The sequence below is a fragment of the Vidua macroura genome, chromosome 5, assembly GCF_024509145.1.
Source record: "Vidua macroura isolate BioBank_ID:100142 chromosome 5, ASM2450914v1, whole genome shotgun sequence".
In the NCBI taxonomy this organism is placed as follows: Eukaryota; Metazoa; Chordata; class Aves; order Passeriformes; family Viduidae; genus Vidua; species Vidua macroura.
The window spans coordinates 22,554,208-22,676,018 of NC_071575.1; the positions used below are offsets into that span (position 1 = coordinate 22,554,208).

The window sequence follows — 121,811 nt, forward strand, 5'->3', positions numbered from 1 at the left end:
AATAAAAATTAATCAGGTGAGAAGCCAAATTTCCTCTTATAGAATATTGCTTCTGTTTCAGGCCACTGAATTTGTGCATTTTCCAGTGGTGGGTAGATCTAAATGTTGTCAATAGTAAAGCTTTCACTATACATTAGGTATAACATGCAATCTCTGAACCCAAAATGAGCCCCTCACCCCTAGCAGTTGTAGGTTGTAAAGGGTCCACCAGCCATTTGGAGTGCCAGCATGGGGACATGGCAAGGACAGCACTACTATCCCCAGCAGGGCTTAGGAGCATTGAGGGCCTGAGTCCTCATTACTCTGACCACTCTCTAAGAAGGCTCATTGGCAGAGTGTCTCTGTGGTAAGTGTTGCTCAGTCTTTTAGAGAGCTGTATGAACCTGCATCAGAGCCCATTCCTACCCTAAAGTTAACTAAAGTTCAGGAGGCACAAAGCCAGTCTTGCCTCCTGCCCTGCTGAAAACAAGTCCCAGAGTACTGTACCTGAATATACCTACCTGAATTTAAGGTGGGTTAAAAAACATTTGATATGGTTTTTTTTCATTAGGGTCATCTGGTTATTTGCACTGATGTTTGCTATCAGCTGGAGGGTGAGGAGGACCCTCACAGCCACTGCTGATGTCCTTTATTTTAAAGAACAATAAGAGACAAATGTAGTCTTCCTTTTGTTGTCTTATAGGCAGTAGATGCTATAACATTAGAAGCATGGCTTTTCATCACTATTTTTAATGTTTTGTTAAAAACTTCTTAAGCACTTTTCACAAAGCAAATCTCTTGTTTTTAATTACAGTGAGTGTAGCTAATTATTATTGATGCTTTGGAAAACTTGCTGCAGCCTGATAAGAAGGAGTGACTGGTCCTTTTCACTAGAGTTGTAGACAATACATTTTATTAATATTAAAAGCCAGTTCTTGCATAATTCAATTTATCTTCATTAGTGTTAGCAAAACTTTGTGTATGAAGTGAGACGTTATCCTTTGTAAGAATTTCACAATTTGTCCCTTTGTAACTGGACACTGAGAGCGGGAACAGATCTACAAATCTCAGTGAATTGCTATGTAATTATAGAATCATATCATCTAGTTCAGACACTGGCTCAAAACAGGACTAATTAGATGAGGTTATTGAGCATGGTGTCCAGTCGAGTCTTGAACCCCTCCAAGGATGAAGATTCCACAATCTCTCAGGACAATCTGTTTCATTATTTAACTACCTTTAGAGTAATTTTTTTTGTAGTATCTAATCAATATTTCCCATGTTCCAATATGTTCTGTGGCCTTTTGTACTTTCATTACACACTTCCAAGAAGAGTCTGACTCAATTCTCTCTGTAGTCTCTTTGCAAAATTTGCAGGGAACAAAATGGCCTTTCAAGCCCTCTCTTCTCCAAGGTGAACAACCTAATCTCTCAGAATCTCCTTGTAGTTCATGTTCTCCAGCCCCCTTGGTCACATCCCCTGGTGCAGGCCAGAGGACAAACCTTGCTAGTAAAAGTGGCCTTTTCTATGTCTTTTGTCGCTACTCCCCCATCCTACTAAGCAATAAGCCCACATTCATCTTCTGCTCTCAATACTCTTACAGAAACCTTTCCTGTTGTTCTTCAGCTCCAACTGAGCTATGGCTCTTCTGATTTCATTCCTATGTGTGCAAACAAAATGTGTTCTTTCCAAGTAGCTGGTCTCAGTTTCCATCTTCTGCATGCTTCCTTTTTGTGTTTAGGTTCACTCAGGAGCTCCATGTTCTCCATGCTGGCTTTCTGCCACAGTTGCTGAACTGTCTGAACATTCTAATGGCAGTTCTTGTGCTCTGAGGCAGCTGCCCTTGAAGATGATCCAGCTTTTCTAGGCCTCTGCTCTCCAGGGCAACTTCCCACAGATCCTGCAAAGCAGGTCTCATCTAAAGTCTATGGTTTTAATTCTGCTCTTTGTCTTGTTGCTTCTCCCAGGATCTGAAACCTGACAGTTTCATGCTCCCTGCAGCCAAGGCTGTCCTTGGCCTCTGTATCATACAGAAATTTTTCTTTGATTGTGAGTAGCTGCAGCTCTTCAAGGGTATCAATCTCCAAATAATTCTATACCTCTAATATTTGTAAAATGGAAGCTGTGGGTTTTTTTTATCAGTGTCAACAGAGACATTCAACCAGGAGACATTAGAAGTGTATGGAAAGGAAAACTACTCTATAAATGTCACGCTACAGAAAGTTCAGTTCAGGATAGAAACATGGTATGCGTAGTTTGAACTGAATCAGCTTATCTATCCAGCTGTCTGATAGAATACAAAAAAAAAGGCATCCTGAAACCAAATAGAAGTAAGTCATAGCAAGACTTCCAATTCTTTGTTTCCTTTGGTAGGTGAAGAGTGACTATTAAAAGAATAGAAGAACTCCAAAGAAATGGAGATTTTCAATTAGATTGGTGTCCTTCACTGATATCAGAAAATGTATAGAGGTTTATGTAACTGAGGGTGTGAGTTATATTCATCATCAGTTGCCAGAGATACAAATAATGAAATTATTATGCATGTGACTCCCTCTGGTGAACGTTAAATCTGTGTGAAGTATGAGCATTTGTTGAATGACTGACAAGTGTCTCTACCTTTTCTGTTCATGGATTGCACAATGAAGTGTCTCAGATTGTCCAGCAAAGTGCCCCATGCCTGGGGGAATTTGCTTGGTACTTGCAAGCTAATTGATTAAATCACCTCCTAGACAAGCCAAGTAGTACTGGTTAGCTGAAGTACTGCTTAACTGGATAAGAAAACAGAAGAAATAGAAAACATTCACTGCAAGGACTTGATACTATATATTTGTACCAGATATATACACTACAGTGTCTGTGTAGTGTTTTTATATATATGTATGTGTTACAATATAAGTACTATATTGTTTATGGTTTCCTGTATCCTGAGCAATTTAAGACAGATGGGACTTGTTCTCCATCTGTTTTTCATACCAATGGCATATTCATTTACTTATTTTACAATACAAACATGGCTATGAATATCTGTCCTGTGGAAATACTGTAATTCTCACTGGGGTTTCCTCCTCATCTGAAAAACCAGTGCTGAAACCATCTGCCATAAAGGCAGCATGCCACCCCAAACTCTGCATTCAGGTACCTGAGCACCCCCAGACAACAGTTCACATTGTCCTCTGCTTATCCCTAAATGAAATTTAATAGATTTTACCTGGAAGACCCAAAATAACTTGGGATGTGGTTATCAGAGGCCACTCCTGGGGTGATACTGCTGAAGATGATAGCAATTGACTCTCTTCAAGCCCACAGTTCTTTCCTTTAAATGACAGGCTCATGACTGCAGAAGTTTTTCCCTGCAACATCCTCAGCCCTGTGGTCTGCTACAGCAAAGGTCTTGTCTTCAGCCTTCAGAGGAGTGGTATGGAAACAAATACATGGTGATTACTCTTTGTCAAGGAGTGGCTTTGTTGGGAAGTGATAGATGTAGCTAAATCTGGTTAAATTTTGATATTTTAAAGTTTGAGAACTATGCATATGTCAAAAACACATTTCCTTCCAGTCCTTTGTTTTTGTTTTACGTATGAAGTGTGTTTCTTTCATCTCTCAATATCTGTCAGTTAAAATTTAAAAAGAAAACACTAGTTATACTAAAAGGTAAAGGTGTTCTACAGGATTGCTTGAAACTGTTAAAAAAATTAAGTCAATATTGTTGCAGTGTGCAGCTACGCAAACGGAGCAAAAAGGCTTTGTGAATTTGAGATGGGAGTTTCTGTTTCCTAAACCTAAAGCTGGAGTTTCTATTCTGTATTTTTATGTGTATTCATCCTTCCCCCTGGAGTTATTCCCATTGGATTTTACCTATAATGTATTCACACTGGGCATTGTACTATTGGTTTCACCTTATCTCTTATTTTCCCCTATAAAACCTTTGTCTGGACCCCTGATCATTGGCACTTGTACGTGCGGCGATCGAGCAAATACAACCTACTTTGGACTGCACAACAAGTGTCCAGTCTCTTGAGTCTCTTTATCCCGGTCTTGCTCGCGCTCTCTAAACAGCTCTGTCTGTATCAAACGAACCCACAAAGGTGTTTGTTGCTTCTCTCCAGCTGCTTCCGGAAGCGCCTGGCCAGCACCCCGGGAAAGAGTAGCCGGGCGAAAACAAGGAAGTCGGAGAGAGAAAAGAACAAAGCAACAAATATTCTCTCATAATTTTGCAGATTGTTTATATTGTGATAATGACTGAAAATATTCTGTTGGTTTGAGGTATATTGTTACCCCTGATAATGAAGCAGCTAGTGAAAGATGCAGCAATATCAAACAATTTCTCAGGTATTAGGGAAGAGGCAATTGCCTGCTTATAGATGGTTTTAATTTTTAATCCAGCTCTTCAATAGCCCCATGGTAACTAAAGAAATTTTATCTTTAAAAGTAATGCTAGAAAAGACACTCTCCTGTACTTTCAGCAGTTCATAATCCAGTGCAGTAGCTGGAAATGAGGAAAACCTGACCTGTTTGCCAGGTCAGTCCCAGATGACAAATAACTCAATAGAAGGCTGTTACCAGCCCGGGGGGGAGGGCGGGGGGAAATTCTGATTTTGTCCAGTTTTCTTTAAAAGTTCTCCATCAGGGTGGCTTCTCTCACTCTCCCTGGGACACCTTGCTGAAAGCAAGACTTTCTGAATTTCACACTACATGCAATCTGTGATTTATACAGATAGCTCCATCTTAGTTTAAGTCCTGTCACAAAAGCCCCTGGGATGGTTATTGGCTTCACTCATTCACCAGCCCTGTGGTGAATCCTGTAGAGCCACCAAATTACAGCCTAAAAGTTCAATGTTTGTCCAGATGGATGTATCCCAAGCACTTTCAGGAAAGGAAATTAAATCCTGTGATTTCAGTGGGGATCAATTTGGCATGCTTTGCCAAATTTGTATAGCCCTGCACTTCATGGCATCCCATGCCTTTGGATAGATTTCACTTTGGCGAAGATGTTTTTTTTCCCCAGTATCCATGGCATTTCACTCATATCTTCCCCTCAATGGTCTCTCTTCCTCGTTGATTTTTTCCCCTGATTTTGCAACATCTGTGAGGTTAGTTTTGGCATGTTTTGGTCCTTTTCACTGCAACTCACTTGTAGTCAAGAAATGTCACCATTTTCTTTCTCTTTTTTTTTTTTCCCAATTGCATTTCATTTGATCATATCACCTTTCCAGAATGTTTGTAAGTCCTTCTTTTCTGTTTCCAAGATTTCAGTGGGGATCAATTTGGCATGCTTTGGTCCATAGCCCGGCACTTCATGGCATCCCATGCCTTTACATTGATTTCACCTTGGCGAAGATTTTTTCTCCATGCCATTTCACTCTTATCTTCCCCTCAGTGCTCTCTCTTCCTCCTTGATTTTTTTCTCCTGGTTTTGCAACATCTGCGAGGTTAGTTTTGGCATGTTTTGCCCCTTTCCACTGCAACTCACAAAATCCCGGTCTATTTTATTGTAGTCACTAAATTTCCCAATTTTCTTTTTTTTTTTTTCTTTTTTTTTTTCAATTGCATTTCATTTGATCATATTGAATTGCGGAGAGAGACTCAAACTCCACAACTTTGTAAAAGTTGTAAAGCCGCTATGTTTATTGCAGTGCTGGTGCATGTGGGGATTGTTCCCCCTTCAAAGGACACACATTCCAGAACCTTTTTTATCTCCCACTTGTTTATACATATGCATAGAATCTCATGCATATTCATTTTACTGGTTTCGCATTACAAGTTGCAATTAACTTTTAGCAGTCCTTGTCCTCTATACAGAGAGCTTCTCCATTCACTTCCTCCTGCTACAGCCTTAGCCTTTGCTCCAGTAAAGGGACCCCTGCTTATCTTGGGATGGGGCCTTGAGCACAGATTAAATGCTTTTAAGCAAGTTACAGAACGGCCCTGTCTCAGTCTCACCATCTTAGAGGGAAAAAAAACCCTTTTATCCAAACATGATGCATGAATAAGATTTTCTTGAGCATATTCTCAGGCACATGGGGTGATTTTAGGGCTGTCCTGTGTAGGGCTAGGAGCTGGACTCAACGATTCCTTGTGGGGGTTCCCTTCCAACTCAGGATATTCTATGATTTTTTGAGAATTTTCCCTGTTTCAAAAAAGTGATGTGCTGGCACAAAGGGCCTTCAGAACTGAAACTTGCATGAAGAGTGAGTCATGAGTCCTTCCCTGTGTACACAGTGCACCTTTTGATCCAAGGAGATACACACTGCAAAAATCTAGGTTACCTTTTTTTCTAGTGTTGGAAAACAGATTACATTGTTCAGTAAAGGCTGATCTTTGTTTTCTCCTGTGCTTTTTAAGTAACCTTTAACCATATGTCCGAGGCCTTACATGAATGGCCTCTCCTTCTCTCATCAACTTTTGTATTGGCTTTTATTAAAAACAAGAGTGTACAAATAAGATACTTTCAATTATGTCCCTGTATTTCTCCTTATAGCTGAGTTGCTAGAAAACAATGGCAGATAGACACATACATAAAAATTCCCCTAAGCTTTTTTCTGCAATTCTAGTTGCCCTGGTGCTGGAAATAAGATCTTCTCCAAGATTAACCACTGTGAATTTTAGCTGATTGATGTATGATGCTTGAAAGAGGCTGAGCCTCCTTCCTCATGCAGATAATCCTTACTCTTAAACTGGTTGGATTTTGCAGTGCAAGTCTATCTAATGCAAAATCAGTTTTCATGTCTGTATCATTTCCATGTACTGTAAATGTACTGTACACAACCATGTACTGTAAAATCCTGCCTAACATACTACTCCTGCTCAGTTTTTTCCCTCTCCAAAGTAAACATTTCTAAATTGAGAGCAGCCATCAGCCCTGCACAGTGAGGTTAAAATGGCAACTTTTTGAGTTTTGCCTGCCCCGTGGTGAATTGTGCACGTAGTGCTTGTTCATAACCTTGTGCTTTGAGCCTGAGCACAGGTGTGTAAGAACACAAGGAAAATCTGTGCTTCTAGAAAAAAAAAAAAAAAAAGTACAAGGCATCACAGCTTAAACTGGGGATCAAAACTTACCTTTGTAAGCACAACACAATCCCAACAGAATCTTTGGGGAAAACAGTATTAACTGTGACACTCCTGTGTCTTTTCAGTTGTTCTAGTGCTGCCACTGAAATATCCTCTGGTGATTCTCCAAAGCAATTACTGGCCTCTTAATATAGCTACTGAATTCTAGTCGATGATGTTCACCAAAGAGGAAAGCATTTGATAGATTAATATATTCTTATTTTTATCACAGTTGCTTTATCCTTTTGCAGCCAGGTGTACTGAATAAAAACAAGGATTAAATTACCAGTATCAGTGCTCTACCCTTCTTAGTGACTCCCCAGCTCCCTAAGCTAGTAAGATAACACTGTCAAAGGGAGTCTTTTGAACAATGTCAGGTGCTATCATACTGTAACTGACTGACTTCCTCTCTAAGAGTGGTGAAATCACAGCAGGCTGAGACAGACCTTGTGGTGAAGTCATTGGCCTTGTCTTAGTCACTGAGAAAAGAAGAAAGCCAGAGTCTGGTTGAAGAAGGATGGGGTCAGCTTTAAGGAGAGCTTTAAGCTGATGTAGACATGCATTGCCATTTAGAGCATGGAGGATTCATCTTTCCTAACTGGATGAAGTGTAGCCTCCTATTTTCATATGCCAGTGGCCATGCTTTTCAGAACAGCAGCTGTTCCCTAAGCCCTTCTAGGAGCAGGGAGCCAACAGCTTTCCAGGCATCTTGTCCCTGATGTGTGCTGTCCCAAGCTGTCAGTTGTCCCCTGCACCCCTGTGTGTGTGGCCAGGTTTTCCCAGCTTTTACAGAGATGGGGTAACAGAAAGGTGTTTTAAAAGATTTTACTCCATTATCAGTCTTGATGAATAGTGAGACACAAGAGTTGTAAAACTCAACACCATTCCATCAGAAGCCAACCTATTTCCTAGGTACAATATCTTATAAATATTTTTCAGCCTATTAGCTTTTGCCACACAATGCTGCTATTACTTCTAACACCAACTGCCTCTATTTGTTCCCCACATAGTCCTGCTACAATGTATCTTTCACAGTTCTAATTCTCTAAAATATCTAGTCTTTTTGCAAGGCCATATTTTGAAACTTGTTGAAACTTGTTTCTAGTTCAATCTAGTTCCGAAATCAACACACCTTATCTCAGTGTTTGCATACAGATGTACAAGACTGTGTGAACTTTCTATCAGATTTTAAGAATTTTTTACAAATTCATTTCTCACAGCCATGCTGTGTGAGCAGCACATGGCCCAGGGGCAACAGGCTGCCAGGGACCAATTTCCTGCTGGGCAGGTCACTTGTGGAACTGGCTGCCCGCCCTTCACTCTCTAAAGCAAAGCTCCTCTAAAGCAAAACTTCCATGGTCCTTTTGCAGACAGATGTTTCCAGCTTGCCCAAAGCTATATTGCCATAAAAGCTGATAGGTGAGAGAAAGCAAACCAGACTTCACCTCTCTGGTCCCATTTATAAAACAGGGAACAATCCCACAGTTCACTGAACACAGAAGTCTCTTGACTTACAAAGCCACGTGCTTTTCCTGGCCCACCCATCTGAGTAGAGCTGAAAGTACTCAGTTATGTGCTGTTCAATACCTTCCTTTTGTACTGACATGGTTGGTATTTTTTTAAGCTTGCTTAAGACTGCTAAATTCATATTTGTCAGTGTCCTGGGTGTTTTTTATAAGCATGCTTTTTGATACTATGGATTACATTAGAATTGTAGCACCAAAGAGAGGGGATTTTTGTTCCTTTATTTTTTCTTTTAAAAAAAGTAACCCTTTAAAGTACTAAAATTTTAAACCTCATTTCTGTTTTACCCTCAGCTGTATCCAAGGATTAAACCTAGAGAAAGAAACTTGGCATGAAATAGTACAGAATCCAGATTCTTGAAGTACTAATCATGGATAATTTACAGCAAAAAAGTCCATTTTTTGTTGGTTCCAATATCATGAGACTTATTTCAATGACAATGTCATTTGAAAGCTATGAAAAATGTACTTTGAAAACAAATGAAGGATTGATGCATTAGCAAATGGATGAGGGCATTGTACAAGATGAAATAATGCTTACAAGCAAATGAAATTCTGCTGCCTTTAGTTGAATCAAGCCATTATGTTCAAGTACCCACCTGGCTGTCTTCAAACACGGCAGAAGAGAGTCTCACTTCTTTTCTGCATTAAATACAAGGACCTTTTGAATTTGCCATTGAAGGAATAATCATGAAACAGACAACTTGGCTTTGTCCAAATTTATCCCGAGGCTTTTTCCAGATGGGAGAAATTGAAGTATGTGCACAGTACCCAACTGCTTATTGCTGGAAGCAGAATGTTTGTTAAAAGAATTTTAAAAATCTGAAGTGCATCTGAAGAGTGACAACCACATGACCAATCCATTAGGCAATAACTTTTTAAAAAGCTATAGCATCTTAGAAATTCTATGTATTCAAAATATCATGTGCTGTAACAGAAATGTAGTTTTAGATTCCTCTTTTTACAAAGAGCCTCATGTATTTATTGTATTTTGTACTTTGAAGACTAAGTGTAGAAACTTTCGGTAGTCCTTGACAATGTACTTGTTTTTACTCTACTTGTTTACTCCACCATTAAACTTTGGTCTCCTCTTAAGCTTTAACTCTGGGTATTTTAATAGTGATTTTTATTAGAAATGTTACCAGTAAGACACACTGTTGTTGTACATTACACTAACTTTCAGCTACTTTCTGTATTAAACTGAGCCCCTCCTCCCCCATCCATTCAAGGTAGTTTTTCTGCATTTGAAATTGAACTGAATCTGTTAGTGACACATTGTTAACTTTAAAAGCTAAGGGATATACTTAAGAAGAAAATCCAACTTGGTACAAGTATTTTCCAAATAAAGCCTTTCCTATAAAGCCTTTTCTATCCTTTCTATCTCTCCATTTGGCAATAACTTGATACTGAACAGTATTTAACGAAGTAGCAAATAATTCCTTAAGGGTATTTAGAAAGTGCCTCACCCTGCAGGCTCATGTTTTCCTACTAGGTAAGTCCTACTGATTTCTGAAAAGGTGCCCATAAGGAAGAAATAGTTTGTAAGGAGGACACAATTCCTCAGGTGGGGAAACTAAAGGCAGCAGCAATTGGCTCAGTCACAGCCTCTGCTTTCAACAGGCTGGGTGTGGGGTATATAATCTCAATCTCTAAGAAATAAAAAGTGCTTATTTTCTGGCAAACTTTATTTCTACTTTTTTTTTCTTAATTTAAATGCTTTCTTGTATTTCAAAGGAAGATAAATAAGATACAGGAACTCAAGATTCCACCTGAAAGCATGAGCTTTCTCTTGGCATAATCTTGTTATCAGCAGCCTCCAGCTCTGGGCACATCAATGCTCACTTTGGCCAAATATGTACTTGCTACTCAAATTCTTTAAAGAATATTTCACTAGGATAGTGCTGGGGCTTGGAACCCCTATTTCTGAGTACAGGTGTTTAGATATGCAATACTATCTCTTTACTAATTTCAGATATGCAGGATGTTCAAAAAGCACTTTTTAAAACCAGACTGTCAAGCTATGAGCTTTTCTTCCTGAAGTCCTGTAAAATGCCTTAAATACAAAGATATTAGCAAAGCAGTGTTTTCAAAACTTGCACTGAGGATTGATACTAAACTAAAGCCTTTTTCCAGAGGCTATATGAGAGTAGGCACAGACTGTCAGACCCATAAAAATGAGGTTGCATGTTCTTCTGTGGAAGTAGAATGCTTTTCTTCTTGCAATTGCGTGCAAAATCTGCTTGCTTTGTGTAAGTTAAGGCACATTCATGTTTGGATATTACTTGTATGTAGCTTGATTATCTTCACCTGATCATGCTCTTGTTGAGGTCTCAGGCTGATGCCAGTGGCTCAAATGACAGTAAAGCACAGCCACTGTAGCAAGAGAGAGAGGAAAACAAGGTTATATTTAGTAAAAAGTCCTGTAGCAAACATGCATAGCTGCATTTCTAGCATACAGTCAGTCTGTTGTTACAGAAGTAATTTTAGGATCTTTCCTGAGTGATTTAAATTTATATCTCATTTAAATCAGAGTTTTGGGATTCTTAGGTTCAGAAATAAGTTATGTTCAGGTAATAAGGAAGTCAAACGTGTAGGAGGGTACTTTTCTCCAAACTTAGTCCTTTCTACAGGGCACACATGGGCAGAAAGAAGCAGACATGAGCAAGACCATCAGTCTTGCCTACACAACTGCACCTACATTTTGCTCTGTTGATAGAAAAAGCAGGGAAGAAGCCAAAATTACTACTTCTACCAAAAGTGGCTTCTGATGCAAGTAACTGCGTCTGTTAGAGAATATATTGTGATGTAAGTACATTTTTAAAAGGTAACCTTTCTAAGGCTACTTATAAATACAAGGTAGATAAATCCAGCACAAATGTGAGTACTTAAAACCAGCCATCCTCAGTCAGAATGGAGCAGGACAGACTCTACATTCCCCCCCACCATCACTTTTTCCCCAAATATGAAAACAAATGTTTTAGAGCTAAATGAACTTACATTAACAAGGTTCAATTCTATTGTCCCACTTTTTTCTGTATCCAGTTTTCTAAACATTTCTGTGGTTGGAGAAAGATGACAGACAAGGGTAAATACAGGAACTAATTTGAAAGTCTCCCCTTTCCTTGTGCTTCAGGATCAATAAGGAATTAGTCCCAGAATCTAAAACTTGACAATGGCCTACACCCCAAATCAGAAAGGGCCACTCCAAAGTCATTGTGCAGGAGCAAGACTGAACATTTTTAATTGTTGCCTAGTATTTTTTAATCAACATAGATTTGTTTGTAGGGAAGACTGGCTGTGGTTCAGCAGCCTGGCCTAAGAGACTGATTCCTGGATCTAGGAGAAGCCAGATTAATATCTCAGGTTTGTCTGAGTACCTTATCCTGGGCTTCTGGACAGTTCTGCCTGACCAGTTATCCTGCTGGAATCACAAGGCAGCAGAGCATGTCTGGTTTCTACGTGTGTACTCACTGAACAAGGTTTCAAGCCGAATCAAACAGCGCACAAAGTTGTCAAAGTCAATGACAAGATCCTCATCTGCAAAACGAGCCACGATGACCTGATGTAACTGGCAGTTCAGTTTGAACCCTGAAAATACAAGGCCAATGATTTAAAAGACTCTATTTCCAAAGATTAGATATGGGTACAAAATTAAATGCCTGATCTTGCGTGGTGGCAAGAGGAGAAGGCTCCAGAGTGCCCAAAATTCAGTAAGTTAAGATGGGACTGTATGGCTCTGAGCATCTCTCAACCCTGCTTGAAACTGATGGAATCCTATGAAGAGAGAGATCAATATAAATACCTGCTGTTTCCAATGCCCTCCTCATCTCATACGAGTTCATGGTACCCGATCGATCCACATCAATTTCTCTGTAAATTTTCTGCAAAACACAAAACCCAAAGTGAAACCTTGACAATAATGCAGAGCGTGATTTGGCTTCTAGCAGAAGTGAAACATTTTGAAATGCAGCCTGCATGTTACTTAAAGAACTTTGCAACATTGATCTGAAGGACTTGGTACTTACATCCATTTGTTCTAAAATTGACTTTAAAAAGTAAGTTTTTTAATGCAGTAGCCAGAGCAGATAAAGATAAAACCTGGGGGATTACAGACACACAGTCCCTGCTTTGGGAAAGGTCACTGTGCATGTTGTATGGTACAAATCAGCCTACAGCCACTTCTACAAAGTGGGGTTGTGTCTTACCTGGTATTTCTGAATCTTTGTCCAGAGGGTGTGAAACTCCTTCAGTCCCAGTTTGCCACTCCCATCATTCTTCTCTGAGTTAAGGAAGTTTCTTCAGAGGGAAGAAAAAGGGGTTTCCTCTCCCTCTGCTGGGTTTACTTGCATGAGCAGTTGTGACTTAAATTGCAAACAGGAAAGGGATTCAAGTCCTCTCTGAAGGACTCATCCTCTCTCCAGACTCATCCTGTTGAATACACAATTGTTGCCGATGATTTCTTTCTAAATTAAGATCATTAATTTAAATCATGACCAGTTCACAAGCGCTTTCTGCACCCCTGCTGCAGGTCTCTGTCTTTCCACAAGTATAAACAAGCCAGGATGATTCCATTTTGTTCTTCATAGTGGGTTCAACACCTGCAGTTACTGGAGCACAAGTCCTGGGTCTGGATTATAAACAGGAAAAGCCACAGACAAGCCTCCTACTTGGACACCTTCAGCTCTTGAGCAAACAGCTAACAAAAGAAGCCTGCACTGCACTGTGCCACTGGTCGTGGCACTGCACCCAAAACCTGCCAAGGACTGCCTGTGGACTGCTGTATTATACACCAAATTATAGAAAAGTATCACCTTGTGTTGGTAATTTTCCCTTTTTCCAACTTTGAAATTCAACTCCCACTGCATAGACAAGCTGAACACAACTATTCTTAGACCTGATCCTTCATCCTACACTTTTGCCTGGATCTTAGGAGTAAAAGCTCCGAAAATCCTGCATTCTCTCTGCTTCCTGTATGGCATGTCAAAACAAAACACTGCATTTATGTCCCTCATTTTCCATTTGCTAAGTCCCCCTATGGCTTTGTGATGCTTTTACCAGCTCCAGCCAGATAACAGAGAGGTGAAACAACCCTACAGCCAAGGCCATCCTCACCATGCTGAGAGCCTTTTCCCAGCACAAACATCACTTTGTCCCCAGCTAGACCAGAACACCCAACAGCTGGGAAGGCTTCCAAGCAGACTTTGTTTGATGATGGATTTTCCCATTTCCTGGGATAACACACAATAAAAAGGGAGTGGCTTTTCAGGGGAATCAGGGTAAAGCCAGCTTCTCCACCTCAGGAGCCATTAGTACACCAGGATGGACCCACCAGGGAGCAAAGGCAGCTGGCCTGCTTCAGCACAGGAAGGGGAATATCATCTAGGAAGAGCTTTAAAGGATACATCTAACAGGTCAACCATTATTTTGCATGTCTCAATACTAAAGCCATCAGATTTAATATCTTGGCCTGTAAAGAAAGAGCAAAAGACAGGATTATCACTGAATGCTGTACCACAGGACCTTCCTAAATAGCTCATGAGCTCTCCAACCAGCCTTTATTTGCTTCCAATGGTGCCATCCTTTGAGCTGGGATGTGTCCCAGCTCAAATGAGCTGGGATGTGTCCCCAAGCAAACAGCCTGAGTAGTCTGGTTTGTAGGCATGCTGCAGGAGCAAGAGACAGAGACAAAAGCTTCCCTGCTCTTGCTGTCTGCCTGCAAAGTGGACTTCTGTGGACAAGCTTATGGAGGTCAGCAGGAAGTGGCTTCATGAAAGGCTGAACATGAAGCCAAGCTTGGTAGCCAGCAACAGCCCATTGCTGATTACTGGCTGCTGCACACAGACATACACCACAGTCCTGACCACCTGATAAGATTTCACTTTGGAAAATAAAGAGGCAATTATTTCTCCAAGCACTTGTTTCTTGAGCACTGTTTAGTGGGAAGGAACATAATGCAGAGCCAAGCTAGGAATCTCTGCAGAGAAAAAGAAGCCCAGAGTTTCAAAGTTTCTCCTCCTTAGGGACACTCCAGACCATTGGCTGTGCTACTGCTTGAATCACTCCTGGGTGGTTCAATACTAAAACAGCAGCAATACCTCTCTTGATTATTATCAAGGATTATTCAAATCCATCCATCTTCCTGGCAGCCAATTCCCAGTGGCAGATGCTGGGATAAAAGACGGGTGTCTTTTACTTTTGTACTCTGCCAAAGCACACATCCTGTGAAACACCTTCTGGGCTGGCACAGCCCCAGCGTTTCTGCAGCCCCCTGAAGCAGCAGAGAAGAGCATGTGGTCATGGCCATATGGAGAACCAAGCAGCAGGTCTGGGGCAGAGCCCAGGCTCTGTCCCTGCCCAGGTCAGTGGTGCCCTCTGTGCTCCCATGGCCATGGTGGAAACCTGCTGGTGGTCATCTGAAGCTGCTGGTGAAGGAAGGCACTCACGTTTAGCCAGGATTTTATTCAGGATGCTGCGCAGTTCGAAGGCAGAGATCTCTGCATCCTGTGGAAAAGAAGAAAACAAATTTTCCACTGTGCAGACACCATCTGCAGCCTCTGATTCCTTTGGGCAAGTTGGCCAATTTCTAAAACCCCTTCAAGTTCAGTTCCCTTGAATGGAAGCAAGTGGGAAGCTCTCCCCACCTCCCATTCCCAGGAGCACCACCAATTCCCAGAGATTAGCATACCCAGCAGCAAGGTGTGCCCAAGGCAAGAGCAGCCTGGGGAGAAGCTCAGCCCAGCCATATGCTCTGCCCAAAGACAGAATTCAGGCCCTGCAGAGATAAAAGTCGAGCCCACAGTTCAAAAGGAGCAGAGATTGTTCACCAGGAGCGCTCCCCAGTCCACTGTGGAAGCAGCTGGGTGACTGCACAGCTTCTGGGATGCACAACTGTGCTCACACTTGAAAGCTGACTCTGCACAAGAACTAAACTCTGTCCAGGGGGAGGCATCTCTTTTACCCACTCACCACGATGCCAGTAAGATATTACCAGAAAAACACTCACATTTCCTGCTAGCTGCCCAAAAAGCTTTTTAAAGCTGGGTTCGATGTCATCCTCACTGATCTCAGTCTAGAAGACAGAAACAGAGAATGTCAAAAAGGGGGAAAGTTTCTGCCTGAAAAAGACTTAATGCATTTCCTTGCCCTTAGTAAAAAAAAAATCAAATGGCAAGGTTGAAGGTACAAAGTGGTTTTTACTATGATTTTATTCAGTTTTATTTTCAGGGGCATCTCAAAACACTGGCAGTGTAAATGCTGGAAAAAACACCCACTACACATGGGGTAGCTGCATTAGTAGGCAAAGCATCCCCAGCTCCAGCAAGACTAAACATATGGTGAGCCACTATTTACTCCTGGAAACAGCATTACATGCAGAAACAGCCCTGCTGCTGCAAGCTGCACTCCTGGACTCCTGGAGAACAAAGGGAATTTCCTGTGGCTCCAGTTAATTCTAGAGAGTGTACCTCTGCCTGGGAAGTCCAAGTTCTAGATAAAGGACAACACTTGTTTCTATTACATTCCTGTTTATATTTCCATTTGCTTGACACCCAGCAATGGATATTGAAAGATCTTTTCCCATTTTCTCAAAGTGGGACAACATTTCTTGATAATGCCTACAGAAAACATCACCCTGCACAGGAAACAGGCACTCCATCCCCCCCTTACAACAAAATTATCTCAATTTAAAATATTTAATTTGATGTACCTCATCAAAATTGCCTTCAATTTCATCATCTATCACCCTAGAAAGAGAAAGAAATCAATATTAAAATCAAAACAAGTCATGTTTATGATGCTTTTCCTTCAAGCTTCAGTTAAAGAGAGATTCTTTAAAATATGGAAATAACAATGAGCATTCAAAAATTACTGGATTAATCAGCGATGGACACAGCAAAACACAGTGAAAGCTGTATTTTGCCAGCTATGGCAACAAGAGTTTGAAAAGATAGTACAAATTGTGCAATATTCTGCAGAGCCACAGACAGGATTTTGAGGCTCACATAACTCTTTGGGTCTTTTTTTGCCTACTTAGCACAGGACCAGGTTCTTGGGTACAAATCAAACTTTGTCTAGTAATTTCTTCTTTAAAACAGCGAAAAATTGAGAGTCCTAAAGTAATTCTGATGTGCCTCATGCTGTCCCCCAGGTGCTGAGGGAGCACCAGACCTAGAAATGGTGCCCAAGCACTCCTAAGGGCCCATCAAAAGCTGAATGGGTCCTCACACAACAAATATCCCGGGTTTCCCACTGCTGCAGGAATATGCAGCAAAATATTACAGGACAGAGGAAGGTTTCTGCTTGCTTTGAGTCAGGGCAACTCAATAAAAAAGACCCCACACCCCTTCCTCAGGCTTTAGCCCAGCTGCTCTTAAAGATGTGACACGTCTAAACCTTTTAATTTTAATTAAATTGTAATTGAGATAACAAAAGCAATAAAAGTAACAATAATAATAATCTCCCCCATGTGCCCATTGCTGTAATATGGTCACCAAAAGCTGCCTACGTGGAGTTGGCATTTTTTTCAGAGAAGACTCTGAGGCAGAAGTCCCCATTCTTGTTGGGTTCAAAGGTGGAGGGCACGATGATGTATTCTCCTGCAGGGAGCTTGAACCGGTTCAGCACCTCCCGGAGGTTGATGAAGGTGTTGGATTTTTCCCGGGCTTTGTTGGTCAGGAAGAAGTTTTTGCTCAGATGAATATTTGTCTGGCCAGAAAACTTAGGAAAAGCAAAGAAAGGGGAGAAAACCCACTGCAGTCTGCATGTGTTCACGTTTACAAATACAAAATATCATAGATATTAGTTAGCTATGTCTGGGGAAAAGAAAATAAAAGAAAAAAGATGTCAGTTTGACAGAACTGTAAAAGAAGAGAAAGGGGGTGGGAGTCCTGAGATGTGGCTGCAAATGTATTTTGCAGATCATTGCAATAAATCATTCAGGTCATGCTTTTGTTTTGCAAATGATGATGGGTGGCTGAAGACACTGGGCAAATTCTTCCACCAATCATTTTTCTTTAAATTGAGATGGCACATGAGCCATGTCCCTCTGGTCCCCAGAGCTGGTGTCACCTGCAGCTCAGCTCTGCCTCCAAGGTCAGGCTGCCTCAGAGCAGAGCCCACTCATGGAGGGCTCCAAAAATAAAACAAAACAAAATAATAAAATAAAATCATATTTGGAGTGAAATATCTAGTGAACAGTGTCCCTGCCCATGGCAGGGGGTTGGAACTGGGCAATCTTTAAGGTCCCTTCCAACCAAACCATTCTATAATTCTGTGATCTTCCAGAATGAACCATTTTTGCAGAGTCTTACAGGTGGGCCATTTCAGCTTTAGCAGCCAGCTTCAGGAATGTGCACCTTTCAGAAACCTCCTCTTTCCTCTCCTCCTAGAGTTTTAAGAATGAAGAAAGAATTTTAAAAACCTGGCAGACCTGTTGCATAGTGGGAGATAAAATTCCACCTTATAGGGGAAGGAAGAGTCATGGGACTGTAGATAGAATCAGTTTTCTTAAGGAAATTTAATATTTGGACCACTAGGGTGAGTGACAGAGTACTACTAAGGCATTTAAAAAGTACATAAGAAATGTAATTAACCAGTAGCACCATTTCTTTTCCTGATGAAACCATCCTTTACATAAAAGCCACTGGTTTGGGCACAGCCTCAGGAGCCACAGGATGCCCCAGCTGCTTTGAACAGACCCTCACAGGGACAGCAAATCCAGTAATGGGGTTACCCAGGGGTTTTGCTGAGCTTCAGTCCTTCCTCTGAGGAGCAACAGCTAAGAGGCATCGCTGCATTGACACCCCTCTGTGACCCCCAGAGTGTACTATTAGCTGCCTGCAGGTAGAAATAGAGAGAAACCAAAATAGGTGGTGCTTAGGGAAATGAATATAAACACCTCCTTGGAATATTATTTATGAGTCAAACATGAATTCTGTGCAAACCTGGAAAAAGCAGCTGTGCTCTGGGGGAGCAAGTGTGGGGCTGGGCTGGGAGGAGAGCCATAGAAGAGTTGCTTTGGGGAGTTTCTGCAGCACTGAACACTTTTATCCCAATCCAGGACACTCTAAAAATGCAACATGAGCTCAAGGCCCCTTCCAAAATAAATGGCCTCTAACTGTAGACTCTGTGCAGTCATATAGGATGAAGCAGGATCCTCTGAACCTCTTCTTCCCACCAGCCACTGAGCCCCAGCTCTGCACCTTGACCACCAACCCATGCCACATACCTCTGGGGGCACCTGCAGGGAGAGAAGGACAGAGTTATTTGCTTGTTGAATGGTGAATGGCATCTCCATCTTCTTTTCACCATTGCTTAGCAAGGACATACACATTCTTGGAAAAAAAAAAAAAAGCAAAACAAAAGAAAACAAAAAAAATACTTGGCTTGAGGGGAAGGTGGGTGTTGAGCCCATATCACCCAAGGCCAAGTGCTGGCTCAGCTCCCAGCTCCATCCCTGATGCAGGTGAGGTTCACCTGGGGCAGCATGGCCACAGCCACAGCCACAGCCAGGCTGGTTGTGGCTTCCTGTTGAATCTGCTCCCTGCAGCCCACCACAATTTTTATTGTAGGCTCAATTTCTCTACTATTTCTCCCTATCCCCTCTTTCACACTTCTGCCCTTCTGACCTCTCCATCATCAGGAAAGGAGACAGGGGCTAAGCAAGCATGATGCAGCTTTTTGTTTCTTTACACCTTCCTTGCTGCAGCTGTTGTCCAACTCAACCCATCTGAATTTTGTCGGAAAGCCCAGCATGGGAACTGCACTATCCCATTTATAGGGGGAATGATTCTCCCTTTTCCTCCCACATTCCTGTCAGCCTTCCTTGCCTCATAAATCGCAAAGCCAATGGTGTGCATGTCCTCCCCCATCTTCCTCTGCTTCCGACGGTGCTTCTGGATCAGCCCAATGAGGAAAGTGCAGCCACCCTCAGGATCATCAGGGTCCTCATCTTCCTCCTCCAGCTTGATTAAATACTGAGGATTCGTCCAGAATGTGTCTGGGAAGTGGATTTAAGCAAAGTACTCAGAGGCTTCTTTGACATCAACCGTGATGATATTTAAACATGTCAGATATGACAGATGTGGCTCTGACTGCCAAAATCAGCTGTGAGACGAGAAAACCAATGCACTGCCCTGCCCACCCCAGCCTTTAGAACCACAATGGACCCTCATCAGGGAGCCACATTTCCCAGACACCCACACTTTTTGGAGATTAGTCCTAGATATCCCATAAGCCATCCCAAAACATCTCCTGGAAGCTCCCAGATAAAGTAAAAGTGGACAAGTAAAAGGTTTCTCCATTTTTATCTTACTTGGGTAGTTCCTGCAGCCCCCTGCAGTGGCTCCTCGCCGCCAGTTGCCATCCAGCTTTTGCAGGCTCCACTTTTTGTACCTGTCACTTGCCAGGGTGTCTGGAGTCAGGTTGCAGATCTCCAGGCGGGAGTAATGCCTCAGGAAGTCGTTGAACGCCATCCTGTGGGAGGCAATGCCACTGGCAATGTCTCCTCATAAGGGTTTTCCATACCACCACCTTGTTCATCCTCCCTTCCTGTCACTATGATTTAGCACTAGGGTTTGGGGTGAATTTGCCCACTCATCTTGGAGAGCAAACTGGGAGAGGTTACTTTGCATGAATAAAAGCAGAGCAGCTGACATTCCCTTCTGCTGGAATGGGAACCCAGTGACACTCACCAAAATTCCCCATCTTCATGTCTCCTGGTCAGTTGTTCCCGCACCTCCGGGTCAACACCACTCCAGTTTGGGCAGCTGGAAGAGAACCCCACATCAACTACAGCCCATGGGAAAGGTGAAACCCTAATGCGGCTGTTCTGGCACAAGATCTAACTTTTAGCAGTTCCAGAATTCTCAAACTACTGCAGAATTAAAAATAGATGCACCTGGCACATAAAATACCTCACTTCTCAAATATCCATGGTAAGAATGAGAAACAGAGTGTTATTTTTAGGAAGTGCAATGTCTGGATTGAGACAGAAAAAGGAAGAGTCTGAATAAAAACTGCCCAGCCACAGAAGTGCGTAAACTCCAGTTTTCATGGCTAACAGCAGAAATGGATTTTTAAAGCCCTTTTATAAAGTGAGTTTTCAAAAGCTCATCACTGAATCCAGGCTGTTAAATAAGCACAAACTACAGGGAGCTTTCTAGGATTCACCAACCAAATCATTGCATCTTACACAAAGGCTGGAATTTGCATGAAAAGCATCACATACTGTGATGGCTACCAGGGAGATGACAGTGAGGGGATGCTTCTCTCTGAAACAGTTCCATGTGAACACCACATCCAGACAGGACTTACAGAGGAATTTCAGGTAGGGAACAGAAAAAGACAGAAAAGCCAGACACACGACCACACCCCTGCAGTAAAGGGCTACTGGCAACAAGGAAGCCATTGACTCACTTGTCATTCCATTTCCCAGTCCATTCCACTTCTCCCCAGGGATTTCGGATTCTGATCAGCTTCTGCACTGTTCCTCGGAAGTTCACCTGATGGGATCAGAAGTGTATGGAGAGTCACCAGGGACTCAGCACCACACTCCCTCCCCCATCCTCTACAGTAATTAAAAACGTGACAGAGCAAGTATCTCGGTGCTAGGCATGACAACATGCACACATCTGGTCCAAAAGACAAAAGTCCAACTGATTCTGAGTGAGCTTCACACAGCCAGGCTTGTCCAAAGAAGTTTTACAGCATGCACAAACCAAAGCCTGTGAAAACCAAAATGTCTGATTTGTGCTGCTAAAATATCACCTTTGATAGGATTACAAGCAAAGGGAATGTAAAATTGCTATACAAAAGCCCAAAAGCAGGTACAGAGATATTTCTCAAAGTCATCACTTAGGTATAAATTGTCTCTTCACATTCAAATGCCTTTTTACCCCCCTGCTTAAATATAAAAGGAGCCTGTTACAACAGACAGGATACTCAAACTGGCCACAACCCCTCTGACCTCACCAATGCCCCACAGAGCAGCAGCCTCAGCCCCTCCTCTTGTCATCTGCTGGTCTCTGCAGTCCAGAGATGACACTCCAGTTGAACCATCCTTACTGAGTCTGCACAGATCTCCAAAGGAACAGCTTGGCTAAATCAAGCCTACTTGTGAATCAAGATGAACAAACTCCCTCCTCCCTGCTTTTGCTGTGAGAAGAACAAATGCACACCCACAAACCAGCAGAGCATGTCAGCAGCTCTCTATACCTCAGCCTGAACTGTCAAAAATTATTTCAGAAACCATTACCAGTGAACTAACCAAAAATCCACTGCACACATGGAAGGATGCCATGATTTATTTGCTTCCTTTGCTTTGTCTTTTCTTCACCAGTCACCCACTCTTGGGCAGTCCGCTTGTGTTTGAACACCAAGCCCCACTGAATGGTGCTGTTCAGCAGGCACTTCAGGGACAATAATACATGGGTTTTGGGGTGGGTTTTTTTTTTGGTGTTGGTGGTTTTTGGTTGTTTTTTGGTTTTTGTTTTTTTTTTGTTTGTTTTTTTTTTGTTTTTTTTTTGTTTTTTTTTTTTTTTTTTCCTCAGGACACTTCTTGTTGTGCTTGTAAGGTAAAAAGTGTGGCCTGCTGTACAGAAGTGCACTTGAAAGGCCTGGTCACCAGCAGAGGGTAGCATGCCTTCTGCACAGAGCTGTCCACCACCCTGGGCCATTGGAAATAGCCATGCTTATGGAATAAGAGGGGTTTTTTTGGTCAAACACCCAAGAAGGCAAATCTGTGTTTTTCCAAAACATACCAACTAATTAAGCATTCCTTCAGAAAGAAGAGACTCAAAACCCAATTCAGTAAAATGGGTGACACTTAAAAATTTGCAGTGTTGAAGATGGGCTTGTGGTTGCCACACACAAAACCTGCTGCACCTTGGGGGTGGCACACCTACCTCCTCTGCCCCGGTGACCGAGTACGCGTGTCCCTTCACCAGCTTCTGGGAAGTGACTGCTTCTGTTTCTGCAGCACTGGTGATCTGGAGGGGCAAAGGACATCAGTGATTGCAGCTTCCCATGGGCAGGGGATCCAACAAAACAAAGCTTCCCACTCCAACAGAGCTTTTATCTCACTGGGAGGCTGCAGGAGTGGCTTAGCTGCTGCACAAAAGCAGTAAGTGTGGCAGAGCAGGGAGAGGGGACAGCAGCACATGTGCTGGTGCTGGAACCCCAGGGAGTTTGCCGTGTTTGTGGCATGGGGTGCACACCAGAAGCCTGGCACTGCAGCAAAGTTCCCTCCTGCCTCCAAAACACTTGGTGTCGTGCAACCACTCTTGTGCATGTGGCTGTCATTGTCTTTCCACCATTTCAGAAGTGTGTGACCTCTAAACAAGCATAATTGAAGCTTAAACAAACAGAGAGGATTGGATGGAGCAGGCAGTATTCCTGCTGTCAATTCATGGCCTATTACTGCCCCACAGCACACTCTCCATTTAATGCTTAATCTCTGTGTCCCTATTTCTCTTACAGAGCAGAAGGAAAGATTTTACAAGAGTTTTTTTTTCAAAGGATAAACTCAGCAACAGTTCATTTACTCTACAGAAAGTGCCAGCACTTATCAACAACATAATATATTTACTCTCCCCCCCACCCACCCAAGGGATTTGTATAAGTCTGGGGCAAAAATCCAGATGTCAGATTCTTATCTAAATGCAAACGAGTAAAATAGGCCTTGAAAATACCATGAAGTCAAACTGACATTAACCAAGCACTTTTCCTGCTGTGAAGCTTCCCTCTCCTGGGACTCTGATTTAACTTGAAAAATGGGAGGAAACATTTACATTTCTATTATGAATGGAGTTTTTGTAAACAATTTACCTTCCCTTTAGACATAACTGAGATGCAATCTCATTTGGGAAGAGGGTGATTACCACAATAACAATGCTTAGACTCATTTCAGTAAAGCTAAAAGCAATGCTGAATCCTTGAAGGCAGGGCCAAAGCTCCTCTTTTTCTTTCCCATGTGGGTCCAACTTCTGACAACGTGTCTTCTCATAAGACCTTTTAAAGGTCTGGCAACAGTCCGAGCCTCTCTGCTTCAAGAACAGAGTCCAGATTTTTTGGGAACATTTTAGGTACAACTTGTGCAACAAAAAGGCTGCAGCGAGGATGGACATTGTCACCTCTGAGCACCTGACTGCAGGAGCCATTAGCAGCAGCTCTTTGTCCAAACCCTCTCAGCCTGTGCCATCCTGCTGCCAAGAGAAGGCTTTCTTAGGAACACAGATGTCCATCAGGACTCCTGACAAGTTCCCTGTGTGATTCATTACCATCAACCTTCTAAAGGGCAGAAGGTCTCATGGAAGAAGCACAAGGGAGGGAATGAGCTTTTTACATGAACTAATGAAGTTTAGTTTCAGGCTAACCCCCATGGAGAGCACATGCCTGGGTCAAATTCTTCAGGCACAAGGTAGAGCAGGGAACCATAGGCAGAGGGGAGTGGCATGCTGTGTGCAGATCCTGCAGGTGCAGCACAGGTCCACTCCCAGCCTGTGTGCACAGCAAGAACCCAGAAATAAACCTGCTAACTCACATCAATGGAGCAGCCAAGGAGAGAGCCTTTCTGGAGTGCCTTCTGAATGATCTTGAAGAGGTTGGGGGGTGGCTTCTGCAGCTCATACCATTCTGCAATGCCACCAGTGAAGTCCTCGAAGCCTTCAGTGGTGGTGCCACCAGAGAGGGACTCATATGAGCCATTCAGCCTGCACAAAATGGGGGACAGGCACAACCATCAAGCTCCCTGTTCTCTTCTCACACACACACAACCATCAGGCTCCCTGTTCTCCTCTTCCTTCAGGAGAGGCCCTCAAAGCGCCAGCTGTTACAGCGGTTCTGCTTTCAGGAGCACTGCAGCAGCTACAAACATGTCCCTCCAGTCAGCTTTGCTTCTTAGACCTCTGTACTTGGAAAGCCCAATATAAAATATTATACAATCATGCATACACCTTGCAGGTTCAGTCATATCAATGACAGGAATCATGAACACTGTCTGAAGAAAAAATAATATATATTTAAAAAAAATTAAGACCAAGCAATTTGCCTCTCTAGTTCCACAGTCTTTAAATCCCTTTAACAGTTATGGGTCTGATATTCAGCTGATCTAAATTTCTTAAGTCAATTCAAAGTTGACTTAAAATAGTAGAGTTAGAGGACATAATTCCTCTCTGGCCAACCCAAAAATGGAGATTCAGATATGAGCATTGAACACAGACCTGGTCACATGGACTGATATGCTTTGCACACTGAAGCACTGGCAGCTGCCAAGCCCTCAGAGGTGCATAGAGCACATGAAATGGAGCTTCCCAGGCCCTGGTGACAGAAGGCTGCTGCAGGAACAGCCTCGCCACGAGATGCAAGAGCTACTTTTCTTGGCTAGCAACAAATCTAATGCTTTTGGCTCCTTGTCTTAGGCATCATCAACAAAGCTGTATAAAAGGAGCCATTGTGGGGTACCCCAGAAGCTGCAAAGGCTAATGAGCAGACTGACACTCTGAAGGCACAGTATCCATGCAACTGGGGATGCTATGGGGAAGCAGGGATGTGAGGGGAGGGAAGCCTGGCCCAAACTCACTTGGCATAGGCCTTCTCCAGCAGCGCACTCCAGAACTCGCTGCCCTCTGCCGAGTGCACGAAGAGCAGCTCCCCGTTCTTGGTGGGCAGCCTGTCGTCCACCACCACGTCCACCCACTCCCCATATTGCCAGAACTGAGGAAAAGAGAGCACAAACATCCATCACCACCCCGTGCGCTCCCAACACCAGAATGTTTATCTTTGAATGTCGATTTTCCCTGGAAAAAACAATCCCGGTGTCCCAGCCAGCTTCACCCACCCTGCTCAGGGATGCAGCTGGCTCTGCTCAGGGAGGAAGGACCACAATGGCAGCCCCTGCTCCCAGGTCTTTGATTAATGGCCTTGTTCCTTCCACCACCCTTTTTAGATGTCTCCTTTTTTCTGTCTGGCTCTTTGACATCCCACAAAGCCATGCCAGGAAACATCACACATGGATACATAGACAGCCACACTGGCTCTTGCCCAATAGCACTAAGAGGAAAAGGCTGTTTTCCACATACCTGGAAGTGGAAAATTCCTGCATATTTATCCTGGAAACTCTGGTCTTTGGGAACAACACGGGACAGAATTTCTTCATTCAGGGTGAGAGAAGCAATGGCTGCCAAGAGCCAACAGTCCCCTGTAAAAAGAAAAGGAAAACAAAAAAACCAGACAGCATTCATTATTCAAACTTTAGTTTTTGCACTGCATCAGGATTGTGAATTATAACCAATAATTCCCTCAGCTGGGATAGGATGATCCCTCCCATCACTTTATCTCTGAGACAGATCAAATACCCTTCAGATCCAGGCAAGTGTTTCCTCAAGATCAAACTCATAAAAAAAAGTCAAAGCAGGCTTTTTCTGACCTGCCACCACAGTGATCATCCATTCTGGCACTGTTTGAAGGAAAACTTAATATTCAATTGAGTACCTGTATGATAGGAAGAAGCACAGAGAAAAGGCAGAGTCTGTGGGCACACACAGGTACTTAGGGGTGCAATCTCTCCTCAGAGGTGTTTTCTCAGGCATAGGCTGCATTCTTTTCCCTTCCCCATGTTTAATAAACAAGTTCCTTGCTATCCAGAGACCTGTCCTGCAGGCAAGCTCCCTTTAAGGTCTCTTGCCAGCCTCCCTGCAAACAGGAGCTCCTTTCACCTTACACATCTCTGGAGGCTCTTGCTCGAGGCCTCTCTGTTTAGTCCCATGTCTGGTCTCCAGCACAGTCACTGGAGAGCCAGGAAAGGCCTGAAGGCAGGCACTGTTTCCCAGTTCCACACACCTCCTCATCCTGCCTGGGATGGAGCCAACACACATTAGTCCTGCACACCACAGGCTGCCTGGACAGTGTTTTTCCACACCATCTCCTGCCACACAGAGAGAGGAAGAGACCTCAGCTCTATAAACATTACACCCCTGCTTTGTGTAATTCTTTTCAGAGCCCAGTTTTACTTTACCAGAGCAGTCACCTTTCTGCTCAGCCATGGGCCTCCTGCAGCCCATTAGCAAGGTGGTCAGAGATTTACAGAGCCAGATGATCCCCTGACTGCCACAGCCCAACACAAAACTCCTCGTTAGCATCCCCAGATCCGCTGTTCCCTTGCTTTGTGAACAGAGGGCAGTCGGTATTGTGCATGAGATCCCACAAAAGAGTCCTGCAGGATTGCAGCTTCAATGTGTGAACCTGCCACAACCTTGCTGTCAGCAAGCTGGAGGCCAGCAAAGCAGCAGGCCCTACACAGCCACTTCTCTCCCATGGGAAAAGGCTCAAAAGCTTATGGGTGAGAAGCCAGGATCCAAATGGGACAAGGTCTCAGGGTGAATGAACTCTAAAGCAGCCCTCGAGGTCCACCCTCAGGCCCAAATCCATCACTGCGCAGACAAGAGCAGCAGGAACATGGACAACCTGCAGCTCCCTCCAGGCTGCCAGCACTTGGCACAGCTGACCCCCAGGAGCAGCTCTGTGAAATACATCTGTCCCACACTTCTTTTCACATCTCAGGAAAGGTGGAAGAGGTGAAATTGCAGAATAATTTCAAAACCTAAGATGCTTATACTGCTTCACAACCTGGAGGGGAAGAACCGACCATAAAATTTCCCCTTCAGCCCTGCCTCTGGCTGTTTGTACTGCAATGGAAAAACCAGCATGTCAGAGAAGCTCTTAAACAAGAAAGTCACCTTGCTATTCTCCTCTGACAGACTATGAAGCAATGATGAAATTCCCCTCCCTACTCTGTCACAGCACATTCACTTTGCCGTGTAAAGTGGTGACTCCTCTCACAGCCTCCTTCAAGGAGCTGAGATCCTCTTCCCCGGGAGCTGCATCCAGAGGTAGCACTACATACTGCAAAGGTGTTTGCTGGGAAAGACAGGGCCAGGAGGAAAGAGTCTGGCTCAAAGGGCAGCTGTCACACCATTCTTCCCAAGAAATATTAGTATTTCTATTCCATACCCAGGGCAGGGGCTGGGCAGGCAGGGAGCAGCCCAGGAAGAACAAATGAAACACTCAAATGGCCACAGCAGCTCAGGAAGGCTTGGTCAAGAAGCTGATCAGGCCTCCAGATGAAGAACATACACTTCAATGCTGTAACACATCTCTGAGTCATGCTTTCCCTGGAGGTAAGAAGCATGGAAATTCAAGGAGAAACACCCACCAGAGGACTGCCACACCCACAAGGAGAATTTATAAAGAATTTCCTTTACTTTCTAGCTGTCTCATCAAGGCAGACTGAAATTACAGCCTGTTGTAAAATCTCTGTTGAACTTTATACTTGTTTCTAACAAGAATTTGGAGTCAAACACAAATCTTAACTCTGACAGCTCTGGGCAAGGTCTTGAGGTTTAAAGGCAGCTGCAGCATATATGGAAGACATCCTTTGGTTTCCACACTTAAAAGTGCCCAACAACCAGGATATAATCTCTACCTTTGTGAACAGCCATCACTAAAAGCACACCTGATAATTCAGACTTCAGATGAGAACAGATCTCATGATTATACCTGGAATTTTAGCACTAAGCAAGCTTGAGCAAGGTCTTTACCAAATAGCCTGAATGTCCAGAACTGGTGCCTCTGCAAGGTTCTTGACAGTGATTTTCCTTTGATAGGGAAGGAAAGCCCAAGGAGAGGCTGACAGACAGGTTGCTTAGAGCCTGAAAGGAGTGTTAGCAAGGCTACATTTATCATAAATAATTTTTGTAAATGAACAGTAGGCAGGACAAGGTTATCAGAAAAGGGAGTATTCTCAGGCTGTGAGTTTATCTATAACACATATTGACAAGAAGTACTATTTTTTTGTCCTGTCATGCTTACTTTTTCCTGCTTTCAGTGTTTTACTTATTTCCATATACCCATCTCTGCATTTACCTAATCTCCAGAACATTAGGAAAAAAAATAAAGTAATTGCAAGGCAAGCATAAATAGCCATAAGGGCTTAAAATTAGCCATTCTGGAAAGAAAAGGCAAACAAAATACACCCATCAAATGCCTGAAGGGCTGTAAGCAAAAGACAGCTCCTCTGGTCACTGCACAGCTCATTGTAAGAGTATGGGGTAAAAGGAAAAATGTACCTTCTGCCAATCACAGACTCATCATTATTTTAAAACAGTCTTAGGTGAACAGCAATTGAAGGTATTTATATTAACACCACAGCACTCCAGAACGTTTTCTCGTTGCAAACACAAGGCTGTGGCAACCCATTGGCAGTAGAGTAGCTGTCAGCATCAGAAAGCCACAGGTCTGATTTTCAAAATTCAACCTATTCCATTTGTTATTTTTTCACACATTTGTTATGTGAGGAGGAGACACCTGCATCCAAACAGCAGCTGGGAGATCCTGTACTGTTTACACCCCAGTGTTGTGATACCATGGTAACATCCACTCCAAAAAAAGGTGGCTAAGGGTGAACCAGGCTTCTTTGGCTTTGGAACCTCCCCTCAGCTGTAATGAGTCACTACATCCCATGTGCTGCCATTTGGAGCCAAATGCCATCACTGACTTTGCAGATCTGATACTGCAAAACCAACTCCAAATACTCTCCTTCAAAAGTTTCTCCTAAGGGAAAAAAAAAAAAAAAACAACCAAAAACAACAGACCAAAAAAAAAAAAAAAAAAAAAAAAAAAAAAAAAAAAAAAACAACAAAACTCACAAGGCCAGAATAAAGGATAATCCAAATCTCAAGGGGCAGAATTTGGTGTCTGGAGAACCTTTTCTGCACTGATGATCAGCTTTGCTCCAGGTCAAAAGCAATTAAACAAATTTATGCACCTGGCCAAAGACTACTGAGCTAAAAGAAACCCTGCTCACTAGCTGAGCTGTTTGGTTACACATTCCCTGCAGATGTGTAAGCTGCCACAAGCTGCCATGCAGATGTGATGGGTTCATGTGCTCTGGATGCCCCATCTCTCCCTGCAGTACTCCCAGATGTTCTGAAGGGCTCAGCAACAGCAGTGAAACTCCCCATGGGCACAGATCTGTTGCTTTTTGATCAAGCCTTTGGGGGATAAATGAGACTACAAAAGCTTCCTCTAGAAAAGAAGCAGCATAATAAAAAACACAGGTTTCCAAAAGCATCTGACATCTTCCAATTAAATCTTCTCTATAACATCCTAAAATGTGATGGGACATGAACATTCAACGTAAATACAAAGTAAATGTAAGCTTAAGCAAATTTATCAATACAAACGCTAGTGTCAGATAAGGCAGTGGAAAAAAAAAGGAAAAAAAAGAAAGCATTTGTACAGTGCATCTGCCAGCCCCATTGTATGAAAGAGCAGAGATTCCATCCACGCTCTTAGGAACTCAGTGGCTATACAAAGATCAAAAGCATCTAATTTTTAATCAACAATTGTCACACAAGACCAAAATCCTGCCCAAATTCATGAGAAGACAGCCAGGAGAGTCATTGCAGTACTTAGTGACAGGGAAAGAGGAGGCACAAACAAGAACACTGACAACCTCTGATTCAGATATAGTCAGGAGGTACAAAAATACCAGCTGTGAGTCACTTCATATCCTCTGGTGATACCATACAACCCCATGAGAACATCTGACTGGTCCAAAGACCACTAGGGCAGCAAATGCTCTCATCAATTTAAAAAGTGTTTGGTATTAGCAACAGCAATTTCACAACTTGAAAATGAAGCTTCAAATCTTTCATTCCTATGCTCTTGCTGCCACAGCATCTGCAGAGAAAAGCTGGAAAACCAGAAAGCATCTAAGTGACTCCAGAAACCAGCATCTCTACAGAAATGCCAGATGTTGAAATGGCATTACAGTAAATTTTAATTTCAATTTCAAGAACTTCTTACCAGAAAGTTTCACAATTAAACAAGATAACAGATGTCTGGCACATGTGTTTAAGCACTGGGACATGCTTCATGCCAAAACAGTCATGATGGGAGACATGGCATTGGGTGGAGAGAGCACAGGAAGGAAGCTGGTGATATGGTAACAACCCGAGGCACAACAGAGTCTAACCCACACCACTGATGATATTGGGGCACAAGGAGAATTGAGTTCATAATCTAAGTAGTTTTACTGTCATGGATTTTTTTATACGAATTACATTTGGTTGTCAAAGCACTAACTTAAAAAACATCTGAATGAAAACATAGGCACAAAATATAAGCTTCTCTGTTACATTTTTTGGACATGAACCCACAAATAGCAGCAGTGGGACTAGAAACTAAGATGCAATGTGGTGAATATCTGAAAGCAAACAAACAGAATTTGGTTCCTTTGCCAAGTGCAGCAGCATAGCACAGGTCATATTAGTCATGTTTCTTACATGACAGCTTTCCCTCAACCACACTATCTGTCTAATCCAAACCCCTCTCACTGCAGTTGTGGAGTAGGAGCCTACTGCTTTCACTTCACTTTACTTCTTCTCCTCATATCTCTGCAGACTTCCTCCACCTAAAACCCCTTCTATCAGGCAAGACAGGAGAGAGGCTTCCAGACTGGGATAGCTGTGCACTCACAGCCAGGCTAAGCCATTTGCTCCCCACTGTCCCATGGCACTTCCCTGCAGCTCTCAGATCTTCCCTGGAGAGCCCCACCAAGGGGTTGCCATTGCACAAACTGAGCAGAAGCCTTGGCAAAAGCAGAGGGCTCACAGGCTGGCCCATCCCTCCTGAAACACCCCAGTTTTGTCTTCCTTGAGAGCTGGCAACCAGCAGGGAATCCCCCAAACAACTTCTTTTCTCTCTATAGCATCTCCCCAGGTTTCAGGAGATTCCTCCTGCCCAGCACAACTCTCTCCCACTGGGGAAAGAGAACTCCTGCTATACACACAACTGCTTTTCCAAGCAGACTGTTAAAGGCAGAAATGAGTCAGGCTGCTCTCAGGCACACGGATTTGAACGTGAAAGGAACAGGCCATGATCAGAAAAACCATCAGGAAACCAGTGTGTGCCACCCCTGCTTGGTGCATGCAGAAAGGCTGTGCCCAGTAACCACACTCATGGTCCCCACCTGCAAATGCCAAGGAAAGGTGGGAAAGGTCTGATTTGAAATGAACGGAGGTGGTAGGATGCAAAAGGAGGTATTTGAACAAGTTACAGGCGTGTATAAACCATGGTGCCCTGGGGCAGCACCTGCATGGAGAACTCAGCTTTCTGCCCCCACCTTACCTAGGGCCCCTTGGCAGATGTCCGTGCGTGTGGCTCCGCCGGCTATGAACTGGGGGTTGGGACACAGCTCCTGGGAACAAAACAAGCCTTGCATTACACGTAGCCGCAGGTGAGGCAGGGAACAAGGCCACGCTTGCAGCAAATTAACCAAACCATTGACCACGGCAGATGAACACCACAAAGACAGAGCAGGGCAGGAGCAGGCACCAGACACACCAAGCACAGTGAGAACGGGAGCTGGTGACCAAAGCTCGTGTGCAGCCAGCTCACTTCACGGGACGTGCCAGGAGGTGCACTGCATTTTCACACATGTGCACACACTCCTCTGCCATTACCTCCCCACCACTGACTACACCAAGGTCTTTCAGAAGTGCCTGGAGGCACCCCGGAGTCCACCTGATCCCATGGCTCCCATGGCTGGCAGGGCTGCTTCGGGAATAATCGCACGGTGGTCAGCTCATGTCTCTGCTGAAGGAAAGAGTTATCGGAAGAGACAGCCCCAAGCGCTACCCAAAGCGATTTGTCCACACGGAGAGTTCTGGATGGAGAGGAAAATTACTTTTCTGACTTGTTTGTTTTCCAGGCAGAGCAAGTCACGCTGCCAGCCTGTCCCCGGAGCAAAGGGGAGCCTCCGGTGCCCTGAGCATCCGCAGCTGCACGAAACGGGCGCGCCGCGGCTTTGCAGCGCGGGGAGGGCTCGCACCGCGCTCGGCAGCCGCGCCCCGACCCGCCGCCCCCGCACGATTCAATCCACCCAAATTTAGGGGGTGAGGGAAGGAGGAAGCCGGGTGATACTATGGAATGATGCTACCGGGGATCCCCCCGCTCCCCCGCCGCCCTACCGTGGGTCTGCGCCAGACGACGCCCTGCGTCTTGTGCGAGCGGGGCCCCAGCTCCCGGTAGCCGAGGGCGGTGGGGCCGGCGGGGAAGGAGGGGTCCTGGAAGAGCCGCCCCTCCTGCAGGCACTCCTGGCGCAGCGCCCCGAAGCGCTGCCCCAGGTAGGGCACAGCGCGGTCGTGCCGCCCCGCGCCCGCCGCCACCGCCCGCTCCTTCGCCAGCGCCTCCGCCATCCCCGCCATCGCGGCCACCGCCCCGCCCCGGCCCCGCACAGAACATCCCGGCACGGCACATCCCAGCCCCGCCTGTCATCCCTCCCCTCCGCCGGGTGCCACGCCGCTGCTCAGCCCCGCCGCACCCCCGGCTTGGCTCGAGTCGCTCTGTCCCGGCAGTCGCGGACGGAGAAGCTTCCCCTCCCCGTCCCTCCAGCTCGTTGCCCCGTGCAGAAGCATCTCTGCCTCACTGGGCGCCTCATCAGCTTCACACCTGCGCCATCCCTGGCTCCCCTATTGCCACATGTACACATCAATTCAAAAAAGTTGGTATTTTCCATGTAAGAGCCAGAACTATCCATATCAATTCTCTACGTTTAGGGGAAAAAAAGAAACAAAACAAAACAAAAAACACCAAACAAAAAAACAACCTAACAAAAAAAAAACCACCAAGACCAACAACAAACAAACAAAAAACAAAGGAAGTGAAAACTTAATGTGGCTCAAATCCCACAATGGTACATCTGTACCCGTGTTGTCACCTTGCTACAACTTTGAACATCGCAGAGATCACTGACAGCTTGATTTGCTGGTAGCCACCACAGCACGCATTTTGCCGCTGCTGGTATGGACCCACCTGCACTCCCCGCACAGCCCAAACCACAAACAGTGAGGTCCCCCCAAGCTTCCCCAAAACACACACACATATGGTGTGGGGAGAGAGAGTGTCTCTGTTTTGGCAGTGAGTTGCTGCCAAGAATGGCTGAAATGCTGCTGCTGGCACCCACATAGAACAGCAACTCTCCGAGGGAGAATTCAAACCATTTGTTTCATATTTAAGTCTGACTCAGGGTGTGCTGGTGCCAGGCAGTGTTCCCTGGGCAGCACACAGAGGCTGGGAGCCCTTCATGCTGTACCTACCACCCACAGTGGCTGCCCAGCTGCCCTGGAAAGGCAGACACCTCTTTCTGCAGAGTTTTCCAAGTCCTGGGTGCATGAAACAGTGGTTTGGAGCCATCCTATCTGATTAAAATGAACATTATTGCTTGAAGAATGCTTAAAGAACCTAAAATTACTGGTAGTACCATTTGCTGAGACGCGGTGGGAAGTTTTCCTTCATTGCTGGTACATGGTGCTTCAAACCATTGTGTACCACTGTCCGTTTGCTTGCTAGTTTTGCACTTTCATCATTTATTATTCCTCTTCGAGGCTTAGCAACAGTCCTACTTGCACAGTTCATGTGAAGCCATTGCTATTAAACAGGAAAAAGAGCTAAGCATTGCCCATTCAGTTCCCAGTGTAGCAAAGGAAGACCCCAAAATCTTTTTTCTTTAAGTTAGACATGAATGGTCTGAGCAGCACATGTCTGTGTAGATCACAGACCATGCAAGAAAACAGCCCTAATACCACCTGATTGTCCAAACCTGGAAGGCACAGTCCAACTTCACTGTGCTTTGAAGATACCTTCTGTCCCCTATGGGTCAGAAAGGCTCTCTTTATAAAGGGAATATTGGTATTTTTAGCAGCACATGGGAAGTCAATCACACGTGGAAAGCTGGAAGCAGATCCAGTAATGTTACATACACTCAGTTGAGGGTGTGCTTTTAGCCTAGATCTCCAGCACAGCTGTCCTGAAGCTCAAGCAGGACACAGAGTGGCACTGGAGGATGGTTTTGCTCAGCTGTTTAGATTTGTTAAGCACTGCTGAGTTATCTCACAGGCAAGGCCATCTCCTGGACCAGGAGACAACAGCACCTCACCACCTGGGAGTTTAACCGGCAGTGGGCTGTGTTGCATCCTAATGTGAGTGATCTAGGAGCCATAGAGCTGCCCAAAAAGTGTTTCTTTGGCTCCACACAGTGGCTTGAGTCTGTACAGCTGCCACAGGTCCAACTTCTCTGGTTTTACAAGAGTCAGGGTTAAAGGAAACCAGAGTCAGTTCAAAGCAATGGTTTTCACTCACAGTTTTGGTTTGTGAACTCTTCTGCTCTAGCTATTTTCCAGCAGATGCAGAAGCTTGAGCTGGGTTGAAAATCTGTCATATAATTGCTTTTCTTAGCTATCTCTTATGTGCCCCATAGATGATCCTCAGAGACCACACTGGAATCTGCTTGCAGCTGAGAGCCTCTGCTGGACAACAATCAAGACCAACTGCGCGTAAGACTCTTGCGTGGCTGCTCTGCTCAGTCAGAGCTGACAGAGTTTTCTTAGAGTCTCTGTGGTGCAATGAGGGTTGAGACTGAGCCAAAAAAAAATGAGATGAACATAAGGGAACAATGCCAGAAAGAAACTGAACCAGCAAGGATTCGATTAAGCAGGGGTAGAGGGACCTGGGCCATGCAGGGAAGATGTATATTTGCCAGCCAGGCTTGTTAGACTGGTCCCAAACATATAGGGACCATGCTGTCCCATGTGTTTTAATGACAGGACAAGGATATATTGGTGCAATACAGAATTTCTCTTGTTATCTGGGAAGTTGGCTGTCCCAGCAGCCATCTGAACAGCCCCTGCCCACCAAGTCCTCTGCAGCCATGTAAGTCAACTGCTTCCACTTCCAGCCCAGCAGCAGATGTGGATGGGAGTCCACAGTTTGAGGGAAGGAAGTTCTTTTGAGCACTACGCCAGCCAATTCCTTCATTTTCTACATACTCATACAATATGCCCATTTTCTTTAAAGAAAGAGATGATTTCCATTTGACTGTGACATCATGTAATACTCAAGCAAAAGTAGCAGTTCCACCAATAGTTACCCACTTCTGTCTCCCTAAAACCAGGCAATTTCAGAAGGAAAATGAAATCTGATTTCTTCTTAATCTCCCTGCACACCTGTAGCTCTTCAAAGAAGTCACCAACTCAAATTTTGCAAGTGAGTGGTTTCAGCTGTTGCTGCAGCAGCTCATTCCAGCTCCTGATAAGAAGCATCCAGCTGCCATTCACAGCATGGAGCTTCAGGCAGGATGGGTTTCTCTTTTCCTGTGCCCACACTCAGCAATTGTGAGTAACCCAGAACTGCTCTGCTTTGCATCATCCCTCCTCTCTCCTGCTCTTCTGTCCTTTCTCTGTACATGGATACTGGGGAACAAATGGCTAACAGCTCACGAAGGGAGGAGCGGGCCCATGCACCTTCTGGGCTCCTGTTCTCCTTCCTAGGAACTGCCCCCTCCTCATTAGGATGAGGGTGGTTTCCCAGGGGAAGAGGCTTGCAGTAGCAGTAGTGATGTTTCATGAGGAAGGGAATTGCTTTCCTGTCTGAGGCTGGGATCTGGAGAGGTACTGAGCTTTCCCCAACATCACAAGCAGGCTCCAGCCCTGGCCAGTTCAGTGTGAGGTGTCAGAAAGACCTGGGTCATCCTGCAAAATCCAGCTATCCTTCCCAGCTTCCTTCCCAGTGCTGAACCATCATTCTGGATCAGCCCAACTCATGTTGTGGAGCTTCACACATAGGGTGCAGGAATTACCTCTGCAGGATGTCATCTTCCTCCTCCTCAGGCACCAACAATTTCACGGCTTTTATGAAACAACTAAGCAGTATCAGAGCTAATTTTAGATGTGTTTCCCAACAGGAAAACTGCCAGGCTTGTTGTAGCAACCCTTCCCTCCCCAAACACCCAGATAAAATATTGCAACCTCTAAAACAATAATCTTAGAGACAAACATTTAGGAACTTTCATAGCTCCCAATGGTCTTCCTATTGATAGTCACTCCATTTTCACAGTAATAGGGTGGGTAGGAACCCATTCATCTAGAATATGAGAAGACAAGCTCTCAGAATGAAACCACTCTGGTTTTGTGCTGCAGGGTCTACAGTACAGTGAAGCAGATTTAATCCTCATCAGCCAAGTGATGCAGTACAGGAGAGTCCTCTTATTTCTCTCTAATGCACTATATCAGAAACTTATCTGAAACTGCTGGGTAATCTGCAGTTATTTTCTTCTAAAGATTTCTCCATCTACAGAACAGTCCTGACTGCATGGAATTTTCAGTCTCTTCTTTGAAATTCAGGTGATGCATTTTTCTGGTTTAATTGGTTCTTCTTTATTCCCCTTCATCCTCTTGCTATCATCAAGGGGAGAGGGAAAGGAAAGCAAGAAGTGCCGAGCAAAAATATGCAAATCCCAAAGGCAACAAAAGTCAGAATAACTGTTATAACTATTAACCCTAGGGGTTAATGCCACTTCAGCAGCAGTATTTGAGTCATGGGGAACCTTAAAACTTTTTCCTTCTATAATGCACCTGTCAGCTGTTGCTGTAGTCAACTACAGTCATCATCATCTCCTTTAAATCCTCTAGATGGTGCTTGTGTATCACATTCTACACAAAATAAATCATGCTGCTGCTAATCAAGCTTGGAAAATGCATTCAAAGTGCTGTGACAAATCACTAGACTCAAATAGTTGTGGTGGACACACTGGGTGGCCAACTGGTCCGAGCCTCCCCCAGAGAAAAGGGTTGTCCTCAGCCTCTTTCCAAACATAAAAACTGAAATTCATTATTAAAATCTGATTGTATTATAGAATGGTTTGTGTTGGAAGGGACCCTAAATATCATCTTGTTCCAACTCCCCTATCATGGGCAGGGGCACCTTTCACTAGAACAGCATGCCCAAAGGCTCATCCAACCTGGCCTTGAACACTTCAGGGATGAGACATCCACAGCTTCTCTGGGAAACTTGTTCCAGAGCATCACCATCCTTACAATGAAGAATTTCTACTTAATGTTTCATCTGAACCTCCCCTCTGTCAGTCTGAAGATACATTCCTGTTTGTCTTACCACTACAAAGCCTGTAAAAATTCCCTCTCCAGCTCTCAGGTAGCTCCTTTTAGGAACTGGAAGGTGCTCCAAGATCTTCCTGGAGCCTTTTTTTCTCCAGACTGAAAACCCCCTGTTGTCTCAGGCTGTCTCCAGAGGGGAGGTGATCCTATCTGCCATCTGTCTTTCCCTGTTACATTCTGGTGATGCACTCTGCTGAAGCCTGCTCACCTCTACTTTTCAGGAAAGGAAACAAAATCTCAATTTCAATGGGGGCCAGTTTTGGCAAGCTTTGGTCCATGTCACTGCACTTCATGGCATCCCATGCCTTCTGATAGATTTCACTTTGGTGAAGATTTTTTTTTTCGGTATCCATACCATGTCACTCATATCTTCCCCTCAATGTTCTGTCTTCCTCCTTGATTTTTCCCCCTGATTTTACAGCAAGTGTGAGGTTAGTTTTGGTTTGTTTTGGTCCTTTTCACTGCTCCTCATTTCCTCCCAGACCACTTTCTTGTAGTCAATAAATGTCCCAATTTTTTTCTTTTTTTTTTTTTCCTCAATTGCATTTCACTTGATCATGTCTACTTTCCTGAGTGTAAGTCCTTCTTTTTTGTTTCCAAGATTTTGTGATTTATACAGATAGCTCCATCTTGGTTTAAGTCCTGTCACAAAAGCCCCTGGGATGGTTATTGACTTCACTCATTCACCAGCCCTGTGGTGAATCCAGTAGAGCCACCAAATAACAGTCTAAAAGTTCAATGCTTGTCCAAATGGATGTATCCCAAGCACTTTCCCCAGTCTCTATGGCAGTGAACAGGCTGACTTTTCTCCTCTACCCCACGGAGCTCAGTTTTTGTAAGTCTCTGGAGAATGGGTCTTCTCTGCAAAGGTTGCTGGGCTTTCCACTTTCTTCATTTGGGAGGGAAAGATGGTGTCCAGGGAAGGGGGGAAGGGAGTACAACCACCAAGTGACACAGCATGAATTTCTGCTATCATTATAAATCTTTATTAACTGGTCCTGTGAAAAATGAGGAAGATGCTAAAGATTTGCTGTTCTCTCCTCCTCTTAAGTTTGCTCAGTGAACAACAGAGTGCCAATCCTGGACTCAAAGTGAGGATCACCCAGAAGGAGCTGGAGTATGGTATGTGTGATGTTTTCATCAGCAGCTGCCAGTGGCATTGCCTTGAATACAGATATGACAAAGGAAAGAGGGCAGAGGGAGTAAACGACCCCATAGCAGGCTATAAAGAAAAGTTTAAGAGCACAATAGAGCAAAGTCAGTAAGCTGTTTGACAGCATTGTAGATCATATCAAGGTTCATGTGACCTCAGATATTGAATCAGTTAGTTCAGCTCTTGCCATGACTAGGAGTGAGACCTGAAATAGCACTGCCATGTCTCAAGTGAGATACCACCTTCTTGCGATTCTGTGTCCATCACATTTCCTAAGTCAGAAACACAACTCTAAACTCCCAGGCACTATCAAAGGCGACTGAACTGATCATTGTTTTCCTGTGCCCAAGGAGGCTGGGCTGGAAATCCTGCAGCAGAATATGGAGAAGGAGCATTTCCCTGATTTGACTGGCCATGAGAAATTTGGGCTTGGTAATGTCAAATACAACATCTCATGGTAAGTATTCTCTCTGAGGCCAATTGTGTTTGACTGAAATTTGAATCTTGTTTTGTGTTCATTTTGACTTATTAAATCCATTTTTTAAAAATCTTTTCTCTCCCTTTTCTCTCTTATGCTCTAGGATACATGTTACTGTTGTTGAATTACCCAGTGCTTCCATCTCCCTCCTACCAGGGTCTGGGATAAAACTGGTGATTGGAAATGCTTTTACAACATGAATAAGAACTGGGACATAAGGACCTGGATGTTGTATGTACAGCTTTGCACATTCTGGGATTTTTTTCTTGATGGATAATACAAAAATGCAAATTTTAGTTTATTCTTGTGACTCCTTCATTGTAAAGGTGCTCTTAATCAGCTGGCAGCAGTAACCCAGGAGCACAGACGGGTGCTTCTGACAGGTCTGCTGGTGGGGGACAGCCCCTGCCCCCTCAGACATCAGCACTGCTAAAGAGCCCATGGCTGAGAAGCAGTGCTGCAAATAGCACAGGACTGCTGCTCTAGCTGAATGCTGTCATTGTCCAGCCTGCCAGCTAATGGCATATTTAGAAAAACTGTAGTGTGTTGGATCACAGTTCAGTATAATAAACCCTCATAGTGAAGTCACACTATTAGAAACCCTCTGTTATGCCACCAAGAGATACAGTTCAAAAGCTGATGGAAAATGGATGAGCAAATGGCAGTATTCTTAGAGCAGTCTCCATACCTTCCTAGTCCCAGGCTGTTTCAGAGGAAAGAAATCCCTCTTCTCCTTCCCACACCCCTCATTACCTATATTGCTAAACTGACCGAATTACATCAGTCTCTGATCTGCACTTCTGCCAGGGACAGCAGGGCTGCATGCGGGGAGAAGGGACCTGGGAGCTGAGGGGGTGACACAGCAGGAGTCACAGTGCCCTCACTGGCAAGCACTAGACACAGGCAAGCAAAGCAGAGTAGTGGCAGTGACCAGGACTAGCCATGGGTCCACATCACCAGGCAATTCCATAGTGAAGAGGTGGCTTTTTTCAGTTCTTATTTATTATCACCTGATGCAGCAAAGACAGTGGAAGAGGCACAGTGCACATCTCAAAGGTGTTTGTTACTGCAATCTTTTCAACAGCCCTGGATAATGCAGCCCCTACCTCAATAGCCCTCACCCAGCTGCCAGACAACTTCTGGTGACGTAGATACCAAGCTGAATGGGAAAACTGGGTAAGTGGAAGAGGTCTGTATAAACACCCTCACAAAATAACTATCAATGAATGGCACAGGGACAACTTCACAAATTAGGGTGCGCAGAATTGCTTTTAGGCATCGTAAGACACCACAGGTGAGAACTGGGGCCCCAATACAGCATTAAATGGCCAACATTGATATTTGTCCTTGTATTTACACACAGTAGAAGATAAAGACTGAATCAAACAATCCCTTGTGCTTCTTCAGCACCCACTTCTTCTAACTTCTGCTCTAGTCTTCAACTCTAGGTAGAAGTTACAAGGTTGTACTATGCTTCACTCCTCCTACTCACAGTGCTATCGAAATTGAACAGAACCAGACTGTCTGTTAAGCCTCTGGATACAGCCCATGAAACAGTATCTCATTATTTTCTTGTATTTCTCTCAGAGTTTGGTGGTTTTTTGTTTGGTTTTTTGTTTGTTTGTTTTTGTTTTTGTTTTTTTTGGTCGGTCAGTTGTTTGTTTATTTTTGCTTGTTTTGGAAGTTCCTAATGCAGAGACTATTTTGTACACATAAGATTGTGGTCCTATGAAGAAATCAATTTTTCATAAATATTATTTAACCCAGGCTGAGATACATAGTGCTGAAATTATAATCTTTTAAATGGTGGCTCTCTGACAGTTTTTACATTTCAAAAAGCTCCCATGTGTACTAGAATATCACACTAAGAGGCCATTAAATTCATGTTATGCAGAAATATCTGATCTCCTCTTAATGACCATAGTACTTGACCCATTGATTGCCTTCTTCCTTCCCTCTAGCTTCCTGCATAACTTCTTTATCAAGTATCTGAAGAAACCCATTCACAGGAGCTTGGTCACTAATGTAAGCCTTTCACATTGTGTAGGGGAGGGCTGTAAGGAGGATAGCATTCACAAGTCAGTGCTGTGAACTTGGCAAAGGAAGAATTAGAAAAATAATCCTGTAATAGTCCTATTCTCGTTTGATCATTTCGTCATCATTTTGCCAGCCAGAAATTATTCCAGATAAAGTGACAGGTTCATAGTCAAGATACTGACACAGCTACATTCAACCAAGGCAGCAGTAGGGATGGAAAATGCAGTTATTTTTCCATTCCAATGCAGAATAAGTCTCTGCCTGTGTACCTACAAGGCATCCTGGGGCTTGGGTCATTTTTATGCTTGGCAGAAAAAACATCTACTGAGCAACACCGAGAGAAATTATATCTACTGATAGTATGACATTTCAGCTTCATTGTAGCAAAGGGGTGAGTAGTTCTGATGACAGCCTCCCAGGGCCACTGACAGGAAACAGAGCTTGAGATGGCTGTCATTCTGTCTAGGGATTTACAGTTGGACACGCTGATTTTAAGGGTCTTTTCCAACCTAAATGACTCCACGATTCTGAGATCTCTCCTGCGACACCAGTATAAGATTTGTCCTTGCACTATTTAAGGCTGTGGTTTCGTCACCCCCACCAGGCTGCCTCTGGAAACTTCCCTCTTTTTTGCAGCTCTGGCATACATCAGGCTTACATTGCACCAAGCAGGAACACTGGGGATCCAGTTAGCTGAAGAGAAGCCAGATTAGGTGTTTTGATAAACAAATGCTGCAATCTGTGTCATGCAGCAGAAAGATCTGCTAGCACACATGTAAGAGGTGCTTATACAGCCATGCTAATCAGGCCATAAGTTGAGTGTGCTTTTATTGTAGTCATGTCCCAACATCAGAGCTGGGATCCAGATGATAGATGGGGACCTCTGATCACTGAATGGTGAGTCATTAGTGATACCTTTTCCTTCTGTATTCTCTCTTCCGATCAGTGGAATTCTGTTGCTTCCTTAATGGTAGCCACTTAGCAATGTCTCCAGGAGTGATATCAGTCCATCTGCTCCCTTGCATACAGAACCACAGTTAAATAAAGGCTGGGCTACTCAAGCAAGAAATATGTGTTTCTAAGAGCCAAGGACTTGGTAGCAATTCTCAACTTGCAAGTGTGGCAATGTGCACTTCTGTTGTGAGAAATGCCACTTAGAGGCCACACAGTACTGATGCTGAGGCAGTTTTCCCATACCACGCTCCTGCACACACAGCACTTTACAAGCTGAAGCCTGTAGTCCTAACCTGCCTGGAAATTAAGTTTTACTTGCCTATTTGTCAGACTTGCCAGAGACAAAATGAAAAAGCTCCTTTGCAAACACCTTTTCACTTGAACCGCTTTGGGTTAGATTTGCAGGCATTTAAGACACCCCAAGTGTTGGTCAGATACCATGTGCAAAACACAGGTATCTAAGCAGATCAGGCACCCTCCTTCTGGGAAAGTACTTGCAAGTTACAGGTACTTGGGATGCTCTTAAAACTGTTGACAAGAAATCCCAACACCTCCTTATGCCCTGAGGCAATGATCTGGCCATCTCCTTTTTTGGGTTAGACCAAACTTACTTTCCACAATGAGAAAACAACAGACAAACTAGAGAAGGTGCTTTACAGAAAGTCCTAGTAGAAATATCAAATCTTAGGTCAGAATGCATGTTAGGAGGTCCCTGGCTGTGTTTTTCCCTACTTTCTGGAACAATTAGTGACATTCTCTTTCAGAAACTGACTTAGTTTTAAGTATACATAAAATTATTTCTGTGGGTTTTGTAATATTCTGTAACTTATCTACCACCCTTACAGCTGTAAAGCAGATTGATGATTTGGCTGAAGTAGACTACTCCTTAAGTGGCTTGCCAGCAGTATTCCAGCCATTCATTGACCTGGACTTAAAGGTACTTGCCTGTAGTGCTGTTTGCCTACATTGCTGTGGGGTCCATTATTCTATGACATGACCATGATTGTTACTCTGAACGTAGAGGCTCACTATCTTGGAAGACAGACATTTCAAAGCATTATTGCATTTGTTACAGTAATAATTTGTAACAATGCTGTTGGGAAATGAATTACTTAAAAGCCATATCCTTTTCTTTAAACTGCTGTTGAGTTGGTTGTAAAAAATAGAAAACAGTTAAAGTTGGCTAAGAAAGAAAAGGGAAGGGAAAGAAAAAAGTTATTAAACCTCATCTTTCTCTCACTGTTGATTAATAGCTGGGACTTCATTGTTTAGTCAGTCAGAGTAATATTTCTATACATGCAACTAACTAGATCTGTCTGCTGTCAGATGAGAGAGAAGAAAGAGCAAGACTATCAGAGCAAGTATTAAGCCCCTAGCTTCTTCAATGGGAAGGCAGAATACCCTTTCAAAAGCATGGGAGCCCAAGGAATGCTGCTGAGTCTGAGGACTTGAAACTTTATTTCAAATTAAGAAAGAAAATCTCTTTATGTACTGAAACTAAAATCTGACTAGTTCCTGATTCTAAAATGACTTCACTGTCATTCTGTATAAGGTGATTCGATTGAGGGTAGTTGTCATTATTACAGTATCTGAGATCCTTAATTAAGTTTAAGCTGCCTTCTGCTTGGTGCTCTACAAAGGTCGAATAAAAAGATAGTCTTGTCACAAAGATCCTATAAATTAAGTAGTAAAAAAGGGACAACAGGGAAATAAGAGAGGTGAAAACAAAAAGGAACAAAAAGTTAGTATCTGCTTGTGTGGTAGACACTGGTCTTAGCACACCAGCTCTGCAGCTGCTGTCAAACTCTTCTGAGTATTGCAGCAGCTAGATTTTAAGCAGGGACTTGAGTCAGACAAAAGATGTAAAATCATGGCTGTTCCAAGAGCTACTGTCCAATATAAGTGGGGAAATATACGAAGACTGGTAAATCCAGCAAGTGAGGATTGAATGGAGAGGTCACCAACTGTGATTCAGCACTTTGTAAGCATTTTGATAGTCCTTAAAAGGCAACAGGAACATTAGAGCTAGATGAGAAAATAAAGACAGACAAAATACATTTGAGATTAAACATAAACAGAACTAATAAAATGGACATAAAAAACTTTAACCTTTAAATGTCTTCATCGCTTTCTGTCAGTTTTACTTTTTCATTTCATCTGGATGCATTTGGAAGTATTAGATCTGCAAGGCTTGGCCAATATAATGGGTCATGCAGAAGACAACATAGGCATTTTAGGTCTGTCTGACACAACTTTCCTCTCTCATAAGCCTTTTGTCTGCACAAGTTATCAACTTGATTCTGGGCAGAATACAGTGCTGATTTTGACCAAGAAAGACCTCTGGTTTTACAGATCAATTTTGTAATTGAGGCCATTGGTTAGTTCTTAAGCAGCAGTTCTCAGATTTAAATTCCTGGAGATAAGAAACGGAGAAAGTAAGGCTTTTCAAAAAGGAGGACCACTAGTCATGTTCTTCATGCAATATTTAGACCCTTAATTTAGAGGGTGATCTGAGGTGCCAGACTGTCCTCAGTAGGTGACCAGTATCACAAAAGACAGATCTTGAGCCTCATCTGTGAAGATGTCCAAATGCTGGAACTTGCCTTCGCCACTTGTTTGACAGCACCAAGCCTTCATACACTACTACAAAGCCTACATACTCATGTATATACCAAATGAATAGCTGGGGCAAAGTCAAGGAAAGTAGCATTCATTGTCTGCAGTCATGGTAAAGTTATATTTTGACTCTGTTTTTCTTTATCTCTGACAATAACTTTAAGGGAATAGTCTTCCCAGCTGGAAACTATACTGACTCTCCCTACGTGGCAGCTTCCTTCACAATCCCAGACCAAAGTGACTCCATGCTGTACCTTGCCTTCTCTGAGTATTTCTTTCAGACCTCCTCATTTGCTTACTACACCACCGGGGCTGTCAACAGGACCATTGCAGAGGAGGTGAGCAGGACACAGAGGAATGGGGTCAGAGTGGCTCAGTTAGGGCTTTGACCTGCCAGATGTCAGTATGTGGCCATAGAAAGCTCTCAGTTGGTCTGTAGAGTCCTGAGACGGTAGATTATAAACACCAGGGTATTGTTATTCTTTCCCTTACGCTCTGTATAGATGCCTCAGGCCACAGCCAGGCATGCCAAGTTCCACTGAGCCAAGAACCAAATACTGCCAACGTTGTTACAAAAGACAAGGGGTTTGTAGACCTGAGGCACAGACTTCTCTAACAGGGACAAGGGATCAACTCTGGAGAATTTTGCAGCCTCAGTGGCTGTTTTCTGAGGGATCGTCTTAGAATGAAAGTACTACAGGGGCTTCGTAAGAACAGCATCTGTGGCTTGGAGACTGCAGCCTGAACTATAATGACGTTAAGCATTTGCTTTCTGAGGGATTATTTTTGGCATGTATTATTGGGAAGTATAAGTGTACTGAATCTCTTAGGAATATTTCTGAGAGGCAAAAAATTAAAGATTCATTGAAATGACTGTAATAATGCATTTAGAGAAAAGCTTACCATGAAGGTCAAATCTGGTAACTCATTTGTTTTCTCTTTTATTTTTTCCTTCAGACTTGCAGCTATTTTAATATAAACACAGAGATATTTAGCAGTATCATCCCTGAGGTGAGTATCATTACTTTCACAAAGTCTCAGAGAAGCCACCCAGTGTGGGTGTCAAGACACCTCACTCCTGGTGTATCCCAAAGGCTTATATGGCCAGCGGGGCTCCTGCACTGGGGAAGTGGGCCCATGTGCACCTTGTAACAGCAGAGCAGATGGGCCTTGTCACTTCCCACCCCATGATGAGTTGAATGACTTGCACTGTTACCGAACATAATCTTGGCCCATAACCTTGCACATCAATCTTTTCTCTGGGCACCGTGCCCAAGCCACAGCTGTTCCTACCTAAAACCAGCTCTATGCAGGAAACAGCTTCCAGTCATGAGTCGTGCTTTGAGAGACATCTAAGAGAAATCTCAGCTCAGAAAAATTGCCTTTCTCCTCCCCAAGACTGCATAATTCTCTTTACTTTGCTGCTGGCCTGTGACTGTTGAGCAGAAAACCTAGGAAGGGACCATGTGCAGGAACATGAGGTAACAGATGGACAGGAAACATTACATCCTATGGAGCAGACAAGGCAGATGCACAGGATTTCCATTTATTTTAGGAGAAGGTGATAAATATAACAGGACAGAGAATATGAGCATGCATGGCTTCCACCAGCCATCTGAGACAGGATGAGAAACCAAAAATGAACAGAAGAACCCCTAGGCTATAATGCCGAGGATGGGTGAAATCAGACTGATAGTTCAAAGTACTTCACATTCTTGTTTGTTTCCCAGATGTTATTAAGTTTCTTCTAGAGAAATATAAGAATTTTCCAAGGGTAGTCATGTATGATGTTCTCCATAAAATGCCATGAGCATTAATGTGAATATTCCACCCCCTCTGTTTCGAATATTGAACTTTGTTATATACTTTTTATATTTGTATATTCACTCTTCAGGTGACAAACAGAGTGAGGCTCCTCTGAGGACAGTTCAGAGGAGGAACCCATCTCCTGAGATGGGTGAATTTCAAAGTGAATGACTCCTGAGCTCTTTTATTGTGTGTTTTTTTTTTTTTATTACCACGTTTGGAGTCCATTTATATCCTCTGTTCATTTAATTTCAAGCATTTAATTACTCTTGAAATAATATGGAAAAATTTGTATTCCTCAAATGGAAGGAACTTTTCACTGCATTCCTGAGTGGCCAATACTGTTAATTTAGCACCACAGGAAACCTTTATTTCCTGCTTACCTGAAAGAATCTTATGTTAGCAGCTATCCTTAACCTCATCATAAGGAAATGCTTCAAAAGTGAGAAAATGCAGTATTCTGATCCATTCTATGAGAAAAATATTTTTCTTTTTTTTTTGTCCTTGAATCTTACAGGTAGCTAAATATTCAGTTGCACCCTAGCCAGTGATGTTGAAGCTAAAGTCTACTGAAATCCCTATCAACAGCTTACAGCAGGATTCCTTCATGGTAAAGATTCAGGGCTCCGTGAAGGTGTTGGTCATTCTGCCAGACTCAAACACCCGGTCTCTGTTCACACTGAACATACTAAGTGCAACAAACAAGGTGACATTTAACTCAAGGTTAAATATCTTTGTTCCTTCCTTCTTTTACAACTCTGTACAGGAAACAAAAAAAAAAAAAAAAAAAAAAAAAAGCCAAATTTCTAGTACACAAACATGCAGATTCCCCTTAGTCACAGGTATAGGCATGACCTCAACTAACTTGTCACACTATGACAATGAAATAACTCACACATGGATGCTAGATGTAAAAGAGGAAAGAAAAGAACCCAAAGAGAGATTTTATTTTCTGACTCCACTATATATAGAATATCAAAAGTGACAGTGGATTGGAGGATGAAATTGCCACCTCTCCAACCACACTGGTCAAACCAATAGTCCATCAATTCTCTCCACCCACAAAGAAGAATGCAAAACGATCATTATTTACAAGAACAGTGTGAGAAAATTCAGTAGAAATATGTAAACATCAGAAGGCATAAGAAACTTTTAGAAGCATTTTAAAACTCTCAAAAGAACAGAGCAACACTAACCTATAGGACGCTTCTATGGCAAAGAACATTTTCCTACAGAGGGACAAAAATCCCAACATATAGTGGCTCTGATTAAGCAAGATTTTGTTCTCTGGAATGACAGTTCTGCAAGTGTGAGTCATGCCTCTTGGCATCTTGTTCATGGCTTTGATTAATGACATCTCATTACCCCCATTTCAGCTCTTGTCAGTGCCATTCAAATAAACAGACATTTACTGTGTGCAGCCTTGCAATGAGAAAGCTGCATTTAACTAAAACAACTTCCATACATTACTGGAAAGATGGTATTTATGTAGTAGTGACTAATTCACAGAAAGGGTCCTGGGGTTTTTATGTCTGGTAATCCATGGTTTCTTTATTCTGCAGGCAGCCAACACCAGCATTTCTCTGAATATATTTGATCAGAAATTAATGGGCTCGTTATGTTTGAACAGGTAATCCAATCTGGGATGAAAAAGATTTTCTTTGGAAAACAATGTTAGCAATCCCAACATTAATAGTTTAGACATATGACCAGATAACTATTAATACGTTTTGCTGGTAAATTTACCTGCATTAGTTTCTCTTAATCTGGCAGCACTTGTACAGTTTAGAGGAGGCAGGAAGCTTCTCTCTAACAAGTGCAATGCCCTCAAGGGACTTCTCACCAGTGGACTGCTGCAGGGAAGTGGTCTAACTGGACTTCCCTTCTTTTCACATCTACTCTCCCCTCTGAACTAGATAAACAAAGCATGCAGTGCAGTTTTGATGACCATAAATCATCTGAGAGTTTCCCTCTTCCTTTTCTGGCTGGCAAGATGTCATGGCTTTCTAGACAACCTGTGCCACTAAAGTATGTCAGAGCAGTCCAGGGCACAATAAATAACCTGGGCTCCTACAGGTCCCCTATGCAGATATTCTTATAGCAGACATTCACCAGCTGAAGTCCTGCAACTTGGAAGGTTCAGAAAGCTGGAGACCAGAGGCTAGGCTATTTACACATCTAGAATGTCACATTTCATGGGGAAGAAGCTCTGTATGTCAGAACCTCACAACTGGGAATTGGGACTTCAATTTCATAGAAGTCCCTAAGAAAGACACAGGGTTAAGAATATGCAGAGTTCGTCAGGGCAGAGGGATGTTAGGAATTTAAGGAGAATAGTGCTGTTAGCATTTTCTGCAGTAATTTTCAAAGAGGAAAATCTAAAGTGTGCTGGAAGCTGGCCTTGAGAACTCAGGTACTGGTGCTGAGGAAACTCAGAAATCTTTTGTTGGATACAGAGTAACTTAGGGAATAACTATTTCAATTTGGAAACAGAAGCAGTAGCAACAAAGCCAGCAGCAGCAGCACCACACAATGAACAGATCCTTTCTTCCTGGTAAGACTCACATGAAACCATTATGCAGATGTACCAAAATCTTTGCAAAATACCTGACACCCTACAAGTCCTGATTAAATTACTTGTCAGTGTAGGATTTCCAGAACAGCACAGAGAGGAAAAGTACACTCAAATTGCTGGCTGCAGCCCTTCTAGCACACTCATGCATGGATGTTCAGCAATGCTCCAAGAAAACCAAATCTTTCTCTGTGTAGCAGTATGCAGTGTGTGAAAGTGCTTTAAAAAAAAATTCAGATGCTTCTTAAGGTCTGGAGCTCTACAGCAATGACTGACTGCACATGATTAGAATAACTGTGTTTATACTTTCTCAGTGACTTATCTTGTTTCACTTCTTTCCCTCAGGATCCAATTCTCCCTAGCCCACTCCAGTGTTGGCTCTTTTGAGGTAAGTGGGTAGTTGAAGCATATAGGAAATGCAAACTAAGGATATCAGTGATGTCAAGGCTAAAGAGTAAGCAGCTAAATTTTATCTGTATTTCTAAATCATTTGGCTTCATTCCCAAGTGGCTCCCCTCCTGTCTTCTGGCAGCCACCTCTCCGTTCTGGACTTAAAAGTAAACTATTTGGGGTAAGCTAGTGCTGTGCAAAAGAGATATGCTGTAGTTGCCCTGGCTGCAGTAAGCAGAGATCTCTCGAATCATCAGGGTGAAACAGAGCCGAGCTGACCTGTAGCAGCAGAGCAGAGCGCCATCCAATGGTCACGGGGATGGCTGAGGCACAGGCGCTCCGTGGGTGCTCAGCAAGGTGCTCAGAATTCTGGCAAGGAGGGACAGTCAAGATATTTCCTTCTGACGCCTGAAATAGTGCAGCTGTAACCTTGCAGGGGAAAACCCTGCCCCCACAGAGAGTCATTTCATTCTCAGTATAATCAATCCATTCCGAGTAGCTGAGGAGAAAGGATTAAAACTGGTCTAGTCCTGCTTTCCTACTGGTGATAAATTATCTCATAAATAGAGCAAATAGATTGTTTTAAATTAAAATGTTGGCCAACCATAATGAAATCCATTTGCATTTTGCATCTCACTTCCTTTGCATCATTCCAAAACCTAAAGTTCACTTGAGCTTATGACTTGTCAAGGCCAAAAGAGAACTGGAAGTTGACTAAGAGCCTACTAACTCCACCCAGGATTAGGGCACGACAGCTCTACCACCATCAGGAAATTATGGCTAACTCAGTTTTCTTGTCTGTGGCAGGTCTTGCTTCTGGAGAACATCCTATCTTACATTTTACAGACTGAAGTAATTCCATCAGCTAACGGTAAGGCTGTATTTTAAAGCATCAGCCAAAAAGCTTCCAGCAGAATGGGTTATTCTAGGAACTTCTACTGACTTGCTGATTAAGTTGTCAGCTCCCATTAACTTGGAGTGGAAAATGACAATCAGCCAGTAAGCAGTGGAAAGCAAAGATTGTAGGGGTGTAAGTGCTCCCTCTCACTGTTCTGCAAAAAGGGCAAAAATTACTAGGAAAGTAAAAATTCATCTGCCTTCATCTCAGTCTAGGTCGTCCTGATGCATCAGGGAGAAAAGCAAAATCTCTCATCTGCACACCTGCCTGAGACCACTATATGTGAAATGTATTCCTTTTTATTAAATCAGAACAGAGCTTTTGCATCTCATAAATCTTATTTGAGGCCCTGGAGGGAGATAGAGCTTCGTGTCAGCCCTCTGTACTGGGATGAACATCACCTTCTTCAGCTAATGGATACAAACGGGAACAGGTTCTAATGATGGTAGAGCTGTATTAACAATCCCTCAGGGATCATTAGGGACAAATTACTCAGTACATAATGTGTTGAACGCAAGATCCTTGGTTTGGCTACAACACTCTGCCAAGAGAGAAGCACTTGTAATTCTTTTTTCCTATTGGTAAATGAGCATCTTAGCAACCTCCCAGGCTTGCTTGTGAAGATTAAGAGGCTAATTGTTATAAATTACCTACAAGTCTCTCGATAAAGAGTGTTGTTGAAGGGCAAGTGTTTATTATCTTTCTAATACATAACTAAATCATAATTTGTCTCTTTTTAAGCTAAACTGTCAAAAGGATTCCCTCTTCCCAATCTGGCCAATGTTACCTTGACAAGACCTCACATTACAATTGTACAGGTGCGATTTTGATACTTATGAAAGATTGTCTCTATTGTTCCTTTTTCTTTTTTTTCCCAAGGCATTTATTCACCTTCTATAGTACCAGAAATTTACTGTATTTGAGCTATCTAACTAGTAAAAATGGGTTTAAAATGAGATCTCTAATAATCGTAAAATTCTATTAGAAACAAATGTATATTTCTTTGAGAGGAAAAGTTAGAACTGAATATGTAACCATGAAGTGATCAAATGTACAACTTTTTCAGCCTTGCGAGTTTCAATTCAGTGTAAAAACAGGTTTGACCTATTGTTCAAGTTTGGCCAATCACATCAAATTAGAGTTACTGTTATCTCACAGTCTTGTTGAATACTTGGAATATGAGAGGGAGGAGAATTCAGTTTTGTGCACATAGGATGCCCAGATTTTGTTAATAACTGGTGATAATGGCTGAGGCTAGTAGCCAAATGTACTTAGTGAGAGCTTTCAGAAAATATTTTTTTGCCTTCTGGTTATCCTTCTCCAAAACTAGCCCTTAATTTGAGCATACAGAATATTGCTAGGTAACCAGTCAGTACAAAGGCATTGCTGACAAATTAATGCCCAGAAAATGAGTAAGCCTTCTGCATTTCTCCACTTGTTTAACAATTTCTCAAAGTTATTTTCAGTTTTTCAGAAGTTTTTCTTTGCAGAGACTCTTAAATCTTTGTTAGGGGTTAAGCACAAAACACAACTCAGGAAATGAAATGCAAAGGTTGTTTTAAATTGTTCTTTGCCTCCCATATACCTGGTTACCTACAAACTATAATTACTCAGAGACTGCTTTCAGTGGCACCCATTGCCAACAGTCTTATAGACTAATTGTGAATGAAGGATTTTAGGTGCCCATTCTGCGGTGCCCATTCCCCCCTCACGTTCTTTAACCAGTCTCCTCATCAGTAACAAGGAATGAGAGACAACACAGAATTGCTGTGCCCTACCAAAATGAATAAGATTCCCATTTAAAGGCTAGAATTTAGGCTCTAGTTCTAGAGTTTCCACTTCCAGTCCCAGTCTGATGGCTATGGTCAATAGGAAGAAAAACAATTCTTACTTGTCATAGACAAGCTGGATGGTGCTTTGAGCTACCTGATCTAGTGGAAGGTGTTCCTGTCCATGGCAGGGGGGTTAGAACTGGATGGTCTTTAAGGTCACTTCCAACCCCACCCATTCTGTGATTCTGTGACTGTGATGAACTGCTCTCTGCAGGCTCATTGCTCTGTATGTGCTGACAGTGGGGGAAGCTTTAAGGACAAGTTTAGATTATATGGCTAATTCTTAAGTGGCACAAATTAGGTAAAAAATAATCCCACCTTGTGATGCTTGCCTAGTTGCCTCAAGGCTCAGATGAACCTTCCTGAGTAGGCTGTATGATCCCTTCTGTCACTAACATGGTACAAAGGGATAGCACCCAGGAAAAGATGGAACCCTTTTGCAAAGTTCAAAGGACAGAGTTGAATAAAACTTGTTACTTCCAAGGCTCAGCTCTTCTCAGTAGATTTTTGGACCTTAAACACCAGGATCAATTTGAAATTAAGAAACCCCAAAATAAAATGTTCATTTTAATTCATAGTATGTCCATGACTGTTCTTCTCCCTGCAGGGATATGTGTTGATTTTGACTGATCTCCACTGCAAACACTAAAGGAGAAGAGAGACCACTTGTTAAGCATGAACCTCAAATGAAGTCAATAATGTGACTCTGAAAACTAAACACTGCCCAGTTCTGCTGAAATGTTTAACTTGAGCTCTGACAACCCCCATGCTGGTTGGAGGCAAGAGGGGGTGCTAGGAATCAAAAAAAGCTGATCGAATAGTTAGCTGGTGTAATGGTGATAACAAGCAGACCCAAAGGAGAACAGGTAACACACGCTTGACATTTATTTATTTATTCTACAGTTTAACTGATGCAAAAATGTTTTTAAGATTAATGACTCTTTTGAAATACAATTTTGTCTATACACTTCCAGAAGGATGCTGCAATCTCTTAAAATTAGGAAAAGTAACTTGTCAAAATGCTGCTAGGGCAGATACAGCTGCTAATATGTTTCTAGTGTAACAAGCTTAAACACTTCCCTTCTGCACACCATGCATGAAGTAGGGAGTGAGCCCTCTCCAGAACTGTGGAACTGTCAGACTGGGAACTGTCCCAGTTACAATGGGAACTAAAATCTTTGCAGCATCTTAACATAAATCTTAAGATGCAGAACAGGACCTGAGCCAATGGCACTACTACTCTCCATCTCTCCCTGTGACTCTTCAAATCCTCGTGCCTGTCATGTGCCCTGTTTTGTGCTGTTTAGCCAGGTTAGATACATTTAACTCCTTCAGTGTTTCTGGGTAAGTCCTCCAAATCTAATTGCATGACGTCTTTGTCCGAATTGAAGGTTAGATACTTTTCTTACTTCCTCTGGGTATGTTATCCTAACCTCTTTCTTTCTCCTCCTTTCTTCCCCGTACTTTATTAGTGTGCAAATGTGAACACAGCTCCGCAGAGGGCCGTGCCAGCCTTGCAATGCATAGGTGCTTGTGCTTTGGCCAAACCTGCACGGGAAGCCGGCTCTGCCTCCCAAACACCTGTGTCCCTCAGCTGAGCAACAATCAGCGATGGGGTGCAGGCAGCTTTTGCCTGTCCCGAGCTGAGCGAGCTCATCCCACCTGCTGCAGGGCGGTACCTAAATAGCCCACGGGCCAAAGCTACTCTGCCCCGGGGGTCAGCACGCACAGGCACTTTAAAAAAAGGTACTTGGGCTTTTTCCGCACAAACTAGCCCAGAAGCCGTACGTGGTGTGAGGGAGGAGGCAGCCAGGTACAACCCAGCCCCCTGCGCTCCCTCTCACAGCCCGGCCCGCGGGTGCCGCGGGCTGTCCCAGCACCGTGGGAGACGGGCCCGGCATGGGCTTCGCTGGGGCGGGCCAGCCCTCGGCACGGCTGAGGGACGGACGGACGGACGGAGGCGGCAGGAGGCAGGGCTGAGGGAGGAGGTTTGAGCCTCGGCGGCTCCCGTCCGCTGCCGCCGCGGGCTCGCGTCAGTTCCTGCCGCCGGCCGGCGCTGCCATCGGGATCCGCCGAGCCGGAGCGCCGCCGCCATGAGCCGCAGCTACAACGATGAGCTGCAGTACCTGGACAAGATCGACAAGAACTGCTGGCGGATCAAGAAGGGCTTCGTGCCGAACATGCGTGTGCGTGGGAGGGGGCATGGGTGCCCGGGTCGGGGTAAGGGGCGCGGGGTCGGGGCGGTCCGAGCGGAGCCGGGCGGCTGACTGCTGTCCCCGCAGGTGGAGGGCGTTTTCTACGTGAACGACCCGCTGGAGAAGCTGATGTTCGAGGAGCTGCGCAATGCCTGCCGCGGCGGAGGTGGGTCCGGCGGGGAGCGGACCCCCTGACCCCGGGGGTGACACAGAATCAGTCGGTTTGGAAAAGACCTCTGAGATCATCGACTCCAGCCTGTGACCGAACACCACTATGCCAGTTAGACCATGGCACTTAGTGCTCCGTCCATCCTTTCCTTGAGCGCTTCCAGGGGCGGTGACTCCGCTACCTCCCTAGGCAGCCCATTCCAATGTGTAATCACCCTTTCTGCGAAGAAATTCCTCCTAATATCCAACTTAAACCTCCCTTGGCACAACTTAAAGCTGTCCTCTTGTTCTGCCCCCCCGCGCGTCTCCCCCCGCTCCCCGGGGTGCGGCAGGCAGCGGGGCAGGCCCGGCGGGTGGGTGTGGAGCGGCGGCAGACAGGAGCGGGATATCCCGCCGTGCGCGCCGCTGCGGCCCGGGGGGCAGCTCAGGCGGCCGCGGCCCGCTGTAGCACGGCCTGTGCCCGGCTCTGCCGGCTGCGCTCTGCCCTCGGGAGTGTTCCCCGAGTGCCGCTCTCAGAGTTTACTGTGGGGGTACAGCCTGGGCCTGTTCGCTGTGGGGATGGAGTGCAGGGCTGGATCCAAGCTGCCAGCTGGGCTAGGGGGAGCACGCTGCTGTTGTCAGCACAGCCCCCACGCTATTCGTACAAACAGCAAAAGCTGGTCTGCAGTGAAATAAACACTGCATTTAATGAAACTGCAGATCGCATACAATGCCAAGTTCTTTATACCCGACTAGAAGTCTTGTTGGTGGCCAGCTTCTGTTTTGCCAGTGTTTTAAATAGCCTCTTTAGAAAGTGTTTCATTGTGATTATTGTGGTAAATTATCAGATTACTTTTTTTAAAAAATCTTTTTCAGGTGCGGGTGGCTTCTTGCCTGCTATGAAACAGATTGGGAATGTGGCTGCATTGCCTGGCATTGTTCACGTGAGTATCTGCTTTGAAAATCTGCTCTTTTTCTGTTCCCATTTGCCTGAGATTATTTCATTCCAAATGGAAACTCTCTCATGAGAAGTGGTATGGACCAAAGTTCTTCTCAAGACAGTTTGTGTGTCTTAGTAAGGAGTGCTTGCAATGGCAGGCTGCAAAACTAATTTGTCAGAGAGGGAGGTAACCACTTACTTCATTGCTTGTCTTTTGACATAGAGCTTTTCATGCTGTTTCAACTACCTTCTTGAGCCACCTTTCCCCACTGTTCATGCAAACTGCTTATTGGTTTTGAATTGGCTCTGCTCTGGAATACATGGAGAAGTGTGGAGACAGCAGGAGGTGGTACTGTTGCCTGTGCTATTGTTATGGGCCTCATGTGAATAGTGAGCCTTCATATGCATTCAACAGTGTGCCTTCCCTCATCCTCTGCCTTTTTGGAAGCAAAGCATCAGATATAATGATGCAGGAGGAAAATGCTTACCTGTGACTCTTTTCAAGAAATGCAAAGTACAATGTGGAAATGATCCTTTTCACATTCAATATTGCATATATTAATAAGTAACAACAGAATGTTTTTACTTGTTTCTTTTGGCAGAAGTTTTGAATTTATGGATGCAGTAAAAGGCAGACGATCATGCTGTTAAATGCCTTAGGGTCAGGCCAAAATGGAGTAAGGCAGAATAGTAACAATCTTCTAAAATGGGAATTTTGGCTGGTGCTTTGTAGAAGAGATGCTACAATCATCTACATATTCAGATCTTAACTTTTTATCTCCAAACCAAGGATTTCTTTGTGATGGTAAGGAGAGGCAGAAGAAGCAAAGTACTGTTCACTTCAGTGTGTGGTAGCACTTTAATAGATACTGAAGAGTTCCAGTTTCTGGGTGTCACAGGGTGTTTGCTTGAGAGATCTGCTGTCTGCTTTTTTTGACTGTCCTGTAAGTGCAGGAGATTAGATCCTCACCTGAGTTAATGTGTTCACTCCACCTACATCTGAACATCCATTCCTTTTTGGTATATTTGTTCACAAATGTGACTACCACTGCCACAAGGCAAAGTATAACCAAGGTGACTCTGCAGCATCAAGTTTCATAAAGCTTTAAAATTGCCTTTCAGAGATCAATAGGCCTTCCAGATGTCCATTCTGGCTATGGATTTGCTATTGGCAACATGGCTGCCTTTGATATGAGTGATCCTGAAGCAGTGGTTTCACCAGGTAAGGATGACTGACTTAACCTGCTTTGACAAATACCTCGGATAGCATAAAAATACTTTTCAAAATGGCAGGACTTTACAGTACTTTGCATTCAGAAACAAAGCAAAAAATACGACAATTATAGGGAGTTAAGGGTTGCTTAATTCTTGCACTTAGAATCTTTATGAAGCAGATAGTTACACTGAGAAAGCTGAACAGTGCAGGGAGAATTGCCCTTGTGTTTGGAGCTTGGACTTGTGATGTCCCTTCGTTTTGAAGTCTTTGACCTTGGGGTTTCATCAGATTGATAAAGAACTGACTAGTTTCTTTGAGTAGTTTGAAAACATCTTTTGAGGATATTTCTACGCTTAAAACATGACCATGCAGTATGTCTGTCTTTTTAGTAAACACTTAGATCTTTGGTTACTGACAGTCTGAAGCTTGTGTGGTTGTCATGAATGATGATACTCATGTTTCAGTTTTGCTTTGATCAGTTCTAGTGTTCCTGATTGACTCAGACCCAAGGTCTCTTAGTTTGGTATCTCCCCGCTAACATTAGTAATACCAGAACCTTCATACTAAAGGTGGCATGATTATCTTTCACATTTGGTGTTGTCTTACAGAATTTATTATTATAAATAGTAAGAGTTAAGCAAAACACCAAGAACTGAAGTTTAGTATTCCTTGTAAGTATTTATTACTTCTTACAACTGTTTATTATTTATTCCAGTGAAGATTCAAAAAATAATTTCCTTTTGGCGGTTGCTTTCAAGAATATTTTACATCAGGGAGCCATTCTAAGATCTGTCACTTTTCTTCTGACCTTAGGCAGCAGAACAGGAATATTCTCTCTGCTTTCTATGGGCAGTGTGTTTTATAATTGTGTCCATTTCTCTTTGTCAACTTGCCAGAGTAACTTTGTAAATGGAGAGGTCTGTAGGCAATCATACAGCTGTGTCTTGAAGTCTGAGGCTTCGTGTAAATCTGTTAAAATGAGGCTTAATGTGGTTCTGCTTTTTCTTCCCCAGTATTGTCACAGGAAAAGGAGTGAGATTACAGCCTTTAGTACATGTTCCCTGACATGGCTTTTTCTCCACTTGTAGGTGGTGTTGGCTTTGACATCAACTGTGGTGTCCGCTTGCTGCGGACAAATTTGGATGAAAGTGATGTGCAGCCTGTGAAAGAACAGCTCGCCCAGGCTATGTTTGATCACATTCCTGTTGGTGTCGGCTCCAAAGGTGTCATCCCCATGAATGCCAAGTAAGAGAATGACCTTGTGCACACATTGCTAGAGAGGACATCTCTGTTGTTTGTTTTGATGCAAGATTTGTCAGTAGGAGACTTAAGAAAGGAAAAGTAATTCTAAAATGCTTTCTGTTCTTTCTGCATATGTGCCTTACCTGGACAGACATAATCATCAAAGCAGAGTCAGCTCTTTCTTCCCCCATTTAAACCCTGAGAAGGTTCTTGCTGGGTTCTCATTTCTTCTGAAAACTTCCATGAACATAAAGGTCTTTTTTGAAACAGATGAGAGATAGGATTATAGATAGAAAATAGGATGTTTTTCAACCAGCAAAGAGGAAAAAATGATGATGTACCAAAAGTTAATATATTTGTAGAGCTTGATTTTCATGAAGTATTAAGAAGCTGGACTTGTTAGGAGAGTTGGGGGCTGACTGTAGCATAATAGAATAATTTTGGTTGGATGGGATCTTTTGAGGTCATCTCATCCAACTCCTTTTGGGAAGGATCTAAATGTAAAGGTAGGGCTAACAAAAAAAGGCATCAAGTTGCTCAAGGCCATATCCAGTGGATTTTGAGTATATTCAGGGATAATCATCTTATGTGTCAGTGTTTGATAATTGCAGGGATTTGGAAGAGGCACTGGAGATGGGTGTGGATTGGTCTCTCAGAGAGGGCTATGCCTGGGCAGAGGACAAGGAGCACTGTGAGGAATATGGAAGAATGCTACAGGCCGACCCCAACAAAGTCTCTTCAAGGGCAAAGAAAAGGGGCCTGCCTCAGGTAATGTTTTGTTTCAGGGGGGCTGTGCATGCTCCCAGGGTTCAAATATAAATGTTAGAGAGTAATTCTCTAATTCTGTGTCTTTTCTTGAAACTCTGTCTAGCATTTCTGGGCAGGGGGAAAGGTGAGATAGTGAGGTCAGTTCTGAATAATTCTTGACAGAGCTGCAACAGAGGAGAATAATACTGGGCTAACCCAAGATCCCTGGTGCCATCAGGTTTTCATCTGTTAACATCTGGTACTGGAAGTTGCATTGGGTGGCATTTCCACGTCCAGATAGATGTATTTTGTTTTGAAGAGACAGGCGAGCTTATGTTCAACTTTCGTCTGTGTTTGCTCAGCAAGTTAATAGCAGGGCAAGAAAAGATACAATAATAAATGGAACTAGCTCGTAACTGAATCACAGTTTAAGAGTTGGATTTCATTTCTATGTATAGTGTTTCACTGCTCTGTGTGGAACAATTTGAGATGGCTATACTAATGGCACATTTGTAAAACTTTCTTGTATCTTGGTATTAATTGATATTATTCTTCATTAATTGAGGTGGTGCAAAATTACAGCATTTTAACCTCAAAATATTATGTCCCCAATTTTCACATTTGCCTTGCAATTAAGCAATCATCTGTTAAAGAGTTGAAAAAAAATTGGCTTGGAAATTAAATATCTTGTTTTAATCTACTGAAAAGTTTTAAGTACCTAATTAACAAGATGTTGTAACTTCTTTATGGAGTTATAACTGAGTATAAGCCTGTCTGCCTTGTCTGTACAAACGGAAAATGAAGTCTGTATACTCTTCCCATCCAGGACAAAGTAAGTTGGAAAGAAGTGGCAGCACAGTCTGTATGTAGATCCTGCTCCTCTTGTTTAATCACAGTCTTGTTCCAACAGCATAGGGAGATACAAATTTGAACAAAAAGGAAAGTGGTGATGCTACTGTGTTCTACTTGCTTGCAGTTTACATGGGAATATTTTTTCCACAAAAAAAACTTTACTAAACCCAAAACCTTGCTGTAGCAATTTGTCCTGTTGCCGTAGCTCTCCCCTGTGCTCCCAAAGGCTGCTTTTCCTGTCCTGTCTGATCAGTGTGTTGTGATTGGCAGCTGGGGACCCTGGGAGCTGGAAATCATTACGCCGAGATCCAGGTGGTGGATGAGATTTACAACGAATATGCTGCCAAGAAAATGGGCATTGACCACAAAGGGCAGGTGTGCGTGATGATCCACAGTGGAAGCAGAGGGCTGGGCCACCAGGTTGCCACAGGTATGATGTGACTGGTGTAGCTACCTGGAGTGAGACAAACTGCTCGGCATGGTCTTGTCACTGACAGCAAACTCCAGCACCAAAGAGCATTTCTTACAGTGAATTGCTTAGAGCATCCTGAATTGCTTGGTCAGGTGTTATCTGGTTGCAAACAGTTGATAACGTTCTGACACAGATTTGCTTTTGCATTTGAGAAATAGCCTTGGGCTTGACCATTGGACAGATGAGTTCAGTTTTAGGATATAAATTACAGACACCCATGTTAATCTCAAAGATTGCAGCAAAATTAAGAAGTCACTTAGACTTACTGTGTTTATTTCCCAGATGCACTGGTGGCTATGGAAAAAGCTATGAAACGGGACAAAATCATAGTCAATGATCGCCAGCTGGCATGTGCCAGGATTGCCTCTGCAGAGGGACAGGATTACCTGAAGGGAATGGCAGCTGCTGGCAACTATGCCTGGGTTAACCGCTCTTCCATGACTTTCCTAACACGACAGGTAGGAGCAGAGTTCTCTCTGATGCAGATATTTTTCCTGCTTCATCCCAGACATAGAGAACAAAGAGTAGCTGCACTATTTAACTTCATTTCATTTTTACGTTTCTTAATTTTTTTTTTTTTCTGGGGAGAGTTGCACAAAGCTGCAGTCATACCAATCTATCTAAAACCTCTCAACATCATTGGATTGTATTTGGCCAAAGCCACTTAGCAGTATTTTTGAAAATGCCTTGAGCTGGAAAAAGAGGGTACAAGAAAACTGGGGGTTTTGTTGCTAAAGCCACCTTTTCAGAGTTGCACAAATTTGCCGAATTGATATCTGACTGAATTACAACGGGAAGCTGCCAGCGGGCAGAGAAACAGTCTGTGTAGTCCAATTCTGTCATTCTCAGCACTGTTGTATTCCGTTCCACTGCGGCTGAATTATGATGATCGTGTATCTCACGTCCTGATTTGCTCTCCTCTTAGGCCTTCGCCAAAGTCTTCAACACAACGCCAGATGACCTTGACATGCACGTTATCTATGACGTGTCTCACAACATTGCCAAAGTGGAGCAGCATGTAGTGGATGGAAAGGAGCGGACTCTGCTGGTGCACAGAAAGGGATCAACCAGGGCCTTCCCTCCTCACCATCCTCTTATTGCTGTTGATTATCAAGTAAGTTTAGTTTTGGGAGAAGGAAATAGAGAATTCTGGATTAATCAGACAATTTTAGGGTCCCTAACAGATACCTAAATGCTGTGAGTTAATTTTTTAAGGGAGCAGCACTGGAACCCTGGTGGGATGGCAGTATTCAGCTTGTGTGTGTGTTAGATCTTTGTGACACTGAACTCCTCCTTCTGCTTCACACCCAAAATGGTTGGAAGAACATGAAAGGGAAGAAGTCCTTTATAGACTTCAGGATTCAATGGTTTGCCTTGTCTGTCTTTTGGACACAAGGTTTTTGATCTACTGGTCTGCATCTTTCAGTGCAGTTAATTTTCTAGAATCCTTGATTCCAGGCACCTGAGACAACCAGGGATGCTCTCAATGAATGTTAATCTGACTTCCTTTTCTGGAGACACAGTTCCTCTCAGACTTTTATTAAGAATGAGATTTTTCAGCTTTTTCTTATCAATGAATGCTTTGCATCCACAGCTGACTGGACAACCTGTTTTGATTGGTGGCACAATGGGCACCTGTAGCTATGTCCTCACCGGCACAGAGCAAGGCATGACTGAGACCTTTGGAACTACTTGCCATGGAGCTGTAAGTCAAGAAGTTATTTTAGGGAGGGGTTGGGATGAGTCTGTCACCCAGAGAACAAAGTTTTTGAAGGGTCATCCAATGTGTGATTCCTCTGTTGGTCATACAAGCAGAGAGTAGCCTTGCCAGTAGTCCCTGCCCAGGAGAACTGCAAGGTAGAAGTCTTTGTCTCTTACTGAGTAGTTGTGACTACTTCTGCAGAAAATCTGCTTTTTATAAGTCAGATGTTAGGATGAAGATGTGGAGAACAAGCTTCTTTTACAAAATTCTGATACCTCTGAACTAATGAGGGTGGTTAACTGGGCTGAGGCTGTCTATATATAAAACTCCTCAGTATTTAGAAGGTTATTTCCTCCCCTGTTATTCATAGTGTGAGACAGTGATTGAGGAAGAGAAGCATCTCCCAGTAAATTCCAAGTCCTGAATACTGTTTGGTTTCGGTAAAAAGGCACTTGCAGACGAGTGTGTTATACAAATGAAACATTCCTAGCCATCATACCAGAGGTGTGATTTTGCAGGAGCCCGTGATCTAAAGGCCAAATTAATTTCCTGGGTTTACTGTGATTTGTGCTATCAGTCATTCTGTGTTTGCTTATAATGCAGTAATGGGTTTTTTGATAAGAGTTTTGTTTTTCCAAACTGCTACGAACTAACAAAACTGTTGGCCTAGGGTCGTGCACTGTCTCGAGCCAAGTCTCGGCGTAACTTGGACTTCCAGGACGTACTGGACAAACTGGCTGACATGGGCATTGCCATCCGTGTTGCTTCTCCCAAACTGGTCATGGAAGAAGTGAGTTTAGTACTTCATTATCTTAGAAGAAAAGGGGGTCTTGCTCCCTGGCTGAATGACCCTCCCTGACCTGATTTTTTGCAGTGCTAAGCAATTGCCAGTACTCTAAATATGCAGCTTGTGTGATTTCTGATAGAGCTGTCAAATTTTTTGGAAAATGATATGAAGTGTTCTCTATCATAAAAGCATGTTGAAAGGGGAGATGCCTGATTGACAGGATTTGGGGTGGTATGTTTTTTCTTCTTCTGCCTGGTGATAGGGATAATTGCTATCTTTGTGTGAGCATCTACAAAAGTAACTATGTTTTATGGATTTTCTTCTTGAATTATGTTCTCCCTGCTTTAAATTTATCTTACACTGCAGCTTTCATGTAGATTAGAAGCAGCTTGAAAGATCCTCTTTTAAGATGAACTCCTGTATTTGCTCAAGAAGAGAACTCTGAATGGTCAGAGAACTTCGAATATTATGACTTCCAGTTCCTCTGCATTAACGCTGAACATGCCTTTTCTGTTCACAACCTCACTCATAAAAGTGTTAATCATTTGGCACTATGCTTTTCTGGGTGTTGGTGTTCTATAAATATGTTGATCACATTAAAGTTTCTATTTAAAAGTAGCTTCGTTGTCAGAATAGGGGCCAGAGGGGGAAACTCTAGAATTAAACCTTGACTGCTGTCACTAAGGAGCAGTGAAGATAAAATTTAAAGGCTACCTGTAAAGAAGAAGTTGGAGTTACTTCCTACTAAATAATGAGGTTTGCCATTGTAACATGCTGGGACACTCATTATCTGAAAACCTGGATTAAAATAGCTAATATTTTATCTGAAATATGATGAGAGCTTATTTGGAAAGCTAAGTGTCTTACAGATTTCTTAGATACAGAAGGTGGACACATTCTCAATATGTTCACCTACTTCTACACCCTCCATTTATATGGTTATTTTTGTGAAGAGTGGATTTCAAAAGCCTACACCTGACTTCCTGTGACTATTGGTTGTTTATAGTTTTTTCTTTTTTCCCCCCCTCCAGGCACCAGAGTCTTACAAGAACGTGACTGATGTGGTTAACACCTGCCACGAAGCTGGCATCAGCAAGAAAGCCATTAAACTGAGACCTATTGCTGTTATAAAAGGCTAGGAGCTGACAAGGCACCCATGTCTCCAGGCCTTACAGAAAACTGACTAGAATTATCATCTTCCCACACCTCTTGGACTCTGTAGGATGCTCAAATATCACATTCCTATTCTGGAAACACAACAGCTGAGGATACACCTATTTTTAACCACTCCTAGCCATAATGAATGCCCCTCCTCCTTGTTATATGGTGTTCTTTTCTTGTGAGGACAGGGCAAAGAAGTAAGTCTTGGTTTTTATATGCAGTCCTTCCTCCATTTCCCTGCTCAGGCAGGACTTCAGACTTACCTGAGTTGTCACTAAGTGCTGTGCTGCAAGACCACCTCCATCAGTGAAGGTGGTGTATGGACCAGAGCTGCTGTCGCCACACCTGAGTGCCTGGAGCTCTTTCTGCATGTGGAAATACTCTGATAGATAGGGTATTGCATTTGTGGGCAGGGAGAGGCTGTCCTGTCTGCAGGTGCCTTTATGCACAGTCTGTACTGTTGCATGTTTTGTGGCAATTGGGTAGGAAATCTGGAGTTGGGAGTAGTCTCTTGCTCAGATTGAGGGGGGCTACCTAAGCTTGAGAGACAGTCTTACCCCAGCCTCTCCCATTTAACACAGCACCTGGTGAACTTGGCTCAGGACAAGTAGGCATTCCACAGTCTTCTGGAAAAGCTGAGCAGAACTGTATGTTGCCTTGAGAGGTTTTGTTTGCCTAGTAAAAGTTGTAACTTAACTTAGGGATGTGCTAATCCAACATTTTGAAAAGCTCTAAGCATGTGAAAGTTGGGTTGGGTAATGCTGCTCACTGTGTCCCACAGCTGATTTAAGGGAGCCCAATTTCAGGGTCAGGCCCAATGCGATGGGACTTAGAGTGTTTCTTTTACATTCATTAACCAAGGCTGGAGGGGAAGCTGACCATCCCCACTGGATCATTTTGGGGGATTACAATAAAATGGGAAGATGGATGTGGCAGTGTATCTGTGTCATGTTTATTCCATGTACTTGAAAGCAGACAACAGACATTTCAGCCATATATGAGCTTGAAACGCGTTGCGTTTTGTGACTTCAGATGATGGATCTTGCAAAGCATGTGCAGATGGCAGAATTTTTGCAGGATACAAGGAAGGGCAGTGCAGTGCTGTTTTCCCAGCTCGGTTTTGACAGGAGTGTAATGGCTGTGACCTGTCCTTGCCGGCTGTGCTGAGCCCACCTCGCTGGACAGGGGATGGCGCCTGCCTGCAAGGCTGGATGCCGGCACAAGGGGGCGGCTGGAGGGAAACAACACCCCAAAGCAGGAGTGGAGCCCTGCCAAGGATCCGTGTAAGGGGAGCAGATAGTGATTGATCGGCTGCAGTGACTTTTGATGAAACATCCCCTTAAGTGCAGGATCTTAGAAGGCTTAATGGTATTTCACTGTTGTAATCACTTTGTTCTTAAGGGTTTTTTTTAGGTTCAAATACGGTGTTTGTGCAGGTTCAGAAGCAGCACCTGTACTTAACAGGCACTGCTCTGAGTTCTTGTGAGTCTGAACTTACAGCTTCTTGTTTCCCCCTCCTTTCTTCAATGGAAGAGCTCCAGATTGCCATTTCAGAGGTCTGAGGCACACTTGCTGAATCTAAAACAAAAATTTCACGGAGAAGTGTGAATTAGCCTCCAGTGACCGAAAGAAAAATTGGTCTCAAATCTTCTGCTTAAGTCTATGTTCCTTGCAGAAGTTTCTGTCTATAAATACTTCCATTTCTTTGATGTGGAATGTAAGGGAACTTTTAAAAAATTCACATTTAAAAATAAGCATTTCACAAACATAGTTCTCCTTTCAACTTCTACTTACCCTTACTATTAAGGGACAAATTTATTTTTTTACAAGGAGAAATCATGAGTACGATGGAGGTACTGTCATATGGATGGGATGTATGCCTTAAGTCCTCTGATCATCAGTGTTTATGCATTAGCATTCAAGACTGCAAGAAGAGCTGTCAATTTTGGTTTCCTATTACCAAGCTGGTATTAGTTTTGGTTATATGTTGTGCTGTATGAAGTCAAGTGCTGGTTTCCTAACCACCTGAAAAAGAAAAGAAAAATGTAAGATGTCTCCCAGTTCTTTGTTTGAACCAGGATTTTTTTTCCAGTTCAAGTCTGTCTTTTTTTTCTGCAAATAGGGTTGACCACCAACTTTTTTTATTCTGCATTTTAAAAAATAAATTATAAGAAGTGTGAGGTAGAGAAGGCATGCAGTATTAAATTTCATGTGCTGAAATACAGGTGGATCTGCAGGAGTATTTTGGCGATGCCAAAGAACCAGTGTGATTATTGAACTATCTTTTCTTCCATAGAAGATTACTGAGAACTCTGAAATACCTGTTGATGATGCACTTTCCTCACCAAAAGACTGAAAAAGCCTTGGTGAATGAGTGTTAGGGCCTTTTTTCCTTGGGATACCACAGTTAGGGGATCTGGTCTACATCTACCCTTGGAACTGCTGCACACTTCTGTCCAACCACAGGCGCTCAGCTGTTCCCTGCCTAAGTTCAGCCGATTCACCCATCTGTGGTCTGCAGCAGGTTTGTTGGCTTGCACAGGGTGTCTGCACTTGAGGGTTTGGTTGCCTTTGGGCTACTCTCAGCCCTCAGATTGCACCCCAAGCTGGGGGTGTTGTTTGTGGGGTGCAGTGCCAGGTGGAAGGGGCAGAACTCAGCCCTGGGCTGTATGAGACCCCTGGGAAGATAGCTCCTCCCAGCAGTGTTTAATTTGTCACAACAGATGGCAAAGCTGGGGTGCAGCTGTTGGCCTCCCTTGACTTGGTCACACTTTGTGTTCCCCAGGTGCCTAACTTCCCTAATTCAGCCTCTCCCAAGGGGAACCAGACCTCAGCCAGGTAAGCTGCTGTGGTGTATTTGCACCATACTGCACACCTCACAGGTTGGGAGCGTGGTGTCTGATGTTTATCACCTGGTGTCACGTTTGTCACTATCCTAAGTCTCTGGATTTCTCTTCCCTCTGCTCTGACTTTCCTCTCCCTGCTTTAAATTGCAGCTCTGCACACACCATTTCCTCCTATGCTGGTGGTCCCAGGCTGGTGTTCTGGCCCAGAAGGAACAAGTGATCTCTGACACATCTCTGGCACAAGCACCCCCACTCTGCTCTGCTCTCCTTTGTTCCTCTCAAACATAAACACATTTAACTGGCCTCTTCTCCCTCCACCGCCCCAGTCTTCAAAGCGATCAGACAGAGCAAGATCCCTCCTGCAGCGTGTGCCAGCATGCTCCCTGCTTGCAGGAAAGCTTCAGTGAAGCAGCAGGCCCTGCCTCTACCTGGCATTTGCTTTGCTCTCTTGAGCCCTGTCCTAGCCCGAATGGTTGTGATCACCAGTCCTTCTGGTTTTCTGTCTGGAAAGGTGGCAGTGGGAGGTGTACAGTGGAAAAGCAGGAGCTCTGCAGTCCCCAGCCAGGGATATACTGGGTACAGGTGCTTTGTCCTCTGCACCATGGGAGGAAGAAGAGGACTTCCTGGCACTCACAAATACCAATAATTATGTGGTTTCTGGTGGGGTTTTTGTTTGCAATATGTAGCAGGAGGGTGGGGGTCATGCTGAGTGATGTGAGGTGGGAGAGCAGAGGGCACAGAAATTCCTCTGGTCTCCCACGGCAGATGTGCAGCTTGGTCTCCTCAGGCAACCAACCATCCCCTGCCTGAGGAGATGCTGCTGGGTTTCATAGTGCTCAGCACATCCCCATCGTGGTGCACCCTTGTTCCCAAACCCCAGGAGACTGCTTTGGGTCATGTTGTATATATAAATTCAGAAACCAAAATAATCACTAGTCTTAATTGCAGAGATTATGGCCAGGAAATGGAAATTGAATCATCTGCCAGCACTTAATTTAACATTTACTAGCTTAGCAAAAAAAACACAGGGGCTGGGCTGCCCTCACATGCTGTGTTTGAGTCAGCCTTGTATTGGAGCCTGTTCCAAGAAACCACCTGGTTACCCAGCTCTCAGCTCTTAAGAACTGTAACCTGTTTGTGCTTTTAATCTTAAAAACAAACAAACCAAAAACCTGGTGGTTTTATTTTTGACTAATGCTTGTTATTGTAGTGCTTTAAATTTGTGTCATTCACAGACAAGTTATCAACCTTTAAAACCATCAGGTAAGCTGATGAGTTTCTCCACTGTTTCCCTGCCAAATGTTTAACCACTTCTTGGATGAGGACTGAAAAGGTATCATTGTAAATTATTCTTTCCCTTGAAGATATTTATACCTTGTAGCTGTTGCTAAAGGATTTTCTCCATCTTTCATAGGAGTGTTTTTGTCAGGCAGATACACAAAGGGCCATGACTTTCTCCTCCATTTTGAGTATTTTGAATATATGTGTATTTTGAATCTAGCCCAGAAAGGACTTTGTCCATCTTCTGACACAAGTTGTGCATGTCTGCAGGGCTGAAGCCCTTTCATGGTGGAAGAACTGAGCCCTGCAGAGGAGGAGAAAACTCTCCCTCCAGGGAGCCTTCTTTGTCCAGCCCAAGACGTGGAGCTGTGCTGGCAGGAGGGTGCAGGCAGCACTGGGTGCTCTCCACCCCAGCAGCCACAGTGGGCACCTCCATGGCACAGAATCCCTCCCCAGGGAAGGGATCCCAGGGGGGCTGCAGTGCCCATGGGGCAGCTGTCAGCCCTCAGAGGGGTGAGTAGGGAGGGAGAACCTCGCTTGCAGGCATTGTGGGCCAGGAGCTAAGCACTGCTCCTGCCCCCCCACCTCAGTCCCAGCGCTGTGGGGTGACCTGGCCTTCACAAGTCCTGTTAGGAAGTTCAGGAGATGTGCAGGCTGCTGGCTGCTCTTCTGCCAGACCCCACAAGCTCTTCCATTATTGGTCAGTGGATGAGGCAGAAGTTTTATCTTGACAGAGAAACACAAGCCCTGGTTGTGCCAGTATTCCTTTCCTAGTCTCTCAGGCAGAAATTCCAACAATTTGATGATTATCAATAGCAGCCAAGAGCACCTCCATTGCTGTCTCCTTTCCCCCTGCTTCTCTGGCAGAAAGTGAATCCTCCATCACAGACTGATCCTGGAAAGAAAAGTTCAGCTTAAGGCTCAGACATTCAAGTCCATCATGGACTTTTCCAGCCTGTTCCATCTTCCTATGTCTTGGTGCTCTATTTGCAAATAAGAATAAAAATCACTTCCTTTAATATCACTTTTTATTGGTCTTTCCTATTTAACTACAAGTCTGTGATTCAGGGATCAGATCCTTCTGCACCTATGAGTGCTGCTGATCACAGTGGCACCTCCCTGTGAAGCATGGCCTTAGCTGCCCCATGCTCAGTGTGTGCTGCCTTCTCCTGAGGCTTCAGTGCTGCTGGAGGGATGGGTTCATTCCTGTCACAATCTAAACTGCAAGCAGGAGAGAGTGTAAGCTGTTCAAGCTTCAAGCAGTCACAGAAAAACTTAGAATAACTTTTTCATAGTCTTCTGGCTAGAACACAGAGCCACTGAGCCAGACCCTCGTCTTGAGTTCAGTGTTAGTGAGTGCCTAAATTCCTCTGTGCTTATGTGAAATGCTGAATGTGCCACTTTGCTTTTGCCATCTTTGTCTGCTAAGGGACAGAAGCTGAGAGCATCAGGCTGCTCTCTCAGGGTGGACCAAGGAAAGGGACGGTGTTAGATGGATGCTTTCAGTCAGGAAACATTCAGCAATGGATGTCAGCACATGGAGTTTCATTTTCCTTTACTTCACACTTCACAGTCCTACCTGAAGAACCTCAAAAATCTAAAGATCAAATTAAAATACTTCATGTCAGGGAAGAAAACATTTAAGTGAGGCCTTTGGTTTCAAACAAAACCCTTATGGATCAACCAGAAACTATTCTGTTCTTCAGCTATGGGAACCAGCCCTTAGTGTTGTGCCATAAGAAGTGAAGAGCCCTGACTCAGTGCCAGAGTCCATTTCCCCAGCACACAGGGCCTCTCATGACAGTGTCCCCTCAGCTCTGCCATCTGCATCCATCATCCTACCCAGCCTCCATGGCACCACCAGGGAGGAAAGGCTGGATTCACCTTGGTTTGTGTTCAACCCACCTTTCACAGTGCCTGGTGGACTCATCTCCCCTCCCCATCTTTGGTGACTCAGCCAAAGAATTTTAATCTCTGTGGTCTGTCTGTAGTTTTAAAATGTAATTCCAATGGAGTTGGGCTTTTTTATCCCGAAGCCATGAAACTGTTGTCAGAAGAAATTGATACACACGAGTGAGGGGAACAAAGTGCTGCTGGGGAGGATTTGACTCAAGACAGCACTTCAAATGGAAATCTCCCTGTTTGAAGTGGATATGTCCTTTATCCCTACACCTTTCATTTCTGTTACACTGTGGGAGCAAGGGCTCAGAGGGTCTGTTCAGCAGAGGGGTGGTTCCTGCTCTGGCTCTTGTCTGCAGGAGGTTCCTGTCTCTTGGCTGTGGGTGTCCTCACTGCTCATGAGAGCCCTGGGGAAATGGTTTTTGGGGTGAAAGGGCTCCTGCAGCCCAGCTTGGGAAGCACTTCAGCCGCTGCCCTGTTGCCCCAGGGCTGCAAGCTGGGAGCTCTCCATGCCTGACCAGCTCTGGACATGAGGATCTGTCCATGTAAACACTGAAACTATCTCAGGCACCTCAGATCAAATCACAGGGTCTTCCCCTTCCTTCAAAGACATTTGAAGCCTAAAGGAAATAGATCAAACATGTAAATTTGAACTGAGATTAATTATACATTTGCAACTGGAGGGGGAAGGAAAAAAAAAGCCATTAAGGTTTGTCTGCATTAACTATGCCTGTGGGGGTGTTTCTTTGTCTTTGCATGTGATGATACTTCATGAGATACCAAGTCTGGTTCCACCAGATCTCTGGAAAAGCCTTAGAGGCTTCAGGAGACTCTGCAAATGTGTTTCAGCAGGAGCCAGACAAGGAGAAGGGAAGTGTTGGCACCGCCTCCTCAGAGCACTGGAGGAGCCTTTGTTGAGTGGCTGGAGGCTACTTCTCAGCTCCCTGATTTCAAAGAAGTCTAATTATCAGTTGGATAGGGTTCAGGACACCGAGGGAGCTGCCAGATCTTTCATGAGGAGGTGAGTTTGTCCCACTGAATCTAGGATAAAAAAAAAAATCAGGAAAGAGGGATATAATTTAACCATGTAAGTGTTGTCTTACATCCATACTGTACCAGGTGGAATATACTGCTAGTTTTATCTGGTAGCCTGGTTTGTACACCCTTTTCCTTTGGAACATTTGTGTTGTAATATTTTTATCTAAAACCTGGCTGAAATGGAGGAGCACTGGAAATTTCACTATAAAACCTCTTCTCCAAAGAGGTCCACCCCAATGAGTCTCATTAAAAAACTGGCATGTGATCTTCCAGAAATCTCAACAATTTTTCAAACCTTTTGAACTTTTTTTACTCTGACCTACAAACCGCCTTTTCTTAAACCTCTCCAAGTAAATTTTAAGTAAGTCTAATGAATTTCCTCTCCAAGTAAATTTTAAGTAAGTCTAATGAATTTCCATTCACACATTTCATGGTGTGGAAGCCTTAAGCCTTCAGATCTGCCAAGTCACTTTCCTAATTGTTGCAGTGAAGTCACTGTCAATATTTGAGCATACACTTGTGATCTTTGTTCTCAGTATTAAAAGTTAGGGCTAGCTGAAAAAAGAGAATGCTTGCAGAAAACAAAAATAAACCCAAAACTGCCTCTGTTTTGTGGGCATGGCTCAATACAAATATATTTTTTACATTATTTCCAATTATATTCTTCCAAACTGAAAACGGCCTCATTTACAGATTGACAGAATGAAATTTTTCTTATTTGTAAAATTTCAGGAATAAAATAAAACACACCATCCTGATGATTCCTGGACAGGGATTGCTGCTGCCATTGTCACACCTGACTCACAGGTTACACCAGATGACACCTGCCCATGCTCAGACCCCTGCTCTCCAGACCCTGGTGCCTGCTCTTGTAGGTGCCCTGTGGTGTTTGCCCCACACACATCTATGCCTACATCTGCATGCCAGGATTCATTGCTACACTCTTTATCTCTTGCAATCAAGAACCATGTGGGAAACTCACCAGTGGCTTTCTCAGGGGTGCTCTTCTTATTCTTTTTTCAGCCATTGAAAGTCTGGCCAGAGACCCCACTAGACTTTGTTCTTCAGAAAAAAATAATCCTGAGACTGTAAATGTGCTCCTTAAGACAGTGACCTCAGTGAAATTCCAGCAAAGTTTGCAGGAACTAGACAATACTCAAAGGGTTTTGTCAAAAGTAAATTTAAAAATGTTTAAATGTAACATGTTTTTCAATCACAGAGCCAACAAATTTCATTCACCTCTGAAGGCACTGACCACTCGTACTACAGAGCAATTCAGCTGTTTAATGGTGGTGGTATTACTGCTGTTCTGTCTTTTCAAAGCAAGCTCCCCCAGCACATGCAGCTCCACTCAGCACCCTCATGAAACTTGCTTTTAGTAAAAATTGAACCAGCTGGTAACTGAATGAGCTTCTCAGACAGGATAATACAAACACAACTTAATAACCTTATGCTTTATGGGCTTGTTAATGTAAATGGAAATTTTAAAGCTTTCATGCTGCTGCAAAATGCAAAGCTATGGAGCACACTGCACATAAACAGAGGCATATTCCTTGCATCTGTACTGCTTGCCATGCTGACAGCTTTGATCTGTCCTAACAGGGCCCTTGGGATCTGTACTACTGCTTGAAATGGGACATTGCCCCTGCAAACCAGGGCTGCAGCATCACCCAAGTGAGTTGGGGGCAAACTGCTGGGGTTGGGGGGCTGAAGGAGGCAACAGTGGAACAGGGCAGGGCTTTTCATGGCTTTTTGCCTGGCTTCAGCAGCGGTCTGCATTAGTCAGCTGGTGGCAAGGAGGGTGCCAGCTGCATCATTGAGATGACAGCCTGGTAGAGAGATGCATTTGTCCCCCCACCCTCACTGTGAATGGAAATGGAAATGGAAATGGAAATGGAAATGGAAATGGAAATGGAAATGGAAATGGAAATGGAATGGAATAGAATAGAATAGAATAGAATAGAATAGAATAGAATAGAATAGAATAGAATAGAATAGAATAGAATAGAATAGAATAGAATAGAATAGAATAGAATAGAATAGAATAGAATAGAATAGAATAGAATAGAGCTGCCAGCTCTGCAATACCAGAGCTGGGTAACTTGCAAGGGCAGGTTTATCTACAAGCACAGGGGCCCTGGGTGCTTCCACTCAGACAGAGAACAAGAAACCCATGCAATCAGCTCCTGGTAAAGCATTACAGGGGCAATCTGGTGATGTTTTCCAGTGGGCAGGATCTACTGGTGTTCACAGCACAGAGGCAAGAGGTGGGCCATGCTGTTGTTGAAACAGAGGCAAATCCCAGGGCTGAAGTAACCTGGGTTTATCACTTGGCTCCTGATAGCAGGTGGGCTGAGTACTGTAATCTTCCCCTCAGTCCCCAGACAGAGCACAGCCTGCTCACAGCTGCTCAGCACTTTGATAAAAAAATACACTTGGAGGTATTTTGCAATGATGAACAAGAAAAGGTGAACAAGAAGTGATGGTAAGTAAATAAATGTGGTGTGTCTGAGGTGCAGGAAAATCTATTAAGTTGGGAGGGGTGGTTTGGTTTTTTTCCCCAAAATTAATCCTCCCCAGAGATGTCAAAGCTGATTGTTCCTATTTCCCTTGTTTCAGCCATGCAGCTGATATGGTATCAATCAGTGTGCTGCACCTCACAACCACTTTCTTGTCTCTCTCCCCTCTTCCATGCTTACTCATTTTCCCATGCAAAAACACCACAACACACACTCCTGTGTTTGTACCTCTGGCTTATTTCATTTACATATTACACAGTTTATTATCAGTTTCACTGGTGAAGCCCCAGTGTGCTTTCATGCCTCTGGGTGTGGGGATGCACACATCACCTCTGCATGAGTGATCCCTTGGGATAAGCTGTGTACATCTGAGCCTGGATCTTCTTCAGTGCTTTTTGCATTTAAAAAGCTACATCAAGAGAGCAGCCTCGCATAGCAAAATGCTGCAGTAAAGCACATACATGAAAAGATGTGAAAATTTGGTTTATTTGTAACTACTTGTTCTCTTTGTGATCTCAGTGCAGATGGAAGAGATTGGTTAGGATTCAGTGCTGACATCTTATAGCCCTGGAACACAAAAATCTGCTATGTTTCCCCAGAACCATACCACATCAAAACAAAACCATGGGGACAAGCAAGCTGCTTTGTGAGCAGCACAGTAAATCCAGCTTGGCTCAGCTTTGTTCTATATAAGCTCCAAGGATTCACTGCTCACTATCTTCCGTGCATTTTCAACATTTCAGCCTCCCACAGACCATTCATGTAGCTTTCCCCTTCCCCCCAGAAAAACAACAAATCTTCAAAATACCTACCCCCCCCCCAAAAAAAAAAAAAACCAACAAACCTTCAAAATACATATATTTTTTTTCTAACTAACCCCAGTAGAACAGGCCAGAGGCGAAACAAAGCACATGTGCCTGCTCACAGCTGGCTGGTGCCCGTGGGCTGGCTGACCATCACGTGGGGCAGTGTTAGTTTTCCCCTCTGTAAGGACTCTACATTGGCACATTTTTCTGCTCTGGTGCCACCAGTGCTCATGGACCATGCAGGAATTTCATATCTTTGACACCTCTATCTCCAGTCTTATCAGAAGTGAGCTGAGGAATCTCCAAAATTTTCAAGGGTGTCTTCACTCCTCTAATTTGTTCTCTCAGCAAAGGCAACTTGAAGAACTTTTCCACTGCTCTGTTAGTGGACATAGTCACAATAAGATTCTTGTGTAAGAATCATGTGGGAAATACATGAGTGAGAATTAACAGTGGATTTTTACTTACAAGCACACCTTCAGATTGATGGAGAATGGTGCTTATCTTGCATTTTCAGAGCTTCCAGATGTGTACCAGGACAGGCTCATGGGAGATCTGGCTGCAGCTGCAGTCCTGCCATTTTGCTGCTCCCCATTTGCCTAGAACAAATTTATTTCTACTCTGTAGCCATCTCTCTCTATTCTGAGGGTTACTAGTGAGAAGCACCTGCTGAAGTTGTATTTGCTTAGACTGCTTTGGAGAGGCTTACTTAAACTTTACTCAGCTATTGCACTTACCTCAGCTCACTTCAGCAGGGCTCTCCTGTTGGTACCTCTTCAGAGAGTATCTCTTCAAAATGTTTTGGATCTTGTTTTGCCTCCTGCCTAAGTATGCTGGAGACACATGTTTTCAAAGATACTGTATGTGTATGTGTGTGTGGACATTCTCTGCTCATTTATTCCAGCAAGATAAATTGGCCCTGATTGTTTTACTGTCTGAACTTGACTTTTCTATAATGTCTTCTGGTTTTCTTTGGCCACATTATTGACACTGGGTAATATAACATGAAAGGATTGTGGATGGGCTTTTACAAAGAAAACAGCTAAATAGCTATTAGGGGATTAAAAGCAATGCCATGGCCAGGATAACACATCTTTAAAATGCTGATAATATCAAGAAGCAAATGGATTTGTAATTTAATGGCAGCAGAGGGAAGACTTCAGATGTCTGTTTTTTTCCAGATTTGGTAGAAAGATTAAAGTGGCTGCTTTTGGTGTGCAAGAGTTTGATAAATCTGTAGCATGGTTGCCTACAGATACAGATTCACCTTTCTTGTAAATAGTAATTGTCCCACGTGGAGAGAATTCTTCTGGTCAACATTTTTATTAAAGATTTAATTTTCATCGTGACAAGTTGGATCATTGTCTGCTTTAAAGTCTGATAATGACACATTTTAGAAGCTTTGATAAAACTCTTTGTCTAGACAGAAACAGCTTAATAAAGTTTTTGAAATGTGGTATTCACTTTAAAGCTTAGCTGATGCCTGGACAAAAGCACCGTTATTTAGGAAATCTTGTTTTCTACTTGCTTGTGCTAAAATTGTGCAAGAGGTTTGAGTAACAACAGGAACTGTGAGAAATAAAAACGTACAGCTTTCCAGAGAGGGGTTCAATCTGTGACAGATTTTTCCCACAGAAAGAATTTCCTTTTCATCCAGAAATTAATTTTCTTTATAAAAGTAAATTAAAATACATTCTGGTTTTTTTTTTGCATCTTCAGCATTGAGGTTGGATTGGGAGGTATTTTAAGGACATCTCCAGAGCTGTTAAAGATGTATAGTCTAAAAAAAAGTACCTAGACAGCCTAAAGCAGTGATGGCCAAACACAAACCCAAGGTGGGATAATTTCCACTCCATTAGATGGGAACACTGAGGAACATTCCACCTGAGAGATGAAAAGGGGCAGAGTCACAGCCTAGTCACTTTCTCCAGCCAGCTGCTCATGAGAAGGTGGCACAGAGCACCATCTCTGAGGTTTGGGAATCAGAGGAGTGAGGCTCCTGGATATTCATCTGTCAGAGTCAGACCACTGTGATGGCAATCTGATCTAAAAATTCATCTGTGGCCTTATCTAATGTGCCCTGCCCAGGAAGTAATGGTCACTCTGGCAATTTTTATTTTTAATGGTTTGGTTTGATTTGGCTATTTATTGACATTAGATCATGAAGATGCCTTTCATCTTCAGAGTGCTTTCCAAAGAAGTATGTTTCACATAATTTGCTTCTGGTACTCTGAGGCAGCGTATGTTTTTTATAGATAACAAAGATCTAATCTCTGCTTTGAGGGAGAAATGCAGTTCAGGCTTAGTCACAGAATTACCAGCAGCAATAATACCACATTTCCAGAAATCTCAAAACTGAGTCAAAGGGAGAGACAGGTTGAATTTCTTGCCAGAGAAACACAAAGGAAATAAGAAAAGCCAAGGAACAGTGGAACCCAATCAGACATTTCGACCTCTACCTTGCTGTCCTCTTCTTTCTTGGGTAAGAAATACAAACACTGCACAGCCAGAAATTAGTGCATTGGCTCTGGATCTGAACTGTCCAGGTAACTAAATCTCAATTTTTGAGTCTGGCAAACAGCCTCTGCAAAAGTAACTGCCCTCAGAGAAACAAAATAATCATTAGAAAATGGAGCTGGCTCCCATATAAAGAGTAAAGAACAACACCTGTGACTGCCATGGACACAGGAGCTTAAAGTGTGCAAATGTCAAGAATAGTCTTCTAGAAAGTAGCAGAGTATTTTTATACCAAATAATTTTTATTAGATGCCAAAAACACAAACCTGCTCCTTAGCTAAATTTTAAAATCTAGATTTAAAAAAATTGTTTTATAGGTGGCAGTTCATATTTAATCCCTTTCCATTTTCTCTATTTTTTCCTGAAAAGTTATTACTCCTGCAACCAGAGCTGTCCTGTTTGTTATCAATTAAAAGTGAAAAAGACACAGCCAGGATTAATCACATTTTTTATTTAAAGGAAATTTGTGGACACATTTTGAAGTATTTGATCAGTATTTCTTCTTATTTATACATGAGTATTTTTTCAGGTGTTCAGTCAGCATGACACAAAGGAAAGACAAAAAGATAAAAAGCCATTTCATCAACACAAGGCCAAAAAAGCAAAAGTTTGAAAGGTGTGCTGAAAGTGGACGGGTAAGAAGTTTACCCTATATTCAGAATGAGATTTAAGCCTTGGAGAAAGGCAGATTTCAAAACAAATTGGAGAGAAATTCTCATTTTAAGAAGATGCAATCCAAATTAAAGGTATTCCATAAATTTTGAGGTATTAATATTAAAAGCAGTGTCCTTTGAAAAAGTAATACAATATTCTAAACAAAAGAAATACCTACATTTTCTTGCAGATGTAAACCAATATATTCAACATTTCCCATTTTTGTTCACACCAGGGTCTAACCATTAGAGGTTCTTTTTCTAAGAATACAATTTCTGAGGTGCCAAAGACACAATCAAGACTATTTTGTCCATGAACTCAAATTTCAGAAAAGCAGGAAAGAAGGCTTTCATTTTTTCAGTATCTTGAGTGAAGCTTTGCTTTTGAAGGTGCAGTTTTACAGAACTCTGTTTCCCTCTTCCTAGCATTGACTGGAATGAGTGTCCATCTTTATTTTCCTGAAAATTATCCTTAGAATAGTCACCAAATATCCAGTTCCCAGTGTATAAGCTGCTTCTTTCACTTTAGAAGATGCTTTAAACGAAATTAATTTCAAAATATAGCCTTGTTTTTATTTGAAAAATTGTTGTTTCATAAATAGAAGTATTTCTGTGAATTTTCAGAAATATTTAGGGAAAGATGTTTTATCTAAATCTTACCTTCCTCAGTCCAAGTCTTTCCAGTGCAGTGCATTTCAGGTTAGCAGTGAGGAAAAACAGACAGTAAAACTCACTGAACAAAGTAGGAGAAAGGGGAGAGGAATTTCCTGGAATGGATTTATCTGGTTTTACTGTCTCAAGTGAAAGGCAAAAGAAAATAGAACAGAATAAAAGCTGAATGAAAAGTAGAATGCAAACATTGCTCCAGTTTAACAATCCAAAGGAAGTTTAGTAGCACAGCTGAAGTAACCTGGGAGATATCTGTTTGTTTACAAATCACGTTTAAGTTTTATACAGCAAACATTTAAAGTCGTTTGACAAATTGAAAATACCTTTTTGTCCCCTTCCCTATCTGTTTTTCCTTTCCTCAACATTAATTTTCACCTGTAGAAAATTCCCCAGGGTTTGAAATTGTTTTTCAGCCAAACTTGAAGCTTTCTGTGTCCAGAGAGGAGACCTAGCTGCCCGTCTCCTCAAATTCGCTGTAGGGGGATGACGCTGAAGAGGTTTTGGACTCTCCATCACTGTTGCACTCCCGCGGGGAAGCCGGACTGGGAGTTCCCAGGCTCTCCTTGGCAGAGAGCGTTTCCTTACTGGAAGAGCCTAAGGGATGGCAGTCCAGCAAGCTCTGCAGGTGTTTGATGTAGCTTATTGCAGCTCTCAGGGTCTCCACTTTGCTGAGGCGCTTGTCAGCAAATTCCTTGGGCAGGTGCTCCCTGAGGCGCGTGTAGCCCTCATTGACGCAGCGCACCCGCTGCCTCTCCCTCTCGTTCCTCTTCCGAATGAAGGCAGGCTCGAAGGAATAGTCATAGATGCCCATATAGCCAGGAAATGGGATGTAGGAGACGGGACCTGTGTGCCCACTATAGGCTTGCTCCCAGTAAGATGGGTCCAGGTGGAAGGGAACCCCAAAGGGCTCTCTCAGGGGTACCTCATGGGGGTGCATGTGGCTGTTAGCCAGGGACACAGCTCCTGGAAATGCAATCCTCTTCAACAGTTTATCATCATCTTTAGTGCTATCCATGCTTCTTTTTTTCCTGACCAGTGAAGTGTCCGTTCCTGAATTTGGCTTCTAATGTATTAATCCAACATTTGTATAGGTTCCCTGCCCCACAGGCTGTAGTTTCTTCCTGTGGTATATAAAAACTCAGATCTCCAAGCAAGGCTAAGAACTCATGAGGTCCACACTGTGCCTGGAAAGCCTTGTTGTATTTATAGGTGTAGGATGCCAGTTAATATACAGACAGGTTTTGAGGACCATCACTCCACAATTTAAACCCTTCTTTTCCTGTGATCTTCATATTTCAAAAGATAATAAGAGGGTTCCTGTGTATTCCTTTTCTCTCCACTTGAAATTATGACCATAAGAGTTAATGCCAAACATAAATAATCTTCCAGGCTCTAAACACTTCTCATGTATTGTAATCCATGATATCGTTTGATATAATTGTCTCCAAAAGATGGGTAATTTGCAAAGTTTACAGGAATCTTCAAAGTTTTGGCAGAACTCCTCACTTTCAGGAACCAAGGATCTTCTGTCATCTAAAAACTACCCAAAGGCTTTTCACAATGAAATCCAAAAGACAACTGCAAGCTTTGTTGTTTCGGCTGCTCTGGTCTAACTGAACGAGCTCACAAGCAGTTTGCAAAACTTATATGGCATATCTGTAGCTTTCTGGGGAAGCTGAGACATCTTCAAAGGAAAGAGTGCTCTCTTGTGGTTGCAAGTCTTGTCAGATCAAGAATGTACTACGTGCAAGCATAAAAGGAAAACTGCCTTCTTCGCTCTAAGAGAGGCTTTTCCAAGAAGTGTGAGTTTCACAAATTGAACATGAGCATTTTGGCATTTTCAAACAGTTTTCAATGTTTTGTGTTTTTCTGCTCATTGTAGGAATGTTCTGGTCATCCCTATGAGAAAAATAGATAAACAAACACAAAGGTGATGCCCTGATAGCCCCATGTGTAGCTATTACCAGATGTTTACACAGATATTGGCTTACCTGATGGACCCTACACACTGCTTTAATGGGAGAGTTGGAAGTCCCTCTTGACCCTGCTGGTCAACCAGCTGGAAAACCAGCTGGTGTTAATTGCACTTCATGCACCACCAACATGAACAGTAGCCAGATATCAGGAACTGGACCCTTATCCCAGGAATCCACTCAATTGTTTGGGGAAAAAAATTACATTATCACTCTTCAGAACAGCAGTAAAATGAGGGAGCAAAAGAAAAGGCTGTGCTGTGTCCTCCAGTTTGCCTGCAGCTTGCTAAAGCAAAGAGGTGGACAAAATACAAGAACTTTTGGCAGTATAAAGTCCTAATGTCCTTGTCTGTGCCTCTGAGACACCCTGCTGTGTAAGGATCTTCCTCTGCAGCAACTTGACAGTCTTTGACTTTTCCCCTGTTGTTGTTCAAGAGCTCTGTAGTTACAGGTTTTATGTTGAAAACAAAATTTTCACAGTTAACTGAATCTCCTTTTTTTGCCATCATCAGTTTGGGGAATTGCATGTTTGGTCTGGGAGAGCTGTGGGAAGGGACAGACATGAAAAGGTACAGGTATGTAGGCTCTATTAAAATTTGTTTTTTGCTCAAAGCGGAAGTTTCCATGCTGCTCGGTGTTTCATGCAAAACTGCCTCAGAAGTGTCAGTAACTGAAACAACATTCTCCACTCTGAGAAAGACATCTATGCCTCTGCTGAGTTAGAAGCTAGCAGCAATGATTCAAGTCAGCCTTTGGGTCTCTCCTGGCCTATTCTGCAGCTTCAAAAAAACAGTGGTAATCTTCAAAGTACAATGAATGTACAGGCAAACCATTCCAGACAGACATGAGTGAGAACAGCCCTGGACTCTGGTTTATGTCAGGGGTAGAATCAGCACCAAAATGCCTCAAAAGCCTGAGCAAAAATTACTGGGGAATGCCCCATGGTATGTAGAGCTCACTTCAGATCACATAAGTGAGAGACTTTCTGCCTTTTAAAAAATTTTTGGAAACAGTTGATCGGGATGGACTTTTTAATATTACTTGCACTCTAAACTCCGTTGTCCATAAATGTTTTTGAAAATGAATGCTTAAAGGAAAATAGCTCCTTCACTGTAGCACTAGACTAGGCCAGGACTTCTAGTTTTCTTAAAACAAAGAGGATGACCTCTAAGCAAATACCTGAAGCAGGCAAAGGCCGTTTGATCTGTATTGTCATTAGATTTAAACCACTGCTCTCTGGCAGTATTCCTGTAAGGAAAAGGAAGCATGCCTCTTGGGGGGCTCAGCTCCCAGATAATTTCACAGCTCCCCATGACTTTGCCAGCAGCCTGGCCATGTTCAAAAGGCAGGGTTAAGTTTCAGTTCTGTCATGCAAATGCACTGTGCCCTGCTACCAGAGCTCTTTTCTATGTTTACTGTAAATGCAGGCCACCAGCACTTCCCAGAGTGTCAGAATTGCAGCTGTGCTAAAGACATCTCTTCTGACAGAAAAATCCACGTTGCTAATCCTTTAGAGAAACACATGAAGAAAAACTACAGGTAAATGTTAATTGTTGACCTGAATTATTGAAGCTGATCTCATATCAAACAGACTCTGAAGTATGAATTTGTTTCTGTGCAAGAGAAATGAGAAAATTTGCCACAGGCTTTTGATGAATGTGGTATCTTGTTGATAGTCTAATGTCACTTGCTCGGAAAGGGATTTGCCCCTGGGCAGAGAGCCAGAGCAAGGCCAACACATCTTATATCCCACTGCAGGTCCTTGTTAGCGTGAGCAGGATTAAAGCAATTTATCACTCCTGTACTGACTTCTGCACAAAGTCTCAACACGTTTACACATGCAGACACAGTGAAAGCAGCAGGACTGGACCACCAAATGGAAAGGCTAATACACATTCTTTTCAATTTTAACAGTAGGTTAAGACTACATGAATAATATTCCTCTTTTAAGATAAGCCTTTGATCTTCTTTCTTACACTGTTTCTCCAGTTAGGTTCTCTTTACACCTTTGTCTGGATGAAGCTTTGACTCCAGAATGCAGTATCTGCCATGCTGATACAAAGCAGATGGCCTGGTTTGCTTTTCAGGCAGTACCAATCAGGTGTTTTGATGGCAGAGCTCCTGCTCTTTATACACATATTGTATGTTTAGCTTTTGCTTAGGTTTTTGGGTTTTGGCTTCATTGTTGTTTTGTTTTGTTTGTAAATACAAAGTCTAAATGGGGATGCTGGGAGATTCCTTATACACACCATCATCTATGGTATTCAAACAGGTTCTCTTCCTTTTCTTATACTTCACTATAAGCACTTAATTACCCAGCCTAAACAAATAGAAAATACTCTTGACATATCTAAAAATAAAACATTTAGGCATCTTCCTTCCAGATACAACTTAGTTGTGGTTTTTATTGCATATATCCTAACACAATATCTGTAAGTATGTAATTTTTGTACAAAAGAACCCTCAACATGTTCCCACTCCCACACAAACCATAACCATGAATAACACTACTGACATTACACAGTGGTTTGAATTGCTTTGAATTATCCAAAGAAACAGTTCCTCCTTGACTCTGTGTCCCTCTATGTATGAAAATAAAGTCATTGGTGGAAATATTGCAGTAGAAACACGAGAGTCAGCTGAACACATGCAAGTCCTCTAAATCCCCAACAGAAGATGTCCTAGCTGTTTTATCTGTGAACACATTACTGAGAAGGAAGAAGAAAATATACTAGGAATTTAAGAAGAAACTCTCACAACACTGTGCATTTCTTCCATTGAAACTCTCATAATACTGTGCATTTCTTTTATTTTACTGTGCTGTAATTATGCCAATTTCTAGTATCTATTAAACATATCATAGGTTGTCTAGGCTGCTGCAATTTATTATCAGATACAAAAATATGTAATTAACAGATTCTCTTGTTAACTGCTTGCACAGAATTATAGTAATAACTTTGCTTGAGACTGAGGTGCAGGAATAGAGGATTGAGTAGATTTGGGTCTGTCTTGTCCTGTTTTATCCTTAAACAGGGGTCATCTCTTTCCAAGCCTACAACTAGAAGGGAAAGCTGCTCATAAACTACCTAGGCTTCATACTGTGACTATCACCAAAATACTGGCCTGCAAAGCGCTGACAAGCCAATAAAAGGTGATGAGAAATTTGGATATTTGATGGTAAAATGGCATTTTGCATAATTTTTATTCCAGTGTTATTCTGCTTTGTGTGAGAAAGAACCCAGGGGCAGGTTTGCAAATAGCAGAAGAGAACTAATTGTACCGAGACATGGGCACGGTCCAGAAGGGACTTTGGCTCACACTGCAGGGAAGGACTGAAGCATGTTTACTGCCATCTCTTTCCCCTGTGGTTTCAGAGTCTCCCTTATCATTCTGTATGTCTCCAGGATCTGAAGACAACTTGAAAAATAGCTCAGCAATTTGTTCCTCATGCAGCAAGTACCGCTATAAATGTCAATAAACCAGGCTTTCAGGAGACATAGTGCAGTTGTCTTATCAAAACACTTCACATATAATAAAAGTGTTTGGTATATAAAAAAAATATCTTTCCTTGCAGAAGAAACAGTTCCCAAATGGGTTTTATCACAGTACCTTGGGCATGCAGCATACATCTCTGTAGACACAGATTAATTTCTCATTCAGTGACACTTCATATTATCACTGGCTTCCTTTGATACTTTTGCTTTAAACTGGTAGTTAAGATATCACTAGTTCAAGGGAGTAAAGTGACTACAAAAAAAGCTGGAATCTCAGAGGACTCATGCTTCACAGTAGGAAAAAATACTCTTATCTATGTATGACTACATCCAATCTGGCTCATAGGCTCGAAGTATTACTTTTGGCTTAGATAGTTGAAATAGTGCAAAGATTTCAGTGCTGGGGCACTTCTGCTTTAGAATTACACTATCATAATTGGAATTAAGACAAGCTGAGGGCTTGGGATAACCTAGCATTTCAGGACAGAACCGAGATGTCCTGAGGGTGACTGTGAAGGTTTAAAGATGAGAACTGAAAATGGAAGGTCTCCTGTCATCTCCTATTAGGGAATGCAAAGTGAAGAGAGAGACTTTTGAGCTTATAGTCATTGACTGCAGGTTCTAAGAAGAATGTGAAGTATTAGCACCAACATGTGAACACATGGGACTACACACACAAAAATGAAACAGACCTAAAGCCCCCATCACAGGACTAGCAGTCCATAACAACCTGAGGACTTGGTGAGTTCTTTTTTGACTTGCTCAAATAACGTTTGTAGGCCAATTCGGATAGTCAGTCAGTTATGGTTAGGGTAAGGATTATTTGGCTTGGTGGAGGAAAGGTTGTGGGATATGTGGTAAACTAAATAAGGTCATTCTTTTGGTCATGAATGACAGACCCCTGGATTTACTTTGCCTAAATGTACTCCTTTAGATGTTAGATATTTAGAGTAAACTCATTATGCAGGTCCCAGTTTCAGGCCATAGACACAGGAAGGCAGCTCCAAAGGGAATTCTTCTCACACATCTCGGACACCTACTTTAGGATGAGATGAAGCACTCTCTGCAGTAAACTACTCTCTTTCAGCTACAGAGAGCACTTGAAAAACAACTGTATTCAAGGCATTCAACTTTATGACAAAGCCAAAAGAGGAGAGTCTGTTTCCACCCCCAGAAGAATCAACAGGTTTGTACTGAACTAAAATGACCTCTACATTTAGGCTCTTTAGATCATGGAATGATCCTTACAGATCCTACATTTAGGTTCTTTAGATCAAAAGAGAGCAGACAGAAAAATACTTTGAATTTCCTCCTGTGCAGACATCCTGTCGAGGGACAGCTCATTTAATGAGGCATCACTTAAGTGTCAGGCACAAGCAAATTACCAAACCCCATTACAGTGTTCCAGGAAACAGCTGTTCGCCTCGGCACTGAAGGAACGCGGCGATTGATTCGAGCAGCGTACATGATTACTATCCACGTGTCGCAGGCGAAAGCGAGCTACAAAACCGCTTGCAGACATTAAGAGATTCCTTTGCCATGTCACCTTAGCCAGAATTGCACATATGATCAACCGTAATTGAACGACGATGTCCAGGAGGCAACTGGGCACGTACGGGCTGATGGTACCGGAGGACACAAACCGCAACCCTCTAATGACAGCAGATACGAGGGTGTAACGAGAAAGCGGTGAGATAGCTGGGAATATCGTGTGGGAATACTGTGTGGAGAATCGGAGTAAGCATCGCACCCTTCTGGAAGAGGCGGCACGGGAAGCCTCGGGCAGGGTTGCGGGGCGGGCGGGGAGCAGCCGAGCCCCGGGGCGGTGGCGCCGCTTCCTGGCTCCGGCTCTCGGCGGCGGAAGCGGCCCCGGCCCCCTCCCTCCGCCATCCCCGCCTCCCCCGCCCGCGCCGGGCCCGCACCGCCCGGATCCCGCCCATGAGGCGGCGGCGGCGGTGGGGGTTGCGGCCGGGCCGTGGCTGGGGCCGGAGCCGGGGCCGGGGGCAGGCGGCGGGCCGGGGCGCAGGGCCCTGATGCGGCTGCGGGCGCTCCGCCGGCGGGCCCCATGCACCCCAGGTGAGCGCCGCGGGGCACCGGGCGGGACCGTGGGGGGCACCCGGCCGACGGGGCGAGCAGAGGAGGGGGTCCCTACAGCGTTCGGCGCCTCCCGCAGGCCCCGAGGCTCGGCTTCGGGGCGAGGGTGGTGGTTCCCTCCCTCGGGCATCGCCATCCTCAGCAGCCGCCCGAGCCGGGGGATGAAATGCCCTGCCCCGCTGGGCCGCCGGAGCCCTCGGCCCCGTCCCTGCAAAGCCGTCCCTGGCGGCAGGCGGGGCGTGGTGCCAAAGGTGGGCAGAGCCGAGGTGGAAGTCGGCGACTCCGCTTGCGGCTCAGCCCTCCGGGTGGCAGGTGGTCTGCGAGGAGCTGCGAGTGGACTCGATGTTCCTTAGGGGCGCCTTCCAAGCTGAGATCTTGTGCTGTTTACTTGTGTGAGTTTGGTGGATTCGGTCATTTTTCCTGGCTGAGTGGTACCTTTCCTTACCCGAGTGGCAGCCCAAGCTCCAGCTCTCCATCAGTACTGCAGCGCTTGGGCCTGCTGCTGGCAAAGGCCATGTGGGAGGCCTGGGTCAGCCTGGAGGGTGTTGTGTGTGTGGCTGCTGTGGGGGCAGCTGGTCTGGCTGGCCCTAAGAGCTGCTGGTCAGACCTGGTGTGTGGGTAGGAGGGCTGGGGTGGGCACAGCATAGGTCAGGCACAGCTTGCAGAGTTGTGACAAGTGTGAGTAGACCGTGTCTCCATGGTTTCCCCATCCCTGCGGACTGGTTTGGGCTGCATGTGCAGCTTGAGACCCCACAGGACATACGTGCTCCAAGTTGACATGGTTTCTACCAAGGCTGAGGGTTTGGAGTGTTGGCAGTTCCTGCAGCTGTTCATGTGGTGTGTGCCCACTTGAGTGGTGTGGTTGATCACTAAAATAACATGGCATCCGTGGTGCCAGTTTTTAATGTGATGGGAGCACACAGAACCAGACTGAGGCAGTCATGGCTGTTGTGCAGTGGTAACTCTTGTCACTATTGGCCTGGTTCAGACTGGTAGAGAATTAGAGGTTGTGTGTCTGTTGCCAGTTTGGAGTGATCTTTCCCCCAGATTCTGGATTTTGAATGTGAATGTGGTGCCCAGAAGTCATGAAATATAAATCAGGTGCTGTTGTCTGAGTATTTCTGACATTCAGCTTGTAAATGGATCTGTTTTCACAATAGTTTAATCACAGTGGCTTTTACTACTAGGAGTAGGACTTTATTTTGTGCATGGCAAGGAAGAAGCTATGGTCTGATTTGTCTTTCTGAACTGTTTTTTAGTCCTGATTATTGCTATCTAATAAGATCAATGTGTATTGATCATGATGTGATGACTGTGTGGCTGGTGTGTTTTATGCGTAGCTTTTTAAGGCAGAGTTTTTATATGCTAATATCAGATTTTGAATTTGTTTGCTCAACCTTTCCTCACCACAGTACAGTCAGTAATCAGGAATGCTTTTGCATTCTGTTTCTTTTTCCTGCTCCCCTCTCTGTTCCTTGTCTCCAGAATGAATGAAATGAACTTGAGTCCTGTAGGGATGGACCAGCTGACCTCCTCCTCTGTGAGCAATGCCCTGCCAGTCTCGGGAAGTCACTTGGGCTTGGCAGCGTCACCTACTCACAACGCCATACCAGCACCAGGTAATGGGGGAGGGTCCCACACGGGGTATTGCAGCTCCTGTTCTGTGTTCTGCTGTCACAGCAATGGTCCTAACTGGGCAGCAGTGCTTGCTCTGATAGCAAGTCATACTGTAGGCAGTGAAATGATGCAGAGTTGGGAAGGGGAAGCCATAAATTGTTGTTTATGTGGGCAAGCAAAAGGCATGAGTGCTTGTCAGGCTTATGCTTTAGTGGGAGCCTCGTTTGGTTTTAATGGGGTGATTTGCACTGTGGGTGAGTAGTATCAGAATCCTTTGAAATTAGGGCTGCAGCTGAAAATCTCTCTTCATCTATGTCTCATTTCTCTCAGGTGAAAAATCACTTGTATAGCAAAACTGTTTTCGTAGCTCTTTTTTCCAGGGGCCTGCACAGACAGAAGTCCATTACAGTTGTCAAATAGAAGCAAGCCCTACAAAATGTACCAAAAAAGATCTAGCCATATTCAGGCATGCCTCTCACTGCTGTGATAACTGAGCCTTTCTTTGATGCCTGGCACCTTACTTGGACAGTGCCATGCTGTATTTCCTTAGGACAAGAGCTCCTGGGGAATTAGTAATTTCTTTGTTAGCTCATGTGTTCATCAACTCGGGGAGTTCCATTGAATTTAAATGGGCATTTTCTCTTGCAGGCTTGCCTGTTGCAATTCCAAACCTGGGCCCCTCCTTGAGTTCCTTGCCCTCTGCTCTGTCTCTGATGCTCCCAATGGGTATTGGGGATCGAGGAGTGATGTGTGGTATACCAGAGAGAAACTACACCCTACCTCCACCACCATACCCTCACCTGGAGAGCAGCTATTTCAGACACATTCTACCTGGTAAGTGCTCTGGTGCTGATGGATGGGAACAGTAAGAGAAAAACTGTTTTAAGAGCTGTCTGTTTCTGTCCCGAAGCAGGCGTGACTGACAGTTTGACAGAGCTGTTGTTTCCCTGAGTTTGTCTTGAGACTGTTGTGCCATTTACACACCTTTATTTTCAGATACCTGTTTCTATATTTGTGTATGAAAATAATTGCAGGGCATTTTCTACTTAAACCTAACCTTTGATTGTTCCTCCTGCTTTGATTTTAGGATTAACAGAAAACAAAGCATGCCTGGTTTCTGTCTCCAATGGCTTGTAGCTTGCAAGTTGCTTCTATTTTATTTCTCCTGTAGTCTGAAACAATATTTAATATGTGCATAATGGGAGATTACAGTAGTTCAAAGCTCAAAGGGGCAAGACATCAGCTGTGGCGCAGGGCACTTTCCCACCCATTTAACCTATGGCACATATTTTCTTCATTTTTCTTCAAGGTTGATTTCCAAAGGCCTAACACACTGACTTCTATCTTGATTCCTTTCTTACACGTGCTTTGGAGTATAAATGTAGAATTTTACATTTTAGTATATGAAAACACAGAAATTGAAACTTTAAATACAGTTCTGGTTTTGTTTGGTAGCTAAGATTGACAGGGTGGAAGAAGTAGTTAAACTTCTTCAAGGTGATTCACTGAGTGTTGTTGGTTCAGCCTGGGTTTGGAATGAACTGTAGCAGCCCAGGTCTCAAGTAGCTACCTGTTGACTGATGGCTGAAATTTCCAGCTGCTTAGGAGTAACCTTTCCTACTGCACTGCATGCCTGCCTGTTCAGTGGCCAAAGAGTAGACAAGGAGACTGTGCACTAGGAACAAAGGTATTTGCCATTCTTCTGAGCTGGAATAATCTTCATGTGATGTTTTATATGGTTCTTTTGTCAGTCATCTTGCTGCCATCAAGGATCCTCTGTGTTTAAGCCACAAGGCAGCATTGCATACAGAAATATTTGATGCAGCTGATTAAATTAAACTGTTCATTTCTTGGCTTGTTGTGCTGCCGAAAGAGCATCTGTGCTTGCATCCTTGTAATAACAAATATATTTGAATGGAAAACTCTTACGGAACAAGTCGCTCATAGGGTTGAAGGCTAAAAAGATGTGCTGAATCAGATCTTGCAGAATCTGCAAAATCTGCCTCTGTCTCTGCTGGAAATAACGTTTACTTGAATGTGTTGTTGTATTTCTTCCAAATATTTTGGTTTGTTTGTTCTTAGTATGTAAACACGGTTTAGTGCTTCTTCATATCTTAAGTTTCAAGGTTGTTTGATGTTGAGAAGCTTCCCAGAACTACCAGAAAAGATGGTAGGGTTTCTGATTTAAATTCAACCAAACTATTGTTTTAGAAGAAACAATATGCTTTCATGTAAGGAAAGAGAGCAGATGACTCATGAAATCTGTGAGAGAGCTTGTCTTTGTCCTTCAGCATTTCAATTGATGACCTCTGAGATGGACAGTTATGCCACTTAGTCTTAGAGGAAGGAAGTAGTCATTGTTAAAACTTGAATACCTAAGCAAAAATCGTGTCCTGGTGAATTGTTTCTGCTTCTAGCAAAGATGAACCAGGAATTACCAAATTATAGATTCCACTACCAGTCCTTCATCCTTTGTGAGCTACTTTTTAGGAATGAAAAATTAAGCCTAAAATGTGAAGAACCTCTTTCTCATTTGATCTTCGTATTGAGGAGTCTAGGTGGAATTCTGCCATTAACTTGGCTGTTTAGAGTTCGAGAAATAACTAGAGACTTAGTTTGTTGGGTGGAAACTCTGAATTAGTTGTCAAGTGGTACTTTGACAAGAGCATTAGGCTGGCATATGTTTGTGAGCCATGTTTTAGAATTAGTGGATTTTAATTGGAAATAAAGTAGAGAACATGTCTTCAGGGATCTGGGTCTCAGTGTACTATGTTTTGACTGATTTTTATTTAAGATTTGAAAACTGAGGTAATCTCACTCCCTTCTTTTTCTCCCTCTTTTCCTATCAGGTATCTTATCTTACTTGGCTGACAGACCACCACCTCAGTACATCCATCCCAACACTATAAATGTTGACAGCAATCCAGCATTGTCAGTCTCCAACAATCCCTCAGCCCTGGATCCCTATCAGCCCAGTGGGACCGTGGGGCTGGAACCAGGGATTGTGTCCATGGACTCCCGCACAGTGAACACACATGGTCCTCAAAATCTGCATCCTAGTGAGAGCCACGAGGTAGCACTGGATACTACAATCACCATGGAGAGCGTTTCCAGGGTCACCAGCCCCATCTCTACAGATGGGATGACAGAGGAGCTTACAATGGATGATGTAGCCGGGGATCACACACAGATCCCAAATGGCTCCCGGAGCCACGAACCTTTAGCCGTAGACACAGTGGGGAGTAACTTGACATCGGACACTGTGGGACACGGTGGTGTCATTCCCATTCACGGTAGCACTTTGGAACTCCCTGTTGTCATGGAGCCTGACCACATTGCCGGGCGAGTGACAGGGATATCGGACAGCACACTAAATGACCCCATTCATACTGTGGCCATGAGCACCAACTCCGTGAGTGTGGCGCTCCCTACCTCACACAACCTCGCTTCCCTGGACTCAGTAGCCTTGCATGAAGTGGGCCTCAGCCTAGAGCCTGTGGCAGTGTCTTCCATAAGTCAGGAAGTAGCCATGGGGCCAAGTCATGTCGATGTGACTGCAGACAATCTTGCCTTTGTACCATCATCTCTGCAAATGGAAGACTCCAATTCCAACAAGGAGAACATGGCAACCTTGTTTACCATATGTGAGTGGACATTTCTTGCTTTTTTGGGGTAGGGTTTGTCATGTAGCTATTTTCTGGCGGGCTGGACTCTGGTTGCTAGTCCTACAGATTTATGGTGAAAAAACCAGTTATTTAAGAAGTCCAAAATTTGAAACATCTGCAGTGCCAGATTAACTGTTCTGAAACAATAGTAGTTGGAAGTAGTAGGAGATGTAGTAGGATGTTTTAGCATAATTCTCTTTGTATCATTTCCCATGTTGCCATGAGGTTGGAAGCTGAATCTTGGTGAAACTCTTGATTTGGTTGATATGCTTGATATCCTTTCCAATGAGACTTCTGTTTTTATAAAGTCACATCACAAGTGACTCTTCTTGCTCCATTAAAAATACACAACAAACACCACCACAAGCCATACTTTTCATCAAATTGGTGTAATTGTTGAGTGTGACATTACATGATTTTGCAAAATTTATATTAAACCATGAACAATCATCATGAAAGTGTTGTTCTAAATAGGAAAAAAGAGCAGAGAGGGAAGGAACTTCATAATATTTCTAATTATTCTCATCAAAGGACTTTAGTCCAGAGGTTAGTGGATCTCATAGGAAGAGAGGAGCACTGGGTATTGTATTGCCGTTCCTGTTATCGTTCAAGGAGTGGTTTTTGAGAACTGAGAAGTTCTCATTTGCTGGGAGAAATTTGCACTTTCACCTGCAGGATGTCTGGCTTCCTGCCACTGAAACATAAGGCCAGCTTTGATATTAATTTTTATTATCTGTAGTAGCATTGCTGAGTGCTGCTCTTCATCCAGTCTGGCCCTACAACTGCCAGAACCTAATTGATTGCTTTGCCTGCGGAACATATTTTAAGAAATTGAAAGATACAGTGCCTTGGTTAGCAAGGGAAGAGGTGCAGTTCAGTGTAAATTGTCTAATCAGTTAGACATTTGGATTAATTTGTTAAGATTTCATTCTGTGGGATAAGATACAACTTCAAATTAGGTGGGTGTAGAACTATGATGAATTTACAACTCCTAGAGGAGGAAGAGTTTTACAGTCAATGCACTCAGTGGTTCCTACAAGCATCTGTTGCATGTTGAACAAATAATGATCCAAATCCTGTGATATCCAACATGCTCGTGGTGAAATCAGTTTTCTTACTCTCTTACAAGTGAGATGTGATGTGCCAGCTTTTTGTTGTTATAGTTAGCATAGTCCTAAGCTGTTTTCCAGACGATGCTCTCCTTTGGTAGGACATTAAAATGGCTGCTGCATGCCTTGTGTTTGCATGTGATTTGCAAAACAGATTCTTGACTTGGGGAGGTTTAAATTTTAACTTTTTGTTGATGTTTTTAATCTTCACCTGAATTAACAGGAATTTGTGTCCAGACAGGTGATAGCAAGGACAAGGAGTTGTTTTAGATCCCCTTAATGGTTTTTCCTCACTCAGATGGCAGGAGTCAGGGCCTTTTCTGTAAACTTTTTACTGTTCCTAAGCAGGAAATAAAAAGTGTGCCTTTACTACAATCCTGAATGTTTGCAGAACTTTCAAGAAGCATTTTTTTTGGTCACGTTTGTTGACAGTTCTGAATATCCAAATCAGAGAAATAATCACTGATTTTCTTTTTTTAATGATTTAGCAAGGACAGTAATGGAAAGTATATTTAACTTTCTGTGGAATGTGCGATTTTTTGTTTTCCAACATCTTAAAAATGTATGAATGGTTGAACTTCTCTAAGTGGAAATGTCCCATGCCTAGAACTTTTCCTCCTCTGCCTCTCCTTGGAGCTGGTCCATAGACCCATAGCAGGTGTGTGCCAGGCAGTGCTTAAAAGCAGCTGTTCCACACAGTGGTTCTCATTACTCAGGTCTGGCTGTTGTTGTTGCTTTACTCCTGCATGTCACCTGTGCACAGGAAATAATGCTTACATAGGCTCTACTTAATAATTTTTGGAGTACTTTCCTATCTGTTAATGTAGTTGCTCAGACTGTATTTTATATAAGGTCACATTCTGGTACCCTGGTGTATCAAGAAAGTATCTGGAAAATATCTTTAAGCATGTGAGGATGGAGCTGCTATTTGGGCCTGCTGAAGGCTACTTCTGTGATAGGTCTTTTATACTGGAGCTGGGACATCAAGAGGCCAAAGAAGGTCTTAATGGAGATCCTGATTAATTACCTGAACATCTTTCTTCTTCAGAAGAATAATTATTTATCAGGAGAGTGGTTGCTGAGTAGGTGTTGGTTGCTCCATCCACAGAGAATTAAAATGACATCGTTTTTCTAGATGAAATTGTAATGCTATAGAGAGAATTTTATGCTGTACTTTCCCTCAGATTTATTAGACTGAAGACTTTCACTAGTTTCTTTTATAACAGTATTTCTGCTGAGTGACAGATTGGGAAAGTGATGCAACTGATTCTTCTTGGGCTTTTGTTTTTGTTGCATTCAGTGGCATACTCACACTGCATGAGTTTACTGCAGTGAGACCTTCAAAAGCAGCAGTGAGGTCAGGTTTTTGCTGCTGTAATTTACATATTGTCTGAATTTAAATGGAGGGAAGGGGATTTGTGGTTCATGTTTGGAAAATTTTAGAAGGATGACCTTACTGGTCCATTTGCATGGATATCCTTGGGGTTCTACATACAAGAAGTGTTGCTGGTTAATTCCAAAAATATAACCAGTTAGAAGGTGTTTGGTTTTGTTTGTCTTAGATTTTTCTGCCCTTAGCGTTCATTTCACTTGTGATCAGAGTGAAATTGGCTCTTCTACCACCAGCATTACCACCAGCATGGGGAGGCTCTCATTCATTTTGCAGTAGCTTTGATGAAGAGTGGGCTCTGTCCCATTGCTGGATTCCCCTGTAGGGATAATCTGGAGTCATGGGATAATCTGGTCATCAATTTACCATCAGGAAAGTAGGTAGAGATCCTCACATTTGATCTGAATTGGGTAGAAACTGACATGTATGTCAGTGCCCACCTGACTGTAAGAACATGATCCATATTCTTCTGAGTAAGAAGGACAAGTTGAACGTGACAGAAGCAGCCTTTGGCAGGGGGTGAGCTGAAGCCTACCTACATTGGTAGGGGGCTGATTGCACTGTAGGAGCTGTTGTATGTTTTTAATGCCTGCTGTCCCCTCCTGTCTCTGCAGGGTGCACGCTGTGTGACAAGGCATATCCATCAGACTGCCCGGACCACGGGCCCGTCACCTTTGTCCCCGATAGCCCAATCGAGAGCCGAGCCAGGCTGTCCCTCCCGAAGCAGCTGCTCCTCCGGCAGTCTATCATGGGAGCTGAAGCGGGTAAGGATCGCATTACTGTGCACTTCCCTGCAGCATTTAAAATACACTCACTGCTGAAATCCAAAACCATAGGGAGATACATGTGGGAAAAAAACACCACAAGAGAGAGATGCTTCCCTCTTCTGTAATCACCCTGACTTACATTATCCACGAGCTCCTTGTGGTCTGGTTACTGCTTAGACTCCAGCTATACTATAGGGCTGCTGCCACAAAGAGTGCCACTTCTTAAGGTCAAGCAATGTATGGTGTTTTTTTGTATCGCACTAAACAGCCCAGGCACAGCTTTGATAAGAAAACAATGCCGCAATTACAGTTTGGGGGAAGCTGACAATTAGAAGTCATAGAGGAGAATTCTGTCTGCTTGTTCATGAGCTTGGTTTGCTACATTCTGGGTGCTCTCATTGAAGTATTGATCACAAGTGCCTCTGTTTTTCCCCCCCTCTTCATTTACATTTGGCATGTAGACTGTGACCTTGTCACTGGATGTGGACCTTGTTACTGTATTTCACGTCACTGTCACCTGGAAATCGAAGAGTACAGTGCAGTACCCTAAGGATCTGAAGGCTAGAGAAGAATGTGATTATTGGCTTGCTTAGTGATGCTGCTTGTTGAGAGTAGATGACATCTGTTCTTTTCAAGCTGCACTAGTTTCCAGTTTATTCCTAAGAGCTATTCAGTGTATTCATGTAGACATATATATATATATATATATATATATATATATATATATAAATGTTTAATTAAAAATAATATATATGCAGGAATCCCTCTGCCCATGACAGAAATACAGCTGCCTCTGGGGAGAAATGCAGAAGCTGCTTAACAATGCCCAGCAACAATTCTGGAAATTCCTGGGGATTAGGTAGGCAAAATGTAGTTACTGAAACTAGTGTTTTCTGCTTCTGCAGAAAGTGCCATGAGAACTTTAATTAGTACAAGTGGCTAGGATGTTAGTTTTATAGCTTACTGAAAAGTAAATTACTTGCTTTTGACCAAAGCGGCTCCCATTAGTGTCATGTGGTGGTGGTTCTTGTCTCTGCCATAGGTGTGTTTCACATGTGAAGTAGAAGCTTTGATGATCTTATGCATAGATACTACCTCTGGAGCATTATCTCATAAGCCTCCCACTTCTTTATTATGCATGATTAGTTGTTTAAATAATTGATTTCTTCAGATTTTGGTCTTCTTATGATAGGTGTGTGGACACGAGAAACCATTCCTGTGAGGACTTGTTTCGGACCTTTGATCGGGCAGCAGAGCCATTCTCTGGAAGTGGCCGACTGGACAGACAAAGCAGCCAGTCACATCTGGAAGGTTAGTGGTGTTGCAGCTCACAGAGCCTGCCAGCATGCCCTTATCTGGTGAAAGCTACCACATGACAGCAACATTAACAATATCATCCTTCCCGAAAGTCAAAAGTAATGCAATTTAATTGTTTAATTCTTAGTATCAGCACAGCAGAGCTATATACCTTGCAGTATGTTGATATTTAGTCCTGAAGTACGAAAAGCTTCTTTAATGCCTTCTCTTTTAAAGAGCTGTATGTGGTTTCAGTATTTGTATGGAGTTGCAGCAGTGATTGTATATGAATTACTATGTAGCAGTTGTTTGTTTGTTTTGTATCTCTGTTCATTGAAAGTTCCCCCAGGTGATGAATGATTTGTTTTAGGAAAGCCAATTTAAAGCTTTTCTTTTCCCCATCATTTCATTTTCAGAAAGTAAATCTGACCTATATAAATAAAGCATGTACTGTTTGCCCAGATTTTGTTATTCACAAGACTTGGTTTGTAAGAAATGCAGCCATATGCATTTCTGCTGGAAGGTAAAGGTAAGAAAGATGCTGATAAACAGGTTTTCTGGCCTCCTGAGTAGCAGAGGTCACAGTGCCTGTGTGAAGAGGAAAGTAAGGAGTGAAAACAGGGTTGTGGTGTTGACAGTGGCAATGGAGACTTCCTAGCTTGTTCTAAGTAAACACATCCTCTCTTAAAGAAAGAGGCTGGCTTTCACTACATTTATTGCTGTGTTTTGTCCTAAGGTTGCATTTGTCTTTCCTGGTAGATCTATCACAACGGTGTCCTGGAGTTCTGCATCATTACAACTGATGAAAATGAATGTAATTGGATGATGTTCGTACGCAAAGCCAGGTGAGAGATGCCTGTACTATGCTAAGGAGCTTTGAGTCTGAGCTGCAGGCTCGTAGAAAGCTGTACTAGAGAATGAAGGTTGACCTTCATTCAGCTGAAGTTGACCTTGATTGTCCTTTTGATTTTAATACTTTATTACAAAGTGTCCCTGAGTTCTTTTGGCCAAGTTCAAGCCCCTACAGCTTGTGAGACCTGTCCCTTTCAGTCTGCGATGAAAAGTATCCCGGCTGGCCTAAGTATTTCTCCATCCATGGTCCACTGAGAAAGCTGAACCTTTCTTATTTTTCTGTGACACAAAGTAGGTTTCTCCTGTAGTTCATTTCATTGTTCTCATATGCAGGAGTCAAGAAGTGTAATGTTTAATCTCCCACTGCAGTGGGGCAGACCTTTTGCTGGTTTCAGATATGGGGAACAAATATATGCAAGATTTTGCTTCAAAAGATAAATGACCACATCTTGGAACTAGTCCTCAAGAAGACTTTTTAAAGATAATTTTGCTTTAAAACATTACTGATATTTTTTCCATTATGTATTCTCTATTTCTTAGGGATATATCTATATAATTGTCATGGTTTGATATCTATGTGTATGAGGAATCTATGTGTATGAAAAATACATAGATTTTTGTAGTTTCTTAGGAGATCATGAACTAATTTCTCTCAGCCTACTCGAATGTCTATTAATAATTTTCTCAGAAGTGTTGTGAGAAACACATCATTTGGTGGAGGAGATTGACTCTCAAGGTCTACTTTTCTTTCCTTTAATAAAGGACAGAAGTGACAGACATGCAAGTTTTTATAATATGCTGACAAGCACTGATGTTCCTATTACCTTTTTATAGGAATCTTTCCTTTTCCCTTTTTTCTTTTCCATTTTTCTCTTCTATTCTTTTCCATTTCTCTTTTTCTCTTTTTCTCTTTTTCTCTTTTTCTCTTTTTCTCTTTTTCTCTTTTTCTCTTTTTCTCTTTTTCTCTTTTTCTCTTTTTCTCTTTTTCTCTTTTTCTCTTTTTCTCTTTTTCTCTTTTTCTCTTTTTCTCTTTTTCTCTTTTTCTCTTTCTCTCCTCTCCTCTCCTCTCCTCTCCTCTCCTCTCCTCTCCTCTCCTCTCCTCTCCTCTCCTCTCCTCTCCTCTCCTCTCCTCTCCTCTCCTCTCCTCTCCTCTCCTCTCCTCTCCTCTCCTCTCCTCTCCTCTCCTTACTTCTGAAGGGTTTTTTTTTCTTAACTGTTGTTACTGCTGTAGGAACCGGGAAGAGCAGAACCTGGTAGCTTATCCTCATGATGGAAAAATTTACTTCTGCACCTCTCGGGACATCCCCCCTGAACACGAGCTTCTCTTCTATTACAGTCGAGACTATGCACGACAGCTTGGTAAGTAAGAGCTCTTCTTTGTTGTCTTTGCAGGGAGTACCCAGCTTGAATTCCCTTTCAGTGCCATCTCTGGGCTCTGTGACTTAGGACTGCATTATGTTCCTTCTCAGCTCCCATTGGTGCATGTCATAGTTTCCTTTAACATTGCATTCCTACAGAGTACCATCATTTAAAACATTTCTCTACTTAATTCCACTGATCAGGAGTAAAAGATTTTGAAGATTTTTTTTTTGAAGAAAAATCATGTTCTGTTCATCCAGGGCTAAGGGAATTCTAGATCTGATGATGTTACTATCCTCCCCCAGCTTGGATTGTGATAATTTAGATATGGGTGAGCTCTGCTCAAAACTGTTCCAAAGTTTGGCCCCTCAAAACATTTTCAATGACCTACCTGAAAGAGCTGGAAAGCAACACTGGAGCTGAAAAGAACAAATGTGAAAATCTTTGCACCTGGCTTTGCTACCACAGACTAAATGTTAAAGTGGTCCTTGTTAATCTGTTAGGCTTTACTGTGCCTCATTACAAGTGATGTTTTTGTGCCCAAAGGTGTCCCTGAGCATCCAGACATGCACATCTGCCACTGCGGGAAGGAATGCGCTTCCTATGCGGACTTCAAGGCCCATTTGAGCAGCCATATTCATAACCACCTCCCCAGTCAGGGGCACAGCAGCAACCACGGGCCAGGCCATGGCAAGGAAAGGAAGTGGAAGTGCTCCATGTGCCCCCAGGCTTTCATCTCCCCTTCCAAGCTGCATGTGCATTTCATGGGGCACATGGGCATGAAGCCGCACAAGTGCGATTTCTGCAGCAAAGCTTTCAGCGATCCAAGCAACTTACGGACACACCTCAAGATCCACACAGGTGAGAGCTTTGTACAGATGCCTGTGTGAGGACAGGGGAGAGGGTGAAGGTCAAGTTACAGGCCAGCAGCAGACAGTGTGGGTATTTTTTCATCTTTTTTTTTTTTTCTTTTTTTTTCACTATTCCTTATTGGGAAATCACAAAATTCTAATTACAAAGCTGGAAAAGAAATAAAACTGGTAGTGAAGTGCTCTCAAGTCAAGCATAAGAAGCTGTAGGCTCAATAGCCAGGCATTTTAATAGACTGATGAAATATTAATGTGGTATACACAACCACAGAATACTCAGTGGGGTGGGATTCAAGTGGTATTCAAACTTAGTCTGAACTCAGTAACATTCTGGGGTTTTAAACTGTTTCTGGCAAAGAATAACAGAAGTACTGATAAATTGAAAAATGGGACAAAACATAGAAGTTATCAAAGGGCCAGTGAAATTTGTACCTGTGTGTTTGTTAGATAAGAGAACTTGTTTTTCCAGACAAAGGCAATGCAGTGCATCAAATGTGGTTGGGCTCCAGTAAGGCATCAGATACAATTCCTGTGGGAAATCAGTGAGGATAGGGATGTGCTAATGTACAGTAACTAGATGGTTACCATGGTTACTATTACAAAGGAAGCTACCATTGTTTTTACTGAAGAATTCATCTTGGATAAGACTAGTCTTTTTAAGTGTTTGCCTGAATCTCTTGGTGGAAAAATGTGCAGAGCTGCTGGAGATGTTTTGGAATCCAGAACAGGGAGGCACAGCTGGTGTGGACAAGACACACAAACCCTGCCTCACAAGAATGGCTGGCTGACCACAAGCACTGGAGAAACAAGCAGCAGTTTAGAAGGATGAAGTACAGAAAGGTGCATCACACTAAGGCATCAGTGTTTTGAAACAGTATCATGACACTGGGGGCGTTGAGTACGGGATGAAAAGCTGGGGAATGATGAAGTCAGCTGCCTGGTTTTTGCATAGCTAAATATAGATTGGAACCAAGTAGGCCTTTATGCTGAGTCTGAAGGAACTGCAGCAGAAAACAAGTCCTGTTCATAAAAAAATCTGCCTTTCTTCACGGTAAAATTTAGTTTTTCAGCAATGGTCAGGCTTGTTTGCCTACTGCATTTCTTGGGACACCAAGTGCCAATCTGTGGGTGTCCCTGTGTACTCCTAGGTCAGAAGAATTATCGCTGCACCCTCTGTGACAAATCATTCACGCAGAAGGCTCACCTGGAGTCGCACATGGTCATTCACACCGGGGAGAAGAACCTCAAGTGCGATTACTGTGAGAAGCTCTTCATGCGCAGGCAGGACCTCAAGCAGCATGTCCTCACTCACACACAGTAAGTGACTTCACAGGAGCTGTTAGACTGGCCAGTGCAAGAAATAATGAAGATGAACAGCCCAAGACAGAATCTCCAGTTCGCAAATAGTTTGGCCTAGGGAGCATAGGTGGGTTCATCCTCTGAAATGACAGAGAAGTCACTCTAGACTAAGTCCTTGTTTTACTGGCTGCAGTTGTAGAGTTCTAGTGTCTGCAGTATTTCTGGATGATTCCAATCGTGCTCCTTGTGTTGTGAAATGACAGTCCAGAGTGTTCATAGTTTTGAAGAGAAAAGGGGGTTGTTTGATTTATATTTCATTATTTGCTGAGAACTGTTTCCACATCCCAACGTGACCAAAAAAGACAAACTTATCAGTGCTATTGTCGCTGAGTACCTTGTTAGTGAACTCTTGCCTGTTTGCTGTAGGGGTGTGGTGCAGCTATTCCCAGCCCTTTACCTCCCCGCAGGTCTCACTCAAACGCTTGCTCTCCTGCTCCTCCTGTAGGCAATTCCTACCCACAACCCTCTGCCAGGCCAGGTCTTTTGCTCTGAGAATCTCTCCATCCTGTACATTTACTCCCAATCCGAAGTCCTCCTTAAAAGCTGCTTGCCCAAAGCTAGTCTCTTTGCTTATTTCATTTTCAGCATCTGGTTTTTGTATTCACTTGGAATCCATTGCTGCTTCTGTCATGCTGCCTAGGAGCCAGTGTAGTGCAGCCAGATGAGTGAGAAAGAGGCAGACAGAAACACAGACTCGCTTTGCTGCTTATTCCTACAGCATGAGCCAGGAGCACTACTGCTGGGAAGTATTTTGCAGTGTCATTACAGAATATGTTGCAGTCTGGTAAGCTCCTCTGCTTAGCATTTACAGACTGAGGGTTGATAACATGCAGCAACGTTGTTTCCTTACTTATTCTTCCCTGCCTTCTCCCCACCCGCCTTTATGCAGGGTGGGAAGGAAGCTACCTTTACATCAAGGGCGTTATCTCTGTCCTTGCTAGAATATGGACCTTAATCAGCATTTTAATACCAGCTGCCTTGTGGCAGGAGCAAACTCACTTTCTTGTGTCTTGCAGAGAACGGCAGATCAAGTGCCCCAAGTGTGACAAGCTGTTTCTGAGGACAAATCACCTGAAGAAGCATCTCAATTCACATGAAGGAAAGAGGGACTATGTCTGTGAAAAATGCTCCAAGGCTTATCTAACCAAATATCACCTCACTCGACACTTAAAAATATGTAAAGGCCCCACATCCAGTCTATCAGCCCCAGAGGAGGAAGAGGAGGATGATTCAGAGGAGGAATTAATAGACTCTATGAGGACTGAAGACTGTAGGATTAACAATGGAGTCTATTCAACAGGTGATGTTCTCTCTGGACACAAATGAAAAAGAGAGGGAAACTTTCTTGGATGTTATAAGTAGGGAAGGAAAGGAAAAAACCCTCTTCCTTGTTTCCCCAGTCACCAGTGTATGTCAGGTGAAGAATTTTCCTTCTGTTTTTGTCTCCACACTACCACCACTTAATATAATCTGTAGCCAGAACACTGAACAAGACTGGATCATGCACGTACAAGTGAAGAGTTGCTAAGAAGGAAATGTGAGGCAAGATTTCTTTCACACACGCTGTGCATACTTCTGCAAATCACTCAGATTAATCCATCCAGTGCCAGGACATGTGATACAGCTTGCATAGGCCTTCGAGCAAAGAGCCACGAACCAGAAATGTAGCTGAGGGGTTGCAGTGACCTGTATGCCAACTGTCCTTAACTGCCCAAGCTGTGACATGAAGAGAAACAAGGAAAAAATGGTGGTGGAACTTTTTAACTGAAGGATGCGGTTTGGCACAAAGCAAAGACTTATCAATGCTCAGGTTTCCTTCTTAAAACAAAACCTTTTGGTTAAAAAAAAAAAAAAAAGGCCAGTGAAATCAGCACTTCCACACAAAGTAAGTATCCCACTACAGAAAATCAAACATTGGTTTTTGGAGAACAGTTATCCCCTCTTCTCCCTCAAGTTCACAGCCCATGGAAGCAGGTGAAGAGAGAAAGACTATATGGACTCAGTAAGGAAGGGGCTTACAGACGATCAGTGTTTACAGTATATGTTACTTCTTGTGCTGTAAACCTTTTACCACCTAGAATGATGGGAGGGTTTGCTGCTAATATTATTTATGGAATGAAGATTATTACATTTTGTTGTTTTCTTTTGAAATAATTAAAAACGTGGCTCTTCTCTAATGTTCTTTTTTAATAATTACATATGTTGAAAAACAATGTTCCTGTTTCTGATAATGATGCTAAGTAACACCACTTCTTAATCATCTGCCTCTCCCAGGCTTTCCTGGGACATGGTATGTGTAGGAGCACCTCCATGAACTGGGTAGCTAACGAACTCTAGATTTGCTGTGTCACTCCTCTGGCTGTGCTGCAAAAGAAGATTCAGCTGTGCTCTGTTCTCTGACAAGGTAATGGGAGGTTCCCTTGGAAAAGAGCTCTGCTTTGGGCCCTAAATGGCCCAAGCTTAGCTATACCTCTCCCTGTATGCTGCAGTTCCTAGAGAGCTCCCAGGGTTCTTAAAACCTGAAAATGCTTGCCTCAGATCAGTATGTGACCAAACAGCTCCAGACAGGTGCTGGGATCTTGATAAATCCAAGGAAAGATGTGTTGCTTCCAGTAATGTAATTTCTTCCAAAAACAAAAATCAACTTTGAGAGCTACAGTGCCAATTATATTACTAGGAGTAGAGGTAAGAGAAATCACCTACCCTCAAAGATCTTGTCACAAAGCATTTATTTAAAATTAAAGTTTTGAAAAACTTGGAGGTTTTCAGTGGAGACCAGTTGAACAGCAGTGGTTCTGGTACATACACCTTCTTAAGCTTCACAAAAGCAATTGTTCATTTGTTGTCCACACATCATTCTCTACTGCTTGGCAGAGACAGGATGGAAGCAAGAATCCCAACACATCCAGAGTATTCTTGGTTCCTGCAGAGCCATGCTGAACACCTTCACCAGACTACAAACAGCTGAAGTAGCTTTAAAGCAGCCAGTTACCCTCATGGGATAGTAAGGAAAATTACAGACCTGCCTTTTCCCCATCTGCAGTTTGTAGGGGCAGAATTTACCTGCTTGATCTCACCAGAATGAACTACAGTGAGTTAGGGTGGAAAGCAATGGGAAGAGCTTGGCAGCTATGAGTATGATCCTACAGCTGCTTTGGCATCAGTGGATTTAAGACCAAGGGTATTTTTGCAGCAGGAACACTCTACAGGCACCTTCAGTATGTGCAGAGGGCAAGTGCTCGATGGAGGGTAAGAGCATCAGTTAAGTTCCTGAGGTAAAGCAAGTGCGTGTTACATTATAAATGCAAGGAAATTCTTTGAGTCACATCCCTTGATTAGGTTCCTGATTCTGCAAACAAGGGGCTTAAGCTGGTGGTTAAACTGATACTTAAAAATTTCCTCTCTGCCTTCAGGTGTCAGGCAGAAATGCCTGAGCAGAGTTAACATAATACAGAGAGCTTTTCACCAGTAACAGCAACCAGCTGGGATCCCAACCCTCACTTTGTGTCCTGATAGCTTCTCATCCTCCTTGAGTAGCAGCTCTTGATTTCAGTTCAAATTCTCTTGAAATACATCTGGAGTATGAAGAAAAACCCAATACTATGTGCAACATCACTAAACTTCAGGTTCTGTGGAACCTGGAAAAAGAAACCCTCAATCTTGGTGAGATAGTGCTGGGTTATTTCTGGTTTGATATTGGTGATACCAGTTGTCAGAAATACATTCCAGGATTCTACTTGGAGACTCCAACTTATTGCCTGAGAACTACTCAAGATTTAAAAAGTTACACAGAAGATCTGTCAATATCTGTAAACATAGCCTCAAAATAAGGATAAATTATCTATTTACACTTGTAATTTAATTCATCTTTTGTTTATTTATTATACAACTGTTGTGTGAAATGTTTTTCCTTATGCCCTTAGAAGGTAGAAGATAAAACAGTCTTTGCAGTATTCAGCAAACTTCTGTGGTCACAGAATGCTTTTCTAGCGACTGTTCCATTTTATGTATCAGCTTTAAATATGGCAGCCGCTTTTTCAGGGATCATTATCTCAGGTGAAAGCGAGTGATTCAATCTTTCAGAGCTGGTAGTAGAGGCAGGAGCTTAGAGCTTAACCACACCACCGCCTTTCTTTAGCTGAGATGAAGAAGCCTGCAGATTGCAAGACACCAGAGCCCTTTCCATGAACTCTCACCAAACGGGCATTTGTAGAATACACATTAGTTGTAGTCCCATTAATTACTTCGATTTTTTGATGTTTGGTCCATCATGATTCCATTGCTGTCTCCAAATCATTGCTGTTACTGCTGTCTGTGGAGCTGGAAGCCACAGAGTTGGCACTAGCCAGGATGAGCCTCTCTCTGTTTCCAAAAACTTCATTCACTGCAACACAAATGGAATTGCTTAAATGTTACTCTCTCAGAGGAGTACAGCAGGGACAGCCTGGTGAGCACCATGGAATGGAAATCCCAACCTGCTGTGGTTTCAAAGCTCTTGCCCTTACCCCAAGTACAGAGTTGAAGCTAAAGGTCAGAAAATTGCCTCCCTATGATACTTCAATTACAAGTCCTGTTGTTTTTCCTCTAGAGCATCTAGAGGTTTCCTCTGCATAATTCCTGTACCTAAGTACTGTAAAATTGATGAGGTTTGAAGACCACATCATTAAGTTTAAATAATTTATTTCTGGTTTTAGTCTCTGGTTCCCAATAGGCTCCTAAAAGCCTTCTCCCAAAAAATCATGCTGTTTAGCTACAAGTGATCAAAAGCAGTCCTCACTTTTCTTCCCATAAGTACTCAAAAAACATGATACCAAATCACATCAAGACCATCAGGAAAAAAAAACAAAACATAGGTATTATAAGAAATAAAGTATTACACAGCAGCTGCAAGAACATAAATCGTGTCAAGCAGTTTTCCAATTTAGAAAAAAACCCACATTTTTTGAAGCTGAAATATGACCACACATGCAGTCTTGGAGTATTTAAAAATCTTAACCTATGGTTTTCTGTCAGAGTCACAATACAATACTGAATATGAATACAGCCTGCAAGCAAGAGGAGAACTACAACATTCAAAGAAATGAGAACATTACCTGCAGAGATCTTACTTATATCCCAAACACGCAGCCCTTCCCGCTCTCCTCCAAAGGCAAAGACAAACGGGAAGTCAGGGCAGCAAGCTGCACAGAACAGAACTCCCTGGGAGGGTGGGAGAAAAAAAAAAAATTTAATCTTAAAATGAGTTTGTCATCTGAAAATACTTTCACCAAGCAAATTTTAACAAATGTAATAAAGTTTCTGAAACTTCTTTCATAGAGACATAAAATGAAAGTCAAGAGCTGCTAATTATAAACAGTTAATCACATCTTTGTCTTGAATGTAGCAGATGCAAGCTGGAGCACCCATAGTTCTACTCAGAACATTGTATCTGGAATTTGGGTCTCTGAGGCTTTGAAGCAGTCTGCCAATTCCATGTGGAATACTGCACTGTGATGAGAATGATTTACCCAGAATATGTTACTAGTTTTTTTCCCTATGAGACCTTAGGTAGAACAAGATTCAAATGAGACAGAAAAAGAATAAGCAAAGTTTGTATACAAAACTTAGTAGACTCAATAAATAAATATTACTATACCATTTTCATATCCCTGGAATGGACTAAACTTGGTCTGTCTCCCAGGATATCCCAAATTTTCACATATTTGTCAGCAGATGATGTCACAAGGCACCCTTTGATCTGACTGCTTAGTTGTAGCCCTGGAAGATGAAGAGTGCAGCAGTGTGAGCGAAACAGGCAATCCCCATTTCACAGAGATTAGGATACATTTTGAAGTGAAGATATGAGAACAACCCCAATATTCTCCTCGCACTAAACTCATTCCAGAACAAAGGAGCAGAACATTAATGAAAGTTCCATGTTGCCATGGTCCCTGTAGTGAGAGCCAAGGGAATCGTGCAGGCCTATTTTGCCTCCCAATCCCCTCAACAGAGATTTGTTTCACATGCCAGCTACCATGATTAGCATGCACAACTTACTTGTTAAACAAGGAATCACTACACCTCAGTGCTATGGATTAAAGGCATCTTCCAGATGTGCCTCACCCACCTGGGACAAACAGAACACAAAGGCAATTTACCTGACACCTCTTGGTCGTGAGCCTTCAGAGTAAACAGGGGCTTATCAGCACGAGCATCCAGACAGTACACAAAGCCATCATCTGTGCTTGCCTAAGGAAACCACATTTAAAAAACAAACAGCCACAGTCACTCACCTGGAAAAAAAACTTCCAGTGAAATAACACCCACCCTCTTGTAAAACCCTCTGATCTGAGGCAGACACTTCTCCCCTAGGACACGTTACACTGTTCCCAGGCCTGCACCCCCAAAGTCAGGCTCTACCCAGCTGGTATCCCAGCTATTCTATGAACCTCAATTATGCTGCACTGATGACATGGAAGTCTTAATCCCATGCAAATTTCTGAAAGTGTATTTTGAAGAGAGTTGCCCCACTAAATTTGGCCCTCAGGCCAGGCAATGAAATGCAGAGCCTTCAGTCTCTCAACTGTCAGTTCAAAGCTTTTGGAGCCATCAGTGGCTGCATAGGAGTCCTGTGCAAAACTAGGTGTGATTACACCAGGAGAGATCCACATCATAAATCCAACAGAGCTGAGCAGCCACTTCTGTTGGCTGTATACACAAAGCAACAGAGAACTAGACAGCCATTGAGATAATAGGGAAGATTTGTTTTTAAATTCTTGCAAAGTTTTATTACAAAAAACTCAAAAACACCAAGATATTTTTCCTTTATACTCTAGGTGGCTGTTGGTCTCTTCTCACAGGGAATAAGCAATAGAACAACAGAAAATGACCTCAAGTTGCACCAGGGGTGGTTTAGATCGAACATCAGCAAAAATGTGTTTAGTGAAAGGCTTGTCAAGCACTGGCACAGGCTGCTCAGGGAAGTGGTGGAATCCCCACCCCCGGAGGTATTTAAAAGCCATGTCGATGAGGCACTTATGGACATGGTTTAGTGGTGGACTTGGCAGTGCTGGGTTAACATTTAAACTCGATCTCAGAGGACTTTTCCAACCTAAAGGAGTGGATCACTCCATACCAGCCAGGAGGACAGTGCCCTCTAGCGCTGACTTGAAACACTGAATTAATACGCAGGATCCCAGTTCTAAGTGGCTATTTCTCAGCTGCAGTTGCTTCATTGCATGAAACAACAGAAACTGTGCAAAGGAAAATATATCCCCGCCACTGAACACTGCAACGACATGACCAAGGCTGTCACCTCTGGAGTGAAAAAGCACAAGCAGCAATAGCTTTTCTACTGTCACAGTGAAGATACCAAATAAGTAGCTGGTGTAGAGACACTTATTGAAAAAACTACCTAAAAACATCTTCCCCCAGACTGCATTTTTATAATAAGCACCACAAACCATCCAAATGTCCATTGGCTCCATTATGATTCAGAAGCATTATGAACACTAAATAGGTTAACACAGGTTAAATGACATGGCAACAACCAACCAGAACAGAAAAACATGTACTCACCAAGAAATGGCAAGGTGAGAAATGATTCCAAATTACTCTCTCAACCTGACCACTAAACCGCCACACTCGATGGCTGTCCTGGGGGTTTCTGCAGTCGTACAGCACTGCTGATCTAGGGGACAAAGGGACAGGAAATAAAATTAAAAAAAAAAAAAAAAAGATCAGGGTAGAACACTTCATGACATAGTTTGCTTTCTCACTGACATCTACAGAAGCTCCATGTAAACTATAATTAAAAAATTAAATGGAAACAACTTCACTACTTAGTCTTCTAATTCTGTAACAGATTAAAATCTTGCAGATAAGCACGAGATTTTTCCATGTGCTACAAAGTTTCATCTTGGTTACCAACAGCGCCTCTCTATTGAAACTAAGCAGAGCTTGAATTTACTCAATACATAAGATACTCATCACATAGCAGCCCATAATTATGTAAATATACCACTTAATTACAAAGAGACTTCAGTAAAGTCAAGTAATGACGCACTAATTAGGAAATCATTTTGTCATACATATGCATACGTTTTCAAATATGCTTAATAAAAAATATTTTCTAAAAAACCAACAATCTTAACAAAGGAGAAAGAGTAGATGGCAGTCAGTGGGTCCTCTGTGAGTCTTTACAGGCACGTACTCAGATGAGTGGCTGCAGTATCCGTTCCAACTCAAAAAGCTCCTGAGTGCAAATGCAAGGGAGTCAGTCCAGCATCACCTCACCACTATCAACATCCTCAGTGTAACCCACTCCCTCTCTATCGTATAATTAAAGAAGTGTGATGTAGGTTTCCCAGGTCTTTTACCAGGCATTTTACATAACAGTTTCTTTAGGTCTGATTTTCAGGCCATGAAGGTTCTCCCAATGCTCACTGAATTGCCTGTGGTCCTGGCAAGGCTTTGCAGGAAAAATCCACAGTGGGAGTCCGTTAGTTTATGGTTAACACCGTGGTTTAGAGGTGTCCATGGTACCAAAGGGGCAGCTAAAAAGGGATCAGCAGCTGGTCACTGCTTGGACTTAATGCTTCCTTTTATCAAAGGAAGTCGAGACGGAGAGAAAAGACAGAAGCAGCTTCCTAACAACAGCAAAAGGTCCTACTCCAATACTCCAGCAGATGCAGCAAGAACATAATAGAAGCCAGGAAACTCAAAGGCTTGACTGAAGATTGGCAAGTCTATAAATAATTTCAACATAAGGACAAAGTCTTAAAAGCAGAATAAAAAATACCAGTGTAAGAAAATCATGGTGATAGAACAAAATTTAGAAGTTACCCCACTGAGATGGGAGAACAGAGAGAGAGTATTTTGGCTGGCAGGACTTACAAGAACTGGCAGCTACAGAATAGTCCAAGTGTGCAGACACAAACCATTTCCCAGCATCTCCAGGCTGCAATCACAGGAGACAGCCCATTACACTTTGGCTGTGCCTATAGAGGCTGGAGGGAGAGAACTGGGATTTTCAAGTCCCTTGTGCCTCCACCTTGGCCTTACTGGCTGGCAAAACCTGGGCAAATTTTCACAGGAATAAACAGCGACATGTTCCCAATTATGAGAATGCCATAAGGCCAAATTACGAAATAAATTTGGTTTGGAGCAGGCAGACACCTGGCACAGAAAATGTCGGTCCAGATGGTTAAAGCATTGGCTACCTCTGAAAAAGTGGTAAGGAAAACTACATCTTGGCCATAAGCGAACCTGGTTTCCTCACTGGAAAAAAATAATAGCAGAGTTATATGAAAAATGAAAGAAAACACAAGGCTTAATTGAAAAGGAATACCCTCCCCAGGTGGAACATGTGAAAACATGACCCTGACATACTTATCAAATGATCCAGAAACAAGGGTCTGAGTTTCAAAGGGATGAAACTGCAATGTCTGGACCTAGATAATGGAAGATTTTATGTAACACACATATACAGAAACTTTCTTGGATCAAAGCACAACCATCCCAACCCCAAGCCAGCACACAGTCCTCCCCAAAAAACCCTCCTATTAAAATTGTTGATATTCAGATTGCTCAAAATCAGTGCAAGAATTGTGCATTACTTCAAACACCCCCACCTGGTAAAAACAAGGTATTTTCCATATGATCTGACTGAACAGAATCCCATGCCCCCTTCCTGCCCTAGATAGTAATTAAAAAAAAAAGCTGGAGGTAAAAGAATATCTGCTTCCAGTTTGGGGAAAAAAGCAGACATTAACAAAAAATGAAAATCAGGAGTTTGTCAAGGGCAGTGACTTTGTTAGCAGCAAAATAAGGTTACAGCTATTAATAACTAGCTTTTACATTTTCATTACTATGAGATTAATTCATTTCTGAAGTACTCATCACTATGGTATTTTAGTATCATTTATTTTAAACCTCTTCACCTAGAACAAACTGTAACTGACACTCATTCCCTTAAGAGAGTTACAGTTTGACCTATGTTCAGTCATCTATTTTTGTAGCTTATACCAGCACTATTATATTCCCCACCATTAGGGCCAATACACAAAAGGTATTTTAAAAACGATTACAAAGCTTTTTTAACTTTCTAAAAGATAAGTTAAATAACATTTTAAAAAGCAAATACAGTACTGTTTGCAAAAACAACTAATTCATAAATTAAAACAATTCTGCACAGATGTTAGAAAATTAAGAGGATTGTTGTTCTGAGGGTTCACTACCAAGCAGCAAATGAAAAACTGCAGTTACATTTTTCTTTGTATTCCACAGTGGAAGAAACACAGCAATTAATCCATACCTTGTCTGTATGTAGTGTCAGGCTGGCTGCTGGCTTACCCACAGCCATGTCCCACAAAATCACTGTGTTGTCAGCAGAGGCACTTGCTAAAACGTTCCTGATAATGGATCAAAAATAATTTTAAAACTCTTTCTACAAACAAATAATGGTAAAAAATCCAAAATACACACAGAGCCCAATTCTGAGAACAAGTACACTGTGGTCTATAGATGATTCCTCTCAAGCGTGAGGGATAACTCCCTGAAGGCAACTGTAAGTTTTAAGTAAAGATTATAAATAGGCTATATATTACATTAGTAGAACACTTATAACAATGACAGTTCTGCTTCTATTTCCCCTGACATTACTTACAATACCATTTAGTCGAAGACTTCTCAAACAAAACAAAGTAATAAAGGCTTCGAAGCACATTCTTTCCTTTGACATTGAATAGTATTTTTAAACATTATCTGTGCTACTTTGTTCTGTTTGCATATGCATGCAGCCAAGAACCTGACAAACCTGTTTGTGAAATATTTTGCTCTCTAATATCTGTTTATATTCCTACTGAAGACACAACACTATACCCTTTGTAGACTGCTGAAAGTAACCACTAAAATTTCAGTTAGTTTACAGACCCCACATTTCAACTTAAATTTGAGCAATTGTATTAAGAGCAATAAACACAGCTTAAAAGTTTGATCAGAAAAAAAACCAAAACATCCCCAGATGCCTGTCAAACACACACTACATTTCCTATAACTGCTTCACTGCTCTTAAAATCAAATTTATTACCTCAACGTGTTGTTTCTGATTGAAACTTCACCCCCTCCCCTTTTTATATTAACCAAGTGTTTCTGTCTGAAAGAGTTAACATTCTCCTGGAAATGTTGTTTTCCCAAGCAATGTTACAAGGGAAAGTTAAGAAAATGCATAGTGAAGGCTGTAAGAACATTTTACAGTAACACCACTATGACCTACAGGCAGAAAGTTATTTGTAGAGAGTTGTCACAACATGCCTTGCTTAAAAGAAAGAAACAACAATAAAACATTTTATATACAAGCTGCTCCAAGGAGTTCCTTGTTTTGTCCATAAGCTGCCCACTTCAGGGCTGGTTTTATTTCCTGAAAGACCTACCAGTATCAATGAATTTGTAACTCAGTACATTACAGAATTATGCATTTCAGACTTAACTACTGAAGTAATAATTTTTTTTCATCCTTGTCTACATTATCACCAGACCATTCCTAGGTACACAAAAGCTCCTCTTTTCTAAGAATGATGGACTGATCACTGTCACATTCTGTGCATATGTGTCTAATTTAAGAACACTGTGAATTAAGAGTGCAATTTATATACATTTACTGAGGTCTGTGTGGGTGTTTTATTCATCAGGATCTAGATAAGAACACACTACAAGTGAAGGCTCACACCTGCTCATCAGAATATTCTGAGTTGTCTGTGTGCATGTTCAAAGGCAGAGGCATTTATGACAGCAGAAAAAAAAAAAATCAGCCTGTGTCTGACTGAAGCAGTTTCAAGACCCCTGCTGAGGATCCTCTGACAAATGAACTGTTAACAACAACCTAAGTGATAAAAATCCAGCAGCATCTTTACTTCAGTCAGCACACTGTCCTTGACCTCTGCCCCAAGATGGACCAGCTTTGTGTTGCTTCAATAGCAGCACTTCATTTCTAGTTCATTCAGGCAACAGGGAATATTCTCTGCCTAGAGGCCAGAGGCATTTCTATAACTGAGCTATTAGGGCTTTTACACTCTCTTTCCTGTTCACAGTTTTGGGGCAAAAGCCAGAAGGAAAAAAAAAAACCAAAACAGAATAGCAAGGACTTTCTTCTATAAATCTACTTGTCTCTGTTGAAATGGTGGTTTAGGCCACTGGCAGACTAGCATAGCTCAGGGCAGCCCTTCTGCTTTTCCATTTTGAACAAGTGAAATGTAGACAGTTTATCAAATGGCTCACACCCACCTTTGCCCTGCCCTCATCTGGATAACCTGCAAATCAAATATGACCTGCAGCAACATACAAGTATTAAAAAAAATTAAAAATCAAGAGCTCTAGTTAAAAAAAAAAGAAGTGTATTTTTAAGAATGCATCAATTTCAGCAGTGCTTTCAAGTTTTTGGATTTTGTGTGAAAACTGTACGCCTAATGAAGACTGCAATTTTCTAACATCCATTGTTATTCAAGTCTTCTCTTACCTGCTTTGTTTATTCCATGAAAGATCAAGCACAGCATCAGTATGTCCTTCAGTCCCTTCTGAAGATAAACTCTGTGTACGCACACATGACATAAACAGACTTTTGAAAATTACAGCTTCAGTGCAAATCAAGCATTACTTCACATTAGTATGAATTCCCTAAAGCCTTCACAAACAACTTCATATTAAATTACTCTCACTTGCTGCAACACAGCTTTTGAGAGAACTATCTCTACACCACCTGCCCCTCCTATCCCAGATCGCAGATTGCTCCAGCTGCTGGCTTTACAGAACTGGTTATTCCCTTCAGGCTAGTAAAAAAAACCTCATTATTTCCAGCTAATGTGCAACTTCTTCAGCTTCTTTCTAAACTCTCCTGGCAGCTCCCTCTCTCTCCTCCCAATTAACTGAGCTTTGGGTCCTTGCAACTGCCAGTTCCTGCAATTTCTAATTTTAAATAGTTAAGATTCAAAGTTTACTGGGACACCACCCCACTCCTGTTCTGCTCTTAATTCCAGGCTTTAGTTATTTAGAGAACAATTAGCATTTCAAATATTCTGGGGGGGGGGGGGGGGAAAGAAGGCATTATCCCTGCTACAAATTTCCTCCATCCAACCAGCTAAACCATTTTGCAACACTTACTTTCTTTCCTTTCTTTTTCTTCTTTTTCTCTCTCTTGCCTCCAAGAGAAAAGACTGGTTCCAAGGATTCTACTACATCAAGGTCCCAAATGTCAATGACTGGGGTCATGTTACCCACTGCAACATAATTTCCTACAACAAAAACCCAAATGCAACCACATTTATTGAGTTATGAAACAGCGTATTTGGCAATCCAGCTGCTCCTTATTTCTTTGGTTAAGTAAAACTTATGTGCCACAATCTTCTATTTGAATATATTTATGTTTATAACTGGGAAGGAGCAATTTAAAAAGAGATGTTGCCAGAAAAAATATTACTTGCCCTCCTTCCCCTTCAGTACAAGTAACTGTTCAAACAACCTGTATAGAGTTGCATGTTTTGCTTGTTTTTGAAAGAAAAAACAAACCAAAATTAAACCACATCCCCTGTACTATGGAAGAAAAAAATCTGAGAAACACAGGAGAAATGTTACTATTACATAAATATATAAAATATATATAAATTTTGCTGTGCTTTACATTTAATTAATTGAACAAAAGCAACCTTTTGTTTGCAAACAGAAATTAAAGCAGATTTCAGAGATTGCTCTGGTCTGCTGACAATAACTTAATTGCTTGCAATAAAATCACTATTTTAGTAAAAGCATTTGTTACAGCAGCATCACTGAGATGACTGGATCACCAAGCAAAAATACCTGATATTCACATCTTGGTTATCCCAAGTCAATATTATCTTGATATTAACATTGATTTTATTTCTTTGTACTGCAGGACAAAATTATTTAGTGACAACATTACACTTACATGCTTTTCAAGCAAAAATTCTTTAACTGGACACTGACAGCATCCTTTGTAATTTACCTGTTGATTCATCTGGACTAGGATCAAAATTCAACCACTCCAGGCTCAGAGGGTAAGCAGGCAAGATAATGTCATGATGGACATAAAATGAGTCCTCTTCATGATTATAAACTGAAAAAGAATTAAAGTTATGCAAGACATCAGTGAAGAGGGAAAGCAAACAGCTATGAGCAGGTCACTTCCACAAAAGGTAGTTGTGGAAAAAAACTAAATTCTCAAGGAGATTCAGAAGGAAAATTCACAGAGTCTTCAGAGATTTACTGCAAAGGCCAGACCCTCTACAAATGTTGTACCTCACAGAATTACACAAAATAAAAATTCTCCTGTGTACTTTAGATAAAGTTGTGATGAGTTCAGTCAAGGTTCAATACTTCTACTTTGTTTGTAAGATCTCTTCATAATACATGCTCCACATCCAGCACTTTCTACATCAGGATACATTCAGTTTACAGGATTAGCAATTAAAAAAAATATTCCAGATGAAGTTGAAAGGTAAATGAAGGTAAAAAGACAAATCAGAGGAAGGTGAAGAAGTCAGAAGGACTTCTACCTTTAGTAGATGGTAACTGAGATACAGGAAAAGTTTTGGTAAAGCAGCCATATACTAAACACAAATTCTCTGTAGCTGGCTATTTTTCTTCTTATAATAAAATAACTTACCAACTGGACAGCAGAGAAAACCCATTAATTATTTTAATAACATTTTATCACACACACAAAATCACAGTGCCACTTTTAAGTGCATGTGACAGATGTTCAGATAGTAACTGCAGTCACCAGTTAACTAAGTTATCTTAGTAGTCAACTAAGACAAGGTTACCCAATTTTAGAAACTGCAGAAGCCTTTGCTATTGTTCTGTAAGTTTATATTGGGTATAAACTTACAGTTAATAAAATTTGTAAACACCTCCAGACACAGAAAATTCCACATGCTGGTATCTGAAGAGATGCTTTCACACATTTTGGTCATGTTGTTGCTTAAAATGAAATACTTTGCCTACAGAAACACAGACCACAGCACAAGTGGCCAGAAGCGTTGCCAAAAAGAATCACAGTAAGTAAAGATGATAATTTCAGCACGTTCAGTAGTATTTATAGGCTGCAACAGAACAATTTTTACACAGCAAAAGTAAACCTATTTCTAGAACAAGCAGTATTCAGGCCCTATTAAGAATTATCTCTTCTAGACCATGATGATAAAAGTGCCAGTTCTTCTAATCGTAGCAGTGGAAAGCCCACTTAAAGAAGCAAGGAGAAAGCTAAAGAAAAAAATATAAATGAAACAACAAACCACTAGAGGATGCTTGCAGGATATGGAATGTAGGACTGGAATGAAGAGCATATGTTCAGAGAATAAAAATGCCATAGTATTTCCTACAAGTTTTAAGAAATGAAATAAGGAAAGGAATTGCTATACAGCCTGAAATAAGCAAGCTATCCTTTAAATAACAGTAACTACCCAGGAAATTCTCTAGTCCTGAAAAGTAGCTAAAGCACCATGACACAGAAGAGGACAAAACACAAGGCAGATGGGGAGAAAAATCCTTCTCAAAACCAACCCACTGCCTCTTCAACACAGCCACATGGCACATGCTAGGCAAGACATTCCCTATATTCACTGTAAAGAACAAACCCTATTTTACTCACCATGGACCTCCAAACTACAGCAGTCTTTATCAACTCTGCCACAAAGGACAAGATTGTCACTGGGTTTAATCAAAAAGTCCTCCTGTTCATATTGCTCCTAAACAGCAAAAAGGAGAAGACAAAGGGTGTTGAGCAAAGCACATAAATCATGAAACGGCACGTGTTCAAAAGGTGGAATCAGTAATACTGAACCACAGCTGAAAATACTCAAAATCCAACACCCTAATGCCCACCCACCTAAAACCATGTTATGGTGCTGAACAGAGAAACTAGACTCGATTATGGGGAGAGTGAATAGTCACTAAATCAGATTGAAGGTGGGTTTGTAGGTGTTTAATTATCAAATATAAAACCATATTTCAAGGCTATCCTGATGCAGCTGATTGCTGAAAAGAAAATCATCACCAGGCGTCCACAAAGAAAGGTAATTTCCCTTGTGCTCCTGTGCCTTGACCACTTATATAACAGAACAGCATTTTACCCAGTAACAATACTGCAGCTGCTCCTCACATCCAGGAAATACTTCCACTGTCTGCTTCCTGGAAAACATTTCCCAAGAAGTACTGCCTACAGCGCTACCAGGCATTCAGCTGTACCAGAACAGATGTAACCTCTCATCTGATTTTCATTGTTACTGAGGAATGGAAGGAACTTGGGAATTTTTGTTGCAAAAAATTAAGAACTGTACAGAAGTCAATAATCTTACACAGAGTAGCATCCTTCCCATCTTCAACACATACAAGACTTCAAGACTTTGTGGACTTCTCATTGCACACTTTTAAGTTTTTATTTGTGGGGTTTTTTTTGTTTTTTTTTTTTTAATTCACTTCAAGCATACTTCAGTATTTGAATTCTATCAAGTTCTGCAATTCTTTGAATTCACTTAAGGTTACACAATACATACATAGTCTTCAACAGTTCCAGTAGTAAATACTAAATGACAACAGAAAATGCACATTGAAGAACTTTCAGAATTTGGGCAAAGAACTTGAGCATAGGAAAAAAAGCTTGAGAAAAAGTTGTTAATCTTCTGTATGTCTACAAACCCAGCTTCTGCAAAGATGTTTCCCATCTAACAGTGGAAACTAATACAGGCAGAAGCAGCCAATGACACAGTGCTATTTAGATATATATATTCACAGAATGTTGATATATTAGACACATTGCCTGAGTCCAGAGTCCACCTCAGCCTGATTTCTTACTGATGGAAGGTGCAAGAGTCTTGCAATCTGTGAAATTTTCTAATTTTGGCCACTAGCGGCCTGAGACTTGTTATTTCTTCAAGTGTTTTCTGTGTCCTACTAGGCAGGTGGAAAACCACTCCATGTACAGAAGTGCATGGTTTAAGTAAGGAGCCTGTTCACCTTAACCTCCTACTTAACTTAAATGCAAAAGGCACAGAAAGAAACCTTAACAAAGCAACCTTAATAGAAAAGAGCATCATCTAATCAAAACTCCAGCACACCTGTGAAAAGGGAGTGCAAACACTTACATGGCCCAAAGCAGAGTGGAAAATTTAACTGATTTTAAAGCTTATGCTGTTTAAGATATTTAACATTCTTTAAGTACTCACAGTGGATTTTAGAGTGATGTAAGGATCGTTTTCATTGCTCCCATATACTGCCAGAGTAGCCAAAGAGTCTCCAAGTTTTAAATCACCTAGATGGGAATTTCAGAACACTTTTTATACGTGTCTGTAACAGGCAAAGTTAGAAACTCCTGTATCAATACCTGTATTACCTATACAGCAAAGTATCAGGAGTGGGCTACATGAACTTCCAAGTTCCAAACTTAAGTACCTGGGTAAGATAAACTGTTCAGTGCTTTCAGGGACTTCTGGTGCTCTGCTCCAGCACTACAGCAGCCAGAGTGACCTTTCCAACATGCTCTTGGTCTTAGTGTCAGCGAGGGGGACACCAAACTGTTTCCCTCACTAAATGACTTCCCAAGATGGGACAAGCAAATCATTAAAACTGTGAATTTCCAGCATCTGAAACTTAACACTGTGTAGCCTTAGGACAATAAAGTCTTAAGTGCAACAAGAAGTGGAAGAAAAGTGCACATCTGACACACAAATTCTTCTTACCCGTGTATTCCTCTGCATCGTAATTGTCCAAATCATATTCGTCCAGTTCATGATCAGACAGCTCTTCATTGTTTTGGGAAGACTTAGTGCTGCTGCGAGGCACGGGTGCATTCGTGTCACCTGCTGTCTGGCCTTCATCACTGCCACCAGCACCATCCCTGTGGAAAGATACACAGCCCTGAGAAACTGTGGCAGACACACAGAACACTTCCAGGGGGCTGCTGGAGAGATTTCAGCACACAGTCCCAGCCGCTCATATGGCTTTTAAGTCTTTATGCCAATAATTTTGAAATCCATTCACTCCTTCTAGAGCCTTTTTTAAAGTACAAGGCATCTATAATTCTCAGGCTTTCAGAGAAAGCTTTTCCTTGAAAGTTCTCATGACAAAATGTGGCATAAATTTTCCTCAACAAGGTAAAGTGTGTGTCCAAGCCCCTTTCTCTTACATGTTTGTTGAGGATACAATCTCTCAACCTCTCTTCTGTGCATTCACATGTCTCCATGTCATTCCTTCCTTTCTTTTCCCCACTCAGAGGCATGGTCATGTGTGAGAATTCCCACATTTCTTCAAGATTTTAAAGATCTCATTTTCTCATACATCCCATACTTTAGCAAAGGAAAAATAACATAGAATTCATTAGGTAAGGTCACACTGTGGATTCTTCTCATGGGGTAAACCATGAAACATCTGGAAAATTCAGAATTTTGTGGCATCAATTCTGCATGCAAGGAATTCAGAAGAAGGAAATGCACCGTAAACGCTGGCTGAGAAGATAACAGACAGCCAAGGTGTCACAATGGAGTGTGCTCCAAAGAAACTCATCCCTGCTCAACACACTGTATTTCTGTCCTTCTGCATGCAAAATTCCCATGCAACAATGAGCCAAGGTGGTTCTCAGGTACAGTTTCCAAATTAAGTATCAGAAACCTAATTTTCCTAATTTGTTCAGTAAAATAAACACTTCACATTAACAACATAACTAGAGACAAGTAACAAGATAATTAAATAAAATAACTAAATCCAAATTTGATTTGTAATCTTTGCACAGGGATAAAAGTGAGGTGCTGCAACAAATTCTGCAAAATACAACAAATTATAAATAGATCAGCTGTTTCAGATGGTCTTCATATTTCCATCCTGAAGTTTTATAGAATGCATAAAAAAACAGCACCTCAAATCTTTCCATGCTTTTGAAATTGCAAGAGAAAGGAAATCACTTAGAAAAACAAAAGTTTACACATAGAAAGGGGAACCAAGTAACTCCACAGAAAATAGAAATGTTAATCATTTAAGAAATTAACATGATGTGAGAATTTTCCAAATGTTTAAGATTATTTTGGAACCAATAAATAACCAAAACCAGAAAAAAGAGAATAAAATACATCCTGGGACAATACACGCTGCTCAGCAGTAGTGTCACTGATACATCCAACAGAAACAGGGTGGATAATATTCATCCAACTATAAAAACTTTTTCTGCTACCTGTTGCATCTGTTCAACCACACACACTGTGGCACAACCACACACCCTACACAGCTGGAACACTCAGAAGCCTGACTCTATGAACAGATCTAACAGGCCAGAAAATGGAATAAGACCTCAATCCCCCACTCTTTCTAGACAAAACAGAGACATTTCTTTCTTGTCTTCTATTGTGTTTCCTAAATACGTCACTTCTTGTATTAGTTTTGTAAATACGTTTTTCTTAACAGCAGAGCAACAAAACATAACACAACTACATAACTAAGGGCTCTCAGTGCTGAGGGAAGAGTTGTGATGTCTCCAGTTTCACTGTGCACCAGGCACACCCCTGAGTGATGGATTGCCTTTTCTACCAAAGCATGAACACCCCGTCACTCTGATCTCCACTGTGCCCTCCACACCTAGACTGTCCTGTCCCACCCTCGGCATCCTTTTTCCTGGTCACTTTGGGACTCCCATCTCGCTTTGCCACACATCCAAAGCAGCCGCTGTTACAAACCCGGGGCCTTAATTCTCACTGTAGGCGGGAACAGGAGCTCCAGCGAGCACCAGGTCACTGCCAGTGACAGCCCGCAGTGGCAGCTGAGGAAGCACACCGGAACGCAGCCGCCTTGTCACGTCCACGACGGCAGCAGGATCTACTCCAGCCGATGTTCCTCCTCTGGCCCTCCGGGACGCCAGGCTGCCTTGGCACGGTGCCTCCGGGAGGAATCCGCGCTGGCTGCTGCCGGTCCCCGCTGCTCGCTGCTGCTCCCCGGGCCGGCCCTGCAGCCCCCCGGGCCGCCCCCTCCACTCCCCGGCTCTCTGAGCGGCCGAGCAGAGCCCGGGAGTGGCGGCGAGTCCCTCCTGCTGCCCCGGCTCACCCCAGCCTGTCCTGCGCCTCCTCGATGAGACCCTTCAGCTCCTCCTCGCTGAGCTGTACCTGTGGGGCGGACACAGAGGGGTGAGGGAGGCGGCGGGGGCGGGCGAAGGTCCCTCAGCGCGACCCCGACCCCGACCCCAGCCCCAGCCCCAGCCCCAGCCCCGGCCCCGGCCCCGGCCCCGTCCCCGGCCCCACCTTGTCGGGCGTCTCCTTGGCCACGCCGCGCCGCACCCAGGCGGCGCAGGGCACGGGGCAGCTCATGGCGGCACCGCCACACGTGTGAGCGGCCCGGCGCGCCCCAGTGACGTCACGAGAGCAGCGGCCGCCCGCGATGGCCAGGACCGGGGAGGGGGCGGAGACTGTTTCGTGACGTCATCCCAACGCGCCGGGGCAGTGGCGCGGCTCCGAGGGGCGGGCGGGCCCTGGGGAGGGGCGGGCCCTGGGGAGGGGCGGGCGGGCGGGCCCTGGGGAGGGGCGGGCCCTGGGGAGGGGCGGGCCCTGGGGAGGGGCGGGCCCTGGGGAGGGGCGGGCCCTGGGGAGGGGCGGGCCCTGGGGAGGGGCGGGCCCTGGGGAGGGGCGGGCCCTGGGGAGGGGCGGGCCCTGGGGAGGGGCGGGCGGGCGGGCCCTGGGGAGGGGCGGGCGGGCGGGCGGGCCCTGGGGAGGGGCGGGCCCTGGGGAGGGGCGGGCCCTGGGGAGGGGCGGGCCCTGGGGAGGGGCGGGCCCTGGGGAGGGGCGGGCCCTGGGGAGGGGCGGGCCCTGGGGAGGGGCGGGCCCTGGGGAGGGGCGGGCCCTGGGGAGGGGCGGGCCCTGGGGAGGGGCGGGCCCTGGGGAGGGGCGGGCCCTGGGGAGGGGCGGGCCCTGGGGAGGGGCGGGCCCTGGGGAGGGGCGGGCCCTGGGGAGGGGCGGGCCCTGGGGAGGGGCGGGCCCTGGGGAGGGGCGGGCCCTGGGGAGGGGCGGGCCCTGGGGAGGGGCGGGCCCTGGGGAGGGGCGGGCCCTGGGGAGGGGCGGGCCCTGGGGAGGGGCGGGCGGGCGGGCCCTGGGGAGGGGCGGGCGGGCGGGCCCTGGGGAGGGGCGGGCGGGCGGGCGGGCCCTGGGGAGGGGCGGGCGGTGCCGCCTCACGGGGACGCGGGCGCTGCGAGTGCCCCGTTTCCCGGGTTTGTGCAGAACCCCGGGATCAATTAAGTTGGCGTACGCCCTCTGAGATCAGCGAGTCCAACCTTCAAGTCCTCCGCTCCCCACACTGGGTCACGGCCTCCCTCCTTGCCCTGCCACTGAGGTATCCCGGCGGCAATCCACCGAAATGAGACGTTTAGAAAGGCCTTTTTTGATATTGGTCCCTACATTTTATCCAAGGAAAAGAAACCAGCGCACGGAGTCAATGGCAACAAGGAGGTGCAGCGAGTTGTGAGGGTCTGGCGTCTCCATAGTAGCGGCTGCTTTCTGCCCTCCCACACGAGCTAACTCATTAAATCAGAGGAAATGGATTAAAGGCCAGCTGGAATGTACAGGAAGGTACTCTCTTACTAACATGCAGAAATCGCTGCTCTTCCCATCACTAGAATCTTAATTCAGTGCAAAGTGCAAGAATGGGAAGCTGAGGAAGGAGAACGAGTGTTTCTCAACTCAGTAACCAAACTGCAGCTGGGCAGGTAAAATGGCCTCGTTATTCCATCCACAACACCACTGTGGCATTTTCATTTTTTTTTATCCTGATTCTCCTGTGGTTCTGGCATGAGAGAAAAATAAAAATCTACAAAATATTACTACCTCTTCACTTCCCCCTTCATTTCACTGGTATGCTGTGTTTTGTTTTAATGTAGACATAAACATACCAAGGCAGAAGTTGGATCCTTCTAGCTTTCCTAGCAGTAACCTGTGACATGGACATCCTAGTCCTACCTGTAATCCTGCATT

The 121,811-nt window shown here is 43.2% G+C and overlaps 6 protein-coding genes across 10 annotated transcripts; 3 read left to right on the forward strand and 3 right to left on the reverse strand.

The window, feature by feature from the left end:
- Window positions 1-9,659: 9,659 nt before the first annotated feature.
- Window positions 9,660-32,813, reverse strand: LOC128807435 (calpain-2 catalytic subunit). Its single transcript, XM_053977851.1, has 21 exons — window positions 32,577-32,813; window positions 31,735-31,804; window positions 25,626-25,744; window positions 25,127-25,260; window positions 24,089-24,257; window positions 22,452-22,535; window positions 20,965-21,050; window positions 20,241-20,315; window positions 19,862-20,022; window positions 19,377-19,546; window positions 18,776-18,787; window positions 17,054-17,265; window positions 16,256-16,292; window positions 15,554-15,619; window positions 14,994-15,051; window positions 13,953-14,017; window positions 12,756-12,824; window positions 12,353-12,431; window positions 12,022-12,138; window positions 11,548-11,606; window positions 9,660-10,923 (listed from the first exon to the last, which is right to left on the reverse strand). The coding sequence occupies exons 1-21, from the start codon at window positions 32,811-32,813 to the stop codon at window positions 10,900-10,902; spliced, it is 2,103 nt and encodes a 700-aa protein (XP_053833826.1). The 3' UTR covers window positions 9,660-10,899.
- A 5,750-nt stretch (window positions 32,814-38,563) lies between these two features.
- On the forward strand, window positions 38,564-52,941 carry BPIFC (BPI fold containing family C). The gene is given in 17 exon segments (XM_053977850.1): window positions 38,564-38,678; window positions 39,055-39,166; window positions 39,291-39,382; window positions 39,385-39,418; window positions 40,207-40,309; window positions 40,311-40,363; window positions 41,149-41,212; window positions 42,061-42,121; window positions 43,024-43,115; window positions 44,959-45,132; window positions 45,752-45,805; window positions 47,118-47,292; window positions 48,167-48,230; window positions 49,518-49,560; window positions 50,370-50,433; window positions 51,202-51,278; window positions 52,900-52,941. Coding segments are annotated over 17 exon segments (1,419 nt in total).
- Window positions 52,942-54,308: 1,367 nt separating this feature from the next.
- RTCB (RNA 2',3'-cyclic phosphate and 5'-OH ligase) lies at window positions 54,309-64,681 on the forward strand. The gene is made up of 12 exons (XM_053978448.1): window positions 54,309-54,478; window positions 54,575-54,653; window positions 55,511-55,578; window positions 56,697-56,796; window positions 57,879-58,035; window positions 58,644-58,800; window positions 59,902-60,061; window positions 60,386-60,561; window positions 61,029-61,217; window positions 61,698-61,808; window positions 62,476-62,595; window positions 63,624-64,681. The coding sequence occupies exons 1-12, from the start codon at window positions 54,386-54,388 to the stop codon at window positions 63,729-63,731; spliced, it is 1,518 nt and encodes a 505-aa protein (XP_053834423.1). The 5' UTR covers window positions 54,309-54,385; the 3' UTR covers window positions 63,732-64,681.
- Window positions 64,682-78,379: 13,698 nt separating this feature from the next.
- On the reverse strand, window positions 78,380-78,996 carry ASCL4 (achaete-scute family bHLH transcription factor 4). The gene has a single exon (XM_053978930.1). It carries the CDS (start codon window positions 78,994-78,996, stop codon window positions 78,430-78,432), a length of 567 nt encoding a protein of 188 aa, XP_053834905.1. The 3' UTR covers window positions 78,380-78,429.
- Window positions 78,997-84,976: 5,980 nt separating this feature from the next.
- On the forward strand, window positions 84,977-102,002 carry PRDM4 (PR/SET domain 4). Of its 5 annotated transcripts, XM_053977806.1 has the most exons (12): window positions 85,447-85,524; window positions 87,028-87,161; window positions 87,808-87,993; window positions 90,009-90,803; window positions 93,938-94,087; window positions 95,283-95,401; window positions 96,146-96,231; window positions 97,470-97,597; window positions 98,144-98,458; window positions 99,615-99,783; window positions 100,544-100,609; window positions 100,842-100,930. In XM_053977806.1, coding segments are annotated over exons 1-12 (2,160 nt in total). In that variant the 5' UTR covers window positions 85,447-85,513; the 3' UTR covers window positions 100,843-100,930. The 5 variants fall into 5 exon arrangements, with proteins under 5 accessions (XP_053833780.1, XP_053833781.1, XP_053833779.1 ...); XM_053977805.1 differs by lacking the exons at window positions 85,447-85,524; window positions 100,544-100,609 and adding an exon at window positions 84,977-85,137 and having other exon boundaries at window positions 100,842-102,002; XM_053977804.1 differs by lacking the exon at window positions 100,544-100,609 and having other exon boundaries at window positions 100,842-102,002.
- A 535-nt stretch (window positions 102,003-102,537) lies between these two features.
- PWP1 (PWP1 homolog, endonuclein) lies at window positions 102,538-120,185 on the reverse strand. The gene is made up of 15 exons (XM_053977810.1): window positions 120,093-120,185; window positions 119,899-119,957; window positions 117,552-117,709; window positions 117,039-117,124; window positions 115,466-115,562; window positions 113,819-113,929; window positions 112,960-113,090; window positions 112,319-112,389; window positions 110,120-110,216; window positions 109,195-109,256; window positions 107,383-107,494; window positions 105,963-106,053; window positions 105,461-105,582; window positions 104,919-105,024; window positions 102,538-104,209 (listed from the first exon to the last, which is right to left on the reverse strand). The coding sequence occupies exons 1-15, from the start codon at window positions 120,156-120,158 to the stop codon at window positions 104,094-104,096; spliced, it is 1,485 nt and encodes a 494-aa protein (XP_053833785.1). The 5' UTR covers window positions 120,159-120,185; the 3' UTR covers window positions 102,538-104,093.
- Window positions 120,186-121,811: the final 1,626 nt, after the last annotated feature.

What these genes read in the sequence shown, in the direction of transcription:
- LOC128807435 (XM_053977851.1), bottom strand. Translation starts at nt 32,813, where the DNA reads ATGGCGGGGATGGCGGAGGCGCTGGCGAAGGAGCGGGCGGTGGCGGCG. An exon ending in CAGGAATTTTCCACTTCCAG is followed by an intron (nt 25,261 to 25,625) that starts GTATGTGGAAAA and finishes TCTTTTCCTCAG; the next exon opens with TTCTGGCAATATGGGGAGTG. An exon ending in TTGAAGGCAATTTTGATGAG is followed by an intron (nt 15,620 to 16,255) that starts GTACATCAAATT and finishes TCTGTCTTCTAG; the next exon opens with ACTGAGATCAGTGAGGATGA.
- RTCB (XM_053978448.1), top strand. Translation starts at nt 54,386, where the DNA reads ATGAGCCGCAGCTACAACGATGAGCTGCAGTACCTGGACAAGATCGAC. An exon ending in GGGCCACCAGGTTGCCACAG is followed by an intron (nt 60,062 to 60,385) that starts GTATGATGTGAC and finishes TTTATTTCCCAG; the next exon opens with ATGCACTGGTGGCTATGGAA. An exon ending in CCAAACTGGTCATGGAAGAA is followed by an intron (nt 62,596 to 63,623) that starts GTGAGTTTAGTA and finishes CCCCCCCTCCAG; the next exon opens with GCACCAGAGTCTTACAAGAA.
- ASCL4 (XM_053978930.1), bottom strand. Translation starts at nt 78,996, where the DNA reads ATGGATAGCACTAAAGATGATGATAAACTGTTGAAGAGGATTGCATTT.
- PRDM4 (XM_053977804.1), top strand. An exon ending in TATCATGGGAGCTGAAGCGG is followed by an intron (nt 94,088 to 95,282) that starts GTAAGGATCGCA and finishes TTCTTATGATAG; the next exon opens with GTGTGTGGACACGAGAAACC. An exon ending in CATGTCCTCACTCACACACA is followed by an intron (nt 99,784 to 100,841) that starts GTAAGTGACTTC and finishes TGTGTCTTGCAG; the next exon opens with AGAACGGCAGATCAAGTGCC.
- PWP1 (XM_053977810.1), bottom strand. Translation starts at nt 120,158, where the DNA reads ATGAGCTGCCCCGTGCCCTGCGCCGCCTGGGTGCGGCGCGGCGTGGCC. An exon ending in TAGTCCAGATGAATCAACAG is followed by an intron (nt 113,091 to 113,818) that starts GTAAATTACAAA and finishes TTTTTGTTGTAG; the next exon opens with GAAATTATGTTGCAGTGGGT. An exon ending in GTTTCTGGATCATTTGATAA is followed by an intron (nt 107,495 to 109,194) that starts GTATGTCAGGGT and finishes TTTGTCCCCTAG; the next exon opens with ATCAGCAGTGCTGTACGACT.